Raw genomic sequence first — 144,179 nt, 5'->3', positions numbered from 1 at the left:
CAATCTGTTGCTCTACTCATTCGATTATTTTGAATTTGATGGCCACACAGTACACATACTCACTCAATAGCATCTACCGTCCCCACTGACTAGTATAGTGAAGTAATCATTGTTCATGCATGTGCAATACAGTCCGCTCTCTTTGGCTTCCAGGTTACATCCATGTCACATAAACTGTTCCTATTATATTACCAATGGCCGAACTTTTTTCCAGACAGAACTTGTATGCTTGATTTAAATATTTTAAGTCAGAATGTAAGAAAACTAAGGACATGCAAACATAAAGAGTATTTTAATTTTGACACTTGGACAAAAACTTTTTTGAAGAAAAGGAAAATATTAAACCATGGGATTTAGATATACAGTCTCATATCCAGGGAATCAATGCATCAGGGAACTGATACTTTTTCTGTTGTTTTCCAGCATGTTTTGTGGCTATTTTATTATGTGTTATAAAGTCTTTTGATATTAGTTTGAAATGCTATAATATGTCTTATAGGCAAATATGAATAACATTTATGTTTCTTAAAATGGTAAAAGACTGGCAAAAATATGTGTCTTACTTGATGACATCATCAAATAATACAATATCTATCCATGCAACTAAACTCTATGCAGATATTAAAAATAAATCTGCTAGCTAAAATTCACCTAACAATGCTCTACTACTCATTCATTCATTTAAAAAATATTTACTGAGGACCCATTTATGCCAAAAGTTGTATTAGGTGCCAAGAATCACTGGTGAGCCAAACAGACATAGTCCTTTTTCTCATGTAGGTTCTTCTTAACTGATCAACAAATCATATAAATACATAATCAAAATTTATGATAAATCAGTACTGTGGAAAAATATGTTGATTTAAGAGAACATAACGAGGGTACCTAATATCAAAAAGAAATAAAGAAGTGTTTACTTAAGTAACTTTTAGGCTATAGTGATGTGAATAACAAAGTATTTCTAACTTTTAAAATATTTTAATTGTAAATTACTTTATATTAGTTGTATTTTTGGTTTTGTTTTCACCATGTTATCTAAAATGCTCAACAAGTAATAATGCATAAACCAGAAACAGATACCAATACATAAACCAGAAAACTAGAGAAGATGTATAATCTTTCAACTTAAATATCACAAAATTGAGTCTTAAGTTTATGAAATTGCTTTTAGGATCTATTTCAATATGTAACCAAATAATTACAGAATATCTTCTAAATATTAAAGCATCATAAAAGTTGGAGGTTTGAAGTATACCTTTAATTTTCAAAACTAGAACTTTGATATGAGACATCAAATGCCACAGCCAGAACATCTTACTCAAGATTAATCTGGACAATTTCTTCAAGAGATGATGTTATTTATCAATTGTATGTATAATTCAGTGTAATACACACATCTGCAAAACAGTAACAATTTACTGTAGAAGAACAGCATCAACACAAGCTGAGAGCACTTAGAAGACACATTTACAATCACTGCACTTAACAGTAACTTGCTAAACATAAAAACTATGGAACTACCTTACTTTTTTAAAATTAATTTTTATTGTTTTTCTATTACAGTTGTCCCACTTTTTTCCCTCATTGCTCCTTCTCACCCAGCCCACCCCTTCTCCCACTGTCAATCCCCACCCTGTTGTCCATGTTTACTTTTTAATTAAAAGGAAACCTAGAGAATTTAATGCACCATTCATTCATTCACTCAGTGAGTACTTATGGATTGGATATAGAAAGCATTGTACTAAATGGTCAATGATCAATCCACATCGCAGCTTTTTTGAAGAACAACATTCTCTACATTAGAAAGATATTACTAATATGTCACTGACAAGAATCTGCCCTTCATATTCAAGAGCCCGTTTTAAAGTTCTGTATTTGGTAGAGGCATCGATAAAGACAGACATTTTGGAGTCTCTGGGATGGGGGTGGAGATTTTCAGGTGAAGTGGGAAGTCATTTCTCTGAAACTGAATTTAGAAGGAGCCACTGACAAACTATTTTGCTACTGTGCATACATGTAAGATGAGGTATTAGGAAAAGCCACATAAAGCTGTTGCAGCTGTGTTATATAAAAAGTGGGGACAGTTTAATAGAAAATGTCATCCTTTGCAGAATGTTGATTGCTTATTTTTTCCACAAAGCCTTCTCATCAGAGGGGTCCCAACAGCTGTGAGAAGGCATCCTGTCACTGATGTTCCCAGATGTCCTGGTGTATAAAGCTTTCCATTTGCTGTTTGGCATCCAAAGTGTTCTGATTTCTTTTTCTTTCCACTCCACTATGGAATATGGAATGTTTTCTGCTTGTGAGGATGAAGCAAAGACTGGCTTTTTGACACTGGAATTTTAGTGTAAAAAAGAAAAAAAAAAAAAGCATGTGCTGAAGTCATGAGATGCTAGTTTTCTGTATCCTGGATCAAGGAACCTTAAAGTTATAACATTCTAAAATTCTATAATGTTATGGACTTCTCCTTAAAATATGGCAGTTATTACAAGTTAGTGCAGGCATAACTTCAGAGGCTAAGATGAAAATCTGTCCCATGCAAAAAATAAAAGTGATTTGATGTAGAAGATGCAGGGTCGAGTATTATTTAAATCATATTAGAATTCTCCAATGTGAGAGCCCTATTTTCTCATAATTAGTTTTAGAAAGGTGACTTGATCATAAATTTTAAATCATAAAAGTCATTGGGCTTTAGAAATTTAATAGCCACATGTCTTCACTGAGTTTTAAATAATTCCATAACTCTTGTCAAATGTTTTACAACTGACAACATAGAATGTATTATCACCAAGAATATAATGGTTTATGTAATTTTTGTGTACCAAATGCTGCAAACTAAATATATCATGCACTTCTACAGCCCCAAATAATTGTCTGTTCTGCACCTAGTGGGTATTCATTTGTTCATTAATTCATTCATTCCAAAAATTATTAAGTATCTCCTATGTCTTAAGTACTGAAACTAGAACCAGAACCAATAAGTAGAGACAAGGATTGAATCTTTATGGGCACTTTATTCAGATGGCCGGCAATTTGAGAAGACACTGGGTTATGTACCCTAAAAGACCACCTTATGTTCCATCTCAACCTGACCTTTTTTACAAGAAGAAAAGTGTCAGAAAGAGGTTTGGAATTCAGGAAAAGAGTAGGTAAGAGGTTTGGAATTCACGAAAAAGGTAAATCAGATAAAAGCTACAGTGCCAAAAATTTACCTAGTATTCTTTTTTTTCTCTTTTTTCTTTTTTCCTTTAAATGAAAACAAACTTTAAATGAAAAGAAACTTTAAAGATAGTTAGCTGCACTATTTTATAGCCTACCACCGAGCATTGTGATTTTCCTAGAATCATGATATTTCTCCTTAAGATTACCCTCCTTGTCATTAAAGGAACTGCATTAAGTCCATTTTTAATTTATCCTGTTCATTTGCATAAACACAACAAGAGAAGCAAATGAACACATATTATCTTTAAGTCTGCTTTGCTGGAACTTACATTAGAAACTTTTAGGGTGTCTTTCAGTCTGCCATTTAAGGCACAGGAGCTGAGTCACATACCTGCCATTCAGCCTTGCTTGTAAACACCTGTCTTTTCAAAGTCCTTCAGGTTTTCCATTATGCCTTAATGTCCCTTCTAGCCATCTTTCATGAAAGCAACCTTCATTTCTTCCCTGGAGAGATTGCCATGGAACATACAACCAACCAAGATACGAGGCCTTTTTTCTCATGGGCTTTCATTACCTTCGAAAGTCAATCCTAGTTCCTCAGAGTTTTTTGGTAACAATCAGGCCAAATATGTCTCCTTTAGGCATGACATTCCAGTCAAAGTCTTGGTCAACAAAACCTCTATTAACAACTGGTCTTATTAGTTTTATGCAAAGAAGCTTGTGTCTTTAAGTACTTCTTCAAAATGCCAAATTCTGGAGGGATCAGGTAGGGAGAAAAATACACAACGTGAAGAAAAATCCTTGTCCTTCTAATATTCACTAAAATTGCATTTCCATTTTTTATATTTTCTTTTTTCCCCCCACTAAAATTTTTTGTTTGTTTTTCTATTACAGTTGTCCCCCTTTTTTCCCTATTGTTTCCCCGCCCTCTGCCCATCCCTTGTCCCACAGTCAGTTCCCACGCAGTTGTCCATGTCCATGGGTCATTTATACATGTTCTTTGATTAGATCCTTCCCCTTCTTACCCCTTTCTCTACCTCCCCCCTCCGCTCTCGTCATTCTTAGTCTACTCCTTGTTTACATGCCTCTGATTCAATTTTTCTGATTTGTTTGTGTTGTTCATTAGTCTTCTGTGATAGGTTATAGCATATGGTATTTTTCTTTCATTGCCTGGCTTATTTCACTAAGCATAATTCTCTCTAGTTCCGTCCACGTTGTTGCAAATGGTAGAAGTTCCTTCTTTCTTTCTGCTACATAGTACTCCATTGTGTAAATGTACCACAGTTTTTTGATCCACTCATCTACAGATGGGCACTTAGGCTGTTTCCAGCACTTGGCTATGTAAACAGTGCTGGTATGAACATAGCGGTGCATGAGTACTTTTGAATTGGTGTTTCAGGATTCTTCAGATATAATCCTAGCAATGGAATTGCTGGTTCAAAATGCAGCTTCATTTTTAGTTTTTTGAGGAAGTTCCATACTGTTTTCCATAGTGGCTGCACCAGTCTATATTCCCAGCAGCAGTGCACGAGGGTTCCCTTTTCTCCATATTCTCACCAGCGTATGATGTTTGTCAATTTGTTGATTATGGCTATTCTGACTGGTGTGAGGTGGTATCTCATTGTGGTTTTTATTTACATCTCTCTGATGGCTAGTGATGTTGAGCATTCTTTCATATGCCTATGCACCCTCTCTTTATCCTCCTTGGAGAAGTGTTTGTTCAAGTCCTTTGCTCATTTTTAAACTAGGTTGCCTGTCTTCTTGTTCTTAAGTAGTATAAGTTCTTTATATATTTTGGAGATCAAATCCCTTATCTAAGGTATCATTGGAAAATATGTTTTCCCATATGGTTGGTTCCCTTTACATCTTGCTGATGTTTTATTTTGCTGAGCAGAAACTGTTTAGTTTAATGTAGTCCCATTTGTTTATTCTTTCCTTATTTCCATTGCCTTTGGAGATATATTAGTGAAAATGTTGCTATGCAGGATATCTGAAATTTTTCCTGCCTATGTTTTCCTCTAGGACTTTTATGGTGTCACAGTTTACACTTAAGTCCTTGGTCCATCTTGAGTTTATTCTGGTGTATGGTTTAAGTTGGTGGTTTAGTTTCATTTTTTTTGCATTTCCCTGTCTAGTTCTCCCAACACCATTTGTTAAAGAGGCTATTTTCACTCCATTTTATGTTCCTTCCTCCTTTGTCAAATATTAGTTGAGCATATAGACCTGCATTTATTTCTGGGCTCTCTATTCTGTTCCATTGATCTATATGTTTGTTCTAATGCCAGTACCAGACTGTTTTGATGCCCGTGTCCTTGTAGTATACTTTGATACCAGGTATTATGATTCCTCCTACTGTGTTCTTCTTCCTTAAGATTGGTGGCTATTCAGGCTCTTTTTTGGTTCCATATAAATTTTTGAAGTATTTGTTCTAGGTTTGTGAAATATGTCATTAGTATTTTAATAGGAATTGCATTGAATCTATAAATTGCTTTGGGTAGTATGGACATTTTAATGATGTTGATTTTCCCATCCATGAACATGGTATATGCTTCCATTTATTTGTATCTTCCTTAATTTCTTTCTTCACTGTTATGTAGTTTTCCAAGTAAAGGTTTTTACCTCCTTGTTTAAGTTTATTCTTACGTACTTTGTATTTCTCATTGCTATGGTAATTGGGATTTTTTTTTCTAGTTTCTATCTCTCATATTTTATTGTGGGTGTAAAGAAATACCTTTGATTTCTGAATATTGACTTTGTGCCCTGTTATTTTACCAAATTCACTTATTAGGTCAAGTGGTTTTTTCGTGAAGTCTGTAGGGTTTTCTATGTACACAATAATGTCGTCTGCAAATAATGACAGTTTTACTTCCTCTTTTCCAATTTGGATGCCTTTTATTTCTCTTTCTTGTCTGCTTGCTGGGGCTAGAACTTCCAAGGCTATGTTGAATATGAGTGGAGAGAGTGGACATCCTTGCCTTGTTCCTGACATCAGGGGGAATGCTCTCAGTTTTTACCCATTGACTATGATGTTGGCTTCAGGTTTCTCATATATGGCCTTTACTATGTTGAGGTATGCTCCCTGTATTCCCATTTTGCTGGGAGTTTTCATCATAAATGGGTGTTGTACTTTATCAAATGCTTTTTCTGCATCTATTGATATGATCATGTGGTTTTTATCTTTCATTTTGTTTATGTGGTATATTATGTTTATTGATTTGGAAATATTAAATCATTCTTGCATCCTTGGGATGAGTCGCACTTGATCATGGTGTATGTTATTTCTAATGTGTTGCTGGATCCTGTTTTCCAATATTTTATTGAGGATTTTAGCATCTGTGTTCATCAGTGATATTGGCCTGTAGTTTTCTTTTTTGTTGTGTCTTGACCTGCTTTTGGAATTAGGGTAATACTGGCTTCATAGAAAGAGTTTGGGAGTCTTCCCTCTTATTTGATTATTTGGAATAATCTGAGAAGGATAGGAATTAGTTCTTTCCTAAATGTTTTGTAAAATTCACCTGTGAAGCCATCAGGTCCAGGGCTTTTGTGTGCCGGGAGTGTTTTGACTATTGCTTCAGTTTCACTTGTTATTGGTCTATTAAAGCTTTCTGCTTCTTCTTGATTCAGTGTTGGAAGATTATATGTTTCCAGAAATTTGTCCATTTCATCTAGGTTGTCGAATTTCTTGTGAGACAGTTGTTCGTAATAATTTCTTACAATCGTTTGTATTTCTGTGGTATTGGTTGTGATTTCTCCTCTTTCATTTCTGATTTCATTTATTTGGGTCGTCTTTCTTTTTTTCTTGATGGGCCTGGTTAAAGGTTTGTCGATTTTATTTATCTTTTTAAAGAACCAGCTCCTACTTTTGTTGATCTTTTGAATTGTTTGTTTAGTCTCTTTCTCATTTAATTCTGCTCTGATCTTGATGATCTCTTTCCTTTTACTCTCTGTGGGCTTTGTTTGTTGTTGTTCCTCTAGTAGCTATAGGGTTAGATTTTTTATTAGAGATTCTTCTATCCTTTTTAGATAGGCCTGTATTGCTATGAACTTTCCACTCGGGACTACTTTCGTTATATATCATAGATTTTGAGTTGTTGTATGTTCATTATCACTTGTTTCCAGAAATTTTTTTATTTCTTCCTTGATGTCATTGTTAACCCAGTCATTATTTAATAGCATGTTCTTCATTCTCCGAGTTTGAATATTTTTTAATTTTTTCTTGAAGTTGATTTCCAGTTTTAAGCCATTGTGATCTGAGAAGATGCTTGATAAAATTTCAATTTTCTTAAATTTGTTGAGGCTTTTTTTGTGTCCTACCATGTTTTCTATCTTTGAAAATGTTCCATGTGCCCTTGAGAAGAATGTACATTTTGCTTCTTTGGGGTGAAAAGTTCTATATATATCAACCAAGTCCATTTGATCTCGAGTGTTTTTAAATGCCTCAATATCCTTGGTGTTTTTTTGTTTGAAGATCTGTCCATTGTTGACAATGGGGTGTTGAAGTCCCCTACTATGAGTGTGTTGTTGTCTATATACTTCCTGAAGTCTTTTGAAAATTTCCTTACATATTTGGGTGCTCCTGTGTTGGGTACATATATGTTTAAAAGGGTAATATCTTCTTGATGGATTTTTCCCTTAAGTATTGTGAAATGTCTTTCTTTGTCTCTTGTTATCACCTTTGCTGTGATATCTGTTTTGTCTGATATAAGTATTGCTACCCCAGCTTTTTTTTCATGTCCATTTTCTTTAAATATTTTTTCCATCCCTTCACTTTTAGTCTGTGTAGATCGTTTGTTCTACGGTGGGTCTCTTATAGACAGCATATATGTTGGTCATGCTTTCTAATCCATTCAGCTACCTTATGTCTTTTGATTGGTGCATTTAATCCATTTACATTTAAGGTTATTATCAATAGGTGCTTTTTCATTGTCATTTTTCCCATTTTGTATTTCTGTTCCTCTCTCTCTCTCTCTCTCTCTGTTTCTTCATCTTCTTAAAGCAGACCGTTTAGCATCTCCTGCAATGCTGGTTTGGTGGAGATGTATTCTTTCAGCCTTCTTTTTTCCTTGAAACTCCTTATTTCACCTTCCATTTTGAATGAGAGCCTTGCCGGGTAGAGTATTTTTGGTTGTAGTACTTTGCTTTTCATTTCTTGGAATATTTTTTGCCATTCCCTTCTGGCTTGTGTTTCTGCTGAGAAATGTGATGATAGCCTTATTGGAGCTCCCTTGTGTGTTGTTAGCTGTTTCACTCTTGCTGCTTTCAGGATTCTCTCTTTGTCCTTGAATGTTGCCATTTTAATTATGATGTGTCTTGAAATGGGCCTGTTGGGGTTCATCTTCATTGGGACCCTCTGTGCTTCCTGGACTTGCGTGACTCTTTTCTCTCATCGAGTTAAGAAAATTTTCTGTCATTACTTTTTTCAACATGTTTTCTATCCCTTGCTTCTCTTCTTCTCCTTCTGGAATTCCTATGATATGGATATTATTACATTTCATGTTGTCCTGTAGGTCTCTTAAAACCTCTTCATTCTTTTTTAGTCTTTTTTCATTTTGTTGCACTGTCTGGGAATTTTTTTCTATGTTGTCCTCCAGCTTGCTCATTTGATCTTCTGCTTCCTCTAGCATGCTTTTAATTTCTTCTGTGTTCTTCTATTCAGAAATTGTATTCTTCATTTCCTCCTGGCTCTTTTTGATAACTTCTATGTCCTTTTTCATGCTGGTGTATTTCTCAGTAAGTTCCTTATAGTTTCCCTGGAGTTCCTTGTAATTTTCCTGGAGTCCTTTGTAGTTTTCTTTGAACTCGCTGATCTCAGTGATCTTCCCTATAATCTATGTTTTGAATTCCATGTCTGATAGTTTGCTTCCATCTCTTTCATTTAACACTTTCTGTGGATTCTTCCTTTCCTTTCTATGGGGGATTGTTTCTATGTCTTCCCATTTTTGTGACTCTTCTTTTTTGTTGCTGCTTCTTTCATTGATCTGCACTTCCTCTATCTGCCCCTGGTGGCATCAGATCATGTACCACTCTGGACCTAGGCAGCCTGTTGGAGACTCTGCCTAGCATTCTTTCATCTGTTGACCCATAACTCTTTATCAAGCTGTGAACATCTCTTTCTGGAGCACAGTGTCTCAGATATCATCTTAATTGCTTGCAGCCAGCCTGGGACACAAAGGTCAAATTTGCTTGTGGGTTTCTGGGAGTCAGAATGTTTCATACCTACAGCTTCAGGATCAATAGCATTTTACATGTATTAATTACTAAATTTATCAACTATAACTTAAAGCTTTTTTTTCTGATTTCCCCCATCTGTTCTGATCTAGGTTGTAAAGATACAACCGTGGACAAAAGAAACAAAAATATATTTTCTCTTGTAGTATATGACCTCTTGAAACACACATACTGTTATTAAATGAAGTGACAAACTTTAAGTGTTGTACAATGTGGTGAACAGACTTTAATGTAGCTCCCATATCTCTTGCCTCCTGGCTTTTACTCTGAAGTGTGGCAGAATATCACACCCAAAATATGCATCTTCAGCATAAAGATTATTTTAAGCTGATTGATTTGAAAAATAGCAGACAGTAGAAGCTCTAAAACAGAGTATAAATTAACCCTTTTGTAAGGGACATTTATAATTATAAAGGAATCACCATTTGTAACGATGTTTCCCTCTCTGCACCAAGAAGAAAAGTATGGCTCTAAATTGCAAGATAATCTTATCTATGGAGAATACACTGGCTAAAATCTGCATAATAAACCTTACTTTTGTTTATATTACTTTTCAGATCACCTCTTTATAAACTGGACTACTTCACCATCTTTCTTTTGTCTTTAGTTAAAGATAGTATGTAAGCCTAAATTCTAAGCCACTTCTGAGTTACTTATTTTTTCCTGGATATTTCCCATATATACCTGAGGCTTAGGTGTTAATAAACCTTTGGGTTTTTTTTTTTTCTTGTTAATCTATCTTAGTTAAAATAGCCTCAGCAGAGAATTTAGAAGGGCAGAACAAAAATTATTTTTCTTCTTTTATAACACCTTTGTGTAACCTTCTCTCACTGAATGTGGGCAGGATCTGTGGCTTTCTTTTAAGCAATTCAATGTTGCAAAGGTGATGGGATGTAAGTGGTCATTTATGCATGATTTCATAAGTGTGTTGTACTCATCTTGCTAGAGTCTCTGCTCCCCATCCTTTCTTTCCACTACTGCTTTGAAGAATCAAGTTGCTAATCAGCTGTTGGACATACTACTCTCAAATAAGACACCTTGGCATATTGAATATTTTAAACTGAAGGAGTTTGAGAAAACAGCAGAAGCAAGAAATTCACTCTGACCTTCTCCCGCCATTATCCCCTGAAACAGATCATAAAACCTTCATGTGTGAGGTTCTCTCTCTTTACTCAGAGGGAAAAAATAACTTTCTTATTTATGAAGACAAAGGGGCATTGATAAGGATCCTAACAAACAGGCTTTGCTGACTGTTCTCAGTTGACTACACTTACCTCATACTCTATGACCTATTGTATTTCTCCATGACTGTTCACACTTCATCAAACCTGGCATAAAACTGTTCAGGTCTAAATGTTTATTTACTTCTTTATTTTCTTATGAGGGTTCCATGTTATGTAAACTTAAACTTATATTAAGTAAATTTGTATGCTTTTCTTTTATTAATCTGTCTTTGCCAGTTTAATTTTCAGACTCAGACAGGGATCCTAAGAGTAAAGGAATTTTTTTCCTCCTCTACATTGCCATAAATCTAATATTTTCAAGGAAAAGAATTCTGCCAACAACCTGAAGAAACTTGGTAGACGATATTTCCACTGTTGGGCCTCTGATGAGGACCCACCCTTGACTGACACATTGACTGCAGCTTTATGAGACGTTAAGCAGAGGACCCAGCTAAGCTGTGCCTAAACTCATGACCCACTGAAACTTCAAGATAATAAGTGTGTGTTGTTTTATATAGCTATGTTCATAGAACTTTGTTATATGACAGAAAATTAACACGAACAGAATTACCTTGCTTCTGAATCATAGACATAACTCTCACTCTTTACTACAAAATACTTCAAAGTCATTTGTTGATGATTAGGTTGTCTTCTGTGAAGAAATATTTGCAAAAGCATTACATCATTGGGTCAAGTAATTGCTTTGTATTAATGTTTGTCATACAAGTCCTTAAGTCCTTGTGACCTGCACTATCTGCTGGAATGAGCCAACCATATAGAACCAGCATTGCCATTATCAAATGGAATTATTTATAATCCAACCCAAGATGGTCCCATTTCTGCTTTCTACTCAATAAACCAGGAAAACAGACCCATCTAAAGAGCTTAAGTATAATTGTGCTTAATGTCTATAGACCAATTTAGCAAGAGGTTTTAGTAACCTCATATATCATAGTCCTCACCCTAAGTAAGTGAGAGAATAATTTTACAATGAGAAACCTGAGACTAAGAGAACTTAAAAACTAAAATCATATCATTAACTGGCAGATGTGGGACTCATGCTACCAAATGTCATCAGAAAGATAATTCATTACTCATTTCACTCTTGTCACAGCTATCTATATATGAAATTGACTGCTCTGTCCCTGTAGTTTGCCCTGAGCCAGCACAGCCTTTCAGAGTAGACTCTAGCTGAGGGAGCTCCCTCCTCACTCCTTCACAGAAGCTTAAGCCACCATCAATTAAAAACAGCTACAAGCTACGCGTTAACAAAAGAAAGTGAAAAAACTGGAGTATCACCTCCTTAGAGTAACTGATTTAGTCAAAACCATTAGCTGTGTTCCAAACATTAAGTTGGGTACTGTGAAAAGAAAAATGAGTAAGAACCATTTTCTCCCCACTCCTCCTGTATACACTACTACTGCCACCACCAGGTACTTTTAGTCTGGGAGATAGAGACTTACATTATTTCAATTTGATATGCTGAATCCTTACTATAAGACAATGATGGACCAGTGACAATACCCATGGCTTTCAGAGAAGTTTTCTGACACAAGAAGGAGCCTTAGTAAAGGTCCACAAAGGCAAGCAAAGTTTCAATTATGTGTTCCAGGCAAAGGAAATTGGTAGGCAGATTATGGAAGCAGGAAGCAATTTGCAGTATACAAGGATGCTCAGCAGTTGAGTGTTAATAATAAATGAAGCATGGGGCATGAAGTAGCCAGAGAGTTAGTTACAAAGTAAAACTGTGGCTTAAATTGTGTGTGTGCCTGTCATACATCAGGCTCTGTGGTAAGAACCATACTTACAGATAATAATTTAATTCTAAAACAACTGAGGTAAGCACCATTACTATGTCCATTCTTCAGATAAGAAAACTGAGACTAAAAATGTTAAGTAACTCAACAGAGTAACTCAACACAAGTTCCCACAGCTAATAATTGGCAGAGTTGACATTTGAACCCATGTGATTCCAAACTCTTAACAAAACCCACACTGCTGTTCTAGGTAGGAGGCAGGTCTGAAGAAAAGAGTACTTCATGTAATAAAAAGAAGGGTCATAAAACTTTTTAAAATAAAGAACTAGATCACAAATAGTTCAGGCTTTGTGAGCCATGTTGTCTCTTTTGCAACTACTCAGCTCTGTTATTGTAGTAAGAAAGCAGCCATGGACATGCCAATAAAACTTTATTTACAAAAACAGGCATCACAATAAATTTGATCCATAGGCCATAATTTGCCAACTCATGATGAGTAAGAAACCATTAAAGGGTTTTAAGCAAGAAGTGGATGTGATTAACTTTGAACAGCACTGCTCTAATAGTCTGGTCCATGCCAGAAATGTCCTCAAGCCATCTCAATTTAGATAAAATGGCTGCTTCTCACAAGTGTTAACAACTGAGTCTTTGTATACTCATGCTTTCATCTCTCATACACTTTTATCCCTTTATTTCACAAATATTTATTGAAGTCCCACCATGATCCAGACACTGTTTAGGTACTAGGGATATAAGAACAAACAAAAGGAGAGTTACTTCTCACATAATGCTTACATTTTAGTGGGAGAAACACACACACACACACACATGCATACATGTAAATAGATACAATATGTTAATATAGGGATTCAGAACAATTCACACTAAGATGTACCTCTTTGATATATAGATTGTTTTGAGCTAAAGGCAAACAAGACCCTGTGGGCTTAAAAGAAACTTCTGCCCCACCCCCAAAACCCAGAAGAATTTGAAGAGGTAACCTTGCCTTAATAAGAGATTATCAATGCTAACATTTTTTGACCTATCTATAGGACACGGCAGACTTCTAATAATTGAAAATCTGCTCTTCTTATTGTCCTGTAATGACCCTCCTTCCTTCTAAAACCCAAAGATGTGGAAAAACTGTAATAGAACACAATAAATAAATAAGTAAACAAACAAACAAACCCAGGATGATCCTAAGCTCAGAATGTCTTTTATACCCATTTTTCCTTTCTGTCTCTGAACCTCTGATGTACCTGGGGTCTCTGATTCTCATATGTGTAGGGTTCCCAGACATACACATATAGTTAAATTTGGTCACGATCTCTTTCTAATATGTTTCATGCCTATTTGATTATTAGACCAGCTGAAAGAACCTTAATGTTAGAGAAAATAATTTCCCTCCCCCATATTAGGTTATGATAAGTGCTATGAAAAAAAGCAAGTCAGCAATGCGAAGCACCAGGAGGGCCAATTTTGTATGAAGTAGTTAGGAATACCACTCTGATAATGGGACATTTGAACAAAGACTTGAAGGAAATAAGAGAATGAGTCATATAGATATCTGGAAGGAATAGCAAGTTTAAAACCCAGTAGAAGTAGTATACCTGGACAATTTGCAAAACAACAAAGACATTAATGTTGTTACTGAGAAAACTGGGGCTCATTCACATGGTGCCTTGGTGTATGACCTAACAAATAGCATTGAGAAAAATAAGTCTTTATTTACAATATTCCAAATTCAGGGGGGCTGAGAGCACTTCTTCTCAGAGCCCTGTTCTCCCATGACACTCAGCACTTTCCTTGCTCCCCAAAAGGCTACAAAGCAAAACCAAACCCAAAAGTTACTCATTCTTTATCTGCTAGCTCTCTCCTTCAGGATCAGGGGTATGTTGTCCTCAGTCTCCATATAATTATCCAGAAAAGTACATGCCATGTTACACTGGATCATGGTCAAATCCAGAAAAGGCACAAGTCCTAAGAGAGAGTTTCCTCCATATATCCTGGGTTCTAAGAGTCCAGATAGAGTCCAGGTCTGCAAGGCAGAGTCCTTGGTGGCTTTAGAGTCAACTAAAGTGGGCATGACTCAAACAGCAGTGTGCCTGCTTTTTTAGTAGCATAGGCCACATGGTCGAATCCTGACTACAAACTGCATAACTACTTGCTGTTTCTCACATGGCCACTGCAACATCCTCCTACATCATGACATCCTTTCATCATGCTTCTCCAACATCCTCCTTTATCAAGGCACACCTCCATCATGCTTCTTCATCATGACACCTTCTTCTCGAGCTTGGCATCCTCTTCTCAATGCTGCCCACCCTTCCTTTAAATCATGAAAGTCTCCTATACCTTTTGTCCTGGGGCAGTAGCACAGCTATTACCCAGCTACTTGCTTGCCATAGATATGCAAAGTACCTTAAAGCTGTATTATCTGTTTCCCTCACCCTTACAAACCATAGGCTGTGGGGACTTTGGGGATCCCTCCCCAACTCTGTTTCAATGTGGCTGGATTTGAGTGAAGATGAATGGTATGTGATAGGAGATGAGGTCAGACAAGTATGTAAGGATTGGATTAGAATAAAGACATTAAAAAAGAGCTATTTAAAGAGTTTGTGTTTCTTTTTTAAGCTGTGACTTTCACAGGTGGCTAAATTGGTGTTGGACAGTTTGGAATATAATACCTTAGTATTGGTAGTCACAGGGTCTTGAAGCAAGGTCATAAGTATACTATTGTTTTGTAAATGAATTGTTTCCCAGAAGAGCAGAGTGTTTTCTCAGATCTATTGACTTGCAGACTCTTCCTGAAGCAAAAAGTAAAGCTATTTATTGGTTTATAGTCTTATCTTTCCTAAGCAAGGTTTTACTTGAAAAAACAAAAAACAAAAAAACGAAGTCACGTTTACAAAGATGATCTCAGTTCTTAGTCCCAATTGTTATGTCATGTCAAGGTAGGTGGACATATGCCTCACAAGTTTAAAACCATATTGCATCATATTATATATATATTAACTTCAAAGTGTAAAAAATCCAATGTTAATATTATACTGAGAAGCTATGCTAGGTACTTTTCATGCATCATGATATTTAGTCTTTACAACAACTCTATTTTCCAAAATTACAGATGAGAAAACTGAGCCTCAGTGAGTTACTATGGCCAAGAACATGTAATTAGAAAATGACAGTCAGTATTAAAATCTCAGTCCTTTTCCCTCCAAAATCTATATGCTGAATGTCTACAAAACCCTGCCTCTTATAAAACAAAGGGGAGTAGAATATGCCTTCCAAAATTATACCTCTTTGGCATAGGGATTATATTGAACTGATCATTTTTAAGAAACAGCAGACACAGGAGAAGCTCTGAAAACTGAGTATAAGTTACCATTTTCTAAAGAACATTTACATTTGTAAGAGAAATCTCCATTTGTAAGGATGTCTTTCTCTTTGTACCAGGAATAAGAGGATGAATAAATCTCTAAAAACACCTATAAATGGAAAAGGCAACAACTTAAATCTGCATAACAACCATGCCCTTGCTTACTGTACTTTGCCTGATAACTTCCCATAACTGACCCCATCCCCAAACACCTTCTTTTGTCTTTAGTTGAAGAAGGTATTTAAGGTGGTAGCTTGGGTCATTTCAGGGAATTACTCAACTTTCCTGGGTCTCTCCCATGTATATAAGTGGTATACATGTTATTAAATTTTCCCTTTTTTTCTCTCCTGCTAATCTGTTTCTCATTACATGTGTGTGTGGGTGGTCTTAACTAAAAACCCCTACTCCAATGATAGAAAGAGGTTGGATGCTGGACAACTGTGAAAAACTGTCCACTACAGCATGTTTAACAATCCACAGTGGCTGGGAGCATAAACACTAGAGTTAACAGAATGAGATCAAATATTGGATCCAGCATTTGTCAACCTTGTGGCTTAACTTCTCTCTCTCTCTCTCTTTTTTGTATATTTTATTATTATGTTGTTACAGTATCACAATTTTTCCCCTTTGCTCCCCTCTTCCAAGTAATCCCCTTCCCTCCAGCAATCCCACCCCCATTAGTTCATGTCCATGTGTTGTGCATGTAAGTTCTTTGGCTTCACCCTTTCCTATATTATTCATACCTTCCCTATGTCTATTTAGTACCAATCAATTATACTTCTTAATCCCTGCACCATTTCCCCATTTTCTCCCCCTACCCCTTCCCAGCTGATAACCCTCCAAATGATCCCCATACCTATGATTCTGTTGCTATTCTGGTTTGCTTAGTTGGATTTTATTTTTATTTTTTAGATTCAGTTGTTGATAACTGTAAGTTTATTGTCATTTTCATGTTAATAATTTTGATCTTTTTCTTAAGTAAGTCCCTTTGACATTTCATATAATAATGGCTTGGTGATTATGACTTCCTTAACCTTTACCTTGTCTGGGAAGCACTTCATCTGCCCTTCCATTCTAAATGATAGCTTGGCTAGAGTAATTTTGGTTGTAAGTCCTTGCTTTTCATCTCCTTGAATGCTTCTTGCCAGTCCCTTCTTGCCTGCAAGGTTTCTTTTGAGAAATCATCTGAAAGCCTTATAGGCATCCCTTTGTAGGTAACTCTCTGCTTTTCTCTTGCTGCTTTTAAGATTCTCTCCTTACCTTAAACCTTTGACATTTTAATGATGATGTGTCTTGGTGTGGTCCTTTATGGGTCTGGCTTGTTCGGGACTCTCTGTGCTTCCTAGACTTCTATGTCTATTTCCTTTGCCAAATTCGGGGAGTTTTCCTTCATTATTTTCTCACATAAGTTTTCAATTTCTTGCTCTTCCTCTTCTCCTTCTGGCACCCCTATGGTTCATATGTTTCCATGTTTAAAGTTGTCCCGGGGGTTCCTAAGCCTATTCTCATTTTTTTCAATTCTTGTTTCCTTATTCTGTACTGGTTGAATGTTTTTTTCTTTCTTATGTTCCAAATCATTGATTTGAACCCCATTTTCCTTCCTTTCGCCACTGGTTTTGTCTGGATTTTCCTTCATTTCGTTTAGCAGAGCTTTCGCTTCTTCCCTTACGTGTTTGCCATACTTAAGTATATCTGTCAAGTCTGTGAGCATCTTTATCACCAGTGTTTTGAACTCTGCATATATTAGGTTAGCTATTTCCTCATCCTTTAGTTCTCCCACTGGAACCTTCATCCGTTCCACCTTTTGGGCCATAATTTTTGTCTCTTCACCTTGACAGGCTCCTATGTTTATTTGCTTCTGTGTCTTAGGTAGAACTGTCACACCTGTTATGTTGTGAGGGGTGAAGCCTTAGGTATTCATCAGTACAAGGCGGCCTGTTTCACCACGTTGTGGTGCTGTATGTGGGGGAGGGGTCTGAGAGGGAACAATGCTGCTTGTTCAGCACTCACCCCTTTTCCAGTCACTTCTCCCACTTTCATATGGGATTGGCACCTCTCTAGCTATTGCCCTGGCTGTCGTTCCCAAATGGGTGGGTCTCTGTATGTTCTAGGACCATGGGCAGAAGCGGATTTGATGGCGGGTGCACCAGGCACATGCCCTGGGCCTCAATTCTGAAGGGCCCTGTAAAACCCCCACTTTACACATTTTTCTAATGACACCAAGTTTGGTTTCATTACTATGCTGCATAAAATATGGTTAACATGTATTTTTATTTTCCCTGTCTCTTTTTTTTAAGGGGCCTAATATTTTCTTCTGCACCTGAGTCCTCAGTTGACCTTAATCCACCTCTGAATGGGCGGACCCTTTAAAGAAGCAGACTCTGCTGAGAGACCAGCAATTTCTTCCTCTTCTCCAACCCCCACTAGTTTGCACAGTCAGAAGCAATGAGGTTTTATTTTCCCTGGCACTGGGACCATGAGCTCTGCTGTCTGGTCTGGTGATGGGAGCGCTTCCCAGGTGTCCCTCCTGACTTTTTAAAATGTGTGACTGCACTTTCCGCCAGCCTGCTGCTGCTGCTGCTGTCGCTGCCGCCACCACACTGCATTTTCTCCACCCCGGCTTGACCTCTCCTACCTGTCTGGATAAGTATTTCTTCTTTATATCTTTGTTTGCTGGACTTCCATGCAGCTTGATTTTTAGGAACTTCTGGTTTTCTTTAGTTTTGAGGTAGTTGTATTCTTTCTTAGTTGTGGAGGGAGGTGAAGCACCTCTGTCTAGGTCTCCATCTTGGCTGGAAGTCCTGACTTCTTAATGGGGGTTCAACCAAAGAATTAAGTTTCAATGCACCCAAACAATCATTACATTTAATGCATTAATTTCTCTCTTATGTACCCAGAATGGGGCTAGTTATGAGCTGTCCATGGAAAAACTGAGAAAATAGTCATTCAAATGCTTTTCTTTAATAATTTATTTATTTATTTGTTTGTTTGTTTGTTTTTAGAGAGAGAGGAAAGGAGAAAGAGAGGGAGAGAAACATCACTGTGTGGTTGCCTCTCACTCAGGCCCCCAACTGGGGACCTGATGTGCAACCTAGTCATGTGCCCTGACTGAGAATTGAACCAGTGACACTTGGCTCGCAGGCTGATGCTCAATCCACTGAGCCACAGCAGCCAGGGTTCATTCAAATGTTTTTTTCCCCCTAGGCCTTAATTCTCTCACTGAAATCCTTATGAAAGTGGTTCCCGGCTAAAAAATCATTTACCTTTCTATGTCTGTTTCATTTTAATTTCTAATGCGTGGGTAAAAATTGTACCTTGTTCATATTTTTAAAGAAGAATTAAGGAGCTAAGACATATAAAGCACTCAAACAGCACAAAACACAGTAACTGTCATTGTTATCAATATCACATTCATGTTTGTGTTTTTCACTTCTTCCTATAATATAGATACTCAGTTTAGGAATGGATATATATATGTATGCATGCATAAAGATGAACAGTAGTAGTGGGCAGAATAAATAAGAACAGAAGAAAGGCAGAAGACTGTTTGAAACCTGCTGAAATAATAACACAAAAAAATAAGTAAAGAGGTTTTGAATCATGGGGACAGCAGTAAAAATAGAGGGGACTTATGTTTCTAAAATGTTGCAGAGAGTTCCACATAGCTTGGAACCTGACATGGTATGGGGAGCAGAGATAACTCAGACTGTGAATTTAGATAACTGAGTGAATGCAGGAAAACAATCTAGGGAGAGGTGATGAACTGAGTTTGGGACATTTGAGTAATTAATCTTATAAAGATTCTCAAAGAGTGGATGTTTATTCAAAAAGTCTCCTGTATAAAACCCCCAAAATCCTTCAATCAAGATTGTATTCAACACTTCCGGCCAAGATGGAGGCTTAGACAGACACACTCAGTCTCCCTCTACACCTAGAAAAGAATACAACTACCTCAAAACAAAAGATAACCAGAAATTCCAGAAAATAAAACTACATGGAAACCCAAGGTATGAAGTTATAAACCAGCGGTGCTCGCCTGGATAGGTAGGAAGGGCAAGAAAACATGGTGCTGTCTGAAGTAGCAGCGGGGAAAGTGGCAGGACTGCAAGAAACATCAGGGGGAGTAATCCCAGCTGCAGTCAAGCCCCGGCAGCTCGCGACCCCAACGCAGGGAAAGGCAGCTCCCCTATTGCATCGGATGGTGAGGCCCAGAGGGTGGGAGGATGGATCCTGGTCTCCCAGTGAAAAATAATGGAAGGAATCCATCTTGGACCCCTGCCTCCACACAAAGCGCCACAGCGCAACGAAAAAGGTCAGGTTCGCTGCCGGTTGCTGGGTAGTGATGAGTACACAGGGTTCCGCTCCCCACAGCCTCTCCAGGAAGCAAAGCAAAACACAAATCTGTCAAAACAAAGGAAACAATGATTGAAATCCCAGCGACGCAGCTCACCAGGCAGCAGATGAAGAACCTGACAAACAAACAAATAAGAAACCTTTCAGAGGTTCGGTTCAGAGCTATTGGTATAAGGTGGCTTACAGAATTAACAAAAGATTTGGAATAGGACAGGGAAGGAAAGAAAGCCACTCATACTGAAACGAATGAAAACACATACGAGACAAGTGGTGAGGAAATAAAATCCAGAGATCAAATCAACAAACCGGAACATAGAGAAGGAACAAACAGTTATCCAGTGCAGAAAGAGGAAGCAAAAAGTAAGGAAAGTGAGGAGAAGATCAGAAACCTCTGGGACAGCTATAAGAGATTGAACATTCAAATTATAGGATTGCCAGAGGGTGAAGAAGAAGAACTAGAAGTTGAAAAATTATGTGAAAAAATAATGAAGCAGAGCTTCCCTAACTTGGGGAATGAAATAGACTTACAGATCCAGGAAGCACAGAGAGTTCCAGAAAAACAACTCAAGGAGAACCACTCTAAGACACATTATAATCAAATTGTCAAAAATTAAGGATAAAGAGAAAATCTTAAAAGCAGGAAGAGAGAAGAAAAGAATCATGTAGAAAGGGGTCCCAATTAGACTGTCAGCTGACTTCTCAAGGCAGACCCTGCAGGCAAGAAGGGCCTGGCAAGAAATATTCAAAGTAATGAAAATAAAAAAACTACAGTCATGAATTCTCTATCCAGTGAAACTGTCATTCAGAACAGAAGGGCAGATAAAGTACTTCCAGGACAAAATAAAGCTGAAGGAGTTCATTAGATCCAAACCACTATTATATTAGATGTTAAAGGGACTGGTTTAGAAGAAGGAGGATCAAAACTATAAACATTAAAATGAAAACTGCATCACAGGAACCAACAACAGAATCTAGGTAATTGAAACAAAGGCAAACTAAATAGGCAATGAGAGTGGAGAAAGAACTATAGGTATGGGGAACATACTGGGGGGAAGTCAGCAGGGAAGGGGAAGGGGGAGAGGGAGGGAGATGGTATAGAAATTAAGAAGCATAGTAGGAGGGAATGGAATAGACAGGAAGAGGTTGAGAAGAACTATATGCACAACAAATGGACATGGACTAAAAGGGGGGGACAACTGGAGGGAGAGGAGCCACCGGGTGCAGGGGAGCAGAGGGAAGGGAAATCAAGACAACTATAACAGCATAATCAATAAAACATATTAAAAAAAAAACATGTGAAATAAAAAAAAAAGATTGCATTCAAAGCATTGGAAGAAAAGTGGCATACTCGGTGGCTTGGTTGAATGGTTGCAAATCACAGAAACAATTGTAACTACCTAAAGGAGAAGACAAAGGAAGGTACAGAAATTTATTTTTGTAACATAGGAGAATATTGTAGAAATAATTGGAAAGAATAGAGCAGAGCCTCAGAAAGAGTATAGGTAAGGAGGAAAGCTATCAGAAAGGACTTTGTCTTTGGGTCTTCCTTCTTGGCTTGGCTTCCTTATTCTCAACCTAAAGACCAGTCTTTTCTTCTACTCAGGCCGCTTGCTGGGAGATGGCCGTGTACCTTGAATTAGATGTCTGTGTTCTGCCCATATTCTCTTCAATCCTATTTTATCCTTTTCGTGGAGCCCTTAACTTTGGCATATTTTCCTTTCCAACAGGAAGCACCTGAAATTCTATTTCGAGGACTGCCAAGGGGGACATGGAGTCCCGTTTGGTGAATGTAGCAGAAATGGAAGTGCCGGGAATTTACATTCCCTCCTATCCTTATAGTAGCCTTTAACCAATAATAATGGCTAAAACTATGTGAATATCCTGCTTCCTTGCCTCTAATCAGGAATACTCCAAGAAATAACTTATATCTCAGGGTTCTGCTGCAGGATAAGACTGAGTACACCCTATCCTCTATGGGAATTTTCCTCCCTCCCTTTTCTTACTCTATTTACAGCAGTCCCTTACTGATTTCTCTTGTGAATACTTACTTAATGGTTTGTTTGCAGATGTATCTTCATCTAAAGGACTAATTTGGGGAATCCAAGTGTTATGGATTGAGTTGTGTACCCCTTCAAAAAAAGATATGTTGGAAATAATGTCATTGTAGATGTAATTAGTTAATATGAGGTCATAATGATGGTGGACCCTAATCCAGTATGACTGATGTCCTTATAAAAAAAGGAAAATTGGACATAGACATATATATGAGAGGAAGATACATAGGGAGATGACCATGTTGTTACTGAGCAAACTGGGGCTCATTCATGTGGCACCTTGGTGTATGACCAAACAATTAGTGTTGAGAAAAACAGGTCTTTATGTATAATATTCCAACCTGGAGTGGTGGGACTGTGAGCAATCCTGCTCAGAGCCCTGTTCTCCCACAAGACCAAGCACTTCCCTTGCTCCCCAAAAGGCTATAAGCCAAAAACATGCCCAGAAGTTCCCCATTCCTTATCTGTCATCTCTGTCCTTCAGGATCCGGGGCATGTTGTCTTCAGCTCCAGTATAATACTCTGAGAAAGCATGTGCCATGTTATACTGAGTCCTGGTTGTTAGGTTCGGCAGAGAGAAGAGAAAAAAACAGAAGAACAGACAATGAGTTTAAAAGATTTGTTTCGCCAGCTGCAAATAGGCAGACTGAGACCAAAATAGCATGAGCCCTGTAAAGCAACAAGGCAGGAGCTTTTAAGAGGAATAGGAGTTGGCAGGACTCTGCAGATGGTCTGATGGGGGGGGTTAATTAGGAGTGGGAGTTGATTCTGAGAACAGATAAGTTGCTAAATTCTTGTCTGCAGATAAAGATATCTTTGGAGGACATAGGCAGACACTGACACTAGCAGTTACTGTTGGGGCAGCAGATTTATTGGGGGCTTGATAAAATTAGACCTAAATTTCCAGAACCCAGGTCTCATGCCTAAGAATGGTGAGTCCAGGAACAGCACAACTCCTAAGAGAGCATACTCTCCATATGTCCTGAGTTCCAAGAATCCAGGTAGAGTCCAGGTCTGCAAGGCAGAGTCCTTGGTGGCTTCAGAGTCAGCTAGAGTGGGCATGACCAAAGCACCAGCATGCCTGCTTTTCTACTAACCCAGGCCACATGGTTAGATCCTGACTACAAAGTGCATAGCTGTTTGCTGTTTCCCACATGGCTGCTATATCATCCTCCTACATAATGGTACTTCTCACATGGCTTCTACAATATGCTTCTTCAACATTCTCCTTCCCTCAAGGCTCCTTTACCTTCCTTTTAAATCCTGAAAGTCCCTTACACCTTTCTCCCTGGGTCAGTAACGAACTATTATCTACCTATAAGCCAGCCATAGATGTGCAAAGTACCTTTAAAGCTGTCCCCCACCCCCAATCCCTCAAACCATGGGTTGCAGGGAAGATATGTACTCAGTTCCAGTGTGACTGCAGTGATGTATCTACAAGTCAAGGAATGCCAAGGATTGACAGCAAACACCAGAAGCTAGAAAAGACAAGGAAATGTTCTTCCCTAGAGCCATTAAAAGAGAACATAGTCTTGATTTCAGACTTCTGGCCTCCAGAATATGAGAATAAATTTATGTTGTTTTAAGCTACCCAGTTTTTAGTACTTTGTTACTGCAATCCTGGGAAACCAATACACTAATCAATAGCAACCCTGCTCTCAAGATTTTACATCTCTACTCTTTAAGAGATCACATAGACTGACATGAGATTCTCTTAGCTACTATTCCAATTCTTGGTACAGATTCTGATTAGAACACCCAGGTCCTTCAACTATATCTAGCGGATGGAGTAACATTGTACAAAAATCATTGTTGCCATTATGAGAGAACAGTTCACATAAAAAAGGGGAACATTGTTTGTCCCTTGAAAAGGAGAGACAGCCCCAAGTAGCAACTATAAAGACATTTTTCAGAATGGAATTTTTCAGTCCTTTGTAGAGTCCTAATGCTAAGTTAGCATGTATCCAAAAGAACTGATGAAGAGGGTTGGTTACATTTTCAGATTCAGAAAATGTTCCAATATTTTAAGGCTTCCAAAACATGATATTTGAAAAAGCCTCAAAGTTGATTAGTGTTGCCATTTTGACTTCTTGATTTGGCTTCTCAATGGCAACAATGCATGCTGCAGAATAATATTAAATCAAAATGAACAACAAATCCTACTGTGCAGTGAAACATGAAGTCAGTTTATAACAAATGTTGCTTCACAGAGTTTAGAACATATTAAAAATAAATATTTCCAGTATACCCATGAATTTACTTAGCAAAACAGTATTTTATCTTTTAAGCCAACTGTAAGAGGGAGAAGAAGACATGAAATTAAGAGAAGCATATTTTCTTCTTCTTATGACTCAAACTGGAAGCAAAACATTTTACACCATCTTAGCAGCAGCCAATTTGAACCTGATTCAAAGTTGATTTTGATCAAGCAGCTACTATTATATATACATATATTAATGAACAGGCACTGAGTCTAATTTTTCTTCTACTTCCAATAATCTAGTTATGGAATATGATTATCAGCAACTATAAACATGTGCAGTGAGACAAAATATAATTTGCTTATTTCAATATCCATCCACCTTTTTTTTAAAATAGCATTTATTTTCTCTTTTAGCATTTAAAATAGCATTTATTTTCTCTTTTTCACCCAGCCCCTCTTCCATCTCCTCTCTGACAGCTATGAGACTATTTCTATTTTGTTTGTTTACTTTGCTCATTAGATTCCACATGTAAGTGAAATCATTTGGTATTTGTCTTTCTCTGACTGGCTTATTTCCCTTAACATAATACTTTCCAGCTCTACTCATGCAAAAGGTGAATGGGAGACCCTAAGGAACTAAAGGAGGCAAAGCTACAAGACAGAAGAAGCTTGGGTCCCTGAATTGCTGATTGAAGGCTATGCTGTGGCTCTCCTCTCCTGTAGCAGTTTTCTGCAATAAATAGAACAAGGAGCTGCTCAGCACATCTCCATTTGTATCCATCACACTTTCACCAACAGAAAATTCACACTCTACCTGGCCTTCGTCCTGTCAGGAAAGAGAACAGGTCCTGAATGGATTCATGGCTCTCTCAGACAGTTACGCAGATTATGAAGAAAGGAAGGCAGAAGCCACAGATAAATAGGAATATGATTTGGATAAGGCAGGCAAGGAAAGTGGGAAGGGAACTCTGTGCACTTTGGAATCACCTATGCCCTCTGGGGCCAGGAGACCTCATACAACCACCACCTTGACTCCTGAGAGCTGATCAAGCCCAAGCCTTCCACCCATCCCCCTCTGATCAGAATCAGGGAATCAGGTCCTGGAGGGGGCAGGTGGCTCAGACACCAAGTGGGCCATCTCTACTCCTGTAAAGGAGGAAAGAGGAAGGACATCTCTAAAATCAGAGAAGGAAAACTCTGACTCCAAAAAACCTCCGCTGCCTTGCGGCATACCTCTTCAGGGGAAAGGCTAAGGGAGTAAACCCCGACAGAAAATCCGGAGCCGGAGTCCCTAAGGCGGTTTGACATTGTAGTCAACACCGGCAACTCCTGCGGCGCACCTGAAGCCAGGCTGTATTGACTTTGTCTTTCCCTTGGACCCTTCAGCTGCGAAGAGAGGGGGGGTCTGCTGCATGGGCAACAGCAGACCCTCCATATCACCCTGCCCAGGCTCTGTAGCTTCAGTTTCACTGGAGAGGACACTCCAGCGTCATCGCAAGATGTCGACTCAACACGGGAGGAGACAGATACCGGTTATAAGCTCATCCGATTGGCGAAGGAAACGAGCGCCAGGGGTCTCCTCTGACGGTGGGAGAGGTCATCGCACCTCACTGGACAGCTACCGCCCGCCTCAAGCTGGGCAGCCCCAGCCAATTAGGTGCCGTCTCGCCATGGCTCGCCTGCCCCACTGGGTGCGTGGGGATCAGAGAGGCGCCTCTCGAAAAGTGGGCCACAAAACACCCACACCAGTTAATTCCAAGCAAACAACAAGAAAGAAGCCTCCGGCTCTTCGCCTCGCTAGCTGGAACATCAGGACCATGTGCCCCAGACTTACTGCAGACCTTCCGTGGATCAAGGGTGCCAGGAAAACCGCTGTCATCGATAGGGAACTGGCACGACTAAACATCGACATTGCGGCTCTACAGGAGACCCGGTTGGCCGACAACGGAACTATCAGAGAAACCAACTACACCTTCTACTGGCAAGGGAAGTTTCTGGACCAACCAAGACAGCACGGTGTTGGGTTTGCTGTGAAGAACACGCTTGTTAACTCGATAGAGCCACCCACAGGAGGCACAGAGAGATTACTTACCCTCCGATTGTCAACAACTTTCGGCCCAGTCAGCATTCTTAGCGCGTACGCCCCAACCCTCTGCGCCACCATCGAAGAGAAAGAACAGTTCTACCATGCACTGGACGAAGCGTTATCCAAGATCCCCAGAAGTAACGCTCTCTATCTCCTTGGAGACTTCAACGCAAGAGTAGGAGCCGACCACATGGCCTGGCCCACCTGCCTTGGAAACTTTGGGAGAGGAAAGATCAATGAGAATGGTCAGCGACTTCTTGAGCTTTCGTGTCACCACGGCCTGTGCATGACAAACACATTCTTCAAGTGCAAAGAGATCCACCAGGTGTCATGGAGGCACCCCCACTCCCGCCATTGGCACCAGCTTGACCTCGTCATCACCAGAAGAACGGATATTGGCAGCACCCTCCTCACCCGCAGCTACCACAGTGCAGACTGCGACACGGACCATGCCCTCGTGGTAAGCAAGGTGCGCATAATGCCGAAGAGGTTGCACCACTCCAAGATGAAGGGTCGCCCACGCATCAACACCAGTTGTGCCAGCAACCCAGTTAAGACCCAGCAATTCATCAACAGGATGGAAGATGCACTCGGCGAGGGAATGGCGGCAGACGACATTATCGAATCCAATTGGCCACGTCTCCGCGATGCCATATACAACTCCGCCATTATTGCTTACGGGAAGAAAGAGTGGAAGAACGCTGACTGGTACGAGGCTCACTGGGAAGAAATGGAACCCGTGATCGAGGCTAAGAGGAAGGCCCTACTGGCTTACAAGGCCACGCCCACTCCCAGTACACTTCAAGCTCTACGGGCTGCCAGGAACAAAGTCCAGAAGACCGCCCGCCACTGTGCCAACACCTATTGGCTAAACCTGTGCAGAAGCATTCAGGAAGCCGCCGATATAGGCAACGCACGAGGAATGTATGAGGGTATCAAGAAGGCAACAGGCCCAATCCCCTCCAAGATCGCCCCCCTTAAGTCCAAGACAGGTGAGGTCATCACTGACCAGGAACAGCAAATGCGGTGGTGGACCGAGCACTACCTCGAGCTGTACACAACGAAGAACACCGTAACAGACACTGCTCTTAACGCCATCCCAGACCTACCAGTTATGGAGGAGCTAGACACCCCACCTACTGCGGCAGAGCTCAGCAAAGCCATCGACCGCCTTGCTTGCAGGAAAGCACCAGGAAGCGACGGAATCCCTCCAGAAATCCTAAAGAGCGGGAAACCAGTCCTGCTACAGCCGCTCCACCATCTACTCTGTCGCTGCTGGAAGGAGGGTTACATCCCCCAGGATATGAGAGATGCCAACATTATCACCATGTACAAGAACAAAGGAGACCGCAGCGACTGCAACAACTACCGGGGCATCTCTCTCCTCAGCGTCGTCGGCAAAGTATTCGCCCGGGTCGCTCTTGCCCGCCTGCAGACCCTTGCTTCCCGCGTCTACCCAGAGTCCCAGTGTGGCTTCAGAGCTGGCCGTTCAACAGCGGACATGATCTTCTCCCTACGCCAGCTGCAGGAGAAGTGTCACGAGCAGCATAAACCACCCTACCTCGCCTTTATCGACCTTACGAAGGCGTTTGATCTGGTCAGTCGAAGCGGTCTCTTCAGCTTGCTACGGAAGATTGGCTGTCCACCACATCTGCTTGCTGTGGTCATGTCCTTTCACGACAACATGCACAGCACGGTGTCCTACAACGGCGCAACCTCTGAGGCCTTCCCAGTCAGCAGCGGAGTAAAGCAGGGCTGCGTCCTCGCGCCTACGCTGTTCGGAATCTTCTTCTCCATGCTCCTCCAATACGCCTTTAAGGACTGCAGCGAGGGTGTCTTCATTCACACCAGATCCGATGGCAAGCTCTACAACCTGGCCCGTCTACGAGCCAAGACCAAGGTCAAAGAGGTGCTCATCTGTGAGATGCTCTTCGCCGACGACGCAGCTTTGACATCACACTCCGAAGAGGGACTCCAGCAGCTAGTCACTTGCCTTTCCCACGCATGCAAGGAGTTCGGACTAGCCATCAGCCTGACGAAGACGAATGTTATGGCTCAAGGCATGGGGACTCCCCCATGCATCACCATCAACGGGTACATCCTGGAGGTTGTCAACGACTTCACTTACCTCGGGTCCACCATCTCGAGCTCTCTGTCAGTCGACTTGGAGGTCAACCGGAGAATCGCCAGGGCAGCCACAGTTATGGCCAGACTGAACCGGCGAGCGTGGAACAATTCCAGCCTCACTGAGAAAACCAGACTGCGCATCTACCAAGCCTGCGTACTCAGCACTCTCCTCTATGGCAGCGAGACGTGGACCACCTACGCAAGGCACGAAAGGAAACTCAACAGCTTCCACATGAGGTGCCTGCGACGTGTCCTGCATGTCGCCTGGCAGGATAAGGTCCCCAACACCCAGGTGCTGAAGCGAGCCAATATGAGCAGTTTGCATGCAGTTCTTAGCGAGAGACGCCTCAGGTGGCTCGGCCATGTCAGAAGAATGGATGCAGGCCGTATCCCCAAAGACCTCCTCTATGGCGAGCTAGCAGAAGGCAAGAGGATGACAGGACGCCCAAAACTGCGGTTCAAAGACATCTGCAAAAAGGACATGACACAATGCTCCATCAATCTCAACACATGGGAAGTTCAAGCAGACGACCGCCTAGCCTGGAGGCTCGCGGTCAGGCAAGGTACGTCACGCGCAGAGGCTGCGCGCAACGAGGAGGCGGTCCAGAAAAGATCGAGACGGAAGCAGCGTCAACAGCAGCAACAACGGCCATCTGCCTTCACCTGTAACAAGTGTGGCAGTGATTGTCACTCCCGAGTCGGACTGCACAGCCATTCTCGGTGGTGCAGATAGACTCTCAAGAAGCTACGCCATCGTCTCTCGAGACGGACGGCTGCCGACGACGACGACGAGGGTGGGGGAGTTTTAAAGAAGAGAACCTGGCTACTTAAAGTTTGTTTTTTGTTTTTTTTTTTAATAGAGGTGCTGGCTTTCTAATACATTGGCTAAACTCTTGACTATCAGTTACCCAGGAGCAGACACTACAATGAGTATTCTGATGCAAGTGTTGTATGAAGGACGAGTTCCTGGAAGAGCCTGGCAAAAGAGGAGGAAATATGACAGGGAACAGTAAGAAAGAAAGCAAGGGTGTAACTTTAGGCCAAGTCCCAATCTCAGACTGATCCTGAGTAATTTACACCTCAGACTCTGTGTTGTTTCCAGGCCAGTAACTGACCTTTCTTACACCTGCACTGTCAGTCTTTGGATGAGGGTCACCCAATGCTCTGGTCTAAATGTTTGAGTTCACAGAAAATTCATACGTGGGAAACCTAATCTCCAAGATGGTGGTAATTAAGAAGTCTTTGGGAAGTGGGCCAAAGGCCTTCACCATGGTGGATCTCTAATGAATGGAATTAATGCCCATATAAAAGAGACCCTATAAACCTTTCTTGCCCCTTCTGCCATGTGAAGGTACAAGAAATCTGAAATACAGAAGAAGGCCTTCACTTGATCATGCTGGCACCCTGATCTTAGACTTCCAGCTTCCAGAACTATGAGAAATAAATTTCTGTTGTTTATAAACCACCATTCTGTGGTATTTTGATATTTTATTGTAGCAAACTGAAGAGGTTAAGATGGGGGTGGGGGTATGTGAACTACTAGGCACTTCCTGCTTTCCACTATTATGACAGCAGATCCAGTAGCCCAAGGGCAAGCCTCCAAAGATATTTTCAGGGGTGTGCTGTTAGAAGCAAAAACACACAGAAACTGGAAGAATGGTGCTTAGAAATGGACAGGTATATACATATGTCCAAATTCATCAAACTGTATATGTTAGATATTTACATCTTTATATATCAATTATACCTCAACAAAGCTTTAAAAAAGAAAGGGGTCAGGTTGTATACATGATGATCTCTTTATGCAAGGTAAGTTTTAATTGATCTCATTCGAATAAAAAGTACAACTTTTTGGTTCAGCTTCTTCCCAAGCTTAGGTGGCCCACTTTAACCTTCTACACAGCAGCCCTATGTCTAACCCAGACTCTTGAGTCACCACATGTAAGCTTGGACTTCAGTGTCCTCAGTCCCCATTAACCTGACAGGGTAGATCCAACATAGGCTCATTCTTTTTCCTTCTTTGATTTGAACTCTGCCTTACTTGTGATATAGGCTTCATTGAAAGCTAAACCATGTCTTTTACAATACTGCAAACTTGAAGTCATTATTTTAGACAACATAATGTTTAAAATATTAGAAAATTTTTAAAAGTCTGTTTATTAAACCTTTTACTATGTATTCAGGAATTCCGATTAATAATACCATATTTATACATGTCTCTGTCATGACCATCATATGTTGACTCATTCCTGACAAAAGTTGAAGAAAAAATATGGGATAATTTTTCTTCAGTAATTTTCCCCTGTGCTATTACAATTGAAATGAATAATCCAACAGGTTAAAAATACCATAACTGATTATTGCAGTGTCCAGACAGGATTATATAATTGATATAAATTGGCAAAGTAAACCCAAGTTTTGTCCTCAGATTCTCATTCTTTCTCTCTCTCTCTCTCCTCCTTTCTCTCTCTCTCTCTCTCTCTCTCTCTCTCTCTCTCTCTCTCTCTCTCTCTCTCTCTCTCTCTCTCATTTATGCTTGCTTTGGCCTGATTGAAATATACTTATGTGAGAAGTTGATGTGCCTCCCAGAAGAGACTTTCCACGAGGAAGAAGAATCAGTTTGGTCATGATGCTGGCCTGTATCTCAAAGAAAGGGGAAATTCTTAAAAATCAGAGTCAGTTACACCAATCCTAACTTACCCATCCAGTCCAATTCCAAGGCACTCATGCCTAAGTTCTAGTACAAGGAGGCTTTAATAAAAGAAGAAATGAAGAGTTAACATGTAAAGACAGTGGTGTTATAACACATCAGTTATGTTAGTTCCAGGACCTGTGTTGGTGATGGCAAAGAGCATGGTATTGCTGGTTCATTTCTTCCATGCATCCTAGAAACATTTCTTTCTGTCATAATTAATATCAATATATTTATTATCTAAGCTATTCATTTCAACCAAGGAAATAAAATAGTTTGTGTTAAAAAATAAGCTCCAAATCACAATCTATGATCAAGGGCCTTGAGGCAGTATGACTGCAAAAGGAAACCATTAGAGCACAGCTCAGTGACATTAAAAATGAGGATGAAACATGACCATTCTGAACAGACTCTGTGAGAAAACCAGTGGCAGTAGGAACAGCAGGCCTTGTGGCAGATATGTACTATTTGTTATAACCTTGGGAATGGGCAATAAAGGGAGAAATCATTGCCTAATTTAACATTTTGAAATAAAACATGGGGAGCCCTGGCTGGTGTGGCTCAGTGGGTTGAGTGCCGAACCAAAGGGTTTCCAGTTCAATCCCCAGTCAGGGCACATGCCTGGGTTGTGGGCCAGTTACCCACCTGAGGGAGTGTGAGAGGCAACCAACACATCGATGTTTCTCTCCCTCTCTCCTTTCCTTCCCTTCTCTTTAAAAATAAATAATTAAAATTTTACAAAAAGAAAATGTGGGAAGATGAAATGTGGGAAAAGTACATCAAAGATACACAGAGAGTTTATCATTCTGCCTTATGGGGATGAAACTTAAAAATATCCATCTGTGAACCAGGAAGTGGGCCTTCACCAGATACTAAATATGCTGCTGCCTTGATCTTCAACTTCATAATCTCCAGAACTGGAGGGGAAAAAAAAAAAACACATAAAATTTCTTCAAAAGCATCTACTTAATGTCAATAAAGAATGACAAGTTGAAATAATCAGAATGAATATATTGATTACCTCAAGGATCAGTTGCAAGAGATGAAGGCAAAAATGAGCATAGAGAATCACTATATCAAGAGAAACACTGAGGTACAGTTTCTTAGACCCAGAAAAATAATATAACAAAACAGAGAAACCTTTGCTGAACAAGATTGAGAAACTAAGCTTAAAAACTGAAGAGAACTGGATTCATATAAAGATTTAAATGTTCCTTTAAAAGGAACTACAGAAACTTGAAGAGAAGTTAGAGTTCTGGAAGAAGAAATTTGATAAAGACAAAGAAATGAAACAGAATATAGTGAGGCTCCATTTAATATCTGGCATATGTTCTAAGAAATGTGTTGATGAGCAACTATGTGCAAACATCATAGAATGTAGTTACACAAACCTAGATGGTATAGCGTACAACACACCTAGGCTATGTGGTATAGCATATTGCGTCTAGTCTACAAGCCTTTACAGCATAATACTGTACAAAACAACACAAGATTAAAGTAAGCCCAAGAGAAAAGTGCAATCAAGAGATGTAGTAAACACAAGATGTATGAGGCTGTTGTTGGCAGAACATGGCATACTGTTTTCCAGCAAAATTTTTTATATGTATAAAGAATACTTTCTAAAATAATGACAAAAATAGTAAATACACCAACAATATAGTCATTTATTATCATTTTCAAGAACAATGAACTATATGTAATTGTATAGACTATACTTTTATACATCTGGCAGACTCGTAGCTTTGTTTACTCCAGCATCAGCACAAATATGTGAGTAATGTGTTGTCATATGACCTTACAATGGCTACTATACTAAATGATAGACTTTTTTTAACTTTATGGAGCAAGACTGTATTTATGAGATCCTCTTTCTTTTTGGTACCCATATGCTAGGTAGTAATATAATATCTCTGATATTATTTATGCTTTTCTTTCTTTCTCATGTGAAGTTTCCCAAAATTACTAATCTGTTCAAAGAAACAACTTCTTTAATTGATCATCTTTATTTCATGGTGGTTTCATATATCATTTATTTTCTGTTTTTATTATTTTACTTCTACTTTAAATTTATTTTCCTCTTCTTGTATTAGCTTCTTGATTGTTATTTAGATCTTTAATTTTGTGCCTTTCTTCTTTTCTACTTTTAAGCCTACAGTTTTTTTTCCTAAGTACTGCTTTAGGTGTACCACAGTAGGCTTTATATATCAGGGATTCATCATCATTCGATTAAAAATATTTTCTTATTTTCATAATAATTTCTTCATTACTTAGATGTGTCTCTAACAAATTGCATGTTTGCATTATTTTATCCTGTTTTATAAGTTGTCCTACAATTGAAGCATTTAATCAATTTACATATATTATAATTATTGATATACTTATACTTTTTATTTCATGTTTTCTATTAATTCCATCATTCTGGCTTTCTTTGGGTTGATTCATATTTATCAATTTATTTTTAAAATTTTAATTACTTTCTAAGTCATATTTCACATTTCTCTTCTTTATGGAATGTGTTACCACCAAACCAGTATTGCAAAATATGTCAAAGGGCTTGCTTTAAGAAGAAGAGAAGAAAAAAAAAGTAGTGAAAAATAAAATGGCAATAAGTATGTATCTATCAATAATCACTTTAAATGTAAATAGCTTAAATGCACCAGTCAAAGGACATAAGGTAGCTGAATGGATAAAAAAAATAAGACCCATATATATGTGGTCTCCAAGAGACCCAGCTCAGAATGAAAGATACATACACACTAAAAATAAAGAGATAGAAAAAGATATGTCATGTAAATGGAAAGGAAAAAAAGCTGGAGTAATAGTGTTTATACTGAAAAAAGAGACTTTAAAACCAAGGCTATAGTAAGAGACAAAGAAGGACACTACATTATAAAAAAGGGAACAATCAAACAAAATGGAATAACCATAGTAAACATTTATTCACCCAACAGAGGAGCATCTAAATATGTAAAGCAAATCTAGATGGACATAAAGGGAGAGATCAACAAAAATACAGTCATAGTCAGGGATTTTAACACCATATTGACTTCAATGGATAGATCATCCAAGCAGAAAATCAGCAAGGAGACAGCAGCCTTAAACGGCACACTAGATCAAATGGATTTAATAGATAACTACAGAGTATTTCAACCCAGAGTTGCAGAATATACATTCTTTTCAAGGCACATGGAATATTTCCTAGGATAGGACACACAAAAAGAAATCTCAATAAATTAAAGAAAATTGATATCATATCAAGCATCTTCTCTGATCACAATGCTATGAAACTAAAAATCAATTACAAGAACACTGAAAAACACACAAAGACATGAAAGCTAAATAACATGTTATTAAGCAATGAGTGGGTCAACAACAAGATCAAGGAAGTAATAAAAAATACTTTAAAACAAGTAAAAATGAGAACACAACAACAAAATCTGTAAGACACAAGAAAAATAAAGCTAAGAGAAAAATTTGTAACATTACAGGACTTTCACAAGAAACAAATGAACAAAAAAGCTCAAATAAACAATCTAAATTTACACTTAAAAGAACTTGAGAAAGAACAGCAAACAAAGCCAAGAGTGAGTAGAAGGAAGGAAACAATAAATATCATAGAAGAAATAAATGAAATAGAGTCTAAAACATGATACAAAAGATCAATGAATCCAAGAGCTGGTTCTTTGGAAAGATAAAGAAGATTGACAAACTCTTAACCAGACTCATTAAGAAAAAAAGAGAGGACCCAAATAAATAAAGTCAGAAATGAAAAAGTAGAAATAACAACTGACACTAAAGAAATACAAAAGATTGTAATAAAATATTGTGAACAACTATACGCCAACAAAGTGGACAACCTCAGTGAAATGGAGAAATTCCTAGAAGCATACAGTCTTCCAAATCTAAATCAGAAAAAAAAAAAAAAGAAACCAGAGAATCTGAATAGACAGACTACAGCTAGTGAAATTGGAGCAGTAAAAAAAAAAAAAAAAAACACCTCCCAACAAACAAAAGACCTGCACCTAATGGCTTCACAGGCAAATTTCACCAAACATTATGAGAAAAACTAACACTTCTCCTTCTCAAATTATTTCATAAACTCCAAGAGGATGCAAGTCTCCCAAGCTCATTTTACAAAGCCAGCATTATCTTAATTACAAAACCAAATAAAAAGACTACAGAAAATAAAGAAAATTATAGGCCAATATCCCTGATGAACATAGATGTTAAAATCCTCAAAAAAAAAAAAAAAAAAACTATCAAAATGAACACAGCCATGCAAAAAAGATCATACGCCATGATCAAGTGGGATTTATTCCTGGAATGCAAGGTTGGTACAATATCCACAAATAAATAAATGTGATTCACCACATTAAAAAAATGAAGGATAAAAAACCACAGGATCATATCAATAGATGCAGAAACAGCATTTGAAAAAACCTAGCACCTACTTATGATAAAAACTCTCAGCAATGTGAGAATAGAAGGAGCATACCTAAATATAGTAAAGGCCATATATGACAAATCCACTGCCAGCATCATATTCAATGGGCAAAACTAAAAGTGTTCCCCTTTAGATCAAGAACAAAACAGAAATGTCCACCTTTACCTTTCTTAATCAACATAGTACTGGATGTCTTAACCATAGCAATCAGACAAGAGGAATAAATAAAAGGCACCAAAATTGGAAAGGAAGATGTAAAACTGTCTATTTCCCAGTGACATGATACTGTACATAAAGAACCCTAAAGATTCCACCAAGAAACTACTAGAACTGATAAATGACTTCAGCAAAGTGACAGGATACAAAATTAATATACAGAAATCAGTTGCCTTTTTATATGCCAGTAATGAAGGATCAGCTAAGGAAACTAAGAAAACAATCCCATTCACAATTTCTTCAAAAAGAATAAAATACCTTGGAGTAAATCTAACAAAGGATATAAATGACCTGTACTCTGAAAATTAAAAGACACTGAAGAAAGAAATTGAAGAAGATATAAATAAGTGGAAGTACATACCATGTCCATGGATAAGAAGATTTAACTTCATTAAAATGCCCATATTACCCAAAGCAATCTATAGATTCAGTGCAATTTCTATGAAGATGCCAATGACATATTTCATAGAACTAGAACAAATATTTCAAAAAATTATATGGAACCACAAAAGGCCCCATATAGCAAAAGTGATCCTGAGAAAGAAGAACAAAGTTGGAGAAATCATGCTACCCAATATCAAACTATAGTATAAGGCCTTAGTTATCAAAATAGCATGATACTGGCATAAAAACAGAAACGAATCAATGGAACAGAACAGTGAACCCAGAAATAAACCCACACCTTTACAGTTAATTAATGTTTGACAGAAGGAGCAAACACATACAAGAGGCTAAAGACAGTTTATTCAATAAACTGTGTTAGGAAAATTAGACAGATATGTGCCAAACAATGAAACTAGATCCCTTTATTACACCACACACAAGAATAAATTCAAAATATACTAAAAACTTAAATGTTAGACCTGAAATCATAAAAATCTTAGAAGAAAATATAATCAGTAAAATGTTGGACATTGTTTGTAGCAATATTTTATCTGATATATCTCCTCAAACTAAGAAAACTAAATAAAAAATTTAAAAAATTAAAAAAAAATTTCATAGCAAGGGGACCCATCAACAGAATAAAAGACAACTCACAGAATGGGAGAACATATTCACTGACACATCAGCTAAGGGGTTAATATCCAAAATTTATAAAGAACTTGTAAAAATCAACACACACACACACAAACAAACAAACAATCCAATTAAAAATTGGACAAATGACCTAAATGGACATTTTTCCAAAGAGGACATACAGATGGCCAATGGACATATGAAAGGATACTCAACGTCACTAATCATCAGAGAAATGCAAAATAAAACCACAATGAGATATCTCACACCTGTCAGAATGGCTATCATCAAAAAATCAATAAACAAGTGCTGATAAGGATGTGGAAAAAGGGAAACCCTTTTGCATTGTTGATGGGAATGCAGACTGGTGCAGCCACTGTGGAAAGCGGTATGAAGATACCTCAAAAATTAAAAATGGAACTGCCTTATGACTGAATGATTACATTTCTGGGAATTTATCTGAAGAAACCCAAAACACTAATTAAAAAAAAAAAAAGCATAAGCACCCTTATGTTCATTGCAGTGTTACTTATAATCACCAAGATATAGAAGCAGCCCAAATGTCTATCAGTAGATGAGTGGATAAAGTAATTATGGGACATTTACATAATGGAATACTACTCAACTGTAAAAAAAAAAAAATTTTACCCTTTGTGACAGCATGGATGGACTGGAAAACATTATGCTAAGTAAAATAAGCCAGTCATATAAAGACAAATATGATATGATTTCATTCACATGTGGAATCTAATGAACAAACTGAACTAACAAGCAAAATACAGACAGACTCTCAGATAGGAGAGCAAGCTGACAACTCTGGGGGTTAGGGTGGAAGTGAAGTGGTGGGGGGATGGAGCAATAAGGAAAAAGGACCCATTGACATAGACAACAGTGTGGCGATTGTGACAGGGGTGATAGAAGGCATCTAAATAGTAATGGAAAATATAAAATAATAAATAAAAATAAAATTTAAAACATTTTAAAAATTTCAATATACACAAAGTCTGAAGCTAATGATTAAATTAATCTTCCTCCCAAATGACACACATTAACTCAACTTAAACTTTTTTCTTGATTTACACATTATTTTTTCCTTGTCTTTTAATTCTACTTTTTAAAAAATCCAATTGATCTTACTATTATTGTCTTATACAGTCAAGGTTTATTCATGTTTAACTACTTTGTTCTTTACATTTCTGACTTCTCCTCTGGAAAATATTTTCCTCAGCTAGAACTTTTTAGCATTTTTTTTAGAGAGAGCCTATTAGAGCCTAATTCTCTTCCAGTCTTAAGAAAAAAAAAATATATTTCTCATACTCTTCAGGTATATATTTCCTCGGTAGAGAGCACCAGGATAGTAATTATTTTTAAAGATTTTATTTATTTATATTTAGATAGAGGAGAAAGGAAGGAAAAATAAAGGGAGATAAACATTAAAGCAAGAGAGAAACATTCATTGGTTGCCTCCCACAGGCACCCCAACTGGGGACTGAACCCGAAACACAGGCAGGTGCTCTGACTGGAAATCAAACAGGTGATCTTTTGTTTTGTGGGACTAATTCTTCATTTCTGGCTTATGAAAGTCTGCTCTTAAGAAGTTATGAGCAGACTAATTGTCCTTTTTTTTTAAAGATAATATATCTTTCCCATCAAATACTCTTCTCACTCAAGGTGTTTTAAGATTCTTGTCTTTGGTATTTTACAGGTTCATAATGCTCTAAATGCATATTTCTTTTTATATATAGTATTTGTAATTTGCTGAAATTCTTCTCTAGATTTTTGAATTTAAAAATTGTGGAAAACTAACACCCATTTTCTCTTTAGATATAAACTCTGCCTTACTCATTATCTCTCCTCTACTTCTTAAATCTTGACTAGACATCTTGGGAATGACATAAGAGGAATGGAGGCATAAGAGGTCCCTTTTGTCTCTCTGAAGTTTCAACAACTTGAAAAGCTATAATTCAACAAAGAATTCCCTGCTATATGCATAAACACACCTGAGAGATCTGCATTGAAATATCTGAAGGTGGGCAAGTGGAAGCGAACTGGGGAGGTGGGAAGGGAGAAGAGTTGAGAGGGTACTAAGGATGCAGCCCAGAGCTCACAGCGTGGAGCTCACTTCAGGTCTCAGCCCAGAGAGAAAATGAATCAGGTAGCCACTGGCATTCCCTTCAGCCAGGAGGAGCAGCAAGATACTGTGAGCACTCCTGCAGAAGTGATCAATACATGCTATAGCTGAACCAGTGACCAGGGCAGGGATGAAGCATAGCAGTACAGCCATAGATGCCTGAAAATTGCCATTCCAAACAGAGAAACAAAGCCATGGAGCCTGGCTGCCTCCTGTCACCCTCCCAGAGTGCGCCTCCTGTCACCCTCCCAGAGTGCACCTCCCCTCATACTCCCAGAGCTAGCGGTGAGCCCCAGAAGATGTAACTGTGAGTATTGGGTTGCAGAGCACATTATCTACAAACCTGAGAACTAGTGCTACATAAATTTTTCCATGAGTGACAAGTTTATTCTGTGACTAACCCAGGGTCTTGTGAAAATACAGAGGGAAGGTCACTGGGAGAACAAAGCAACAAAGGCAGTGACCAGCATCCCTCAGCTCACCCCAACCCCACCCATCACAGCTGTATTGTAGGCAGTGTCTGGCTGCAGGAGACAGCAATGGGATTTCATGAATTTGGAACCCCATCATCCACCACATTTTCTTACAGGATTTTTCCCCTAAGATGGGGCAACCTAAACACAAAGGAGATGCCCTCCTGCTCAGGGAAGACAGAATATTTTCCCTCCATTCAGAAGAGATCTGAAAATCCAGAGCAGTGCAAGATAACTAAACAACTACTAGAGAAGTGCTACATATAAATAGGTACTTAGAAGGAATCCATAAAATACGATGAATAAAAAAAAAAAAAACCTTAAAGGCATGGAAATGTGATTTAAGTGACAGAACTTAAGAGTGCAGTTCTGAAAAAGCTCAATGAATTCCAAGAAAACACAGACAGTCGGTTTAATGAACTCAGAAATAATATCAACAAATAAAACAAGTACTTTACCCTGGCTGCTGTGGCTCAGTGGATTGAGCGTCGGCCTGTGAACCAAGTGTTGCTGGTTCGATTCCCAGTCAGGGCACATGATGAGGTTGCACGTCAGGTCCCCAGTTGGGGGCGTGAGTGAGAGGCAACCACACAGTGATGTTTCTCTCCCTCTCTTTCTCCTTTCCACTCTCTCTAAAAATAAATAAATAAATAAACTAAACAAATAAATAATTAATTAATTAAGAAAAAAAACAACTACTTTACCAAAGAGATGGAAACTTTAAAAAAGAACCAAATAAAAATTCTAGAGATGAAGAAATGATTAAAAGAGATAAAGAGTGAACTGGTGAGCTTAGGAAATAGAGATGACCTCATGGAAGAAAGAATTAATGATATCAAAGGTAGAAATATAGAAATAATGCATAAGGAGAAGAGAGAGACTTGAGCATAAAAAAGTGAAAGAACTCTACAAGAACTATTTTACTCAATTAGAAAGAGCAATATAAGAATAGGCATATCAGAGGAGAGAGGGAGAAGGGAACAAAGACCCCATTCAAACAAATAGTTGATGAGAACTTCCCAAACCTATGGAAAGAGCTAGATATTTTAATCCAAGAAACAAAGAGAACACGTAATTACCTAAATCCAAATATGCAAGGCACATTGTATTAAAATTGTCAAAAACTAACAGCAACGAAAGACTTGTCAAGGCAGCACCAGGGACTTAAAAAAGATATTAGAAAAGAAGCCCAACAAGCTATGAGAAGGTGGAATATAATATTTAACCTATGGAAAGAGAGAAATTACCAGTCAAGAATAATATATCCAGCAGTTATCCTTTAGCTGTGAAGGAGAAATTAAAAATTTGCAAACTTACAAAAGCTAAGGGAACCTTCCACCAGAAGACATCCATTGTAGGAAATACTAAAGGGTGTTATTCTACCTGAAACAAATAACAAAAAGTCACAAAACTATGAGCAAGATCACCAACACGCTGAAAGAAGCAGGATATTACAACCATTTTTTAAGAATATGGCACTATAAACTTAATAAAGGTTAAAGGAGGTACTAACATTAACAAAGAGGAAGAAGACAACAGCTACTACGAATTAGAAGTGAACTCAGAGTAAATAGGAATAATGTGTCACAATAAAAACATAAAAGGGGGGACATAGGTCTGGATTTGCAAAGGGCATTAAAAATTAGATGGTTATTATTAACAAGACAGTTAATAACAAGTGTTGGAGAGGGTATGGAGAGAAAGGAACCCCTCGTTTACTCCTGGTGGGAATGTAAACTGGTATAGCCACTATAGAAAAGAGTATGGAGGCTCCTCAAAAAATTAAGAATAGAATTAGCATACAACCCAGCAACTCCTGGGTATCTACCTAAAAATTTGAAAACATTTGTTCGCAAAGACATATGCACCTTTATGTTTATTGCAGCATTATTCACAGTGGCCGAGACATGGAAACAACTAAAGTGTCCTGGATAAAGAAGATCTGGTCCATAAACAGAGAAGAGGAAAAGTAAGTTTACAGTTGTTTGTATCAAAAATAATCAATAATTAATAAATAATAATACAATAATAAAGTCTGTTTTGTGTACTCACAACTATAAACCTAACTTTTGCCCCATGATGTGTACAATGGAATACTACTCAACCATAAGAAAAGGAATACTGCCACTTGTGATGACATGGATGGAACGTGAGAATATCATGCTAAGCAAAATAAGTTAGACAGAAAATGTTAAGAACCATATGATTTGATTCATATGTGGGATATAAAACTGAAAGCAACAAGTGAACAAACAAGAAAAAACAACATTATGGTAGTTACCAGAAAGAAAGGGAGGTGAGAGGTAATAAAGGGCAAAGAGGGTAAAATATATGGTGACAGAAGATTTTACTTGGGTGGTGGGCACTCAATGCAAAATATAGAAAATGTACCATAGACTTGTACACTTGAAACATACATAATTTTATTAAGCAATTTCACCCCAATAAATTTAATTAAAAATAATATAAAGTAAAAAAACACCTTTTATTTCACTATGTCTCTTATTTTTATTTCTCTTCTTTTTGTGCTTTATTCTGAAATATGTCTTTTGAATAATTTATCATTTCACTTATTCTATCTTCACTTATGTTTCATTAGTTAATGAATCCATCCATGTATTTATTTATTTATTTATTTATTTATTTATTTATTTATTTATTTTCTAGAGAGAGGGGAATGGAGGGAGAAATAGAGGGAGAAAAACATTGATGTGATAAACATACATCAGTTGCCTCTCATATGTGCCCCAAACAAGGACTGAACCCACAACTTAGGCTTGTGCCCTGACCAGAAATCAAACTGGTGACTGTTTGCTTTGTGGGATGACATTCGACCAACTGAGTCTCACCAGTCAAGGCCATCCATTTAGTTTTAAATTTTAATTATTATATTTTCATTAAATATGTTTGGCCACTTTTTATAGGTTTTTGTATCCTACAAATTATTTTAACTTCGTGTTTCATTGAACATTTTCTATGTAGTATTTTTAAATTTGCTTTTGATAAGTATGATATCTGAAGCCCTAGTGAGGACAATACATTTCAGTCATCTATTTTTTTCCTACTCATTATAACTTCTTGTGTGTCTGTGTGTCTGTGTGTGTCTATTTAGCTATCATGTATTTATTTACTTATTCAATAATTTACTAGAAGCTGCCCACTTTGGCAGAATTTATTTACAAGAACTCTTAATGTCTAGCATGAATATTATTCACACAGAAATAATTTACATCTACTTCCACTCAATATTTGCAGACATTATCATCCCTCAACCCCTTTAATCTAAGTTCTTGGCTTAAAGCTTTTTTTGACCATCTAGATTATGTAGGTTGCAAATCATAAAATGCCTGACTTGTGGTTACAACTTATCAGAGATGTTTTACACATTTCTTTATTCAGTGCCAGTTCTCTGAGGGCAAAAGACTGGGACAGATTTACTTCTCATTCAGTTTTTATTAAATGTAAGATAGTATAGTTTTTGAGACCACTAGTTTATAGAATAGAGGTCTATCATACTTTTACACTTGGAAATATCTTGGGATTTATTTTTCTCCCCAAACCTTACAGGATATAGTTTTTCAGGTTTCAGTAATGATGTCATGGTAATTGCTGAATCTGGAGCACTTTAGTATCTCTCCTATAAAATGTATGTCATGATCACTAAGACTTTTTAAAATCTGGTACTAAATTTTTTCAAAACCTGTCTGTTGATAATATGTCACTTCTTACATAAGAATAAAAGTCAGAATCTACACATTTAGAAAATTAACCACTATTAAAAACATGTGTTATAGCACTTGTCTTGCACAAAAGTAAACTAGAAGATTTGGCAGTTTTCTCCAAATTTTGCATCCTAGTTAAGAAGAACTTTTAGCATTCTGTTGTGTCAATTAAGGAGATGAGCATACTAAACAAACCTAACTATTTCTCATAATTCTTCTTGCTCATGAGTGCCACTTTCTGGGTTCTAAGATGAAGAGAAATCCTCTGGTGCTAACAGCTATCTCAAGAGCAATGAATATGATAAGAGTGCAACCCCCCCCACCTTTTCAGTTGTATTCTTCAGAGGCCTGAACTCAGAGGAAAGAAACATCATAATATTTTTCAGATGAGAGTACAATTAATTAAAGACAAGAAAGTTCCAAAGACTAGCAATATCATATAACAACAATAACAGAATCATTTCATAATAAATATTGAATTTAATTCTTTGTGTCAGTTTACAGTTGTCTATAGTTATGAAATTCCCAAAAGCACAAAAATTAACAGACTTTTTGAGAATGCAGTCAGGTTGGATGAGGCAAAACTCATCTGCCATATGGAGATAATATGCTGAAGGCAAATAACTTTATTGTCCCATATTCAGACCAGATATTGCTCTAATGACATTTTATTTTGTCTTCTGAGCTACCAATATTTCCTCTCACTTAAACATAAAATTTATTAATAAATAAGTAAATAAAATAAACATATAAAAATACTAAAAATGAAATATAACATTATTTTTAAATTTAAAGTTTAGCTTTTAATCTTTGTAAACATGAGAAAGCACTTTTTCTATATTTACAAATATGTATACATATATTTGAGAATATATAAATTAAAACTATTATTTGTGACTAATTATTTTTGTTCTTTTTTCTCTATTCACTTTAAAATTTTTCTAGGTATTTTTATCCACTTATCTACTGATGGGCACTTGAGCTGATTCCAAATCTTGGCTATTGTAAATAATGCCGCAATGAACACAGAAGTGTTTTTTTTTTTTTTGAATCAGTGTTTCAGGTTTCTTTGACTATATTCCCAGAAGTGGAATCACTGGGTCATAAGGCAATTCCATTTTTAGTTCTTTGAGGAAATCCATACTGTTTTCCACAGTGGCTGCATGAATCTACATTTCCACCAAGAGTGCACAAGCGTTCCCCTTTCTCCACATCCTTGCCACCAATTCTTATATGTTGATTTATCTATGATAGCCATTCTGAACACACAATGCAACATACAGAAGATGTATTATGGAATTACATAGTTTTAGTAACTAATGTCACCCCAATAAATTTAATAAAAAAAGAAAAAAGTTCCAGGTAACTTCAGATTATTAATTAATTAAGCCAATTTAAAATCTATAGAAAAAATTTAAAAGGTAATTGCAAGATGCTTAATGAGTTGTAAATTAATTAAATATATATGTAATTACTATTGGTATTAAAAAGTAACATCAGAAAAGTATAGAACAATTAAATTTTACTTACATAATGCAAGTGGAGTAATTCTAGGGTTTATGTATTTTGAAACATTGACTGTAGTTCACAAATACAAAAAAAATCAGAAAGATATTAGTTATTATAATTCAATTTAGTTGAGAGTATTTATACTTACATACTCAGAAAATTTTGTGTCAGTAATGATCACTTTTCTGACTCATAAAATAAGCTTAGGAAAGTCCCAGTTACTTAGACTATTTTGTATGAAAATAAAATCAAGTATTTTATATACTTAACATCATATTCTACATTGTGATAAAATTAAAAAGTGCACATCTATCTTTTAAAATTAACTACTTTTAAAAATTAGTACATTTTAAAGCAGTTTAAGTTTTACAAAAAAATGAAGGGACAATACAGAGATTTTCCATATATCCCCTGCCTCATACACTCATAGTATCCCCATTGTCAACATTCTCCACCAAAGCGGTACATTTATTACACACTAGGGTTCATCCTTGGTGTTGTATATTATATGGGTTTGGAAAAATGTATAATGATATGTATCCATTATTATAAGATCATACAGAGTAGTTTCACTGCCTTAAAAATCTTCTGTGTTTCACCTATTTAGCCCCCCAAACCCTGGCAATCACTGAACCTTTTACTCTCTCCATATTTTGACTTTTCCATCATGCAGTATGTATTCTTTTAAGATAAGCTTCTTTCATGGCTTCATAGCTCATTTCTTTTTGCTGCTGAATAATATTCCATTATCTAGATATATCATAGTTTATCCATTCAATTACTGAAAAACTTCTTGACTGCTTCCAAGTTTTGACAATTATACATAAAGCTGCTGTGAGCATAAGTTTTTAACTTTTCTGGAGTAAATACTAAAAAGCATAATTGCTAGATTGTATGGTAAGTATATATTTAGTTTTGTAAGAAACCTCCAAACTGTCTTCCAAAGTGGTTATACCATTTTGCATTTTCACCAGCAATACATAACAGTTCCTGTTATTCCACTGATATTTGTTGTTGTCAGTGTTCTGGATTTTGGCCATGCTAATAGGTGTGTAGTAGAATGAGCAAAAAGGAAAAAGGACTCATGGACATGGGCAACAGTGTGGTCATTGCTGGGGGGAGGGGGGTAAGAGGACTAAGTAGTAATGGAAAAATACAGTAAATTTCAAAACAAAAAGGAATCTTATTGTTGTTTTAATTTCCACATCCCTGGTGAAATATGATGTGAAACATATTTTCATATGCTTATTTGCCATAGGCACATCTTCTTTGGTGAGGTGTCTTTTAGAATCTTTGGCCCATTTTAAAAATTAGGTTGTTTGTTTACTTATTGTTGAGTTTTAAGAATTCTTTGCACACTTTTAAAAAATATTTTTCAACTAAAAAAATCAAGTTCACCCATTTCTCCTATTTTGTACCCATTTTTGTAGATTTTCTTTACCAAGTTTAGGATTTCATAGCTATCTTTTAAAATAGTTTAATTTCTATATGACTTACTATAACTAAGAGTAATAAGTAAATTTTTATAATTCTCTCATATTTTACACGTTTGACATAATTTTATAATTATTACATAATATTAAAACTGTTCCAATTTTGCTTAAGTGTCTTAATTTAGAATATTTTCTTAAAATTGGTCCCATACCAATGTTCATTCCTTTCTTATCTTAGTAACCTAAAGGTCAGCCCTTGCAAAAAACTTAATGGTTTCTTTTTGAGCACATCTTCATGTCTTATTTTTTATTTCACCTGTTCTGTGTATGAGTTTTTGAGACCATTTATTCTGAGTGTATATAAGCTAAGTCTCTAAGACTAATTAAATATGTGCTTCATTAAATATGATAAATTTAACAATCTTGTTAATTTTCCTCCAGATTAAGCAATTTAGTCTCACAAAATTATATAACTAAGGAGGTTAATCTAAAGGTGCTCCACCCAGATCTTCATTGAAGGACTTTCCCCAGCTGCTAGAAATGATGTAAGCAGGAAGCCTTCAAATATCAGAGATATCTGAGCTGAAGGAGCCGTGAAGTTACTCCCACTACCATGGTCCACGTGGAGATATAAATGTACAGCCATCTCTACCTCCACAGGAAACAACTCTGAAGGGCTATTTTTATTCCAGAGTTCCCCTTATGGCTGCCCAAGGCATTTGTAGGTCCTGCATTACAGTTTGAACTTCTCCCTCTGACCATGCTTACTTGACCCACCTATCTCCCACAGGTGTTAATCCCTTTATAACCATTCCGCTTTCTAAACTCTATCTCTGGGTCTATGTTTAAAAGAATCAAAACTGTGACAGTAAATAAGTAACTAGTTCTTATTTGAGAATATTATTTATACTCCTATAGGCAGTTCCATCTCTTAGTATATTCCACTGAATTGCTTAGTCACTATGTCCAGCACACACACACACACACACACACACACACACACACAGGCACATACATATACTTAAACTTTTTCATCACAGAATAAGATAGCATATTTTCATATTAGCTGAACAGTTTTTCTGTTTCTTCATCTCAAGATAGATCTCTGTTTGAACTAGATGGTCTCCTGGTGCATACACATGACCAATTTCTGAAATTAATTAGCCATAAATTTCCAAAGGTATTTTAAGCAAACAGGACACTCTATATCTAGAATATCTGTTCACAAACACAAAGAATTGCAAGTGACAATTTACAGACACAGACCAACATGTGAAAATTTTCTGGGCAAAGTATACAATTTTAGCTAAAAGGAAAATGAAAATGAAACAAAGTTCTTCCTGATTTAACATAGAATAACTTTCTACAGTCAAAACATTAAATAAATAACTTCCCACTCCATTTTTGCTAGGGGCTCTGGTCATCCCTTAGTAACATCACTCTTGGTAGAGACACAGGCAAAAAACAAAACAAAACACTGATTATGAAATAATTTTTAGACCAGATACAAGATGAAAAAGAATGTTTGTTTAAAGATACTTAAACTGCTGCCTGATAGATAGCTGGCTATATTAGTAAATAACATCATCATTTTTAAAAGTTTCATTTGGTTCTATCAGAATTGTCCCAAAGACATTATCAGGAATAGTCATTACTTCTCTGAAGGAGTTTGGAAATCACCTCATACCAAGTGTAAATGTTTGTTTGTTTGTTTGTTTTTTCCTTACTCATCACTAGTCCAAATTCTCCTATCAATCAAGATCCAACTCAATACTTCCTTTCAAGATTAAAATGACGTTTCAAGATGGAGGAGGGAGATAAGAGCAGAGAATTATGATCCAGAGGGTGGTTACACAAAGATATAGAAGAAGGTAGTGGTGTGCAATGCAGAAGTCAGGATGAGATCTGCTTAAGTTAGGTGGGCTCAAATTACTAGGGACGAATGGGGATAGGATTCTAAAGATAAACTGTTACATGGTACCTTCACGTTTTCTCAACTGGGAGAACTAATGCTCTCTTTTTCCCCATTTATATTAGTTACTGACAGTGTAGAGGCCCTTTGTTCATGTACATTTTAGGCCTTGGTAAGCCAGGGAGCCTATGATGTAGTGATTTTCTGGTCTCGTGTTTTTGTACCAGAAAGGGGCAGCTGTTTGCATAACTGCAGATCTCTGATATATTTGTGATTACGGTAAAGATATTTGATGTACCAAAACTCCAGTGAAGTAGAGAGTAAGTGGAGCTCTTTTACCCTTTGCAGTTAAGCAGGGTACACTTTTGCACAATCTCTTGCTACAAAGAGAGAAGTGAATGACAGAATACTTTTAAATATTACAATTGATCATAGAAAAAATACTAATGACATTGGAAAATATCAAGACTAATGAATCCACTAAATGTTATTCATTTTCTAGCTCTGAATTTGTACTGTTTAGAGAACGTGGTAATCACTAGTCACATACGGCTATCTGAATTTAAATTTTAAGTAGTAAAATTTTTCATCATTTTTATTGTTATTCTATTAAAGTTGTCATATTTTCCCCCTCCCCCCCCACCAAGGTTGCTTGGCTAACCTAGCCATATTTCAAGTGATTAATAGACTCATATCGCTAGTTTCTACCATATTGGACAGCACAGATCTAGAGAATATTTTTATCACTGCAGCAAGTTCTGTTGGAGAGCATTGCTTTAAATGATAAGAATGCAATTCCAAAAAGTTCAGACTAATGTGCCCAGGACTGAATATCTTATGTCTATATCTACACACATAGAAGGTATATGTATACATACATACATATACAAAATCTATACAATGTTATATTTTAATTAAAACAAATAGTCCGGCCCTGGCTGCTGTGCCTCAGTGGATTGAGCGTTGGCCTGCAAACCAAGTGTCGCTGGTTTGATTCCCAGTCAGGGCACATGACTAGGTTGCACGGCAGGTCCCCAGTTGGGGGCGCAAGTGAGAAACAACCACACAGTGATGTTTCTCTCCCTCTCTTACTCCTATTCCATCTCTCTAAAAATAAATAAATAAACAGACAAATAAATAAATTATTTTCAAAAATAATAAAACAGTCCACTTCCAATTATGATAATATACTGTTTTAATATATTTCCTTCAACTTGCTTACATAATTACAGGCACTCATATTTTGCATGCCACTTTGTATCCATCTGTTTTAACATGTCACACACCTTGTCTGTGTTTCCACATAATCTTAATTATTATTTTAATGTCTACACACAATTCCATCATTTTGATATATCATAATTTATTTAGCGATTTCTCTAGTGTTGGGCATGCTCTTAGTGGTTATTCTTTTCTTTAACCTGATTAAGATTACAAGGCATTTTTCTGTGTGCTTATAACTAACTTCTCTATTCACATAGTTTTATGGGAGATATTCTATTTGGAGCCTCTATAGCACACAGAATATAAAACCATCTCTAATAAATTTAACCTAACAACACTCAAATCAGTTAGTTTATAGAAGGCAATGGATTTATTTTTTTAAATGCCTTTAACAATTTTATTGATTTTTATTTTTTTATTCCCAATTTTTTTTTGTTCTTTTATTGTCGATCTCTTACACTTGTCCCATCTTACCCTTAATGCTCACCCCTGCCCTGCCCACCTCCCTCCTCTTCCACAGTCAATCTCCACCCTGTTGTCAGTGTCCAAGGGTCATTTACGTTATTCCCTTAACTAAAGCCTTCTCCTTCTTTCCTGCTTCTTCCCTTCCTCCCTCACCTCTGGTCAGTGTCAGTCTGTTCCTTATTTCCATGCCTCTAGTTCTATTTTGCCCATTCGTTTGTTTTGTTCAGTAGGCTCCTGTATTAGGTGATATCATATGGTATTTTTCTATCAATGTCTGGCTTATTTCATTAAGCACAATACTCTCCAGTTCCATCCATGTTGTCGGAAAAGGCAGCAGTTCTTTCTTTCTTTCTGCTGCATAGTACTCCATCATGTAAATGTACCACAGTTTTTGAGCCACTCATCCACTAATGGTCACATAAGCTGTTTCCAGCATTTGGCTATTGTAAATAGTGCTGCTATGAACACAGGGGTGCATAAGTACATCTGAACTGGTGTTTCAGGATGCTTCTGGTATAATTTTAAGTGGAATTGCTGGTTCAAAAGGCAGTTCCATTTTTAGTTTTTTTGAGGAAATTCCATACTGTTTTCCACAGTGGTTGGACCAATCTGCATTCCCCAAAACGGTGCACTGGGTTCCCTTTTCTCCACAACCTCACAAGCACTTGTTGTTTGTTGATTTGTTAATGATGGCCATTCTGACCAGTGTGAGGTGGTATCTCATTGTGGTTTTTGCATCTCTCTGATGGTTAGTGGTGTTAAGCATTCTTTAATATGCTTATGGACCCTCTGTATGCCCTCCATGGAGAAGTATCTATTCAGGTCTTTTGCACATTTTTTAATTAGATTGTCTGTCTTCTTGGTGTTGAGTCATATAAGTTCTTTATATATTTTGGAGATCAAACCCTTGTATGAGGTATCATTGGCAAATATGATTTCCCATCTAGTTGGTTCCCTTTTCATCTTGCTGATATACTCTTTTCACTGAGCAGGAACATTTTAGTTTGATGTAATCCCATTGGTTTATTTCCTTTATTTCCCTTGCCCTGGGAGATATATCAGCAGAAACATTGCTGCATGGGATCCCTGAAATTTTCCTGCCCATATTTTCTTCTATGACTTTCATGGTGTCACCACTTACATTTAAATATTTTATCCCTCTTGAGCTTATTCTCGTGCATGGTGTAAGTTGGTGTTCTAGTTTCATGGTTTTGCATGTCCCTGTCTGGTTCTCCTAACACTATTTGTTGAAGAGGCTATTTTCACTTCATTTGATGCTCCCTCTATCTTTGTCATATACTAATTGACCATAGAGACCTGGACTTGTTGCTGGAATTCTATACTGTTCCACTGATCTATATGTCTGTTCTTAAGCCAGTACCATACTGTTTTTATGACTGTGGCCCATGACATAGTTTGATACCAGGCATTGTGATTCCTCCTACCTTGGTTTTTCTTTCTCAAGACTACTGAAGCTATGCAAAGTCTTTTTTGGTTCCATATAATTTTTAAAAATCATTTTATTGTATTTTTATTTTTAATATGCTTTATTGGTTATGCTGTTACAGTTGTCCCAATTTCTTTTCCTTTTCTTCCCCTCCACCCAGTGACCTCACTCCCTCCAGTTGTCCCCCACCCTTAGTCCATGCCCTTTGTTGTGCATATAGTGCTTCTCAACATCTTCCTCTCTACTCCACTCCTTCCTACTATGCTTCCTAATTCCTGTACCATCTCCCTCCCTTTCTCTCTTCTCCCTCTCAGCTGACTTCCCCCCAATATGTTTCCCATATCTATAATTCTTTTTCTACTCTTGTTGCCTTCTTAGTTTGCTTTGTTTCAGTTCCCTAGCTTCTGTTGTTGGTTGCTGTGATACAGTTTTCATTTTAATGTTCATAGTTTTGATTCTCCTTCTCCTAAACAAGTCCCTTTAACATTTCATATAACAGTGGTTTGGATCTGATGAACTTCTTCAGTTTTACTTTGTCCTGGAAGCACTTTCTATGCCCTTTTATTCTGAATGATAGCTTCACTGGATAGAGTAATCGTGGTTGTAGGTTTTTGATTTTCATTACTTTGAATATTTCTTGCCAGTCCCTTCTTGCCTGCAGAGTTCCTTTTGAGAAATAAGCTGATAGTCTTATTGGGACCCCTCTGTACACAATTCTCTTCTTCTCTCTTGCTGCTTTTAAGATTCTCTCTTTATCCTTACTTTTTGACATTTTGATTATAATGTGTCTTGGTGTGGTTCTCCCTGGGCCCAGTTATTTTGAAACTCTCTCTGCTTCCTGGACCTATAAGTCTATTTCCTTCCCCAAGTTAGGAAAGTTCTGCTTCATTATTTTTTCACATAATTTTTCAATTTCTAGTTCTTCTTCTTCACCTTCTGGCAACCCTATGATTCACATGTTGGCCCTCTTATAGCTGTCTGATAGGTTTCAGAACCTCTCCTCATTTTCCTCACTTCTCATTTCCTCTTTCTGCACTGGTTGACTGTTCTTTCCTTCCCTATGTTTTGATTTATTGATTTGTTCCCTGGTTTTCTTTCCCTCACCACTAATTTCCTATGTGTTTTTATTCATTTCAGCAGGACTAGCCTTAATTATTACCCTGTCTTGTTTAAAATCTGCTGTTATGTCTGTAAGAATTCTTATAACCAAAGCTCTGAACTGTGCCTCAGAAAGATTTCCTATCTGCTGATCCATTAGATCAGATATTTGCTGGCTATTCAGCTGTGTCACTGGGATGTCTATTATGATCTGTGCTATCCTGACAGTATTGTGTTTACCTTTGCTTCCTGGGTGGGGCTGTCACACCTCCTATTCTATAGGATATGAAGCCCATGCACTGGTCACTATTGGGCGACACTTCTAACCATGCTGTGGCATTTCGTATGGGGGCAGGGGTCCAAGATAGATTCCTGTCATTCACTCTCCACTGAGAGATCAGGAGTTTCTTTCCCAGTCCCCACACCTTCTGGCCTTCACAGTCTGAAGCAATGGGGTCTGCCTTCCCTGGTATTGGAATCGTGAGCTAACAGGTCTGGTCTGCAGCAGGGGTGCTCCCCAAGAGATTCTCACGTCTTTTGTTTATTTATTTATTTTTAAATTTTATTTTTTATTTTTAAAATTACAGTTGTCCTATTTTCCCCCACTGCTCCCCCCATCTAGCCCACCCCTTCTCCCACAATCATATCCCTCCCCGTATCAAGGGCCATGAGTCATCGATACATGTTTTTTGACTAAACCCTTTCCTTACTTACCCCTTTTGTCTCCATCCCCCCTCCCCCCATTGACTGTTTTTCTGCTCCTTGTCCTATTTAGTTCATTTGTTTATGTTGTTCTTTAGTTTGTTGTATTAGATGATATCATATGGTATTTTTCTTTCTTTGCCTGGCTTATTTCACTAAGCATAATTCTCTCTAGTTCCATTAGTGTTGTTGCAAATGGCAGGAGTTCCTTATTTCTCTCTGCTGCAGAGTATTCCATTATGTATGTGTACCACAGTTTTTTGATCCACTCATCTACAGATGGGTACTTAGGCTGTTTCCAGCACTTAGCTATTATAACACTGCTGCTATGAACATAGGGGTGCATAGATCTTTTGAATTAGGGTTTTAGGATTTTTTTGGTATAATCCTAGCAGTAGAATCACTGGTTCGAAGGGCAGTTCCATTTTTAGTTTTTTGAGGTAATTCCATACTGTTTTCCACAGAGGCTGCACCAGTCTACATTCCCACCAACAGTGCAGTAGGGTTCCTGTTTCTCCACATCCTCGCCATCCCTTGTTGTTTGTTGATTTCTTGATGATGGCCATTCTGACTGGTATAAAGTGGTATATCATTGTGGTTTTTATTTGCATCTCTCTGATGGCTAGTGATGTTGAGCATTTTTTCATGTGTCCATGGACCTTCTGTATGTCCTCTTCGGAGAAGTGTTTGTTTAGTTCCTTTGCCCATTTTTTAATTGGGTTGTCTGTTTTCTTGATGTTGAGTCATATAAGCTCTTTATATATTTTGGAGATCAGTCCCCTGTCTGAGATATCATTGGCAAATATGTTTTCCCATATGATTGGTTTTCTCTTCATCTTGCTGATGTTTTCTTTTGCTGAGCAGAAACTCTTTAGTTTGATGTAGTCCCATTTGTATATATTTTCCTTTATTTCTCTTGCCTTAGGAGATGTATCCATGAAAATATTGTTATGTGGGTTTCTGAAATTTTTCCTGCCTATGTTTTCCTCTAGGACTTATATGGTGTCACGCCTGACATTTAAGTCTTTGATCCATCTTGAGTTTATTCTCATGTGTGGTGTAAGTTGGTGGTCTAGTTTTATTTTTTTTCACGTCCCTGTCCAGTTCTCTCAGCACCATTTGTTGAAGAGGTTCTTCTGACTCCATTTTATGTTCCTTCCTCCTTTATCAAATATTAGTTGACCCTATAGTCCTGGATATTTTTCTGAACTCTCTATTCTGTTCCATTGATTTATATATCTGTTCTTATGCCAGTACCAGGCTGCTTTGATCACAGTGGCTTTGTAGTATTGTTTGATGTCTGGTATTGTGATTCCTCCTGCTGTGTTCTTCTGTCTCAAGATTGCTTTTGCTATTTAAGGTCTTTTTTGGTCTCATATACATTTTTTGAAATATTTGTTCTAGATCTGTAATATGTGTCATTGGTATTTTAATAGGGATTGAATTGAATCTGTAAATTGCTTTGAATAGTATGGCAATTTTGATGACGTTGATTCTTCCCATCCTAGAACATGGTATTTGCTTCCATTTATTTGTACCTTCCTTAATTTCTTTCTTCAATGTTATGTAGTTTTCCGAGTCCAGATTTTTGATATCTTTGGTTAAGGCTATTTCTAGGTACTTTATTTTTCTTGTTACTATAGTAAATGGTATTTTCTTTTTCATTTCTGTCTCTGATATTTTATTCTTGGTGTACAGAAACGCCTTAGATTTCTGTATATTCACTTTGGACCCTGCTATTTTGCCAATTTTACTTATTATATTGAGTAGTCTTTTAGTGGAGTTTATAGGATTTTCTATGTATGCTATCATGTCATCTGCATATAATGATAGTTTAACTTCTTCATTCCCAATTTGGATGCCTTTTATTTCTTTTTCTTGTGTGATTGCTGTGGCTAGGACTTCCAACACTATTTGGAATAGGAGCAGAGAGAGTAGATATTCTGGTCTTGTTCCTGATTTCAGGGGGAATGCTTTCAGTTTTTTTCAATGAGTATGATTTTGGCTTCAGGTTTCTCATATATAGCTTTAATTATGTTAATGTATGCTCCCTCTATTCCCAATTTGCTGAGTGTTTTCATCATAAATGGGTGTGGTACTTTATCAAATTCGTTTTCTGCATCTATTGATATGATCATGTGATTTTTGTCTTTCATTTTGTTTAGGCGATGTATTATATTTATCGATTTGCGAATATTGAACCATCCTTGCATCCCTGGGATGAATCCTACTTGATCTTGGTGTATGATCTTTTTGATGTATTGCTGGATATCGTTTATCAACATTTTGTTGAAGATTTTAGCATCTATGTTCATCAGTGATATTGGACTGTACTTTTCTTTCTTTCTTGTGTCTTGACCTGGTTTTGGAATTGGGTTGATACTGGCTTCATAGAAAGAGTTTGGGGTTTTTCCCTCTTCTTGGATTTTTTGGAATAGTTTGAGGAGGGTAGGAGTTAGTTCTTCTCTAAATGTTTTGTAAAATTCACCTGTGAAGCCATACAGTCTAGAGCTTTTGTGTGCAGAGAGATTTTGGATTACTGTTACAATTTCCTTCTTTGTTATTGGCCTGTTGAGACTTTCTATTTCTTCCTGATTCAATTTTGGAAGGTTATATGTTTCTATAAATTTGTCCATTTCTTCTAGGTTGTCAAATTTTTTGCCATACAGTTGTTTGTAGTAATTTCTTACAATAGTTTGTATTTCTGTGATATCAGTCGTGATTTCTCCTTTCTCGTTTCTGATTTTGTTTATTTGGGTCTTCTCTCTTTTTTTCTAGATGAGCCTGGCTAGAGGCTTGTCGGTTTTGTTTATTTTTTCAAAGAACCAGCTCCTAGTTTTGTTGTTGTTTTGAATTGTTTGCTTGGTCTGTGTCATTTAACTCTGGCCTGATCTTGATGATTTTCTTCCTTCTTCTTGCGCTAGGCTTTGTTTGTTTTGGTTGTCCTAGTTCTTGTAGCTTTAGGGTTAGATTTTTTATTTTAGATTCTTCTATCCTATTCAGATATGCCTATATTTCTATGAACTTCCCTCTCAGGACTGCTTTTGCTGTGTCCCATAGGTGTTTGGCTGTTGTGTGTTCATTATCATTAGTTTCCAGAATTTTCTTGATTTCTTCTTTGATGTCATTCTTAACCCATTCATTATTTAGTAACATGTGATTCACTCTCGATGAGGTTGCATATCTTTAATATTTTTCTCTGAGGTTGATTTCTAGTTTCAAGGCATTGTGGTCTGAAAAGATGCTTGATATGATTTCAATTTTCTTGAATTTGTTGAGGCTTGTTTTGTGTCCTATTAGGTGGTCTGTACTTGAAAATGTCCCATGTGCATTTGAAAAGAATGTATATTTTGCTTCTTCGGGGTCATAGTTGTTTTTAAGGTTGTCAAGTATATTGAGCTTCTTCGCCACCATTGTTTTGAATTCTGTGTCTGACATTTGGGCTATGTCTAGTCCGTCTACCTCTCTTTCTGGGGATTTCTCTTTTCTTTTCATTGAGAGGTTGTTTCTGCATCTTACCATGTTGGATTCTTCTTGTTTGTTTTTCTTTTTTGGATTTGTCTGCTTTGACTCCCCGCCTTTGTGGTATGAGATCCTTTATAGCAGATCTGGGGGTTTCAGTGGTGCAGTCTCTTTGATCTCCTGAGCCTGATGTTCTTGGGATACCCTTTATGTCATTTGTTTATGCTATCTGGTTATATTTCAGATGCTCTTTGGTGGGATCTTCCCTCTGGCTAGTTGATGGACAGTCACTCTGTCCACTTTGTCTTGAGATATTTTGTGGAGATGCTGTTAAGAAAATAAACACACAGCCCAGGCAGGAAACTCACACCCTCAAAAATATCACCCACCCTCTATCCCGCTACCTTCAGCAAATGAACCAGTATTAATATAAATGTAGACAGATTAGGGCTTTTATACTATAAGAATATAGATAAGAGTTGTTTTTAAAGAGAAAAAATATGATTTTTGTGAGAGGGGATGATAGATTAATAATAGTAGCAAGTAGTATCAAGACTGTGCAAGACAATAGGTAATATATTGTATGTTAATAATAAAAGAAAAAGAGGGAAGAATGCAGAATATAGTAAGAAAATGGAATTGTATAGTATTAGATTTACATAGTAGTTATATTCTATTTATTTAATGTGAAAGGCAGGCTAAACTAGACAGACAAACAAATAAACCAACATTAAAGAGGAAGGATAAGAAGGAGAGATGGTATGAAACAAATTAAAGAGATGATTTTTTCAATAAATTTAAAAATAAATAAAAATAAAAATTAAGATTAAAAATAAGAAATTTAAAAAATTAAAATAAAATAAAATACAAATAAAAAACTAAAATAGAAATAAAATTTTAAAGAAATACAAAAGGAAAGTTTTTACTCAGTTCAGCCTTTTTGTGTCGTCTTCTTTTTCTGGACCCACAGCTGGTGTAATGAGGCGGGCCAGAGGTTCTTGATACTTGCAGCAGCAGTGTGCACCCACCGTGGCCGGTGCATTCGTTTGGCACCTGTTGGAGCTGTCTGGGGTGTTGTGCGCGCGTGCACATAAGCGCGCAAGGTGGCCTGCGTGCTAGCCTCAGGCCTGCGGAGCCGCGCCCTGGGAGTTGGTCTCTCGCCCCTTGGGGCAGGGCCCTGGACACTTGTGCACAGTGGAAGTGAGCGTCTGTGAGTCGCCACTGGCTGCTGTTTCCATGTCGCAGCCACCTGCTGTTTCCGCGCCTGCCTGGGCAGGCACAAGCAGAGCCTGCACAAGTGGTCTTTGCTCCAGCGTGGCGCCTACTGCAGCTGGTCAGGGGTGTCTGTGCATGGTCTTCTGTATGCCCAGTGGGCCCCCCCCCACTCCCATTGGGGAACTGATGTTGTCTGTTGGGGTGTGTCCGAGGGGCACCTGGATGCGTGGCCCCACGCACCTGGGCCAGTGAATGAGAGCACTTCCCTCTGCGTGCCCACAAGACCCGAGGGTAGGGTTGGGGAGTAAGCAAGCGCACTTCTGCGGCTACGCTCCTCAAGAATGTCCTATCACCCCCGACCTTTCCTCTCCTCTCTGCAGTACACAAGAGAAAAATATAAAGGAAAATCATGTTCTCACACGCACAGCAGAATGCTGTTTCTTGTCTTTCAGCGCCAGATGCCATCTGGCCAATGCCTTGCTCGGCCAGCGGGCAGAAATCCGCTCTCCTTCTGATTCCTCTGTGGGGAAGCCTGTGGTCACCAAAAAGCCTTTGTGTCCTTCCAGCCACAGCTCGGGGAGCCAACCCAGTCAGAAATCCCATCTCGTCCCTTTTTCCTCCGCTATCCTCACCAAACAGGTCATTCCCAGATGGTTTTCTCTAATCCAGCAGTGCCAAGGCTCGACTCCTGCCAATGTCTAGCTGCTCACTGAGATATTCTGTCTGCAATTAGTCCAAACTACAGATGAGTCTCAGGAGCCAGAAAGTGCAGCCTCTCCTCACTTCTCTGCCATCTAATCTCTCTCTCACCTCTTTTAAAATACAGATATCTGTGCCTACCGCCATCCCACCGCCATCACTGCAGCTGCCGCCACCAGCACAGCTTGACCTCTCCACTCCATCTTTGCTTCCTCTACCCATCCGGATGAGCACCACATTTTTTTATAAGTTCCTACATTGGACTTACATGTAGCTTTATTGTCTGGAACTTCTGGTTATTTCTGGTTTTGCGGTAGATGTATTCCTTCTTAGATGTGGAGAGAGACGGAATGTGTCAGTCTAGGCCTCCATTTTGGTCGGAAGTCCAGTTTCATATAAATTTTTGAAGTATTTGTTCTAGGTCTGTGAAATATGTCATTGGTATTTTAATAGGGATTGCGTTGAATCTATAAATTACTTTGTACCCAAATATATGGACATTTTAATGATGTTAATTCTTCCCAAACATGAACATGGTATATGCTTCCATTTATTTGTATCATCCTTAATTTCTTTCTTCAGTGTTCTGTAGTTTTCTGAGTACAGGTCTTTTACTTCCTTGGTTCAGTTTATTCCTAAGTACTTTTCTTTCTTGTTGCTATAGTAAATGAGATGTTTTTGCTAGTTTCTGTCTCTGATATTTTATAGTTGGTGTACAGAAATGCCTTTGATTTCTGAATATTGACTTTGTACCCTGCTATTTTGCCAAATTCAGTTATTAGTTCAAGTAGTTTTTTCATGGAGTCTATAAAGTTTTTTATGTACACCATCATGTCATCTGCAAATAATGACAGTTTTACTTCCACTTTTCCAATTTGGATGTCTTCTATTTCTTCTTCTTTTCTTTTACTGTGGGTACAACTTCCAAGGCTATGTTGAACAGGAGTGGAGAGAGTGGACACCTTTGTCTTGTTACTGATATTAGGGAGAAAGCTTTCAGCTTTTTCACATTGATTATGACATTGGCTGCAGGCTTCTCCTTTATGGTTTTTGTTATGTTGAGTTATGCTCCTTCTATTCCTACTTTGCAGAGTGTTTTCATCATAAACAGGTGTTGTACTTTATCAAATGCTCTTTTGGCATCTATTGATATGGTCATGTGATTTTAATCTTTTATTTTGTTTATGTGGTGTATTACGTTTATTGATTTTCAAATATTAAGCCATCCTTGCATCCCTGGGATGAATCCCACTTGATCATTTTGTACGATCTTTTTAATGTATTGCTGCATCTGGTTTGCCAATATTTTGTGGAGGATTTCAGCATCTATGTTCATCAGTGATATTGGCCCATAGTTTTCTTTTTTTTGTTTTGTCCCGGCCTGGTTTTGGAATTAGGATAATATTGGCCTCATAAAAAGAGTTTGGGAGTCTTTCCTCTTCTTGGATTTTTTGATATAGTTTGAGAAGGATAGCAGGTAGTTCTTCCCTAAATTTTTATAAAATTTTCCTCTGAAGTCATCCAGTTGAGGGCTTTTGTGGGCCAGGAGATTTTTGATTACTGCTTCAACTTCACTAGTTATTATCAATTTATTCAGATTTTCTGCTTCTTTGATTCAGTATTGGAAGATCATATGTTTCCAGAAATTTGTTCATTTACCCGGTTGTCAAATCTTTTGTCATGTAGTTGTTTGTAGTAATTTCTTATAATCCTTTGTGTTTCTGTGGTATTGGTTGTAATTTCTCTTCAAAAGAAATTCTGATTTTATTTATTTGGGTCCATTCTCTTTTTTTCTTGACGAGTCTTATTAAAGACGTCGATTTGTTTATCTTTTCAAAGAATCAACTCCTGGTTTTATCAATCCTTTGAACTGTTTTTTAGTCTCTATGTCATTTAATTCTGCTCTGATCTTGATGATTTTCTTCCTTGTACTTGCTCTGGGCTTTGTCATTGCTCCTCTAGTTCTTGTAGCTGTATGGTTAGGTTGTTCATTTGAAATTCTTTTATCCTTTTTAGGTAAGCCTGTATTGGTATGAACTTACCTCTCAAGACTGCCTTTGCTGTCTTTCATAGGTTTTTGTCTGTTGTTAGTTCATTTTTCTTTGTTTACAGAAACTTTTTGATTTCTTCTTTGATGACTTTGTTAACCCATTCATTGTTTAATAGCATGCTATTCAATCTCCATGAATTTAAATGTTCTTACGTTTTTCCCTTGAACTAGGTTTCCATTTTCAGGACATTGTGATCTGAGAAGATGCTTGATATAATTTCAATTTTCTTGAATTTGTTGAGGCTTGTTTTGTATCCTACCATGTGCTTTATATTTGAAAATGTTTTATGTACAATTAAAAAGAATTTATATTTTGCTTCTTTGGGGGTGAAATGTTCTGCATATATCAATTAAATCCATTTGATCTAGAGTGTTATTCAATGTCTTAATATCCTTGGTGTTTCTTCGCTTGGAATATCTGTCCATTGTTGACAATAGAGTGTTAAAATAGCTATTATGAGTGTGTTGCTGTCGATATCCTTCTTGAAGTCCTCCAAGATTTTCTTTATGTATATGGGTGCTCCTATGTTGGGTGCATACATGTTTACAAGGGTTATACCTTCTTGATGGATTATTCCCTTAAGTATTATGAAGTGTCTTTCTTTGTCTCTTTTTATAGCCTTTTTGTAAAATCTGTTTTGCCTGATATAAGTATTGCTACCCCAGTTTTTGTGTGTGTGTGTCCATTTGCTTGAAATATTTTTTTTCCATCTCTTCACTTTCAGTCTGTGTAGATCTTTTGTTCTGAGGTTGGTCTCTTGTAGACAGCATACATGTGGTTCATGTTTTCTTATCTTCTCTGCTACCCTATATCTTTTATTGGTGCAGTTAATCCGTTTACATTCAAGGTTATTATTGATAGGTACTTATTCATTGTTTTTTTTTCCCCTTTGTACCTATGTTCCTCTGTCTCTCTCTTTCTTTGCCTTGTTAAAGCAGACTGTTCAGCATGTCTTGCAATGCTGGTTTGGTGGAGATGTATTCTTTAGCCTTTTTTCATCTGGGAAACTCCTTATTTCTCCTTCCATTTTGAAAGAAAGCCTTGCTGGGTAGTCTTGGTAATAGGCCTTTGTTTTTCATTGCTTGGAATATTTTTTGCCATTACCTTCTGGCTTGTAGTGTTTCTGTTGAGAAATCAGCTGATAACTTTATTAGAGCTCTCTTGTACATTATCAGCTATTTCTCTCTTGCTGCATTTAGGTATCTCTCTTTTGCAGTGGATTTAATGGTTATGTAGAATGTATGTTTTTTGCAGCAGCCCTTTATTTAATTGTGCAATTTTTGTTATGCTGTGACTTTTACTCTCTTATATCCTTTAATACTTTTGGCTTTGGAACAACAGAGGTTATGTGACCCATCAGAGGTAACTGTCAGTCACCATTTGAATTTCACTTGCAGTCTCACTCCCCTCCCCCCACAAAAGTTATATTCTTGATAGAGGTGAGGGGACTGGAGTTTGATGGCCCAGTAGTGTCTATTCCATGCCTATGCTACTTCCTAATTTTCCTTCACTTACACCTAGAACTAATATTCAAGATTTTATAGACACCTTAATGGCTTTTTATATAGGCCTTGAATCTTCCTTAAAACCCACAAAAATTGGGGCCCCTACTGCTGTGTCATTTTATTTCTAACTTGTCATCTCCAGAACTAGTGCTTGCTTTACATTTTAAGGTAAATGTTAGAAGGTGCCCAAGGTCTCAGCTTTGAATGTAGGGCTTGAAGGTATAGCAAGTACACAAGACCAGACAACTGAAAGAAGTTATAGCTTTTCACACATAAGGCTTCAATAAAATTAAGTACAACTGGAAAATGAAAGAATATTCAAGCAATGAGTGGTTTGACACATCCAGGAACACCTCTCCGAATCCTTTTCCAGTTACAGAGAATGTACCAGACTTTTAAGCATTTATAGAGATGAACATAGAGCTATCCCAGTCCAGGTGCAAGTCTATCTTCTCACAGAAGTATAAGTTATATATCAAGGTCTGTCCAGAAGAATTCCAGCCACTGTTAATATAATGAGAACAGTTTGTGAGGCATTTATGTAACCTGGCAGCTAAGGAGAAAAGACTGGCATGCACATGTGTGAACAATGATGACTTCTCTGTGCTAGTCAGTGGGGTGATAGATGCCATTGAGTGAGCATGTATACTGTGTGACTGTTGCATTCAAAATGACTGAGCGACTAGAACAATCAATCTGCATCAAACTTGGCATTAAGCTTGAATATTCTTCCTTAGAAACTATTTGGATGATCCAGAAGTCTGAAGGTATGGGCAAGTGGTGATTGGTAGCTTCATCACAACAACACATTCACTGATGCATCATGTCTCATGCAGTTTTTTTGCAAAACATCAACTCAGCCAGGTGACTCAGCACCTCTACAGCCCAGATTTGGTGCCCAGTGACTTCTGGCTTTTCCCAAAACTAAAATCACCTATCAAATGGAAGGGATTTCAGACAGTCAATGAGATTCAGAAAAATATGACAGGGCAGCTGATGGTGATTGGGAGAATTCTGTGAGGTCCAAAGGTGCCTACTTTGAAGGGGACTGAGGCATCATTGTCCTTTGTACAATGTTTCTTTTATCTTCTTCAATAAATGTCTCTGTTTTCCATGTTACATGACTGGATACTTCCTGGACAGACCTCATAGATCCTCATTACATTAGTTTCTTTCTTATATCTTCGTTGTTTAAAGCAACAAATACTCCTGTGTAACATAAAGTTTTCTAAGGGACACATTGTCAAGTCTCACAGAATTTGCTTGGGCTTTTTCTCTTTCTTCAGGTTGAAGGTCTTCAATTTAAGAAGTCCTTTGAACTTTAATGGATTAATTTATTAAATAGCTAGAAAAGGTTAGAATAATAAAAAGATCTGGGAGCTATGTTATCAAGGTGGGAGGGGTAAAAGGAGAAGGGGGAAAAAAAGGGAAGGAACTAGTCAAGGAACTAGTATAAATGACCCATGGACATGGACAACGGAGTGGAGATTGACTGTGGGAGAAGGGGTGGGTAGGGGGAGCAATGGGAGAAAAAGTGGGACTACTGTAATTGTAAAACAATAAATAGATAGATAGATAAAGAACTCTCAGTTACCATTGGAATAGGACTGCAGGGCATACTATTATAGATGGTAAAAAGTTATTTAGTTAGATATATAAAGAAAGAAAAAAGAAAGAACTCTCAGTTCCTATTGCTAATATACAGTTTATGACATATATATATCCAAAAAAATTTTAAATACCCTCCTTAATTTTACAGCAAAAATATATTATAGAAAATTATATCCTTTCAGAAATAATACTCAAAGAGGGTAGAATAGTGGTATTCACAATCATATTCACTTTCCATTTTATGACTTTAAACAGTATTTTACACAGGTGATAGTTATATTTCATGGCCAGGGGTCCTGGTTGGAAGCATAGGCTATAGGCATGTTCTACGGAGAGACCCTGGAGCTCACTTCTTGGTTCTATCATTTAACTAGAAATGTTCTCTTCCTTTATTTCTAAGCAGACTTTCTTCAAAGTAGCCAAACAAATATAATATCATCAGCATTGAAAAATACTTTAAATAAATTGTATTACTATAGGCCTAGGGTATGATTTGGTTATTTTCTCACATATGTTTAAATATTTTTCTTTGGTAATTGTTGCAGAAAAGTTACCAATAGAATATTCTCCAGGACAGACCAGATCCTAGGTATAAAACAAACTTTAACAGGCTTAAACAATGTCATGTTTCAAATGTAAATTACAGCATAGGTAAAACAATCAGTAATATCACAAGGAAAAAATTTTTAACATAATTCCAGTTGAGTTCAATTTTTCTGCTGTTTTAGACTTAAATAGGCATGCTGATTTCAATACTGCACTTAGTTTTCTTCTCTCACGTTAAGGTTTTTTGTACAGCTTATCTTAATGCGATCACTCTAGGCTGGATTGATCCTGGATCGAGGGAAGCACTAGTGCTGTCCTATTGGCTGAGAGCAAACCTCCCTTGAGTGGGGAGGCTTGGGGGACAACCCTGGAGACCAGCAACAGGTTTATACTTGTCTAGGCTATTCAGTTACATGAGACAGTGTGGTGAGAAGTTGTGTGCCACTCTATATAGTGAATCATATTCCAAAGTGTAGTCTGAATTCTTGTCTGTATATGAGGAGTTAGCAGAATTAATTTTTTTATTTACATTTGAACTTATTTCCTTTCCTTCAGATCATGCCTACCTCTGCTATTTCTTGTCATAAGTGCTTAAACAACCTTGATTTGTTTTGTTATATCTGTGGCAGTTTCACCATTCCCAATCAAAGGACAAATATCAGCGCATTTGTCAGGCAAGCCTATTTTGCATATTTTAAAGTAAATCTTGGTGATCAAGATAAGTCTTGGGCCCCTCACAAGCTGTGCAAGCAGTGTGTTGAGAGTTTATGGCTGTGGAGGAAGGGAACACGTGATAAATTGCCATTTGGTATACCTATGGTTTGACAAGAGCCTAGAGTGACTATTACTTTTGTATAGTGAAAATGTCAGGATATAACAAGAAAGATACATGTAAAATAGAGTATCATAGTCTACCATCACCTATATGCCCCATGCCTCATTTAGCTGAAATCCCAGTGCCAGTTTTCACTGAAATACCCTCTTTAGAAAAACAGGAGTATGGTGAAGAACTAAGTGACAGCAATGATGAAGATTTTGAAATTGAAGATGACTCAGTTCAAAAGGGATCTGATCAGCATGAGATGAATGATTTGGCATGAGATATGGGACTATCCAAAAAGGCTTCAAAACTCCTAGCATCAAGACTGCATGAGAAAAACTAGCTTGAAAAGGGAGCAAAGGCATCCTATTTTCTATCAAGAGAAAGTGCATTTCTGCAGTACTTTTGAAGTGATGGTGGCTCTGTGTATTGCCATAACATACATGGTTTAGTGGAGGAATTGGGAATTCCAATCTATAAGGCAGCTGAATGGGAACTGTTCATTGATACCTCAAAGCAGAGATTGAAGTGTGTCCTTCTCCACAATGGCAATTGACTTGGTACAGTCCCAATTGGCCATTCAGTTTGTTTTTGTGAAGAATATGAAGACACAAAGAGAGTCATTGATCTGTTGCAATATCAGAAGCACAACTGGATCATCTGTCTTGACCTTCAAATGGTCTGCTTCCTTCTTGGTCAGCAACATGGATACACCAAGTATCCTTGTTTTCTGTGTATGTGGGACAGCAGAGCTCATGGGAAGCATTGGGTGGAGTCAAATTGGCCTCCAAGATCTGACCTCGAACTTGGTGATCCAAACATTCTACATGAGCCACTTGTTGACAGAAAGAACATTATATTACCACCTCTGCACATAAAACTGGGTCTCATGAAGCAATTTGTTAAAGCTTTGCCAATTGAAGGAGACTGCTTCAATTATCTCATTTTGGAATTTCCTATCCTGTCATTTGTAAGGATAAGTTACCTTAATATGTATGTTTGGTAGCAGAACTTCACTACTTGTACACAATTTGACTTACAGTAATAATACACAGCCTTTATATGAATAAAATAACTCTAAATAAACAGTATATTCAGGTAATTTTTTCTTTATCTTCCTTTGTATGTACATTTTGTATGATTTGGGGGACAAACAGAGGGTATCCTGTACCTTAAGATGTTTATATGAGAGAAAAACTGGGGTCATTTTTGGATTCAGATGCCAAAAGTTAGTAAAAAATAAGTGTCAGATCTAACTCAACAAAAATTGTGTTCCTCAGTGTATTTTTATAACTGTGAACAGTTTAAGTGAGTACTAGACTATTAAGGGGATCACTTCATAAGTTATGTAAATTTCTAACCACTATATGGTACACTTTAAATTAATATAATACTGAATGTCAACTGTGATTAAAAATTTAAAGTAAATAACAATAGAAAGAAAAGAAGGAAAGAAAATCTAGAAATCAATATGAAAGTGATAACAGGAACCTCTTTAAACATTTGAAACTTAAATAAAGAAATACATCATAATCCAAGGATCAAGGAAAAATAATAAAAATAGAACCTTTTTTTATAAGAGGGACTTTTAAAAATTTATTTATTTATTTATGTTTGTTTGTTTGTTTATTTATTTTATATTATTTTATTTTTAGAGAGAGGGGAAAGGAGAAAGAGAGGGAGAGAAATATCACTGTGTGGTTGCCTCTCACTCGCGCCCCCAACTAGGGACCTGACGTACAACCTAGTTTTGTGCTCTGACTGGGAATCGACCCAGTGACATTTGGCTCGCAGGGCGACATTCAATCCACTGAGCCATAGCAGCCAGGTGAACATATTTTTAACTGAAATAAAATATAACATAAAAATTTGTGAGATGCAGAGGAGATGTCAATGGGCCCTCAAGGTGGATTGGGAGTTTCCTTTCCCCCTTTCCTTTCTCCGATGGGCTCTCAAGTTGGTCCTGGAGTTTTCCTCTTACTTCTAACTAACCCTTTCCCTCCTTTCCTTCAATGGATCTTGTGTAAAATTTTTTTCAAAATCTGTGGGATTCAGCTAGAGTGGAGCTATAGTGATGAATATGTGAACATATAAGTAATTTCTATAAAACTCTTGGAACTTAGTATTCACACATATAACTTACAAGTAAAACTGAAAAAATATGAATAATACTGATTTGTATCAATGTCAATATCTTGGTTGTGATATTATACTATGTATACTTTTTCAAATTGATACCATTGGTAGAAATTGAGTAAAGTTTAAAAGGACCTCTCTACATATTTTTTATAAATACATGTAAATTTATAATTATCTAAATAAAAATTTTAAAAACAAATTACAAAGTACTAGAACATATATTTCACCAAAGATCATATGAGGATGGCAAATAACCACATGAAAAGATATTTAACATATTTAGCCAATAAGGAAATGAAAATTAAAGCCATGAGGAGATATCACTACATACCTATTACAATAGCTTAAAAAATACTGACACTTTCAACTGATCACAAAGGTCTAGAGCAACCGGACCCCTCATACACTGCTAGTAAGAACAGAAAATAGAACAGCCACTCAGGAAATGGTTTGAAAGTTTATTTTTAATAAATTTAAACACATATACACTTATCATTGATCCAACTATCTTACTCCTTAACATTTACCCTAGAGAAATAAAAGCTTATGTTCATACAAAACCCAGTATATGAATGTATATGGCAGCTCTATTCATAATTTCCACAAACTGGTAATGGTGCACATATTCTTCAAATAATGACTGAATAAACTGGGATATGTAGTAGAATACTACTCAGCAATAAAATGGAACAAACTATTGATACATGGAACATCAACTCATCTCAAAGACCTTATGCTCAGTGAATAAAGCAAGTCTGTAAAGGTTGCACACTTCATGATTTCAATTATAAGACATTCTGGAAAGACACAGATCAGTGGATGGGGATATGGGTGTGACTATAAAGGGATAAATAGCATGAGGTCACATTCAGAGGGTCATGGAACTGTTCTATATCCTGATTGTGGTGGTGAATACACAAAACGATGAGAAGTGTATAAAAAGATGGGGAGAGGAGAAATCATCTGGAATAACCAACTGAACACTAGCTGGAGAGAAGTCTTATAACCACAGAGAGACAGAAAAGGCTGCTTCGTTACAACATGACCAGTAGGAAGTGCAGACACACAAAAGGGCGGGCTGGGATCCCACAGGTGGCAGCTGATGGGACTGAGAAACAGCTCAGCAGCTGGGGGTTCCCCCTGAGAAGGGCAGGTTCTAAATCTCCAGGTGGACTTCTTAGCCAACAGCAACAGAACGGAAAGTTAAATAGCATCCAGCTTTGAAAAGCAAAAAGCCATAGGGTTTTTTTGCTGACCTGAAAGAAACAGATAGAGACAAAGAGCTCTTAAGCAGATCACGTATGAAAATATTTTCACACCCACTTACCCTGAGATCAAGCATAGGGAGGGAAGAGTGGACTAGAGATGCTTGGGGAGAATTTGGGGTGGTGGCTTTGAGGAGAGAACTGAGGGAGCAGCCGACCGAGTCCCAGTGCTGACTCATTGCCCATACTGCGGGCAGACCATACCCCTCGAAGTGGTCTCAGCCTGAGGGGAAACAATCCACACCTGTAGGAATTAATCTGCTCCACCCTCGGAGCTTAGCCTGATGGCTGATCACAGGTTGAAAGATTAACAACTAAAGGGGACAGACAAAGGCAGTAGATCTCTGGTAATCTCCAACAGGCTGCCTAGGCCCAAACTGGTACATGATCTAATGCCACCAGGGGCAAACTCGGGAAGTGCATATCAATCTAAGCAGCAGCAACAAACAAAGAGTCATAAAAATGGGGAGATGAGGAAACAACCCCCCATTGAAAGGAAAGGAGGGATCCCCAGAAAGAATGCTAACTGAAGTAAGGGAAAGCAAACTATTAGACATCGAATTCAAAACATGGATTATAAGAAACATCAATGAGATCAGCGAGCTCAAAGAAAATTACAAAGGACTCCAGGGAAACTACGAGGAACTTACTGAGAACTGCACCAGCATGAAAAAGCACATAGAAGCTATCAATAAAAGCCAAGAGGAAATGAAGAATACAATTTCTGAATTGAAGAACACAGTAAAGAAATTAAAAGCAAGCTAGATGAAGGAGAAGATCAGATCAGTGAGCTGGAGGACAATGTAGAAAAAAATTCACAGACAGTGCAACAAAATGAAAAAAGCCTAAAAAAAAAAAAAAAAAAGAAAAAGAAAAAAGCCTGAAAAAGAATGAAGAGGGTTTAAGAGAGCTGCATTAAAACATGAAACATAATAATATCCATATCATAGAAATACCAGAAAGAGAAGAAGAGGAGCAAGGGATAGAAAACCTGTTTGATAAACTAATGACTAACTTGATGAGAGAAAAAGTCATACAAGTCCAGGAAGCGCAGAGGGTTTCAATGAAGATGAACCCAAACAAGCCCACTCCAAAACACATCATAATTTAAATGGCAACATTGAAAGACAAAGAGAGAATCATAAAAGCAAGAGAGAAAGAGCTAATAACATACAAGGGAGCTCCAATAAGGCTATCATCACATTTTTCAACAGAAACACTACAAGCCAGAAGGGAATGGCAAAAAAAATACTCCAAGCAATGAAAAACAAAGGCCTACAACCAAGAATACTCTATCCAACAAGGCTCTCATTCAAAATGGAAGGTGAAATAAGGGGTTTCCCAGACAAAAGGAGGTTAAGAGAATACATCTCCACCAAACCAGCATTGCAAGACATGCTAAAGGGTTTTCTTTAAATACATGAAGAAACAGAGAGAGGCAGAGAAGAACATAAGTACAAAGGGGGAAATAACAATCAGTAAGTACCTATCGATAATAACCTTAAATGTAAATGGTATAAATGCACCAATCAAAAGACATAAGGTAGCTGAATGAATGAGAAAGCATGACCCACATATATACTGTCTACAAGAGGCCCACCTTACAACAGAAGATCTACACAGACTGAAAGTGAAGGGATAGAAATGAGTATTTCAAGCAAATGGACATGAACAAAAAGCTGGAGTAGCAATACTCATATTCGTCGTCGTCGTCGGCAGCCGTCCGTCTCGAGAGACGATGGCGTAGCTTCTTGAGAGTCTATCTGCACTGCCGAGAATGGCTGTGCAGTCCGATTCGGGAGTGACAATCCCTGCCGCACTTGGTACAGGTGAAGGCAGATGGCCGTTGTTGCTGCTGTTGACGCTGCTTCCGCCTCGATCTTTTCTGGACCGCCTCCTCGTTGCGCACAGCCTCTGCACGTGACGTACCTTGCCTGACCGCGAGCCTCCAGGCTAGGCGGTCGCCTGCTTGAACTTCCCATGTGTTGAGATTGATGGAGCATTGTGTCATGTCCTTTTTGCAGATGTCTTTGAACCGCAGTTTTGGGCGCCCTGTCATCCTCTTGCCTTCTGCTAGCTCGCCGTAGAGGAGGTCTTTGGGGATACGGCCTGCATCCATTCTTTTGACATGGCCGAGCCACCTGAGGCGTCTCTCGCTAAGAACTGCATGCAAACTGCTCATATTGGCTCGCTTCAGCACCTCGGTGTTGGGGACCTTATCCTGCCAGGCGACATGCAGGACGCGTCGCAGGCACCTCATGTGGAAGCTGTTGAGTTTCCTTTCGTGCCTTGCATAGGTGGTCCATGTCTCGCTGCCATAGAGGAGAGTGCTGAGTACGCATATAACATATTTCACAGCAAAGACCATACAAAGAGACAAAGAAGGACATTTCATAATACTTAAGGAAAAAAATTATCAAGAAGATATAACCCTTGTATACATATATGCACCCAACATAGGAGCACCCAAATATGTAAGGAAAGTTTTGAAAGACTTCAGGAAGAATATAGACAGCAACACACTCATGGTAGGGGATTTTAACACTTCATCATCAACAATGGACAGATCTTTGAAGCAAAGAAACACCAAAGATATTGAAGCATTGAACAACGCTCAAGATCAAATGGACTTAGTCGATATATATAGAAATTCTCACCCCAAAGAAGCAAAATATACATTTTTTTCAAATACATATGTAATATTTTCAAAGAAAAAGCACATGGTAGGACACAAAACAAGCCTCAACAAATTCAATAATGAAATTATATCAAGAATCACCTCAGATCATAATGGCTTGAAATCAGAAATCAACCTCAAGGACAAAACTCAAAAACATTCAAACTCATGGAGAATGAAGAACATGCTATTAAATAATGAATAGGTTAACAATGACACCAAGGAAGAAATGAAAAAGATTCTGGAAACAAATGATAATGAACACAGAACAACCCAAAACCTATGGGATAGAGTGAAAGCAGTCCTCAGAGGAAAGGTCAAAGCAATACAGGCATACCTAAAAAGGATAGAAGAATCTCTAATAAAAAAATCTAATCCTATAGCTACAAGAACTAGAGAAACTACAACGAACAAAGCCCAGAGCAGGTAGAAGAAAAGAAGTCATCAAGATCAGAGCAGAATTAAGTGACATAGAGACTAAACTAACAATACAAAAGATCAATGAAACTAAGAAGTTTTTTTGAAAACATAACCAAAATAGACAAGCTTTTAACCAGGCTCACCAAGAAAAAACTAGGACCAAAATAAATAAAATCAGAAGTGAAAAAGGAGAAATCACAACTGATACCACAGAAATGCAAAGCGTTGTTAGAAATTATTACGAACAACTGTATCACAAGAAATTTGACAACTTGGATGAAACTGACAAATTTCTGGAAACATATAATGTTCCAAAATTTAATCAAGAAGAAGCAGAAAGTCTGAACAGACCAATAACAACTAGTGAAATTGAAGCAGTAATCAAAAAACTCCCAGCACACAAAAGCCCTGGACCTGATGGCTTCACAGGTGAATTTTACAAAACATTTAGGAAAGAACTCATTCTTATCCTTCTCAGACTATTCCAAAAAATTCAAAAAGAGGGAAGACTCCCAAACTCTTTCTATGAAGCTAGTATCACTCTAATTCCAAAACCAAGTCAGGACACAACAAAGAAAGAAAACTACAGGCCAATATCGCTGATGAACATGGATGCTAAAATCCTCAACAAAATATTAGCAAACCGGATCCAGCAACACATTAGAAAGATTATACACCATGATCAAGTAGGATTCATCCCAGGGATGCAAGGATAGTTCAATACTTGCAAATCAATAAATGTAATACACCACATAAACAAAATGAAAGACAAAAGCCACATGACCATATCAATAGATGCAGAAAAAGCATTTGCTAAAGTACAACACCCATTTATGATAAAAACTCTCAGCAAAATGGGAATAGAGGGAGCATACCTTGACATACTAAAGGCCGTATATGAGAAACCTGAAGCCAACATCATACTCAATGGACAAAAACTGAAGCATGCCCCCTGAAGTCAGCAACAAGACAAGGATGTCCACTGTCTCCACTTCTATTCAACATTGTCTTGGAAGTTCTAGCACCAGCAATCAGACAAGAAAGAGAAATAAAAGGCATCCAAATTGGAAAAGAGGAAGTAAAACTGTCATTATTTGCAGATGACATGATAGTGTACGTAGAAAACCCTATAGACTTCACGAAAAAACTACTCGACCTAATAAGTGAATTTGGCAATATAGCAGGGTACAAAGTCAATATTCAGAAATCAAAGGCATTTCTGTACACCAACAATAAAATCTCAGAGATAGAAACTAGTAAAAAAAAATCCCATTTACTATAGCAACCAGAAAAATAAATTAGCTAGAAATAAATTTAACTAAGGAGGTAAAAGACCTGTACTCAGAAAACTACATAACACTGAAGAAAGAAATTAAGAAAGGTATAAATAAATGGAAGCATAAACCATGTTCATGGGTGGGAAGAATCAACATCATTAAAATGTCCATACTAACAAAGCAATTTATAGATTCAATGCAATCCCTATTAAAATACCAATGACATATTTCACAGACCTATAACAAATACTTCAAAAAATTATACGGAACCAAGAAAGAGCCCAAATAGCCACAGCAACCTTGAGGAAGAAGAATACAGAAGGAAGAATCACAATACCTGATGCCAAACCATACTACAAGGCTACGGTAATTAAAACAGTCTGGTACTGGCCTAAGAACAGACATATAGATCAATGGAACAGCGTAGAGCCCAGAAATAAACCCAGGTCTATATGGTCAACTAATACTTGACAAAAGGGGAAGGAACATAAAATGGAGTGAAAACAACCTCTTCAACAAATGGTGCTGGGAGAACTGTACAGGGATGTTGAAAAAAAAAATAAAATTAGACCACCAACTTACACCATACACCAAAGTAAACTCAAGATGAATCAAAGACTTAACTGTAAGCCGTGCCACCATAAAAATCATAGAAGAAAACATAGGAAGGAAAATTTCAGATATCCCATGTAGCAATATTTTCACTGGTATATCTCCTAAGGCAAGGAAAATAAAGTGAAGAATAAATGGGACTACATCAAACTAAAGAGTTTCTGCTCAGAAAAAAAAAAAAAAATCAGCCTAAATGCCCATCTGTAGATGAGTGGATCAAAAAACTGTGTTACATCTACACAATGGAATACTATGTAGCAGAAAGAAAGAAGGAACTCCTGCCATTTGTGACAACATGGATGGAACTAGAGAGAATTATGCATAGTGAAATAAGCCAGGCAAAGAAAGCAAAATACCATATGATATCACCCAATACAGGAAACTAAAGAGCAACACAAACAAATGAACTAAATAGGTAAAGACTAGAATAGTAGTCAGTAGGGGGGAGGGGGGAGGGAGAGAAGGGGGATAAGTAAGGGAAGGGTCTAATCAAGGAAAAAAAATCAGCAAGACGAAAAGGAAACCAACTGCATGGGAAAACATATTTGCCAATGATACCTCAGACAAGGGATTGATCTTCAAAATATTTAAAGAACTTATATGACTCAACACCAAGAAGACAGACAACCCAATTAAGAAATCGACAAAGGATCTGAACAAGCATTTCTTCAAAGAGGACATACAGAGGGTCCAAGGACACATGAAAAAAGACTCAACATCACTAGCCATCAGAGAGATGCAAATAAAAACGACAATGAGATACCACCTCACACCAGTCAGAATGGCCATCATCAACAAATCAACAAACAACAATTGCTGGCGTGGATGCGGAGAAAAGGGAACCCTGTGCACTGTTGGTGGGAATGCAGAATGGTGCATCCACTATGGAAAACAGTATGAAATTTTCTCAAAAAACTAAAAATGGAACTGCCTTTTGAACCAGCAATTCCATTGCTAGGATTATATCTGAAAACCCTGAAACACCAATTCAAAAAAACCTATGCACCCCTATGTTCATAGCAGCACTATTTATAATAGCCAAATTCTGGAAACCACCTAAGCACTCAGATGAGTGGATCAAAAAACTATGGTACATTTACACAATGGAGTACCATGCAACAGAAAGAAAGAAGGAACTTCTACCATTTGCAACAACATGAATGGAACTAGAGATAATTATACTTAGTGAAATAAGCCAGGCAATGAAAGAAAAATACCATATGATATCACCTGATACAGGAGACTAATGAACAACACAATCAAATGAGCAAAATTGAACAAGGAACAGAGTAACAGTTATTATGGTGGTGGGGGAAGTACAGAAGGGGAGTAAGAAGCAGAAGGGTTCAGTAAAGGAACTAGTATAAGTAACCCATGGACATGGACAACAGGTTGAGTATTGACTGTGGGAGAAGTGGTGGGCTGGTGGGGGCATTGCATTGAGGGAAAAGTGGGACAACTGTAATAAAAAATAATAAAAATTAATTTAAAAAAAGATGGGGAGAGTAAAAGAGAATTGATATGGAACTTTCAACAATTAATAATACTTTCTAGGAATTTGTACTCAATCCTTTAAATGAACCAGAGTAGTGACTGAGAGATTTGAATACTGAGTGACTAATTACCTTATATGTTGAGTCATATAAGTTCTTTAAATATTTTGAAGATCAATCCCTTGTCTGAGGTATCATTGGCAAATATGTTTTCCCAAGTTACTAGTTACAAGTCTATTCTGTCTGTCTAGGCTGTCTGAAAAGAGGTAAATTGGAGATGAGATTTCAGTCTCTTATTCAAAACTCTGGTTTTCTTCTTTACACATGACATAGAAACAAAATTAGTTCATACTCCATTTACATAGCTCAAGCCCCATTTTTATGACTTTTTTTCTAATCTAAAAATTATACATTTCCACTGAACACTTCTTAGTTTCCCTGTCACATAAACAGTTTGTCTTTGTTAAATGTAAGTTGATTCACCTTGAATTTCAAAAAATGTTTGTAATTAGAGAAGCTTTACTATTCAAAAATCTTATTACTTATTACAAGCAGTGACATAAAGTCATATTTTAAGGTAATTGAAATATATTTTTAAAGACAAAGAAGTATTGTTCAAATGAAAGAGCAGATCAAAACTCCAGAAAAATAACTAAGTGAAATGGAGATAGCCAACCTATCAGATGCAGAGTTCAAAATGCTGGTGATAATGATGCTTAGAGAAATGAATGAGTATGGCAAATACATAAAGGAAGAAATGAAAACTACACTCAGTGAAAAAAAAATCCACAGGAAACCAACAGTGAAGGGAAGGAAGCTGGGGTTCAAATCAATTATTTGGAACTATTAGTCTGCATTCCCACCAACAAAGAACTAGGGTTCCATTTTCTCTGCATCCTTGCCTGCACTTGTTGCTTGTTATTTGTTAATGATGGCCACTCTGACTGGTGTGAGGTGGTATTTCATTGTGGTTTTAATTTAGAACCAGAGAACTGGAAATAAGGGACAAACTGAGAGCGACCACAGGTGAGCAGGGAGGGGGATAACAGAGGAAAGAATGGGAAGGGTATAGTAAAGGAACAAGTATAAAGAACCCATGAACATGGGTGGGGATCAACCTGTGGAAGTGGGAGTGTGCAGGGGAAGGGAGAGCGATAGAAAAAATATCGGAACAACTGTAATAGAAAAACAATGAAACAAATTTTAAAAATAACGAAAAAAAAAAAAAACTTCACTAATTTGAGGAAAATACATAGACATACAAGACCAGGAAGCACAGAGAGTCCCAAACAAGTTGGGCCCAAAGAGGACCACACCAAGACACATCATAATTAAAATGTCAAAGGCTAAAAATAAAGAGAAAATTTTAAAAGCAGCAAGAAAAAAGAAGAGTTACCTATAAAGGAGCTTCCATAAGACTATCAACTTATTTCTCAAAAGAAATTTGCAGGCAAGAAGGGACTGGCAAGAAGTATTCAAAGTGATCAAAAGCAAGGACCTACAACCAAGATTACTCTATCCAGCAAAGCTATCATTTAGAATGAAAGGCCAGATAAAGTGCTTCCAAGACAAGCAGTTCATCACCACCAAGCCAGTATTACAGGAAATGTTAAAGGGGCTTGTATAGGAAAAATAAGATCAAAACTATAAACATTAAAATGACAACAAACTCAAACTACCAATAACTGAATTTAAAATACAAAAACAAACTAAGCAAACAACTAGAACAGGAATAGAATCATAGATATGGATATCATATGGAAGTTTATCAGCAGAGAGGGGAAAGGAGGAGAATTGAGGAAAAGATACAGGGATTAAGAAGCATAATTGGTTGGTACAAATAGACAGGGGGACATTAAGAATACTAGAGGAAATGGAGAAGCCAAAGAACCTATAAGCACGACCCATGGACAGAAACTAAGGGGGGACATTGCTGGTACAAAATATGTACCAAATAGACAGGAGGATGTTAAGAAGAGTAGAGGAAATGGAGACGCCAAAGAACTTATATGCATGACACATGGACATGAGCTAAGTGGGGAGGGGGATTGCTTGAAGGAAGACGTGGTAACTGGTAGAGGGGGGCAAAGGGGAAAGAGTTGGGACAATTATAACAACATAATCAACAAAATATACTTTAAAAAATCTCTTTTTTCCTAGGCTTTAACTTAATAATCAAAAGGAGATTCCTTTTGCCTACATTTTAAATTAATTTCATTAAAATTCCAGTTTAGTTGTTTCCTCTCTATTTGAAAGCCACTTTTTTTGTTGTAAGTGGTTTGATATTATATTATCATTATAAAATAAATTTGCACAGCAGGTATTGTCAAGGATTTAAGAGTATTACCAAGAGCATAACAATTTGTTGAGAACATCAGAATTAAGAGGATTCTCTTTCTCATCAGTTTTCTACCCACTTCAACCTTGAACTAGGAGGAACTTTAGAATAGTTTGCACCCTCATAATTTAGAAGTCATATTCCGTGTGTATTTGCCAGTCATTGGACCCTAAGGAACACTTTATCGGGTTAACAAAATAGAGGCATCACTGTCAGTTTCAGTTATAACTGCCATTTTACCTCATCATATTACTGCCATGTGTCATTGCTAATTTTAAAACCCTACTCAACGAAGTCTTCATATTTAATCAATTGACTGAGTAAACAAATTTTCCCATCATCATGCCCAAACATAAAATGTACCTCAGATTTATACTCACTAATCTCCATATAACTTCCATAACTCTTTAATTCTACATAATGCAAACACATAAATATTATGTTTGTTCATTCATATAAATGTTTATTCTTCAATCATCTGTGTTTCATAAATACATTTAGTCTACCATAGCAATTCATTGAAGCAAATTAACCATATTCCAAAGGAAGTTATGTTTTGCCTCTGTCGGCCAAGCTTGGCTCCCTTCATAAATTGATACTTTATAAATGCTTTTGATGGTTGATTATTAGGATGACTTTGTATAACTGATGGGCAGATAAGTTTGATCCACTTTTTATGGTTGTGACAAGAGATACAGAGAAAATGAGAAATAATATCTTTCACAATACAGTAAACCATTATCAGATCTGAATATAATGACAATATCCAAATTTCCAGTCTTTAAGAAATTTAAGATTCTGTTAAAATAAAGCATCTCCATATACTTCTAAAAAGTATATTTTACTACTATGCTGTTACAGTTGTCCCCAATTTTTCCCTTTGCTTCCCTCCACCCAGTACCGCCCTTCCCTCCAGCAGTCCTATCTCCCTTAGTTCATGTCAATGCGTAGTGCATGTAAGTTCTTTGGTTTCACCCTTTCCTATACTATTTTTAACATCCACTGTCTATTCTGTACCTACTAATTATGCTTCTTAATCCCTGCAGCATTTCCCCATTTCTCCCCCTTCCCCTTCCCAGCTGATAACCCTCCAAATGATCTCTATACCTATGATTCTGCTCCTATTCTGGTTCTTTGCTTAGTTTGTTTTTGTTTATATTTTTTAGATTCAGTTGTTTATAGTTGTGACTCTTTTGTCATTTTAATGTTTATAGTTTTGATCTTCTTTTTCTTAAATAAATCTCTTTAACATTTCCTGTAATAATGGTTTTGTGATGATGAACTACTTTAGCTTTACCTTGTCTGAGAAGCACTTCATCTGCCCTTCTGTTCTAAATGATAGCTTTGCTGGATAGAGTAATCTTGGCTGTAGGCCCTTGCTTTCCATCACTTTGAATACTTCTTGCCGGCAAAGTTTCTTTTGAGAAATCAGCTGATAGTCTTATAGGCACCTTTTTGTAGGTAACTTTCTTCTTTTCTCTCGCTGCTTTTAAGATTTTATCTTTATCTTCAACCTTTGGCATTTTAATGATGATGTGTCTTGGTGTGGTCCTCTTTGGGTTCAACTTGTTTAGGACTCTGTGCTTCCTGTACTTGTATTCTATTTCATTTACCAAATTAGGGAAGATTTCCTTCATTATTTTTCACATAAATTTTCAATTTCTTGCTCTTCTTCTCCCTCTGCCACCCCTATGATTCAGATGTTGATATGTCTAAAGTTGTCCCAGAGGCTCCTAATCCTCACTTCATTTTTTTCAATTTTTGTTTTCTTATTCTATACTAGTTGACTGTTTATTTCTTCCTTACATTCCAAATCATTGATTTTAACCCTGACTGCCTTCCCTTTACCATTGGTTTCATGTGGATTTTTCTTTATTTCACTTAGTATAGCCTTCATTTCTTCCCATATGCATTTGTCATATTTAATCTTGTTTGTCAAGTCTGTGAGCATCGTTATCACCAGTGTTTTGAACTCTGCATCTGTTAGGTTGGCTATCTCCTTGTTGCTTAGTTCTACCACTGGACCCTTAATCTGTTCCTTCTTTTGGACCATATTTTTCTGTCTCTTCAACTTGATAGCTTTCTGTGTTTGCCTCTGTGTCATAGGTAGAGCTGTCACAACTGTTACATTGTAAAGGGGGCAGCCTTAGGTACTTATCAGTGCGGGGGTGACCCATTTCACCAGGTTGTGGCGTTTTACGTGAAGGAGGGGTCTGAGAGGGAACAATGATGCTTGCTCAGCACTCGCCTCTTTTCCAGGCACTTCTCCCACTTCACATATGGGGCTGTTGCCCCTCTTCTGTTGCCCTGGTTATGGTTTCTAGAGTAGGTGGGTTTGCAGATGTTCTAGGATCATGGGGGCCCTCTAAACAAATGGATTCTGCTGAGAGACCAGCAGTTTCTTCCTCCACCCCAACCCCCACCAGTTTACATAGTCAGAAGCAATAAGGCTTTATTTTCTCCAGCACTGTAAACATGAGCTGTGCAGTCTGGTCCGGGGTTAGGATCGTTCCCCAGGTGTCCCTTCTGACTTTTATAATGTGTGACTACTTTCCACTGGCCAGCCACAGCACTACCTTGCTGCTGTTGCCACTGCCACCACTGCCACACTGCATCCTCTGTTCCAGCTCTGCCCCTCCTGTCTGTATAAGTATTAGTTCTTTGTATCTTTGTTTGTTGGACTTCCATGCAGTTTGATTTTCTGGTACTTCTGGCTGTTTTTAGTTTTTGAGGTAGTTGTATTTCTTCTTATGGTTGTGCAAGGTGGTGCAGTGTATCTACCTATGCTTCCATCTTGGCCAGAAGTCTTCTTTCCATATGCTTTGATTATCCCAACACCACAGTACATTCAGGACAGTAGCAGGTTTTACAGAAGGGCTAGCAGTAGACAATGATAAGAGTCTTTGAAATAAGGTTTGCACAATTTCTGAAATCAATCTTACCTTCCCAGAAAGAAATACATATAAACAGCTAAGAGCAAACAATTACAATAGATCTTTATCAAACTTGACATTTACTTCAAAACAGATATTCTTCTCATAAACACCACCACCTAACTTGTGTGTTGAATGGAGCATGTTGGAAAGTATTCAATGTGGAAGACATTTTCAAAATGAAAAGCAAGTAAGGGAGTGAACACAAGTCAGTAATAATTTAAAACTTTGTGGCCATATGTGAACTGAAGTATTTCTGACCCTTGGAGATACAGTCTTCATTTAGAATCCAGTGTTAAGCTCTGTGTATTGGAGATTTGCAGAACAAGGGGCAGAGAAATTTCATAATTTTATCACTCTTAAAACAAATATTTGCAAATGTTGACCACTGTCTTTTCATTTGATTTTCTTTCTGAACTTCCCTTACTTCAGTAAACACAGACTTTATAATAACAATATATTATTTTCTTAGCTTTTTCTCAGGCTTAGATGAGTGTCCATGCACCCACACATTACTCATTGTGTTTCAAAATCTCATAACTCAGGAAAGCAAATTCTTATTTATTCTCCAGAACTAATTTTAGGCTTGGAGCACAGGAAACTCTCCGGGATGCTACCATTTCTGAAGACAACTAAGGCAATGATCACCTGGTAGTCACATTTAAATAAATAGCTTGGCTTTGCTTTTGCAAGGTTATCACATCTCCAAGAAGGAAGATTGATGGAAGGAAATGAAGATGCGCTCTTTATTCATGCAATAAAAGGGTCTCCAAAATGTTCAATCTTAATCTTGGATTTCAGAAATATTGAGAGGTAAAATAAATCTTTTACAATCAGATTACAGTAGTGGTTACTAGCAAAGTAATTTTTGTGTACTCTCTACAATACCAGATATTGACTTTTAAGCTTTTAAAGAAATCTTTAAAGTTTTTTCAACCCTTAGAGGGCTCATAGTTTCTGCCTAAAGAATTTGACATGTTATCATATTTGAATTTATTTTGAAGAACAATGCAGAAATCAACACATGCCCTAAATATCCTTTGTTCCACTTTGGTCCCCTTTAAAAGCAGACTCTGAGGTGAGGACATGGTTGCAAATCCATTATTAGGGAGGTGAACCTAAGAAGTAGAAGTGACAGCCATGGCTACTGTGGCTCAATGGATTGAGTGTCGGCCTGCAAACCATGTGTCACTGGTTTGATTCCCAGTCAGGGCACATTACTAGATTGCACGTCAGGTCCCCAGTCGGGGGCATGAGTGAGAGTCAACCACACAGTGATGTTTCTCTCCCTCTCTCCTTTCCCTTCTCTCTAAAAATAAATAAATAAACAAACAAATATATGTTTTTTTTTAAAAGAAGTAGAAGTGACAAAAGAAAAGAGGAAATCTAATAAAGTGCATGTTCATGAGCAGCTTACCACTGTGGGCAACTGGATCTTAATCTTGCTAGGGAATCTCTGAAAAGCCATGTGAAACAGACCTTTCTAGGACTGAGGGTTGTAGGGGAAGCTGGAATATTTATTCACAGATCCCATCCTTCATTGGTTGAGTTTGTCTCAGGTGGCATGAACTCCCCCATGCCATGCCTATGTATGATAGACCTGGCTTCCATGATGGAGAAAACCCTCAATCAGAGAAAAAGACAGACAAAGTGCTTAAGTTGGAAAGCTAACAGGTATTAACAATTGTCCTCATTTGCAGCTATAGATAAACAATGTCTGTTCCATTCTTAGTTCACCTGGAAGGTGCTTAACAGAAGTTATTAACAATGACAGGGTGGGTAACACAAGTTTGCACTTCAAATAATTGAACCTAACCTATAAGGAAACTGGTTGTTGATAAATAACCCCTGCCTGGTCTTATTACAGAGCACCAACGTTTAAAGAAGTTGTTTAGGGTCATTTGAACTTAAATTAAAAGTTTTATCCTTACCAATGAAGTTCCATTTTGGTCAGTATTTGTGATTAGCATTGTAACTGGGTTGACAGTACAATACTGTTTTTTCTCTAACTGCTTCTCCTTTCCCTGATTGTTAATGACAATATTTTGCAGGAGGAAGGCACTAACTGGAGAACTTGGGCCCTTGCAGGATTGCTTCCTTGAATGAAACTTTTCCACTACAGCATTTAATATAAGTGTGATCTGGAGAAAATTGTCAAGTGCATTACTCAATAGTCCTACTTGGAGACATAGATGAAAAAGTTATTCATACCTGAAAAGATTTTCTTTTCCTGACACCAAATATGTGGTGTCTTTTCCAACACCACTTACCTGATTTGCCAACACCAACTTGGTGCCAGACAATTCAATCCAGTTCTGACACTAACTACCCAGAGTTATCATAGACCCCACATGCTAAAGTCTCAGTCAAACAAGACTTCCCTGCTCCCAATTCAGATGCCAATCATAAATCCCAGCTTGCCATTCATACTTCTGATGAACTGGCTTTAAATTTGATAGCCAAAATCAGATTTGATAATATGCTAGAATGATTCACATAACTCAGAAAAGTGTTTTACTTCCTACTACTGATCTATTATTAAATATACAACTCAGAGCAGCCTAATGGAAGAAATATATAGGGCAAGATATTGGGGGGGAAGGGGTGCAGACCTTCCATGCCCTCTCTGATTGAGCAACTTTCCCAGCACATCAATGTGTGTTCAACAACCTGGAAACTCTGGGCCCCTGTCATTTAGGGGTTTTTATGGAGGTTTCATTATGTAGGCATGATTGATCAAATCATTGGCTATCAGTGATTGAACTCAATTTTCTGGCCTTCTCCCTTACCCAGAGGTGGGAGGCATGGAGGCTGAAAGGTCCAACCCTGTAATCATGGTTTGGTATTTCTGGTTACCAACCCCCTGAATCTATCTAGAGGCCCTAAGACACCTGACATCTCATTAGCATACAGAAGACACTCATCACTCAGGATATTCCAAGGGTTTTAGAAGCTTTGTGCCAAGAAACAGGAACAAAGGTAAAATATTTTGTATTATACCACAATACCTTCATACCTGGTAAAATGTTGCTGCCCCAGTGTAACTGGACTCAATCTTTACCCAACCAACTATGGACAAGGAAACTTATAAAACTGAGGAGGCTGCATTTTTCACTTTGGCCATTAAGAATCTTGGAGCCATACTTGATCATATAAAATACTTGTTTTTATTCTAAATCTTTATCTTCACTATACATTTAATTTTTTAATTCACTAGCCAAACACAAATATAGTCTTATGATAATAGATTTACATAGTAAGAATTATAGAGAATTAAATGTGGATGTTCCATTTACTGTGCTTCTAACACCCACCATACTCTCTTCCACCTAAAGATAATCAAATTTAACATTTGGATTTATATTTGTCCTGTCCTTTTCTATGTGTTTATATATAATGAAATGCATATATTTACACATATGCTTATGAATATAAATAGGATCATGCTGCTAATGTTTACAAACATATATGTATACATAAGTATATATTTTCATATCTTAAATTTGTTAACACAGTCTTTTTTAGTCCTCACCAAGGATATGTTTATTGATATTGAGAGAGAAAGAGATAGATATCAGTTGCCTCCTCTGTGTCACAACCTGGATCACACCCACAACCTATATATGAGCCCTGCCCAGGGATTGAACCCTCAACCTTGTGGTGTATGGTAGGATGCTCCAACCAAGTGAGCCACCTGGCTAGGGCAACCATCTCTTTAATGATGGTTATCTAGGTTGTTTCTAATTATTTACTAATACAAATGATTTTGTAATTTTGTATGAGGCAGGCATGAAGTTGAACATTTGAAGTTGATATTTGATATCGTTGTCCAGAACTTTTTGAGCACCTTTAAAATGTCTAGAAAATTTGAGTCTCATCTCTGTAAATTAAAAGCCAGGCAACTCACATCCACAGGTTTCTGTTGGCTAGGGCACACTCATGCAACTTAAACATACCCATGCTGAAGTTTTATTTGGTTAGGGAGCAGCTTCCATGATTAATCTATTTTCCAGGGGAGGGCCATAGAAGAAACATCTGGGTGTCAAGGGAAATAGATAGCAGAAAAGTTGAATTCCTGGTGCAGAAGTGACTTTGGTGCTGGCAACAGTAGCCACTACTTCTAATATATAGTAACTATTAAGCTGCAGCATCCAGAGTTTGATAGCAGAAGAAACAGCAGTCTCATGGTTAAAAAGTTCCTCTATTTTAATGTTTATTTCTTCCTTACCAATTTTTTTTGCATATTTGAGATTCCCCCCCTTTTTTCTTAGCTAGGTTCATTAGTGATTCATCTATTTTGTTGACTTTTGCAGGGACAGAATTTTGATTGAATTATTATTCTACAGTTTTTCTGTTTTCTAATTTATTTATAACTTTTTAAAATCTTTATTAGTTCCCTCAGTCTGCTTTCTTTTGAATTATGATGCTATTGGCTTTATAGATTAGAGTTCATTTATAGGCATTCTTTTGTTTTTATGGTTCATTATTTAAGACTATCATTTTTATTTATTTATTTATTTTTAATTAATTTATTATTTTTCTATCACAGTTGTCCCACTTTTCCCCAAATGCTCTCCCCCACCCCACCTATCCCTTCTCCCACAGTCAATCTCCACCCTGTTGTCCATGTCCATGGGTCATTTATACAGTTCTGTAACTAGACCCTTCCCCTTCTTCCCTGCCACAAGGGGGGAGGAGGGAGAGGTATAAGACTATAATTTTTAAAATGGACAGTCACCTTGTTTCCCATATATTCTAATACATAATATTTTCATTATTATTATAGTTGAGAAATCCTACAATTTTTATTTATATTTCTTCTTTTACAAAATATTGATTTATAAAGTTTAAAAATTTCCAAGTGATAGAGCCTTTTGTTCTCTGATTCTGTTATTGCACTGTGAAAATATTGAAAATATTTCTACTTTACAAAATATATTGAAGGGTTTTGTGACATATTTTATGCTTTATTTTTGAGACTTTTTATTGTGCTTAAAAAAAGAAAAATATTCTCTAACATTTCAGTGTAAAGTTCAAAATAAGTCTGCATGAACCTACCTTATTAAGGCTTCTGGCTGGGTCTTCTACATCTTAACTGATTTTTTATTTTTACTTTATCTATTGAAATTATCTTTTTTTTAAAAGTATATTTTATTGATTATGTTGTTACAGTAGTTCCAATTTTTCCCATTTGCTCCCCTCTGCCCAGTAACCCCCTTCCCTCCAGCATTCCCACTCCCCTTAGTTCATGTCTATGGGTCGTGTATATAAGTTTTTTGACTTCACATTCTTATATTATTCTTAACTTCCCCCTGTCTATTTTGTACAAATTGATTATGCTTCTTAATCCCTACACCATATCCCCATTTCTCCCCCTCTCCCATCCCAACTGATAACGCTCCAAATGATCTCCATACCTATGATTCTGTTTCTATTCTGCTTTGCTTAGTTGGATTTTGTTTTTTATTTTTTAGATTTAGTTGTTGACACTTGTGAGTTTGTTGTCATTTTAGTGTTCATAGTTTTGATCTTCTTTTTCTTAAGTAAGTACCTCTGACATTTCATATAATAAAGGCTTGGTGATGATGAACTCCTTTAGCTTTACCTTGTCTGGGAAGCACTTCACCTTCCCTTTCATTCCAAATGATAGCCTTGTTGGATAGAATAGTCCTGGTTGCAGGTTTCCTTTCATCACATTGAATACTGCTTGCCAGTCCCTTCCTGCCTGCAAAGTGTCCTCTGAGAAATCAGCTGATAGTCCTATAGACACCCCCTTTTGGCAACTCTCTGCCTCTCTCTTGCCGCCTCCAGGAGACTGTCTTTATCTTTCACCTTTGACATCTCAATCATGATGCATCCTGGTGTGTTCCCTTCTGGGTCCAGCTCGCCCAGGACCCTCTATGCTTCCCGGACCTGTATGTCCATCTCCTTCACAAAATTTCAGAAGTTTTCCTCATTTTTTTCAATTCTTTCTTCCTCATTCTGCACTGGCTGACTGTTTTTTCCTTCCTCATGTTCCAAATCATTGATTTGAACCACGGTTTCCTTCCCTTCACCATTGGTTTTGTGTGGATTCTCCTTTGTTTCATTTAGCATAGCCTTCACTTCTCCTCTTACACATTTGCCATACTCAAGAATATCTGTCAAGCCTGTGAGCATCTTTATCACCAGTGTTTTAAATTCTGTATCTGTTAGGTTGTCTATCTCCTCATTGCTTAGTTCTCCCACTGGATCCTTGATCTGTTCCCCATTTTGGGCCATACCTCTCTGTCTCCTCATTCTGACAGGATCCTGTGTTTGTTTTCCTCCAGGTCCCAGGTAGAGCTGTTGCTCCTGTTAAGTTGTAAGGGGCGGAGCCTTAGGGATTCATCAGTACAGGACGATGTTTCACCACGTTGTGGTGCTGTATGTGGGGGAGGGGTATGAGAGGGAACCATGGCACTTGCCCAGCACTTGCCCCTTTTCCAGGCACCTCACACTTCTGCACTGGACTGGCAACCCTCTAGCTGCTGCCTTGACCGTCGTTCCCAGAGTGGGTGGGTCTGTGGACTTCTAGGACCATGGGGTCCCTTTAAACAAGTGGACTCTGCTGAGAGACCAGCGTTTCTGCCTCGGTCCCAACCCCTACTGGTCTGCACAGTCAGAAGCAATGAGGCTTGATTTTCCCCAATGCTGGAACCATGAGCTGCTAGGTCCAGTGAGGAGCTGGGAATGCTCCCCGGTGTCCCTCCTGACTTTAAAACATGTGACTGTGCTTTCTGCCTGCCTCCTACTGCTGCTGCTGCTGCTGCCACCATGCCACATCCTCTCCACCCCAGCTTTTCCCCTCCTACCTGTCTGGACGAGTATTTCTTCTTTATATCTTTGTTTGCTGTACTTCCATGCAGTTTGACTTTCTGGAACTTCTGGTTGTTTCTAGTTTTGAGGTAGTTGTATTCCTTCTTAGTTCTGGAGGGTGATGCAGCATGTCTGTCTATGCCTTCATCTTGGCCGGAAGTCCTACAACTTTACTGATTTTTTTTTTTTTTTGCGCACTTTACTTGTATTTGGCTGGGATTGGTGTGTTACATTCATCCGTTATTATTGTGTTCTTGTCTATTTCTCCTGGAACACTTTTGTATGAAGATTACAACTCTTGTTTTTCTGATTTGTTTGTATTAGTTTTGGTATACTTTTTAAATGTTTTAAGTTAGTATTTATTGTACCACAGTAGTACAAGTGCATAGTTTTAAAAGTTAAGTTTAAATGTTTATAACAAAGTATGAATTCTGCCCTTCTCTCCCATCCAGTGGTTCTCAACCAGAGATAATTTTGCCAACCAAGTCACATTCATTAGACAATGTCCAGAGACATTTTTGGTTGTCACTATTTGGGGGCAGGAATTGATAGTGGCAATTAGTGTATAGAGGCCAGGAATGCTGCAAAGCATACTACAATACACAGGACAGACTCCCACAACAAATTTCAAATAACACCAATGTTTAGAAAAACTGTCACAAACTCTTCCATAGAAGCAACTACTTGAGTTTTTAAGATATTTTTTATGATTTCACACATATCCACATATCTAAATAACATAATACCCTGCTATATTTTTTCAGAGTCATTTTAAACTTTATGAATCACTTGCTTTATTATTTGTGTGTATTAGCATAAGCAAAATAATTTTTGAGAATACATTTCTAAATTATTTTCTTTTAAAAGGCAACTTAAACCTCATTTACATTTATTGACACCAATACGTATAATCTCAAATCTGTTATTTTATATTTCTTGTTATATTATCCCATATTCCTTTTATTATTTTAAAAATTATTTTCATACTTTGATTATTTGCATTTTTGTTCTGTTGGTTTTCATTATACCATTTCATTAAATATTTCTGTTAGTCCCATTTTTTTTGACTTAGGTTTCTACTATTTATTTTGTCAGGTTTGAATGATGTTCATTGACAACCACTTATTACATAGATATGTAGTAAGTGAGTTTATCCTACTTTATTGTCTCTCTCTTACTTCTCTACTCATTTATTACTGTGCTATTCCTATCTTGTCAAAACATATGTGGGTAAATTTTTACTTCCAAAAGAGAGCTAAGAATATAGATCATAAACTACTTTCCTGGTGCTTCTACTAGAATGTTCAAACTTAAAAGAACTGGCACTAATACCAAGTTTGGTGAGAATGTAAAAAATGTGAAATCTCATATATTGTTGATGGGAATGTAAAATTGTACAGCTACTTTAAAAGTAGGATACATAAGACAGGCTGACACCTGTCAAAGGGGAGGGGTTTGGGAGGCTGGATGAAAAAAAGTGAAGGGATTAAGCAGAAAAATTCACATTATATATATATGATATATAAATGTCACATAGACATAGAAAACAGTGTGGTGATAGCCAGAGGAAGAGGGAGGTCAGTGTGTAGGTGGATTTGGGCTAAGTGGGGATAAATAGGGACTGAAAGAGACTTTGCTTTGGGATGATGGATGCACAGTGCACAGTTTTATTGAGTTGTACACTTGAAATCTGTATGGTTTTGTGAACCGATATTCGCCCAATAATTTCAATTTTTTAAAAAGAAAGCAGTTTGGCAGAGGAAGATAAATACCAGATAATTTCACTTATATGTGCAATGGAAAAATCAAAATAAACAAAATAGAAACAAACTTATACACAAAAAGAAAAATTTGATGATTGATCCATGAGAGGGGGTGGGAGTTTGGGTACAAAGGGATTAAAATGTACAAATTTCCAATTATAAAAACAGTTCACAAGTATATAAAGTACAGCATAGGGAATGTAGTCAATAGTATTTTTATAACTACATATGGTTTCAGACGTGTATTATGCTTATTGGGGTGATCACTTTGTAAGTTACATAAGTATCTAATCACTATGTTGTACACCAGAAAGTGATATAATATTGTATATCAGTTGTAATTTTTAAAATGTATAAAATTATTTTAAAACAAAGCTTTTTGGCAGTTTCTACTGAAGCTAAAAAAACATCTTACATCTTTTAAATGAACAATTCCACACTGAATATATACCCAAGAGAAATGAGAACTTACATTCGTCAAAATAAATATTTAAGAATGTTCATTTCAGAGTTAATCAAAACAGGTACACACTGGAAAAAACCCAAATGTCAATCAAGTAGACCTGAAAAATAAATTTTTTATATTCATACAATAACTGTTACAGAACAATGAAAAATGTCAACCTCTGCCACAAGTACCAACATAAATCTCACAATCAAATTATTAAACAAAAGAAGTCACAAAAGAGTACATGCTGTATAATTCCACTTTTAAGAACTCCAAAAACATACAGAATCATCTATTTTAGCTGAGAAAAGACATGAGAGCTCTCTGGGAATCTGGACGTGTTCAATATCTTGATATGGGATGTGGTTATACAGGTGCATGTATACACATGTAAAAATTTGTTGAGCTGTATACATTTAAGATTTATGTACTTTACTGTATGTCGTTATACTTTAACACACACACACACACACACACACACACACACACACACACACACATCCCTTCCCTGGCAGGAAACCACCATACAGAAGGGAGGTAACTGAGGGCAATTACTAAGAGAAAAGGAAATATGGAGGTGCTGGGAAGGTACCCAGGGAAGTTAGTAGAGCGCTAATGATCTGTTTTGCTTCTTAATTGCCCAAGTAATTCTGAACTCGAGAGTACTTCTCAATAAACTGTCAGCATGTATGTCTTCATCTCAGAGTCTCTTTTCTGGAAAAACCCATGCAATCTTCTAAAGACACCTACATATTAGAGTTATCTAAGGAACTTTAACAAAAATTCTCATGTCCATGACCCACATCAAACCAATTAAATCAGAATATCTGAGGGTGAGGCCTAGGCATCTATAATTTGTTTATTGTTGTTCTATTACAGTTGTCCCAATTTTTCCCCCATTGCTCTCCCGTCCCATGCCCACCATCCTCTCCCACATAAATTCCCACCCTGTTGTCCATGTCCATGGGTTCTTTATACTCATTTCTTGACTGGACCCTCTCCCTTCCTCTCCCCATTATAGGCATCTATAATTTTGATACTTCCTAGGTGATTCCATGTGCAATAAAGATTGCAAACCACTATTGTATATGCTGCCTGTATAAGCAATAAAGGTCTCTATTGACTTCCTTGATCAAATCCAAATAAATAGAATAAAATTATTCACTCTAACCACACAGTTTTAGGAAGAGTGATGAGTAAATGAGGCTCTGCCTGGACAAAAAAATATATACATAGAATGCTCTTTCTGCATGTACAACCTCTACTTGCAAATTTGGGTGAGCACCACTGTATGTGAGTGTGTGTGATGCTGATGCAGTGACCATATGACTTCCAATCTCAGCATAATCATTAGAGCAAAAACATCCATCTCTGATGTCTAGAGCATTTGACTCCAGCAGATTATGCAGAGCCTGGCTTTTCTAAGCCCAGTTTTTAACTGGAAATAAGATCATCCTTCAATAGACAAGAAAACTATCTTTGTATTTTCCTGATCTTTTGGGGTATTGAGGGAGCTATATAAAGAATGTATTTGTCAGTAGTTAACATATTGGAACCATTTCAAGACAGTTGTTACTTGTAAGCAAATTCTGTGCTTGAACTAGAGCTCCCTGTAACTTTTGTGTGCAAGGGGAATAGAAGCATGAAGGAAGAATGTGCCACTTAGACAATGCTATTTTATTTGAAGTGGATACTATTTTATGTGAAAGTCAACTTCTCTCAGTCCTTAATGTGTGTGAATATCTATGGGTGAGTGAAACTGTATGTTATGTGGCTACAAGCACAGCTGCATATATATCAAAGAAGAGAAGCTAGGTTATGCTGGGATAACAACAATTTCTAAATCTCAGTGACTTGGAACAACAAAGATTTTTATTTGCATTGCATGTTCACTGTAGGTCAGCAGAAGGTTCTGTCTTATGTTGTTCTCTCTCAGTAATCTGGGATTCAGGAGGCCCCACCTTTGTGCTTGCACACTTGCTAGAGTGAAAACAGAGAATGTACAGAATGATGCACTATTTCTTAAAGCTCCTATCCATAAGTGACGTATTTACATTCCTTCTGTTCACAGTTCATTAGTCAGTGCAATTCTAACTTCAAAGGTTAGGAAATTTGAAATTGAAAAAGTAAACCTAACTCCAAATGGTCAGAAAAATTTGACTCTGCAATATGCCCTGGAGAACTAGGAGTATTTAGTAATAGGACTAATGATAATCAAAATTTGTATTGCATTGGTAATACAGAAAATTAATACCAACAGCGCTGACCTAGGAATTGAGAAGCTTTATTTCTATTTTTGGTTTCATTCATAACTAGCTTGACAACCTCTGCATGTTTTCCCACTTTAAATATAATAAAGTATTTAGACATTTTACTTTTTTTTTTTAATAGCCAATGTCCCCCAAATGCCTGAATGTTAGTCCATGATAAGGCATTCATGGGGGCCTAGAAAATAAAAAATTAAATTTTAAAAAAATTTAGCGATTTCATCTTTGTTGTTCAATTTTATTTTTAATTGAATTTATTGGGGTGACATTGATTTACAAAAACATATAGGTTTCAGGTGTACAACTCAAAACATCATCTACACACTGCATTGTCCACCCATTGTCCTGATTTTATTTTATATGTATTAAACTTCACTTTATTTGTAAAAGAATATTGGTGATAACCAATATATATCACTATTTAAGGCCTTTAATAATAGTAATAGTCAAACATACACAGGGCTTTCTGGGTGCCAAGCATTGTTCTAAGAACTTTATATAATTAACTCATTTGATCCTTAAAACAATTTTATGATGTAGGTACTATTATTATCCTTATTTTATATGTGAGGCACAGGTAAATTAAATCATTTCTTGAGGTTGCACTGCTAGTAAAGAGTGAAGTCTATATTCAAATCTAGGCAATATAGCTCCAGAATCTTCTTGCTTCATTACTATATCATACTACCTTAACTTGGAAAAATATAACTTGGCAACCAACTAGCATTTTCCCAATTGTGGGTTTTTTTTCCTCTTCCCCACTGAATGCACTACATTTCCCACAGTCAATCCCCACCTCATTGTATATGTCCATGGGTTATTTATGCTAATTCCTTTACAAAACCCTTCCACTATTTACTTCCCTTCTCTCCCTCCCCACCTCCCCCCTGGTAACTGATAGTCTGTTCCTTGTTTACATGCCTCTGGTTCAATTGTGCTTGTTTGTGTTGTTCATTAGTTTCCTGTATTAGGTGATATCATATGGCATTATTCTTTTGTTGCCTAGATTATTTTGATAAGCACAATTCTAGTTCCATCCATGTTATCACAAACGGCAGGAGTTCTTTTTTCCTTTCTGCTGCATAGTATTCCATTGTGTAAATGTACCAGAGTTTTTTGATCCACTCATCTACAGATGGGTATTTAGGCTGTTTCCAGTGCTTGGCTATTGCAAATAGTGCTGCTATGAACATAGGGGTACATAAGTTCCTTTGAATTGGTTTTTCAGGATTCTTCAGGTATAATCCTAGCAATAAAAGTGCTGGTTCAAAAGTCAGTTGCATTTTTAGTTTTTTGAGGAAGTTACATACTGTTCTCCATAGTGGCTGCACCATTCTGATTCCCACGAACAGCACACCAGGGTTCCCTTTTCTCCACATCCTTGGCGGCATTTGTTGTTTGTTGATTTGTTGATGATTGCCATTCTGACTGGTGTGAGGTGGTATCTCATTGTGACTTTCCTCTTTGGAGAAGTGTTTATTCTGGTCCTTTGCCCATTTTTAAATTGGGTTGTCTGTCTTCTTGGTGTTGAGAGGTATAAATTCTTTATATATTTTTGAGATTGATCCCTTGTCTAAGATATCATTGGCAAATATGTTTTCCCATATGGTTGGTTCCCTTTTCATCTTGCTGATGTTTTCTTTTGCTGAGCAGAAACTCTTTAGTTTGATGTAGTCCCATTTATTTATTCTTTCCTTTATTTCCCTTGCCGTAGGAGATATATTGGTAAAAATATTGCTACATGGGATCTCTGAAATTTTCCTGCCTATGTTTTCCTCTAGGACTTTTATGATGTCACAGCTCAAATTTAAGTTTTTGATCCATCTTGAGTTTATTCTGGCATGTGGTGTAAATTGGTGTTCCAGTTTCAATTTTTGCTTGTACCTGTCAAGTTCTCCCAGCACCATTTGTTGAAGAGGTTCTTCTCATTCCATTTCATGTCCCTTCACCCTTTGTTGAATATTTGTTGACCATATAGAACTGGGTTTATTTCTGGGTTCCCTATTCTGATTTGTTGATCTGTGTCTGTTCTTATGCCAGTACCAGACTTTTGATTACAGCAGTCTTGTAGTATAGTTTGACGTTGGGTACTGTGATTCTTCCTACTGTGTTCTTCTGTCTTCTAGGTCTTTTTTTGGTTCCATATAAATTTTTGAAGTATTTTTTCTAGGTATGTGAAATATGTCACTGGTATTTTAATAAGGATGACGTGAATCTATAAATTGTTTTGGGTAGTATGGACATTTGAATGATGTTGATTCTTCCCATCCATGAACATGGTATATGCTTCCATTTATTTGTATCTTCCTTAATTTATTTCTTCAGTGTTATGTAGTTTTCCAAGTCCATGCCGTTTACCTCTTTGGTTCATTTTATTCCTAAGTACTTTATTTTTTTGTTGTTGCTATAGTAAATAGGATTTTTTTCTAGTTTCTATCTCTGATATTTTATTATTGGTGTAGAGAAACGCCTTTGATTTCTAAATATTGACTTTTTATCCTGCTATTTTGCCAAATTCACTTATTAGATCAAGTAGTTTTTTCATGGAGTCTATAGGATTTTCTATGTACACTATTATGTCATCTGCAAATAATGGCAGTTTTACTTCCTCTTTTCCAATTGAGATGCCTTTAATTTCTCTTTTTTGTCTGATTGCTGTGGCTAGAACTTCTAAGACTATGTTGAATAGGAGTGTGAAGAGTGGACACCCTTCTCTTGTTTCTGATCTTAGGGGGGAGCTTTCAGTTTTTGTCCATTCAGTATGATGTTGGCTTTAAGTTTCCCATATATGGCCTTTATTATGTTGAGGTATGCTTCTTTTATTCCCAGTTTGCTGAATGTCTTCATCATAAATGGATGCTGAATTTTATCAACTGATTTTTCAGCATCTATTGATATTACATGTGATTTTTTTGTTCATTTTGTTTATGTGGTGTATAACGTTAATTTATCCGCAAATATTAAACCATCTTCGCATCCCTGGAATGAATCCCACTTGATTATGGTGTGTTGCTGGATCCGGTTTGCCAATATTTTGTTGAGGATTTTGGCATCTATGTTCATCAGTGATACCGGCCTGTGGTTTTCTTTCTTTGTTGTGTCTTGACTTGGTTTTAGAATTAGGATAATACTGGCCTCATAGAAAGAGTTTTGGAGTCTTCCCTCTTATTGGGTTTTTTGGCATAGTTTGAGAAGGGTAGGTATTAGTTCTTCCCTAAGTGTTTTGTAAAAGTCACCTGTGAAGCCATCCAGATCAGAGCTTTTGTGTGCTGGCAGTTTTTTGATTACTGCTTCAATTTCACTAGTTGTTATTGATCTGTTCAGGCTTTCAGCTTCTTCTTGATTTACTTTTGGAAGATTATATGTTTCCATTAATTTGTCCATTTATTCTAGGTTGTGAAGTTTCTTTCCACACAATTTTAGTAATTTCTTACAATCCTTTGTATTCTGTGATATCAGTTGTGACTTCTCTTCTTTCATTTCTGACTTTGTTTATTTGGGGATTCTCTTCTTTTTTTTTTTTTTTGATGAGCCTGGATAAAGCCTTGTCAATTTTGTTTTTTTCAAGGAACCAGATCCTAGTTTTATTGATCTTTTGAATTGTTTGTTTAGTCTCTGTCATTTAATTCTGCTCTGATCTTAATGATTTTCTTCCTTCTACTCACGCTGGGCTTTCTTTGTTGTTGTTCTTCTAGTTCTTGTAGCTGTAGGGTTAGATTTTTTATTTGGGATTCTTCTATCTTTTTGAGGTAGGACTGTATTGCTATGAACTTTCCTCTGAGGACTGCTTTCGCTATGTCCCATAGGTTTTGGGCTCTTGTGTGTTCATTATCTTTTGTTTCCAGAAACTTTTTGATTTCTTCCTTGATGTCATTGTTAACCCATTCATTATTTAATAGCATGTTATTAATTCTCCATGAGTTTGAATGTTGTTGAGTTCTTTCCTTGAGGTTGATTTCCAATTTCAAGGCTTTGTGTTCTAGGAAGATGCTTAATATAATTTCAATTTTCTTGAATTTGTTGAGGCTTGTTTTGTGTCCTATCATGTGGTCTATCTTTGAAAATATTCCATGTGCACTTGAGAAGAATGTATATCTTTTTTTTTTCAGGTGAAAAGTTCTATATATATCAACTAAGTCCATTTGATCTAGAGTGCTGTTCAATGCTTCAATATCCTTGGTGTTTCTTTGCTTTGAAGATCTGTCCATTGCTGAGAATGGGGTGTTAAAGTCCTGTACTATGTGTGTTGCTGTTGATATTTTTCTTGTAGTCTTCCAAGAATTATTTTATATATTTGGGTGCTCCTATGCTAGGTGCATTTATACTTACCAGGGTTATATCTTCTTAATGGTTTGTTTCCTTAAGTATTATGAAATGTTCTTATTTGCCTCTTTTTATGGCCTTTGCTGTGAAATCTGTTTTGCCTGATACAAGTATTGCTACCCCAGATTACTTTTCATGTCTATTTCCTTGGAATACTTTTTTTCTATCTCTTCGCTCTTTAGTCTGTGTATATCTTCTGTTTTGAGGTCTGTCTCCTGTAGAGAGCATAAATGTGAGTCATGTTTTCATATCCTTTTTGCTACCATATATCTATTGATTGGAGCACTTAATTCATTTACATTTAAGTTCATTATTAACAGGTATTTATCCATTTCCCTTTGTACCTGTGTTTTTCTCCCTCTCTTTTTCTTCTTCTTCTTAAAGCAGACCCTTTAGCATCTCTTGCAATGCTGGTTTGTTGGAGATGTATTCTTTTAGTCTTCCTGTGTCAGGGAAACTCCTTACTTCAACTTCCATTTTGAAAGAGTCGTTTTTTAAAGTATATTTTATTGATTATATTGTTACAATTTTTCCAATTTTTTCTGCTTTGATCCCCTCTGTCCAGCACCTCGCCTTGCCCAGCAACGCCACCCAACCCCAGTCCATGCCCATGGGTTGTGCATACAGGTTCTCTGGCTTCACCCTTTCCTATATTATTTCCTATATTTTAATAATAAAAAATAACAATCCCTCCCTCTCAGACTTAAGACCTTTTATAGTATTATAAAGGACAATGGGTGAAGGTTTCGAGCTCCTCTAGCTGCTTCAAACTGGACATTGTTGTCATCCTACCTACCCTTGGGTCCATAAATCCCTAAAAAGAGTGGTGGTGTGGAGGGGAGGGTGGCATTCCCAGGTGGGGAAGGATCTTGCAGACTCTAGTTCAGTCGGCTTTACCTGGACAGTGGCATGCCTGGTTTAACAGGCTGGCATCCTTGTTGTATTCTAGGGGAAAAAAAGTTTGGCAACAGGGTTAAAAGGCATCATTCAATCCATAACCACTAGATGACAAAAATCAGGTATTAATTTTTCAATGTCCTAAATTAGGGGGAAAATGGGGCTTCTCTGAATGAAGGTGTGCAAGGCACATCAGACTTGTCCAAAACACTTTTGGCCACTATACTTTGTTTGGGCTGAGGGGAATATTTCAGGTATCTGCCCTCTCGGACCTTTGGGCCCTTTCTGTCCAAGCCTTTAGGATTGAAAAGAAAAACCAGTTTTAAAGTGAAGCCTACAGACTACTCCATTCTTCACCAACCCAGTCACTTAGTTCAGCCAAACCGTTGAGTCTCAGGAGGCAGTGATGCAGACAGGATTAAGTGAGGGCTATATGTACAGACAATCAATCAGGTAATGAGATCATAGGCTTATGCTTTTTGAAAACAGAAAACAGATGTTAACTTACACAACACAACCCACAAACAAGCCTCTAAATCAACGAGACTGTCATATAGGAAAGACATCCAGTTGCAAGGCATTTGACATTCTTCTTGTCTGTAAATTAAGCATCTTTGATGATGCCACAGAACTAGTTTAATGTTCAAATGAAAACAAACTTTAAATTAAAAAAGCTTTAAAGACAGCTACTCTATAGTCTACCACTGCGCATTGTGATTTTCCTTGAATAACCATTTTTCTCCTTCAGATTACCCTCCTTGTCATTAAAGGAACTGCATTAAGTCCATTTTTAATTTATCCTGTTCATTTGCATAAACACAACAAGAGCAGCAAATGATTGCTTATGATCTTTAAGTCTGCTTTGCTGGAACCTACACAAGGAACCTTTAGGGTGACTTCCAGTCTACTGTCACGGCACAGAAGCTGAGCCGCATACCTGCCATTCAGCCTTGCCTGTAAACACCTGTCTTTTCCAAGTCCTTCAGGTTTTCCATTGTGCCTTAAGGTTCCTTTAATCCATCTTTCAGAAAAGCAACCTTTGTTCCTTCCCTGGAGAGATTGCCATAGACCGCACAACCAACTTCGGTACCAGGTCTTTTTTCTTGGGGGCTTTTATTACCTTTGAAATTCAATCCTAGTTCCTCAGGGCTTTTTGGTAATAACCAGAGCCCAAGTATGTCTCCTTTAGGAATGACATTCCAATCAAAGCCTTGGTCAACAAAATCTCTATTAACTGGTCCTACTAGTTTTACGTAAAGAACCTTATGTCATTACTTACTTCTTCAGAATGCCAAATTCTGGAGGGATCAGGTAGGGAGAAAAATATACAGTGTGAAGGAAATTCTTTGTCCTTCTAATATTCACTAAAATTGCATTTCCATTCTTTATATTTTCTTTTTTTCCCCCATTAAAAATTTTTGTTTGTTTCTTTTTCTATTACAGTTATGCCACTTTTCCCCTATTGCTTCCCAGCACCCTGCCATCCCTTCTCCCACAGTCAGTCCCCACCCAGTTGTCCATGTCCATGGGTCATTTATACATCTTCTTTGACTAGACCCTTCCCCTTCTTAACCCCTTCTCTCTCTTCCCCCTTCCCCCTAGTCACTGTTAGTTTATTCCTTCTTTACATACATCAGAGAAGGAAAACTCTGATTCCAAAAAACCTCCACTGCCTTGCGGCATACCTCTTTAGGGGAAAGGCTAAGGGAGTAAACCCCGACAGAAAATCCGGAGCCGGAGTCCCTAAGGCGGTTTGACGTTGTAGTCAACACCGGCAACTCCTGCGGCGCACCTGAAGCCAAGCTGTATTGACTCCGTCTTTCCCTTGGACCCTTCAGCTGCAAAGAGAGGGGGGGTCTGCTGCATGGGCAACAGCCGACCCTCCATATCACCCTGCCCAGGCTCTGTAGCTTCAGCTTCACTGGAGAGGACACTCCAGCGCCATCGCAAGATGTCGATTCAACACGAGAGGAGACAGATACTGTGTCACTCCTGAGTCGGACTGCACAACCATTCTCGGCAGTGCAGATAGACTCTTAAGAAGCTACACCATCGTCTCTCGAGACGGACGGCTGCCTAGAGAGGGACATACCTCTGGTTCAATTTTGCCCATTTGTTTGTGTTGTTCATTAGTCTCCTGTAATAGGTGAGAGCATGAGGTATTTTTCTTTCATTGCCTGGTTTATTTTGCTAAGCATAATTCTCTCTAGTACTACCCATGTTGTTGTAAATGGCAGAAGTTTCTTCTTTCTTTCTGCTACATAGTATTCCATTGTGTAAATGTTCCATATTTTTTTGATCCACTCATCTACAGATGGGCACTTGGCTATTGTATATGGTGCTGCTATGAACATAGGGGTGCATAGGTTCTTTTGAATTGCTGTTTCAGGATTTTTCAGATATAATCTTAGCAATGGTATTGCGGGTTCAAAAGGCAGTTTCATTTTTAGTTTTTTCAGGAAATTCCATACTGTTTTCCACAGTGGCTGCACCAGTCTGCATTCCCACCAACAGTGCACCAGGGTTCCCTTTCACATCCTCGCCAGCACAAGTTGTTTGTTGATTTGTTGATGATGGCCATTCTGACTGGTGTAAAGTGGTATCTCATTGTGGTTTTTATTTGCATCTCTCTGAAGGCTAGTGATGTTCAGCCTTTTTTCATGTGTCCTTGGACCCTCTGTATGTCTTCTTTTGGGAAGTGTTTGTTCAGGTCTTTTGCCCATTTTTTAAATTGGGTTGTCTGTTTTCTTGGTGTTGCGTCATATAAGTCCTTCATATATTTTGAAGATCAATCCCTTGTCTGAGGTATCATTGGAAGATATATTTTCCCATATAGTTGGTTCCCTTTTCATCTTGCCGATGTTTTCTTTTGCTGAACAGAAACTCTTTAGTTTGATGTCATCCCATTTGTTTATTCTTCCCTTTATTTCTCTTGCCATAGGAGATATATCAGTGAAAATGTTCCTACGTTGGATATCTGAAATTTTCCTGACTATGTTTTCCTCTAGGAGTTTTATGGTGCTACGGCCTACATTTAAATCTTTGATCCATCTTGATTTTTTTCTGGTGTATGGTGTAAGTTGATGGTCTAGTTTCATTTTTTTGCATGTCCCTGTCAAGTTCTCCCAGCAGCATTTGTTGAAGAGGCTCTTTTCATTGCATTTTATGTTCCTTCCCCCTTTGTCAAATATTAGTTGACCATATAGACCTGGGTTTATTTATAGGCTCTCTATTCTGTTCCATTGATCTATATGTCTGTTCTTATGCCAGTACCAAATTGTTTTGATTACCGTGGTCTTGTAGTATACTTTGTTATCAGGTATTGTGATTCCTCCTACTGTGTTCTTCTTCATCAAAATTGCTCTTCCTATTCAGGCTCTTTTTTGGTTCCATATAAATTTATGAAGTATTTGTTTTAGGTATGTAAAATATGTCATTGGTATTTTAATAGGGATTGCATTGAATCTATAAATTGCTTTGGGTAGTATGGACATTTGAATGATGTTAATTCTTCCCATCCATGAACATGGTATATGTTTCCACTTATTTGTATCTTCCTTAATTTCTTTCTTCAGTTTTATGTAGTTTCTGAGTACAGGCCTTTTACCTCCTTGGTTAAGTTTATTTCTAAGTACTTTACTTTTCTGGCTGCTATGGTAAATGGGATTTTTTTGTAGTTTATATCTCTGATATTATATTGTTGGTGCACAGAAATGCCTTCAATTTCTGAATATTAACTTTGTACCCTGCTATTTTATGAAATTCACTTATTAGGTTGAGTAGTTTTTTCGTGGATTCTATAGGGTTTTCTATGTATATTATCATGTTGCCTGCAAATAATGACAGGTTTACTTCTTCTTTTCCAATTTCGATGCCTTTTATTTCTCTTTCTTGTCTGATTGCTGTGGCTAGAACTTCCAAGACTATGTTGAATAGGAGTGGACAGAGTGGACATCCTTGTCTTGTTCCTGACCTCAGGGGAAATGCTTTCAGTTTTTGTCCATTGAGTATGATGTAGGCTTCAGGTTTCTTATATATGGCCTTTTTTTATATTGAGGTATGCTCCTTCTATTCCCATTTGGCTGAGAGTTTTCACCATAAATGGCTGTTGTACTTTATCAAATGGTTTTTCTGCATCTATTGATATGATCATGTGGTTTTTGTCTTTCATTTTGTTTATGTGATGTATTACATTTATTGATTTGCAAATATTGTACTATCCTTGCATCCCTGGGATGAATCCATCTTGATCGTTGTGTATGATCTTTCTAATATGTTGCTGGATCCTATTTGCCAATATTTTGTTGAGGATTTTACTATATATGTTTGACAGTGATATTGGCCTGTAGTTTTCTTTCTTTGTTGTGTCTTGACCTCATTTTGGAATTAGGGTAATACTGCCTTCATAGAATGAGTTTGGGAGTCTTTCCTCTTCTTGGAATTTTTGGAATAGTCTCAGAAGGATAGGAGTTAGTTCTTTCCTAAATGTTTTGTAAAATTCACCTGTGAAGCCATCCGGTCCAGGGCTTTTGTGTGCCAGGAGTTTTTTGGTTACTTCTTCAATTTCACTTGTTGTTATCGGTCTGTTCATGCTTTCTGCTTCTTCTTGATTTACTTTTGGAAAATTATATGTTTCCATAAGTTTGTCTATTTCATCTGGGTTGTCAAACTACTTATGATACAGTTGTTCATGATAATTTCTTACAATCCTTTGTATTTCTGTGGTATCGGTAATGATTTATCCTCTTTCGTTTCTGATTTTATTTATTTGTGTCCTCTCTATTTTTTTCTGGCTGAGCCTGGTTAAAGGCTTGTCAATTTTGTTTATCTTTTCAAAATACCAGCTCCTACTTTGTTGATCTTTTGTATTGTTTGTTTAGTCTCTATGTCTTTTAATTCTGCTCTGATCTTTATGATTTCCTTCCTTCTATTTGCTCTGGGCTTTGTTTGTCATTCTTCCTCTATTCTTGTAGCTGTAGGGTTAGATTTTTTATTAGAGATTCTTCTATCTATTTTAGGTAGGCCTGTATTGCTATGAAATTTCCTCTCAAGACTGCTTTCGCTGTATTCCATAGTTTTTGGGTTGTTGTGTGTTCATTATCATTTGTTTCCAGAAACTTTTTGATTTCTTCCTTGATGTCATTTTTAACCCATTTATTATTTAATAGCATGTTATTCATTCTCCATGAATTTGAATGTTTTTGATTTTTTCTCTGAGGTTAATTTTTAGTTTCAAGGCATTGTGGTCTGAAAAGATGCTTGATATAATTTCAATTTTCTTGAATTTGTTGAGGCTTGTTTTGTATCATACCATATGGTCTTTCTTTGAAAATATTCCATGTGCACTTGAAAACAATGTATATTTTGCTTCTTTTGGTTGAAAGTACTATATATATCTACTAAGTCCATTTGACCTAGAGTGTTGTTCAATGCCTCAATGTTCTTGGTATTTCTTTGATTCAAAGATCTGTTCATTTTTGACAATGGGGTTTTAAAGTCCCCTACTATGAGTGTGTTGCTGTCTATAACCTTTCTGAAGTCTCAAAATTTTCCTTACATATTTGGGTGCTTCTTTGTTGGGTGCATATATGTTTACAAGGGTTATATCTTCTTGATGGATTTTTCCCTTAAGTATTATGAAATGTCCTTCTTTGTCTTTTTTAATGGCCTTTGCTGTGAAATCTGTTTTGTCTAATATAAGTATTCCTACTCCAGTTTTTTGTTCATGTCCATTTTCTTGAAAATATTTTTTTTCAATCCCTTCACTTTCAGTCTTTGTAGATCATTTGTTCTAAGGTGGGTCTCTTGTAGACAGCATATATGTGAGTCATGCTTTTTAATCCATTCAGCTACCCTATGTCTTTTGATTGGAGCATTTAATCCATTTACATCAAAGTTATTATTAACAGGTATTTATTCATTTCCCTTTGTACTTGTGTTTTTCTCCCTATCTCTTTTACTTCTTCTTCTTAAAGCAGACCCTTTAGCATCTCTTGCAATGCTAGTTTGGTGGAGATGTATTCTTTTAGTCTTCCTTTGTCTGGGAAACTCCTTATTTCACCTTCCATTTTGAAAGAGTCTTGCTGCGTAGTGTGGTCTTGGTTGTAGGCCTTTGTTTTTCATCACTTGAAATGTTGTTTGCCATTCCCTTCTGGCCTGTAGTGTTTCTGTTGAGAAATCAGCTGACAGCCTTATTAGAGCTTCTTTATATGTTTTTTCCTGTTCTTCTCCTGCCGTCTTTGAATATAGCCATTTTCATTATGATGTGTCTTGTAGTGGACCCCCTTGCTGGAGGAGAGTAGTCTGCTTAAGAGATTTCTCGCATAGCACTGGGGATGATTCTGCACTGAGATCTAGTCTGCTGCTCTCCCAGCTCTTTCTGCAGGGCCAGCACCCAAAACTTTTTACTAAGTGCCTCTAGTTCACTTCACCCTCCTTTGGCCTCAGTCAGGGTAAGTGCACTCTTTTGTGCAGGTCAGGGGTGAACTGAGCGGTTGCGCATCAGGGTGGGCAGGCTGCTGGTGCCTCTGTGCACCAGGCCCTATTGTGGGTTTTAGTTTTTTTATTCAAAGTTATTTTACAGTCTACTCTAAGACACTAAGAAAATGTTGAAAAAGCAATATATCCCAGAGAATCACTAGGTTATAGTACATGTTAATTTAAAATATTGTTGGAGATTATAAGAAATCACACACCCATATTTTGAAGCTTCTTATACATTGTAGAATCAATTTAACTAAATTTCCATGATATTCCATTTATTGAAACAATAAGGAAAAGAAACAGAACTATAATTACCCATTTCTTTGGAAGGATAAAATAACAATGAAATAAATAAATATTTGGGCCAATTTTCTTTTAAAGTATACTAAAATTATATGCACCTTCCTTTCCCTATATTATAACATTTCATTTTGCCTTCTGATATGATTGTGTGTATCTTTTCCAATAGACATATAGTTGAAGAGAAAGTATACTTCATCACCTTGCATGTGGCTTCAAATGTATCTTATACATATTATACAGTGTTCTACTCATCCTAGGAACCCAATTCAATTTGCTTGTCTAATTGAACAAATAAATTCCTGTCTCTTTTGATGTGACTCCAGCACAAGTCTGGAAGAATGGAATTTGGTCTGGGTAGTCTCTTCGTGAGCGAAATAGTTTAACTGTTAGGGATGATGGTGAATAACCATAAACATTCTAGAATGCAATGGGACACGTGCAGTGCCTAGACTTCAGGGAACTAGGTTAGATTTCTACTTCTCACGTGCAAGACCATGTCCACAGATATTAGGCAAGGAACTCTACAGGGTAGGGAGAAGACAGTCCATGGCCAATAGTGAGCAGAAAATACAGACTTTCATGCATTGATGGAGCCAGGGCTTAGCATCTGAACACACCAGCAGTGATCCAGCCGGTGAAGAGAGCATCTGGGGCAAAAAGGTTGAAAGTATGACAATTCTTAGTACATAGGTTGCAGTCAATTGAAAATAGGAATTTTGTTCTGTTTCTCTCTGAGGCAAGAAATACATTGGCAATGTCCTTCAGACAAAGACCACCAAGAACACATCTGTAGTTGAACAAGTTGGACTTATTACTGCATGCAATAAGAGAAAACCCATACCATGGGTAACCATAAATAAGAGAGTGATTCAAAGAACTTATTACAAAATTTAGGTCTTGGTTGAATGAGTTGGGGAAGAAAACAAGGCTTTATTTTAGATTGCATGCTGAAATATAGTGTGGAGAATTCTATGATTAGGTGTTTTGTGAGTGGCACAATGACCTTGATTTTGTCTGTACTTAGACAAAATTATGAAATAGTTTTGTTTTATTTTATTTCATCATGATGTCAGGATAATCTTATCTGTGGTTAGCATGCTGTTAGATTGTTTGTGTCCAACAGAAAAACAAAATAGCCTAATGTCAGGCCAGCTTGTAAATAATATTAAAGCCTAGCTGTGAATGTCAAATCAGTTATGGATGTCAGAGGCTGCTTTTTTTCCCCTTTCTCAGTCATTATGGTAATAGGCTTGAAAAAAATGGTGTCAGGTTCATACTCATAACTTCATTGAGATATAATAGAATAAGGAAGAAGGTGGTTCCTGACACTAAGCCCTAAGCACAGATAGCTTGTGCGTATTATTAGGTATTTCTGGAGTTTGTGGTAATCTCTATCCTTTAAAAGAAACCAGGGAAGCAGCCAAAAAGCCTCACATTCCTGCCAATTTACCTGTAGGTAAAACTGACAAAAAAGCAAGATGCATTCTACTATGAACCGGATTGTATCTACTCCACCCACAAATTCATATTTGAAAGCCTTAACCTGCAATGTGTTGGTATTTGGAGATGGGGGCTTTGGCAGATAAATAGAGTCATATGAGGTGAATGGCAAAGCCCTAATATAAGACCAGGGTCATTATAAGAAGAGAGATTGCACACTTTCTCCATTTTTGCACAAAGAAGAGGCCAGGCTAGCACACAGTGAGATGGTAGTCATCCATTTGCCAGAAAGAGAGCTCTTACCAGAAACTAACCACACTGGCACCACAATATTGGACTTCTAGCCTTCAGAACTGTGAGAGTAAGTCATATCCATAGGTATTGTGTCTTTTATTACAAGACAGAACTTTGTATTGTCCCTGTGAATGAGCCACCAGACCCAAGTGGTGGGTTTTGCAGTTTTAATTAATCAAACAGAAATTAAGTGGTGAAATGGTAATCAGTGTTATAATAGAAACATATTTTTTAGAAAAGGATGCTCTTGAAAGTATCCAAATGGACTTCCCCCTCTCTTCATGGTTTTATAAATGGAGCTAATATTGAGCTGCAATGAGCCCAGTGTTTTGCTAAGTTTTAAAAGATGTTCCCCAGATGAACTGGGTGCCTCCAAAACACGATTTTTCTACAAGGCTTCCCTGGGACCAGGAGAGTAATTTTCTCTACCCACATTCATCCCTCATTTTTTAAAACACAAATGACTTAATATAAGTGAGTTTAAATAATTTAATTTTGATCTAAAACACAAAACAAAATCTTTTTATTCCTTAGCTTCTCAGGCAAAGTGAGCCTTCACATTTCCTGACTTTATACTAACTGGCAGTGCTATTCTCAGATATCTACCACTTTAAAGATGGACAAAAGGAATATGGACCCTTGACAACCTAAAAGAAGGGACCTCAGTGGATACCTTTAACTCAATCTTTGCAAACTCAAAGTCTTCTAGAACTGGATATTGCCATTGTGGTTTGGGGACCACTTTTCCTTTCTAGCTGGATTTAGGTTTCTTAGCACCTTCCTTGACCCCTTATGTTTCAATTGCCTCAAGTCTTATCATCTTTTTGACTGAGCTCACCATGTGGCTGCCTGCATACCTACAATCTATTCCTCCTGCCTTAACACACATGCCACATGGAGTCATACTCACACATTACTAAGCAAATGGCCTCATACATTTCTCTAAATCTAACAAACAGGCACTTAACTCCTTTGCTAGAAACAGTTTTTAAACTTCTCCAGCTCTTTACCCTCAGCTTTCCTTAACACAGTCAGGAGAGCTCATGAGTTGTGACAATTACCTTCATAGAATTTCTTGTTTTAAAGTTATACATGTGTCATAAATAAATGCAATAGAATCACAGGCCAGTAGAAAATTTATCTTTTCTAAGAACTATAATGTAGCTCCACTGGCTATAAAAGTAGTTGGCATCTAGAAGTTGCTTAATAAGGATTGACTGAATGAACCCATTATTTTATAGTTGAAGAAACTAAGATCAACTGATTTTTTCAATTTCTTAAGCTGACATGTTAACATAGATCCAGTACTTTAAGCACATTCAAATATTTGTAATGTTCATTGAAGAGTCTGAAACCACTGAGAGAGAAACAAATAGTAGGTTTCTTTATGCAATTTCATTTTTTCAGCTTTATTGAGGTATAATTGACAAAACTGTAATATATAAAGTATACAATGTGAAGATTTGGTATATGTATATTGTAAAAGAATTCCCACCGTCAAGTTAATTAACACATCCATCACCTCACATGTTTCTACTTTTTAAGTGAGAACCCAGTTCTACTCTCAGCAAATTTTGCTTATAAAATGCAGTATTATTAACTATAGTCAGCTTGGTATACATTAGATACTCAAACATTATTCTTCTTATAACTGAAAGTTTGTACCTTTTTACCAATCTCTCCCTATTTCCCCCATTCTCACCTGGCAACCCCATTTGGCTACCAACACTATAATCTCTTCTATGAGGTTTTGTTTTGTTTTTTACATACCACTTATAGGTGATACCATACAGTAGTTGTCTTCTTTTCTGTCTTTTTTTATGTCTGACTTATTTCACATAGAATAATGCCTTCCAGGTTCCTCCATGTTGTTGCAAGTCACAGGATTTCTTTCCTTTTTAAGAATGAATAATATTCCATATATCGTCGGCAGCCGTCCGTCTCGAGAGACGATGGTGTAGCTTCTTAAGAGTCTATCTGCACCGCCGAGAATGGCTGTGCAGTCCGACTCAGGAGTGACACGGTATCTGTCTCCTCCCGTGTTGAATCGACATCTTGCGATGACGCTGGAGTGTCCTCTCCAGTGAAGCTGAAGCTACAGAGCCTGGGCAGGGTGATATGGAGGGTCTGCTGTTGCCCATGCAGCAGACCCCCCCTCTCTTCGCAGCTGAAGGGTCCAAGGGAAAGATGGAGTCAATACAGCTTGGCTTCAGGTGCGCTGCAGGAGTTGCCGGTGTTGACTACAATGTCAAACCGCCTTAGGGACTCCGGCTCCGGATTTTCTGTCGGGGTTTACTCCCTTAGCCTTTCCCCTGAAGAGGTATGCCGCAAGGCAGCGGAGGTTTTTTGGAGTCAGAGTTTTCCTTCTCTGATTCCATATATATGTATGTATGTATTTATGAGGGAGAACCCCATAAAACAAATTATCTTCTATAGGGCAGGTCCCTTGTAATATAGGTTTCCCCTGTTAGGTGAGTGTTCTAGGAACCCATCTGTATCAGTGTACTGGTGGGCATTGTTCTGAGAGGCTGCCTTCGGCTTCAGTGGAAAAATTTTGAAGACTTTTTCAACATGTTTGCCTATTTCATGACGGTGATTTCCAGGTGTACCTGCCCGCACCATGCTGAGTGTTCAGCAGTTTTGACCAAAAATGGCATGACCCCCAGGCCCTATCCTCCCTATCCATCTGATCTCACCCTGAATGACTTGGTTTTTGCTTTCCTGGATGAAAAGTCTTCAAAGGTAAATGTTTCTGATGTGAAAGAGGTGAAACAAAAACTGGCAGAAACACTAAAAGGCATCAAAATCGACACATTCGTAAACTGTTTTGAGGAGTTGTAAAAATATCTTGATAGGTGTATTGCATCAAATGGAGAGTACTTTAAGGTGACAGTTTAAACATGTAAGAATAAATATACAATTTTTATAAATTCTAGGCTTTTTGGAGTTATAGATATAAAGTAGATGATATACAGATATACAGTTACCTTACTGTTTTGATTAGAATAGCTTTGTAATATAATTTGAAAACAGAAAGTGCAGTGCTACCAATTTTACTCTTCTTTTTCAGAATTGCTCTGCCTCCTTGGGGTATTTTGTGGTTCCCTACAAATTTTAGGATTTTTTTTTAAAGTATATTTTATTGATTATGTTGTTACAGTAGTTCCAATTTTTTCCCCTTTACTCCCCTCCACCCAGTATCTCCCTCCCCCAGCATCCCCCCCCCCAAGTCCGTACCCATGGTTCGTAAAAAATAACTATCCCTCCCTCTCAGATATTAAGACCCTTTGTAATCTTGTAAAGGACAATGGGCGAAGGTCTCAAGCTCCTCTAGCTGCTTCAAGCTGGACATGGTCGTCGTCCTACCTACCCTTGGGTCCAGAAATCCCTAATAATAGTGGGGGTGTGGAGGGGAGGGTGGCCTTCCCACATGGGGAAGGATTGTGCAGACTCCAGGTCAGTTGGCTGTCTCCGGACAACGGCGTGCTTGGTTTAGCAGGTTGGCATCCTTGTTGTGTTCTGGGGGGAACAGATTTGGCAAAAAGGGTTAAAAAGCATCATTCAATCCATAACTACTAGGTGACAAAAGGCAGGGATTAATTTTTCAATGTTCCACATTAGGAGAAAAAAAAAAGGGGGGGGGCTTCTTTGGAGGAAGGTGTGCTAGGCACATCTCGCCTGTCCAAAACCCTTTTGCCCATTATATTTAGTTTGGGCTGAGGGAAATAGTTTATGTTTCCCCCTTCTCAGACCTCTGGGCCCTTTCTGTCCAAGCCATTAGGATAGAAAAGAGAATTCAGTTTTAAAGTGAAGCCCACAGACCACCCTATTCTTCATCAACCCAGCCATTTAGTTCAGCCAAACCGTTGAGTCTCAGGAGGCAGCGCTGCAGAGAGGATTAAGTGAGCCTTTTGCGTACAGACAATCACTGAGGTAATGCGGTCATAGGCTTATGCCCTTTGAAAACAGAAAACACATGTTAATTTATGTAACATAGCCAACAAACAAGTCTCTAAATCTGTAAGACTGTCTTATTGGGAAGACATCCAGTTGCAAGGCACTTGACATTCTACTTGCCTGCAACTTGAATCTCTTTGGTGATATCACAGATATGGTTTAATTTTCAAGTGAAACCATTTTTTAAGTGAGAAGAAACTTTTAAGACGGTTAGCTGCCCTACTTTAAAGTCTGCCACTGATCATTGTGATTTTCCTTGAATAATGATTTTTCTCCCTAAGATTACTCTCCTTGTCTTTAAAGGGGCTACATTAAGTCCATTTTTAATTTATCCTGTTCGTTTGCATAAACATAACAAGAGCAGCAAATGATCACTTATGATCTTTAGTTCTGCTTTGCTGGAACTTACCCAAGGAACATTTAGGGTGGCCCTCAGTCTGCTCTTCAGGGCACAGAAGCTGGGCCACATACCTGGCATTCATCCTTGCCTGTACACACCTGTCCTTTCCAAGTCTTTCTGGTTTTCCATTGTGCCTTAAGGTCCCTTCTAGCCATCTTTCAGGAAAACAACCTTCATTCTTTCCCTGGAGAGATTGCTGTGGACCGCACAACCAACCATGGCAGCAGGCCTTTTCTTTCGCGGGCTTTTATTACCTTTGAAAGTCATTCCCAGTCATTCCCATGCCCATTTGCTTGAAATACTTTTTTCCATCCCTTTACTTTCAGTCTGTGTAGATCTTTTGTTCTAAGGTGGGTCTCTTGTAGACAGCATATATGTGGGTCATTCTTTCTAATCCATTCAGCTACCCTATGTCTTTTAATTGGAGCATTTAATGCATTTACATTTAAGGTTATTACCGATAAGTACTTATTCACTGTCATTTTTCCCCTTTGTACTTGTGTTCTTCTCTGTCTCTCTCTGTTTCTTTATCTTCTTAGAGCAGACCCTTTAGCATCTCTTGCATTGCTGGTTTGGTGGAGATGTATTCTTTTAGCCTTCTTTTGTCTTGGAAGCTCCTTATTCCACCCTCCATTTTGAATGAGAGTTTTGCTGGGTATAGTATTCTAGGTTGTAGACCTTTGTTTTTCATTGCTTGGAATATTTTTTGCCATTCCCTTCTGGCTTGTAGTGTTTCTGCTGAGAAATCTGATGATAGCCTTATTGGAGTACCCTTGTATGTTATTAGTTGTTTTTCTCTTGCTGCTTTTAGGATCCTCTCTTTGTCTTTGAATGTTGCCATTTTAATTATGATGTGTCTTGAGGTGGGCCTGTTGGGGTTCATCTTCATTGGGACCCTCTGTGCTTCCTGGACTTGCGTGACTCTTTCTCTCGTCATGTTAGGGAAGTTTTCTGTCATTAGTTTTTCAAAGAGGTTTTCTATCCCTTGCTCTTCTTCTTCTCCTTCTGGAATTCCTATGATACGGATATTATTACGTTTCATGTTGTCCTGCAGCTGTCTTAGAACCTCTTCAGTCTTGTTCAGTCTTTTTTCATTTTGTTGCATTGTCTGGGAGTTTTTGTGTAGGTTGTCCTCCAGCTCGCTGATCCGATCTTCTGCTTCCTCTAGCCTGCTTTTAATTCCTTCTACTGTGTTCTTCAATTCAGAGATCGTATTCTTCATTTCCTCCTGGCTCTTATTGATAGCTTCTATGTCCTTTTTCATGCTCACGTAATTTTCTGTGAGTTCCTTGTAGTTTTTCTGGAGTTCTTTGAAGTTTCCGCTGAGCTCATTCAGCTTCTCCATAATCCATGTTTTGAATTCCATATCTGATAGTTCGCTCCCCTCTATTTCATTTAGCACTCTTTCTGGGGATTCTACCTTTCCTTTTGATGGGAGGTTGTTTCTCTGTCTCCCCATTTTTTTGACTCCTATTGTTTGTTGGTGCTTCCTAGAATGATCTGCACTTCCTGGATCTGCCTCTGGTGGCGTCAGATCATGTACCAGTCTGGCCCTAGGCAGCCTGTTGGAGACTTCCAGGGATCTACTGCTGTTGTCTGTCTTCTTTGATTGTTAATCTGCTCAATCTGTGATCAGCTGTCAGGCTTAAGGACTGTGGGTGTGGCAGCTTAATTCCCATCGGCAGGGCTTTTGCTTCCCCTCAGGCTGACGCCACTTGGAGGGGAATGGTCTACCCGCAGTACTGGGGATGAGTCAGCACTGGGACCCAGTCGGCTGCTCCTCCAGTTCTTCCCTCAAAGCCACCGTGCCAAACTCTCCCCAAGTGTCTCCAGTCCTCTCTGCCTTCCCTCTGCTTGAGCCCAGGGTAAGTGGTGGCCAAAATATTTTCGTATGTGATCCACTTAAGAGCTCTTTTTCTCCTGCTGTTTCTCTCCGGCTAGCAAGAAACCCTGTGGCTTTTCGCTTTTCACAGCTGATACTGTTTTACTTTCCACTCTGTTGCTGTAGGCTGGGAAGCCCAGCTGGGGGTTTAGACCCTGCCCTTCTCAGGGGGATTCCCCGGCTGCTGAGCTGTTTCTCAGTCCCTTCAGCTGCCACCCATGTGAGCCCAGCCAGCCCTTCCGCGTCTCCGCACTCCCTACCGGTCACGTTGTGATGTAGCGGCCTTTTCTGTCTCTCCGTGGTTATAAGACTTCTTTCCAGCTAGTGTTCGTTGGTTGTTCCAGATGATTTCTCCAAAATTAAGTTGTAAACCCAGACTGGTCCTGGGAGGAGGTTAGTGTAGCTTCCATTTACTCCTCCGCCATCTTGGATCTAGGATTTTTTTTTTCTGTGAAAAAAAAAAGCCATTAGAATTTGATAAGAACTGTATTGAATTTGTATATTTATTTAGCTAGTATGGACATTTTAATGGCACAGTCATATACCTCATAACGATGTTTTGGTCATGATGCACTGTATATATGATGATTGTATCATAAATTTATAACGGAATTGAAAAATTCCTATAACCTAGTGACGTTGTAGCTGTTGTAATGTCATAGTGCAAATGTTGCAAAAAGCAAGGCTGCGGTTGAGTGGCAAACAACTTTAATCTGTGTGTGGATGAGGATAACATTGAGGAGCTCCAATGGCAGTTCCCAGGGAATTAACTAGTGAGGATTTGTAGGAACTGGAACAAGAACGCATGGCTGAAGAAGAGCCAAGAAATAAATAAGCTACAAAAGAAGAAAATGAAGATCTCTAAGAAAATTCACTGTACAGAGTTTAGAAGAAGCTTCTGAAGACCTCAATAAGCTCCTTAAAAAGTTTGAATACATGGACCCCAACACCAAAATGTTTGCATTAATAAGAAGGAATGTTCATGATGTTTTATCTGCTTATGAGCAAATCTATGATGAAAATAAGAAAAAAACCAATTAAACCACCATGAACATATTTCTGAAAACAGCTACACCTCCTCAAAAAGAGTCTTGGGCTGATGCTTCAGGAGGTTTTCCAGATAAGGCATTGTTACCATAGGAAATGACAGTTGTATGTGTGTTATTGCCCCAGAAGACCTCCCAGTGGACAAAGATGTGGAAGTGGAAAACAGTGACATTGACAAACCTGACCTTGTGTAGGCATAGGCTAATGTGTGTGTTTGTGTCTTAGTTATTAATTAAAAGGTTTAAAATTTTTTAAAAGTTATTAATAAGAATATAAAGAAAATATTTTTGTACAGTTGTACAATGTCTTTGTGTATTAAGATATGTATTATTACAAAAGAGTCAAAAAGTTAAAGAATTAAGTTTATAAAGTAGAAGTGTTACAGTAAGCTAAGGTTAATTTATTATTGGAAAAAATAATTTTTTTACATATTTAGTCTAGCTTAAAGTTAGTGTATAGGTATGTCCTAGGCCTTCACATTCACTCACCACTCACTCACTGACTCACCCAGAGCAACCTGCAGTCCTGCAAGCTCCATTCATGATGTGTCCCATACAGGTGTATCATTTTTTATCTTTTCTACCATATTTTTACTGTACTATTTTTATGTTTGGATATGTTTAATTCACAAATACAATTGTGTTACAATTGCTTATAATATTCAATACAATAACATGCTGTACAAGTTTGTAGCCTAGGAATAATAGGCTCTACTACATAGTGTAGGTATGTTGTAGGCTATACTATCTAGGTTTGTGTAAGTACACTCTGTGATGTTTGCACAATGACAAAAATTGCCTAATAATGCATTTCTCAGAATATATCCCTGTAATTAAGAAATGCATGACTGTATTATGTATGCATTAACAATTTATTAAAATTATTTTAATAATTCTGCCTTTTAACTCTTATACTACAGTTATAAGTGATTTATACACTATCATTACTATTTTAGAGTATTCTGAACTTACCTACATATTTACCTTTACCAGTGAATTAATATTTTTATGTTTTATTGTTTATGCTATTACAGTTGTCCCAGGTTTTCCCCTTTGCCCCCTCTACCCAGCCCACCCCCACTCCCACCACACCAATCCCCACACCATTGTCCATGGTCATGCATACATGTTCTTTAATTAAACCTTCACATCCTTCCAACTAGTCCCCACCTCCCTTTTCCTCTTATAGCTGTCAGTTTATGCCAGATACCCATGCCTATGTTTCTATTTTGTTCATCAGTTTATTTTGTTCATTAGAGTCTACTAATAGGTGAGCTCATATGGTATTTGTCTTTCTCTGGCTGCCTTATTTCACTTAGCATAATAATTTCTAGTTCCACTCATGCCTCTAACATTGTTTGTAAGGCTGTTATAGTGTCACCTTCTGTTTGGGAAACTCAGGACAACTTTGCCAGGGAGAGTGTTCTTGGCTGGAAGATTCTTTTTTTTTCCTTTCAGCACTTAGAATATATCATCCTACTCTCTTCTGGCATTGAAGATTTCTGTTGAAAGATCCACTGATAGTTTTATAGGGGTTCCCTTGTATGTAAAAAGTTGCTTTTCTCTTGCTGCTTTTATCACTCTCTTTAACTTTTGACAATTTAATTACAATAAGTCTGGGAATGAGTCTTTGAATTCTTTTTTGGTATAATTTGAAAATGGATGTCTGTTTTTTTTCCCTAGGTTAAAAAAAGTTTTCAGTCAGTATTTCTTTGAAAAAACTTTCTGCTCCGTTCTCTCTGTCTTTGCGTTCTGGGGCCTCTATAGTGCATATATTGGGCTATTTGATAGTGTCCCCTAAGCTATCTTTACTTAAAAAAAAAATTTATATTCTGACTGCATGAATTCCATTCCTGTTTCTAAGTCCCCCAGTTCTTTCTTCTGCTTGACATAGTCTGGGGTTGACCCCTCTAATAAAACTTTTCAGCTCAATTATTGTATTGTTCAGCTGTATGATTTGTTTGATACTTTTTAATATTTTCTATCTTTTTGTTGAAATTTTCACATTGTTCATGTATTGCTCTTTTAACTTCAGTGAGCATCATTATGGCTTATATTTTGAACTCTCTTCTAGGTAATTCATTTATTGTTGTTTCAATAAGATTGGTTTCTGGATAATAATTTTGTCTTTTTGTTTGGAAAATATTCCCTTGTTTCCCTGTTTCTTTATTTTCCTTGACTCTATGTTGGTTTCTGTGAATAAGATATAACAGCAACCTCTCCCAATCTTGACATACTGGTCTCATGCAGGTGATAAACCACATCAATCAGTCTAGCCCAAGCTCCTGGTTGCCTCTAAAACCTTTATGATTGTGCAAGACATTGTTTTTGTGCTTAGTGGCTCTCAATGGTTGAGTATGTATCAAGATCCAAGAGTGTCACAAAAGGGAAGATTACTATCAGCAATAAATGAAGGCCATTTCAACGTGGGTATTTTGTCATGTGATATGTAGGAGTCACTCAACTAGTTTCTGGGTTTCTCTTAGAAGGAATTTTTCTATGTGTAGCTGAATATTTGCTGTATCCATGAGAGAAGGAAAGTTCAGGGCCCTCCTATGTTGCCATCTTTGTCCAAAGTCTCGTGTTTTTATTTTTTATTCTTAAGTATATTTTATTGAGTATATTGTTACAGTTGTCTGAATTTCTTTTCCTTTTGCTCCCCTCTGCCCAGTACCACCATTCCCTCCAGCAATCCCATCCCCCCTTAGTTCATGTCTATGGGTCACAGATATAAATTCTTTGGCTTCTCCTTTTCCTCTATTGTTCTTCACTCCCCCCTCTCTATTTTGTACCAACCAATTATGCTTTTTAATTCCTGAATCATTTCACCATTTCTCCCTTTTCCTCTTCCCAGCTGATAAACCTCTAAACGATCCCCATACCTAGGATTCTGTTCCTATTCTTGTCATTGGTTTAGCTCCTTTTTTTGTTTTTGATCTTTAGATTCAGTTGTTGGTATTTGTGAGTTTGTTGCCTTTTTAATATTTATAGTTTTTATCTTTTTTTTCTTAAATAAGCCCCTTTAACATTTCCTGTAATAATGGCTTGGTGGTGATGAACTCCTTTAGCTTTACTTTGTCTGGGAAGCACTTGATCTGCCCTTTCATTAGAAGTGATAGCTTTGCTAAATAGAGTAATCTTGGTTGTAGGTCCTTGCTTTTCATCACTTTGAATACTTCTTGCCAGTTCCTTCTTGCCTGCAAAGTTTATTTTGAGAAACCAGCTGATGGTCTTATAGGCACCCCTTTGTAGGTAACTCTCTTCTGCTTTAAAGATTCTCTCTTTATCTTGAACCTTTGGCATTTTAATTACGATGTGTCTTGGTGAGGTCCTCTTTGGGTCTTGCTTATTTGGGACTCCCTGTGCTTCCTGGACTTGTATGTCTGTTTCCCTCACTGGATTAAGGAAGTTTTCCTTCATTATTTTCCACATAAGCTTTCAATTTCTTGCTCTTCCTCTTCTCCTTCTGGTACCCCTATGATTCAGATGTTGGCATGTTTAAAGTCTCAAAGTTTCCTAAGCCTCTGCTCATTTTTTTTCAATTCTTGTTTCCTCCTTCTGGGCTGGTTAACTGTTTTTTCTTTCTTTCTTATGTTCCAAAGCAGTGATTTGAACCCTGGTTTCCTTACCTTCACTATTGGTTTTGTGTGAATTTTCCTTAATTTCATTTAGCATAGCCTTCACTTCTTTCTTTCTGTATCTGTCATACTTAATCATATCTGTCAAGTCTGTGAGCATTGTTAACACCAGTGTTTTGAACTTTGTATCTGTTAGGTTGGCTATTTCCTCCTCTGTTAAGTTGGCTATCTCCTTGTCACTTAGTTCTCCCACTGGAACCTTGATCTGTTCCCTCTTTTGGGCCATATTTCTCTGTCTCCTCATCTTGATAGGTTCCCATGTTTGTTTGCCTCCGTGTCTTTGACAGAGCTGTTGTACCTGTCTGGATGAGTGTTTTTTCTTTATATCTTTGTTTGTTGGACTTCCATGCAGTTCAATTTTCTGGAATTTTTGGTTTTCCCTAGTTTTGAGATAGTTGTATTTCTTATTAGTTGTGGAGGGAGACACAGTGTGTCTATTTGGCCTCCATCTTGGCTGGAAGTCCCCACGGTCTTATGTTTTGAATTACTGTTTCCAACTGTGCTCTCAGTCCCTCCTTTCTTTGTGAGGAGGTTACTATCTTAACTCCATAGCTTTCTAGCAACTTGCAGTTATGAAATGAGCTTTGTTCTAGTTTTTATGGCTCAGTACTGTTCACTTTACAACATTCATGTCATATTAAATCCAAAGCTTTTCTCTTCTCCCCAGAGGGAAAGCTATATTTGTTTCTCTAGCAACTTATGTGGAGGAAATTCTCAGGGCCTGATGATTGAGTGGAGCACAGGGTCTGTCCTTTTAACTGCTTTCACTTTATCTCCTTTGCAATATGACATAAAGAAAAGAATTGGAAAGCCTCAGTGTGTCATTACACTTTAGTTATTGTGGGGTTGCTCTCCATTCATAGCTTAGTTGTAATTGTTGCTCCAGATTCTTTGGAAGAAAGGTAGCTCTCATAGGCCTCATTGATGAGGGCTCTCCTTTATCTTGCTTCCCTAAGCATTGGTCATCTGCTTCCCCCACATTCTGCTGAGGTTAAGAATTCTGTGATATGCAGTGATAGCCCCCAACAGTGTTGCAGTCTTTAATCCCTCCAATGGCTCCAAAATCTGGTGCCACAGAGAAGAGGAGGACATACCTCTGATCATAAACATAACAATGTGCCAAAAGGAGACTTTTCCCTTTCTTTAAGCCTTCTTATTTAGACTTATGAGAGAAAATAGTGTGTAATTTTTCGCATTGGCAAATCTCAGCAAGCCATATAGGGGGGCAGCCGCCTCTAACATCTAGTGGAGATGTGGACTCTAAAGCTGGAGCATGAGGTAACTAACACCTGTTTTTCTCTTTCAGAAATTTTAGTACTGTTCACTAACATTAACCTAATGTACTCTCAATAATTTCAGTGTTGTGTCAGGTACCCTTGACTGTATCTATTTATCTATGCATATCATATATATAATGCATACATAATAATATATATGTTTATCTATGTTATAGATATTGTGTATATAATATGTGTGTTTGTGCATATATACATGCATCTATTCACATAGTCATATATACACACATGCATAATATGCATGTGTATGTGTATTTATGTATGTATGTATATATGTATGTATTCAGTGAGTTGGGTGTGGGAACAAGAAAACTATAAAATGTTGCTGGGATGCGTATGCATTATGTGGCTCCCCTTTTTCCACTTTCCTGTATTTGTTTAGATGAAACTCAAAAGAAAATGTCAGATAGAATCTTATTTTAATAAGAAAAAATTGCAGTATTAAAAGGGAAAGGTGGCACAATAAAAACATTGATGAAGAAGCAAAAGATGATAAATAGTAGCAATGAAGGAAAAATAAGCAGAGACAGACTTGAGTCGAATGAATAGTATGAATGAGCTGGGACATAGAGGGTCTGGCTATACTAGGACAAATGTTTATAAAGCTTATATACCACATCCTAGAACCTGTAGAAAACAGAGGAAAATTATTACTTAATTCCAATATTATCTCATATCTCACAATAATGACAAAATTAAAAATGTAATAAAACAAGTGAAAGAGAAGACATGGACCGAAGGAGACTTTTATACATTGCTGGCATGAGTGTAAATTGATATAACCTCTTTGGAAAATAATGGGGCATAATCTCACAAAGTTGAACATGTGCACATTTTATAGTTAAGCAATCCCACTTGTAAGTACATATAAGTAAGAGAAATTCTCATAATTATGTTCTACAATATGTGCTAGATTCTTCATGGCAGCAATGTTTGTAAAGGTAAGAAACATAAAACCCCCAAATTCAGAAAAACTCAATAGTCCATTAACAGGAAAGTGAATAAAAAAGATTGTGGTATACTAACAAAAGGTGTATCATTCATCATAAAAATAAATACAGTATTCCCTCACTTATCATGGGTATTACATTCTAGACCCCCTGCAAAGTAGGAATCTTACTTTATACTCTAAACATACATAACTTTAACAACATACATACTGCAAAATGCCATGATGTAGCAAAAAATCAGCGATAAAAAATTAAATATAATATTTTTTAAAATCCCGCGATACAGTGAGGCCACGATAAGTGAACCACGATATAGAAAGGGACTACTGTAAACTAAATTATGGCAGATGCTGATTAGCTGATCAATGCATGCATTCCCTCTTCTTCCTTGCCACATAGCTAGACTTCATTTTTCGGCCTCATTTGTATTCAAGTGTGATCATGTGTATCAGTTGAGATCCTCTGAGAAGCCAGCACAAATATAAAATTAGGAACATAAGAGTTTTTTTTTAGAATGAATTCTGTGAACAACAAAGTTCAGAGTGAGCAAGAGGAGACAGGGACAGCCTTAAAACCATGATGTGGTTCTGACTCATGTGAAAAGAGAGGGGAAGGAAGGATGAGCAGACATGGAAAACTTCAGACTGCAGTACAGCTCTGAGAAATTTTTGGCATACCCATGTTATGTTCCAGCACAAAGATTGTCTATAAATAAATTCTGCCCTGAATATAACTGTCCATGCCCACTTGCTGTGCTCAGTCATTGGTTGGAATTGCCTGGGAAAAGTCTGGCCTCAGCTCTAATGATGTGATATATTCTAAAGGTGCTGCAGCTGCATTCCTTCCAGCAGCTTCTGTATTGGAGGAAATATGAGAAGTACACGTCCTTGGTTGCCACTTCATCTGACTGAGTTTTTACAAATGGAATACAAGAGGAAGTGATGTGTGGCACTTCTGGATGTGAACCACAGAAACATCTTACATAGATTCAATGTGTTTCCTCCCTTTGTAGCTTAGGAGAAAATAAGTATGACAACTGAAGAGGCTATATACTGAAGACATAGAGGACAAGATAAATTCTAAATTCCTATTTTACTACTTAGATAAGAGCCATTCACTATTAAAACATGTACATTTCAAACTTTATGTGGGAGAAATGAACTTGTATTGTATTGCAGTATTGAGCTTTGAGGGTTTGTCTATTATGACAGCTAATTATACCCTAAATCATGGCTTTAGTAACTCATTAAATCACAGAAGAATCTTGGATGCATAATTTTGAGAAATAAAAGCAGATCCCAGAAGACAAAATACAGTAAGCTATCATTTTATATATTCAAAGACAAGTAAATATAATAATATGTTGCTTAATAATGATGGAAAAAGTGTGCAGTAAGATTAATTACAACTCCTCAGGTAATAATTATACTCTACTCTGAAATCCTTCTTTGCAGGGAAACACTTGTTAAAGACAGAGGTTTCCTATTAGATGTAAAATTACTGCTATGGTTTATTAGGTGTTAGTTAGAGCATTGTCCCAATACATAAAGGTTGTGGGTTCTATCCCTTGATGATTGATGTTTTGAAATGAAGATTTTTTTTCTCTAAGTGGTATAAGTGAATAATCAAACGAGAGTTAACAAACTGAAAATTCAAAATATTTTTGTATAGAAACAGATCATCAAATTAAATTTGAAAATGTATTCAGTACGCAATTGTATTTAGCTGCAGTTATACAGACTGAAAAGTAGTTGGGCTTAAACACACAAATATTTATTTTCTCAAAATAAAGAAGTCTGAAATTTGGAAGTCCAGCACTGGTTTGGAAGTCCACAGTGATCTCAGAAAATCAGAATCCCTTCTTTCTATTCCAACATACCAGTATATGGTTTCCATCCTTAAAGGTAGAAATGGCTGCTAGATCTCTACTACCTAACTTGCATTTCAAGTAGCAAGAAACTTAATACAAAGGACAACCTCGATGTCAGCTTTCTTTATAATTTAAGTCAATTTAATGGTCTATTATTGTTATCAAGAAAAGCAGGGCTCATTCATGTGGTGCCTTGGTGTATGACCCAACTAGTGTTGAGAAAAACAAATCTTCATTTACAATATTCCAACCTTGGGGGTGGCTAGCAGCACTACATCTTGGAGCCCTGTTCTCCAATGACACCTAACACTTCCCTTGCTCGTCAAAAGGCTATAAACCAAAACCAAGCCCAATAGTTTGCCATTCCTTATCTGCCAGCTCTCTCCTTCAGGATTTGGAGTATGTTATCTTCAGCCTCCATATAATAGTCAAGAAAAGTATGTGTCATGTTACACTGGATCATGGTGAAGTCCAGGAAAGTCACAAGTCCTAAGAGAGTGCCCTCTCCTTATGTCCTGAGTTCCAAGAGTGCAGAGAGAGTCTGGGTCTGCAAGGCAGAGTCCTTGGTGGTTTCACAGTCAGCTAGAGCTGGCACAATCAGTGCAGCAGCATGCCTGCTTTCTTCCTAACCTAGGACACATGGTGGAATCCTAACTGTGTAGCTGCTTCCTACATGGCTGCTACAACATTCTCCTACATCATGGAACCTTCCCTATCATGCTACCCCAGCATGTTCCTTCCTCATGGCACCTTCCTCATGCTCCCCAACATACTCCTCTTTCTTACTCCGGCTCTTAATCCAAACCCATGGCACCTTCTTTCACACTACAGCTCATGGCAGATGGGGGCGGGGGGCCTTCTACATCTTTTCAAACTGCATGGTCCCTTTCCTCATGGCTTTCCCTCAATTTTAAATGCTGACTCTGAGCACCATACATCATTGTTATGAAAAGTATCTTAAACCTTATCATCCATCATCTGCCCTTTTATCAGGGCAGCAACACGGCTTATCATCTAGCTATCAGCTTGCATAGATATGCAAAGTACCTTAAAAGCTGTATTCTTTCTTTCCCTCATCCCCAACTATGGGCTGCAGGGACTTTGAGGATCCCTGTCTCTGCTCTGTACCATTTCATTATCAAAATGACAAAAACTTAAAAGTCAATACATTAACTTGCTTTAAACTAAAATTTACTAGACATACAAAGAAACAGTCATTTGTGACCCATATATCAGATTTGGAAGCACTGCATTCCCCATAACACGAGGAAGTAATATCTTCCTAAATTACTTGGAAAGAAGTAATTAAATGTTTTTTCTTTTAATGATTCTTTTTCAGTTCTCCTTTAAGTAGCCTTCTAAGAAGTATGAACTGAGGCCCTGGCTTGTGTGGCTCAGTAACTTGAGCACCAGCCTGTGAACCAAAAAGTTGCCAGTTTGATTCCCAGTCAGGGCACATGCCTGGGTTGTGGGTTGAGGGTATGTGAGAAACAACCAATTGATGTCTCCCTCCCTCCCTTACTCTCTCTTTAAAAAGTAAATAAATAAATCTTTTACAAAAAGTTCCAACTGATATTGATGCTTTCTTTTTAGCAAGGGAGCTAAAAAGAAGGTCTCTATTCTAGATGGTCATATGCCCATTCAGGAAGGAGAGAAGTATGTCTGTTGAGAAGCAATTGGAAGCCTTTTTCATTGAGTGGAAAAATAAGATAAAATGGGCCTAGAAATAAAAGGCAACTTGAGTAAAACTGACTGTACACAAATCCTATGACCAAGAAGTTCTACCACTACATAAAAGCTTAGAGATATTCTTGTAAATATACAACAGCATGCATATTTAAGAATGTTCACAGCAGGAATGTTCATAATATTAAAAAACTAGAAATAAACAAATACCATTAATAGTAGAATGTATAAATTGTATATTCATGCAATACATTCTATACTGCAGTGTAAATCAATAATGTATCTGAAAAGAGTAATAGAAGCAAGTCCCAGTAGACTCAATTGATGTAAAATTTAAAAATTGGCAAAACAAAGTAATGTTTAAGTATATATACATAAGTGGTGCTATAAACTGAATGTTTATACCCTTCAATGTGATAGCATTTAGGAAGTGTGGCTTTGGGGAAATAATTACAATTAGATACAGCCATAAAGAGTAGAGGCCTCATAAATGGGATTAATGCCTTTATAAGAATCCAAATAAAGCTTGATTTTTTTTGTTCTACTCTCTACCATGTGATGATAGAATAAGAAGTGAGCAAACCACAAGCCAGAAGAAGGTTCTCACCAGAGTTCAACCATATTGGACCCTTGATCTCTGACTTCAATCTCCAAAACTGTGAGAAATACATTTCTGTTGTTTATAAGCCATACAATTAATGGTATTTTGTTCTAGCAGCCTGAAATATATATATATATATATATATATATATATATATATATATATATATAAACAAGAGTCTTACTAATACAATAATGTTAGTCAGGGTACTCCAGAGAAGAAACAGAACAAACAGAATACATAAAAATTGGTTCACATGGTTATGGAGACTGAGAGGTCCCACAATCTGCCATCTGAAAGTTGGAAAATCAGAAAAGCCAGTGGCACAATTCAGTCCAAGCCCAAAGGCCTGGTCATCTATATCCCAGTAGGAATATGAAAGCCTGAGAGCCAAGAGTGCTGGTGTCCAAGAACAGAAAATGGATGTGTCAGATCAAGGAGTAGGGGGTTGGGGTGGGGAGAGAGAGAGTGAATTCACATTTTCTTTATTTTTTGTTCTATTTCAATGGATTGGATGATGCTCACCCACATTGTAGATGGTCATCTGCTTTGCTTATTTCCTTAGTTTGGCTGCTGACATCTTCCAGAAACACCCTCAGAGACACACATAGAAAACATGCTTTACCAGCTGCCTGGGCCTCCCTTTGCCCAGTCAAGCTGACACGTAAAATTAACCATCACAAGTCCACTTCTTGTCATGTCAACTCTATATGCATCTCCTTAAACCATACTTAACCTCCAAATAAAGACAATAGTGATGTTATAATTCTGTCTAATGTGATAAAACAACCCTATTTATAACCAAAAATACACTAGTGCCTTCCTTAGAAGTGGAGGCAAAATCCTTGAATGATGTTTACTCTTCTCCTGATATCCTGTAACTTAAATCCCATGATGTAAAATTAACAGTACTTAAAACTGATATAAAATCAATACATTTTATGTTATATAATAAGGGAATAAAAGAATAAAGAAAACAAAAATATTTGCTTAATGTATGTTTATATACTTACAAACATATTCATAACAAAATAAAGAGGAAATAATCATGACAATTATAGTCCCTGTTTCTATAACTGATCACATGGTCACAGCTGGTATTTTTAACTATCTTTGTCCATTATCCATTAAATATTCCCTTTGCCTTCATCAAGCACCTCAGCTGGTTGTGGTTCTTTATCTGATGGGGTGACCCAAACTGTCATTTCTGAAGTGTCTTGGCCACTAGTAATTCAGCCAGATTGGGTTATTGCAGTTTTCCATTGACTAAATCACAAGGCATGGTAATACTAAGAGATGCCCTAAGGGATTTCCCATATTCAAAATATGGCCTTCCCTACCTCCACTGTGGAATAGTAGTCCAACTTCCCTTGGTAATCAGGATCAATCTGCCTGTTTGTTACAGAAACAGGGGTGTTCCAAAAAACCCCAGAGTTTGCGGCTGGGGGATGGGGAGAAGGAAGCAGCTTTTAGAATGCCTCTACATGCCTGAGGCTGGTAGCTAGTGTCTTTTCTTATGCAAAGTGGCTTTAATGCATCCAAAACCTCAGGTAGATGGGAGGGGACTTGGACCAGGGGATGGTATGGAGAAAGCACAGAGATCCTGCGTGAGGTTCTGTGAATGGTCCGAACTGGTTACCGCACGCACTGCATCAGAGGACATAGTCAGGGATTTAAAAATAAGTGGCAGACATTTTAGCCTGGCTGACTATGTGGATTTGACTAAGGCTGAGGCTGAGGCTGACTGTGCGGATTTGACTGGGAACAGACTGACCATGTGGATTACAAAAGGATTAACTATACAGTTTACAAGGAGGCTGAGAATCCATGAGGTTCTGGATTAAAAGCTGGTGGACCCCATAACACAGACCAGGTCTCCCCAATCAGGATTGAATGATTGGCAGCTACTGGTAAAGCTGAACTGTGTTTGGAAAGTAGGAAAAGCGTTTCTCTGACTTTTCTAAAAACTAGCCTGGTTTGGTAGGGGGAGGCAGAAATATGTGTTTCTGGGTGTTTTAAGGAACATAAGACTTAACAGCAGAAATCCACAAATAACTAAATCTATATAACTGTTAAATAAACGATTCTTTTTCTTTTCACTAAACTCTGGTATTGAGAGTTATAATTTTGGTGGCGGGCAATCAGGCCCCTAACTAAAGAGCCCATGGGTTTGTTTTCAATTGGAGCAGCCCAGGGGTTCTGTAACATGTTGACTCAAAGGCAGGACTGATCCAAAAGTGGCCCATATGTTTGGGCTGCTATAACAAAATGTCAAATATTAACTAGCTTACAAACAGCAGAAATTTATTTCTCAGAGTTTTAGAGGTTGAAAGTCCAATCATGGCACTGGCAGATTCAGTGTCTGGTGAAGGCCTGCCTCTTGGTTTAGACAGCACATTTTCACTGTGTCCTCATATGGCGAAAATGAGCAAGGAAGCTTTCTTAGGCCACTTTTATAAAGGCACTAATTCACCTGCCAGAGGCTCCACCTCCTAATACCATGACTTTGGGGATTAAGTTTCAACACAGGAATTTGGGGAAGACACAACAATTCAAACCATAGCGAGTATAACTATCTACTGCTGCTATTATTTTATTGAATAAAAATTATAATCATATGCCCTGACTTGTGTGACTCAGTTGGTTGGAGTGTCATCCCAGACTGAAAGGTTGCAGGTTCAACTTGTGATCTGGTCCAGGTATGGGCACAAGCAAGCCCCAGTCCAGACACATACAATCTCTGGTCTGGGAGGTTGTCCCCATCCAGATGCATACAGGAAGCAACCAATCGATGCTTCTCCCTTGCATCAATGTTTTTCTCTCTCTCTTCCTCTCTCTCTCAAAACAGTGAAAAACAATGTCATTAGGTGAGGATAAAAATATTATCATCATAGAAAGGTAAATTAGCAATAGAAATAAAGATGTTAGAATAGGTAGAGATTATCAGCACATATGTATAATACAGAAAGACTAGTTTAAAAGCCAACTTATTTTATTTGAAGTAGTTTCAGTTCATATTGCAATATTTCTACTGTGTTATCTGACATAGTCTAAAGGAAGGTAGACTAGACCTGGAGTCAGAAGATATATTTTAATTCTGATCTTAACCTCTCTGAGAATTAATTCCTTCATCTGCACACATAGGAAATAAAGCATACACATACAATACAAACTTAAAGACTAAAATAATGAATAAAAAACACCAAAATGATAAATTAAAAAATGATTATCAATGTAGAGATTGTATGGCAGTAGGGTTAATGGGGCTCAGATAGGAGTAAATTTCTCAGATGTAATATTTTATATAGTTTTAAATCAAGTAAATATATTGTCAATTTTCCAATTAAAATAAAAAAAGGAAACAGTATGATAAGGTTTAGGAAAGGATGTGAAAATGAATCAAAGCTTCACATTTATAAAAATATATAGCTCTAAAACGGATGAAGAATTTAAATAAGAATTTCATTGAAGTGGGACCTTGAAAGATTAATAAACATTTGAAAAAATAATCTGTCTCACTAGTAATCAGGTAAATACTAATTGAAATAATAATAAAATAGTTTCATACCTATCAACAACTTACTATTAATGTGTTTTGGTTAGGGTGCAGATAAATAAGATTTCTTATATGTTGGTGATAGACTGCAAATTGGTACAAGTTGACAATATATAAAAAGTAAACAATAGGCACACTTTTTAAACTAAATACTCTTTCGGGGTTATATCTTAGAGAAACTCAAACGTTTGCACAAAGAGGCCTACATGAATATTTGTCAGTATACATTTTTAACACTGCAAAATTTGAAGCAACATAAATATCCATCAACAGAAGAATGAATAAATAAATGGAAGTATACAGTATTCCATCGCTTATCATGGGTGTTACATTCCAAACCCCCCTATGAAGTAGGAAACTTACATTTGTTCTACACCCTTAAACCTATGTAACTTTAACAACATACATATACAGGACCACAAAATCCCACAATATAGTAAAAAATCCGCAATAAATAATTAAATATAATTTTTAAAAAATCCCACGATACAGTGAGGCTGCGATAAGTGAACCGTGATATAGCGGACGACTGTATTTATATCACACAATATTATACATCATTAAAAAAAGTGAACTTGGGTTAATCAAATGTTTCTACCTGGGTAAATTTTTAAAAAACAAGTGAATAAAAAAAGCAATTTTCAGAATATATGCAAATCATGACTAAACAATGGGGGGGAATAAGCAATGTAGAGTTACCTATATATCTGTAAAGGGAGGTAGATTAGATCTTTATATCATACATCCCCTAGCAAACTCTAAATCCATAAAATAAATTTTTGTTTTGCAAAGTATCTTCATAAATTTTTTCCTTGGTATTTGCCACACTTAGTGCTTATCTTTGCTAGTACTATTCTCAGACCAGGGCAAGAGGGGCACCTTCCCTGGGGCTCATGCTTTAAAGGACCCCAATACCACAGATATCACAAATATGCATACATAAAAATGTATGAAAGAACACATAAGTATCTTTTTTACTCATGCTCTGGTACTCAGTGCTAACACAGAGCAACCCACTGTGCTAAGCATACAGTTTTATGCCTGATGCCATTTTGGCCCATAGGATTGAAGTCCTCAAAACTAAAGACAATGACATTTCAGCTCTGTGAAGGTTTATGATTTATGCCATTGGCAACAATGGAAATAGACACTTCTTTTGAGTTCTAAGAGAATCTTAAAGGCAGAGGTACTAAAGTAAGTGAAATCTTTCTTCTTGGATATCAGGAAAACAATAGATTTTTGGATATTAAAATCTTCCCAGTAATGTGGATGGGTATATTTTCTTGCTTTTCTTTGTGCTCTTATTCTAAGTTGAAAATAATTCAAATCAGCATGGTGTTTACACTGGAACGTCTGAAGGAAATTTTGTTATCCTAAACCATTCATATTAATTTTAAGTTTGATATATATATAATTCAAGAAAACATATGTGAAGTGTGATACTAATTCTTTACATTGGCAAGTAAATGAACATTGAATGCCAAAATTGTGAATAGTTTTAATTTTCATAAAACTCCTTAGTAAGATTTTATCCTATATTTAAAACGTTAAAATCTTCAGCTTTATTTTAAAACTTTTTAAAAAATGTGTTATACCTTAAATGCTGTTATTAGGGGATATCCAAGATGGTGGAGGAATAAGTAACTGGTAGGAAGTGCAAAGACCCAAAAAAGCTGGCTGGACCCCCATGGGTGGCAGCTGAAGAGACTGAGAGACACCTCAGCAGCTGAAGGTTTCCCCTGAGAAGGGCAGGGTCTAAACACCCAGCTGGGCTTCCCAGCTTATAGCAACAGAGTAGAAAGTAAAATAGCATCCAGCTGTGAAAAGGGGAAAGCCACAGGGTTTTTTGCTGGCCCGAAAGAAGCAGATGGAGACAAAAAGCTCCTAAGTGGATCATGTATGAAATTATTTTGGCACCAACTTACCCTGGGCTCAAGCAGAGGGAGGGCAGAGAGGACTAGAGACGATTGGGGAAAATTTGGGGCAGTGGCTTTGAGGAGAGAACTGAGGGAGGAGCAGACCAGGTACCAGTGCTGACCAATTCCCCATAATGCACGCAGACCATTGCCCTCCAAGTGGTATCAGCCTGAGGGGAAGCAAAAGCCCCACCCACAGGAATTAATTTGCCCACCCTCAGAGCTTAAGCCTGATGGCTGATCACAGATTGATAGATTTACAACTAAAGGTGACAGACAAACACAATAGATCTCTGGTAGTCTCCAACAGGCTGCCTAGGCCCAGTCTGGTACATGATCTGATGTCAACAGGGGCAGATCCAGGAAGTGCAGGTCATTCTAAGAAGCACCAACAAACAATAGGAATCACAAAAATGGGGAGACAGAGAAACAACCCCCCATCAAACAGAAAGGTAGAATCCCCAGAGAGAATGCTAAATGAAAAAGAGGGGAGCAAAATATCGGATACTGAATTCAAAACATGGATTATGGAGAAGCTGAATGAGCTCAGCGGAAACTACAAAGAACTCCAGGGAAACTACAAGGAACTCCAGAAAAACTACAAGAAACTTACAGAGAATTACACAAGCGAGAAAAAGGACACAGAAGCTAACAATAAGAGCCAGGAGGAAATAAAGAATATGATCTCTGAATTGAAGAACACAGTAGAAGGAATTAAAAGCAGGCTAGAGGAAGCAGAAGATCGGCTCAGCGAGCTGGAGGACAACGTACACAAAAACTCCCAGACAGTGCAACGAAATGAAAAAAGACTGAACAAGACTGAAGAGGTTCTAAGACAGCTGCAGGACAACATGAAACGTAATAATATCTGTATCATAGCAATTCCAGAAGGAGAAGAAGAAGACCAAGGGATAGAAAACCTCTTTAAAAAACTAATGACAGAAAACTTCCCTCACATGAGGAGAGAAAGAGTCACGCAAGTCCAGGAAGCACAGAGGGTCCCAATGAAGATGAACCCCAACAGTCCCACCTCAAGACACATCATGATTAAAATGGCAACATTCAAAGACAAAGAGAGAATCCTAAAAGCAGCAAGAGAGAAACAACTAATAACATACAAGGGAGCTCCAATAAGGCTATCATCAGATTTCTCAGCAGAAACACTACAAGCCAGAAGGGAATGGCAAAAAATATTCCAAGTAATGAAAAACAAAGGCCTACAACCAAGAATACCCTACCCAGCAAAGCTCGCATTCAAAATGGAGGGTGAAATAAGGAGCTTCCAAGACAAAAGAAGGCTAAAAGAAGACATCTCCACCAAACCAGCATTGCAAGAGATGCTAAAGGGTCTGCTTTAAGAAGATGAAGAAACAGAGAGAGACAGAGAAGAACATAAGTACAAAGGGGAAAACTGACAATGAATAAGTACTTATCGGTAATAACCTTAAATGTAAATGAATTAAACGCTCCAATTAAAAGACATAGGGTAGCTGAATGGATTAGAAAGAATGACCCACATATATGCTGTTTACAGGAAAACCACCTTAAAACAAAAGATCTACACAGACTGAAAGTAAAGGGATGGAAAAAAGTATTTCAAGCAAATGGACATGAAAAAAAAGCCGGGGTAGCAATACTTATATTGTACAAAACAGATTTCATAGCAAAGTGCATAAAAAGAGACAAAGAAGGGCATTTCATAATACTTAAGGGAAAAATCCATCAAGAAGATATAACCCTTATAAATATATATGCACCCAACTTAGGAGCACCCAAATATGTAAGGAAAATTTTGAAAGACTCCAAGAAAGATATAGACAGCAACACACTCATAGTAGGGGACTTTAACACCCCATTGTCAACAATGGACAGATCTTCGAAGATAGAAACACCAAAGATATTGAGGCACTGAACAACACTTTAGATCAAATGGACTTAGTCGATATATATATATATATATAGAAGGTTTCACCCCAAAGAAGCAAAATACACATTCTTCTCAAGTGCACATGGGACATTTTCAAAGATAGACCACATGGTAGGACACAAAACAAGCCTTAACAAATTCAAGAAAATTGAAATTATATCAAGCATCTTCTCAGATCGCAATGGCTTAAAATTGGAAATCAACCTCAAGGAAAAAACTCAAAAACATTCAAACTCATGGAGAATGAATAACATGCTATTAAATAATGAATGGGTTAACAATGACATCAAGGAAAAAATCAAAAAGTTTCTGGAAACTAATGATAACGAACACACAACAACCCATAATCTATGGGATACAGCGAAAGCAGTCTTGAGAGGAAAGTTCATAGCAATACAGGCCTATCTAAAAAAGCTAGAAGAATATCTAATAAAAAAATTTAACCCTAGGGCTACAAGAATTAGAGGAAGAACAACAAGTAAAGCCCAGATCAAGTAGAAGGAAGGAAATCATCAAGATCAGAGCACAACTAAATGACATAGAGACTAAACTAACAATTCAAAAGATCAACAAAAGTAGGAGCTGGTTCTTTGAAAAGATAAACAAAATTGACAAGCCTTTAACCAGGCTCATCAATAAAAAAAGAGAGGACCCAAATAAGTAAAATCAGAAACGAAAGAGGAGAAATCACAACTGATACCACAGAAACACAAAGGATTGTAAGAAATTACTACGAACAACTGTATGGCAAGAAATTTGACAACCTAGAGGAAATGGACAAATTCCTGGAAACCTATAGTCTTCCCAAACTGAATCAAGAAGAAGCAGAAAGTCTGAATAGACCTATAACAGCTATTGAAATTGAAGCACTAATCAAAAAACTTCCAGCACACAAAAGCCCTGGACCGGATGGCTTCACAAGTGAATTCTACAAAACATTTAGGAAAAAACTAACTCCTATCCTCCTCAAGCTATTCCAAAAGATCCAAGAAGAGGGAAGACTCCCAAACTCATTCTATGGAGCCAGTATAACCCTAATTCCAAAACCAGGTCAAGACACAACAAAAAAAGAAAACTACAGGCCAATATCGCTGATGAACATAGATGTTAAAATCCTCAACAAAATATTGGCAAACCGGATCCAGCAACACATATGAAAGATCATAAACCACGATCAAGTGGGATTCATACCAGGGATGCAAGGATGATTTAATGTTCGCAAATCAATAAACGTAATACACCACATAAACAAAATGAAAGACAAAAACCACATGATCATATCGATAGATGCAGAAAAACCATTTGATAAAGTACAACACCCATTTATGATAAAAACTCTCAGCAAACTGGGAATAGAGGGAGCATACCTCAACATAATAAAGGCCATATACGAGAAAACTGAAGCCAACATCATACTCAATGGGCAAAAACTGAGAGCATTCCCCCTGAGATCAGGAACAAGACAAGGATGTCCGCTCTCTCCACTCCTATTCAACATAGTCTTGGAAGTTCTAGCCACAGCAATCAGACAAGAAAGAGAAATAAAAGGCATCCCAATTGGAAAAGAGGAAGTAAAACTGTCATTATTTGCAGATATCATGATAGTGTACATAGAAAACCCTATAGACTCCACAAAAAAAAAAAAAAAAAAAAAAACTATTCAACCTAATAAATGAACTCGGCAAAGTAGCAGGATACAAAGTAGCCCTTTTTTTTCTTTTTTTTTTCTTTTTTTTTTTTCCCCTAATGTGGAACATTGAAAAAGTAATCCCTGCCTTTTGTCATCTAGTAGTTATGGATTAAATGATGTCTTTTAACACTTTTTGCCAAATCTGTTGCTCCCAGAACACAACAAGAATGCCAGCCTGTTAAACCAAACACACCGTTGTCCAGAGACCGCCAACTGACCTGGAGTCTGCACGATCCTTCCCCATGTGGGAGGGCCACCCTCCCCTCCACACCTCCACTATTAATAGGGATTTCTGGACCCAAAGTTAGATAGGACGATGACCATGTCCAGCTTGAAGCAGCTAGAGGAGCTTGAGACCTTTGCCCATTTTCCTTTACAAGATTACAAAGGGTCTTAATATCTGAGAGGGAGGGATAGTTATTTTTTATTGTTAAAATAATTAATTAATCACATATTTACTAAAAAAAGAGAGATAGAGGGAAGAAGAAGAATATATGAAAGGGTGAAGTGGGAAAGCTTGTATGTACGAACCATGGGTATGGACTTGGGGGGGTACTGCTGGGGGAGGGAGATGCTGGGTGGAGGGGAGTAAAGGGGAGAAAGTTGGAAGTATTGTAACAATATAATCAATAAAATACGTTAATATATATATATATATATATATATATATATATATATAGGTAATAACCCCCCCCAAAAAAAGAAAAACAGCTGAAATTCAGGTAAGAACCATAGAACTTGTACGTCATCCTTGCCTATGGCTGCTCTCATGGACACCTCCCAACCCAATGATTCACCCCTAGCTCAGTAAGTGCAAAAGTTCTTACAGTTTCACTGCTGCAGTTAAAGGGGACTTGCTCAATTTGAAATGTTGGGTGATACCCATGCCCATCAGTGTTATCAAGGAATTAGTGATCTCTAGGGCCCAACTCAGGTCTGAGACTAATGCAAGACAAGTGGGGCACAAAGTAAGGTACAAGTGGGCATAAAATTTAAAGAGGCAACAAAGATGCATTCTTCAAGATAAATTTTTCAATGCAATATTTTAAAAAAATCAAAATTAATGCAAAAAATCCATGATGAACAAAGTGCTGAATTAAAATTTTTATTTTATTTTATTAATATTTTATTTTTTATTCTATTACAGGTGTCCCAGTTTTTCATTCCTCTCTACCCAGCCTGCCCCCAACTTCCATAGTCAGTCCCCTCATTGTTGTTGATGTCTATGGTTCTTTCATATATGTTCTTTGACTAATCCTTTCACCTTCCTTCAATAAATCCCAACCTCCCTCTTCCCCTCTTACTGCTGTCAGTCTTCTCCATGATTCTATACCTCTGTTTCTGTTTTACTCTTAAGTTTATTTTGTTCATTAGATTTTTCTTCTAAGCGAGATCATAAGGTACTTGTCTTTCACCTACTGGCTTATTTCACTTAGCATAATAGTTTCCAGTTCCATTCATGCTGTCACAAATGGTAGAAACTCTTTCTTTTCTCTGCTGCATAGTATTTCATTGTGTAAATGTACCACAAATTTTTAATCCACCCATCTACTGATGGACACTTAGGTTGTTTCCAATTCTTGTCTACTGTAAATAGTACTGCTATGAACATAGGGATACATAAATTCTTTTAAATTGGTGTTTCAGGATTCTTAGGGTATATTCCCAGAAGTGTAATTGCTAGATAATAAGGCAGTTCCATTTTTTATTTTTTGAGGAAATTCCATAGTGTTTTCCACAGTGGCTGCACCAGTCTGCATTCCCACCAACAATGCACCAGGGTTCCCTTTTCTCCACGTTCTCACCAGCATTTGTTGTTTGTTGATTTATTAATGATAGTCATAAGAACAGACATAAATCAGTGGAATAGAATAGAGACCCAAGAAATAAACACATGTCTTTATGGTCAATTAATATTTGACAAAGAGCGCAAGAGCATACAATGGAGTAAAGATAGTCTTTTCAATCAATGGTGTTGGGATAACTGGACTGGGACAAGCAAAAAACAAAAAATAGACCACCAACATATACCACACACCAGAATAAACTCAAAATGGATAAAAAACTTAAATATAAGTCAAGATACCATAAAAGTCCTAGGGGAAAGCATAGGCAGTAATATTTCAGATATCTCATGTAGCAATATTTTTGCCAATATACTTCCTAAGGGAAGGGAATAAAGGAAAAAAATAAACAAATGGGACTATATGAAACTAAAAACTTCTGCACAGCTAAAAAACCATCATCAAAATAAAAAAAGCAAGTGACTGTCTGTGGGAACGTATTTGCCAATGACACATCAGACGAGAGTTTAATCTCCAAAATATATAAAGAACTCATACAACTTAACAGCAGGAAGACAAACAATCCAATTTAAAAATGGGCAAAGGATACGAATAGACACTTCTCCAAGGAGGACATAAAGCCCATAGGTTTATGAAAGGATGCTTAACATCAGTGGCCATCAGAGAGACGCAAATTAAAACCCCAATGAGATATCACCTCACACCTGCCAAAATGTATCAAAATTTTAAATAAAAAGTAGAGCTAGCTCTGGCAATGGATCTACTGTAGTTGTGGTCAGAGCAAGCATATTCTTGACTGAAGCAGTTATCAGAGAAAATGTAGATTGATTTTAGTTGTATAATTATTTAAAGCTATAAATTTTCCTCTGGTAAATCCTTGAGCTATGTCCATAGTTAAATCATATTTGTATTTATTATATTTTCAAAAATTTTGCAATTTTTAGCCTGTATTCTTTCTTTGATTCAAATGTTACTTAATAGTTTTTTAAATTTTCAGTACAAAAATACTATTTAAATTGTTACTAAGTTTTAATTTTATTGCACTGTGATCAGTAAATACTGTTTGCATTATTTCTATTCTTGAATTTTATTGAATCTTTCTTTGAGGCATAATATACATTTTAATGAATGATTTATATATATTTGAAGAAAGTATATTCTCTATTATATAAGCCCAGGGTTTCCTGTGACATAGACATTTTAATTTCTTTTTGTTGCTTTCTAAACTTTTATCCATTTATTCAACCTTAGATTCAGAGGTTTGTAAATGTCTCCTATTATTAGTGTGAATCAGTCAACTATTTTTCCTTACAGTTACATATGTAAGCAGTTGAAAAAATGCTAAATTTCAGGTAAGAATCATGGTAGTATATGTGCAAAAATATGCACACATATACAAAAATGTCTTTTGTATATGTATGTATACAAATATACATTTTTTACTTGAAAATGTTTCATTCTGTTATATCATTGATATTTAGAAACTTAGAATTTTTTACTAGTGGCAACTTTTACATCATTCCTTTTTTTACAGTCTCTATTGGTTCCCTGCTATGAGCAATACTGAAATGTGTTAATTGCCTTTTCTTACCACTTACCTACCTCTTAACCATGATCTGATTTAAAATGTGTTTTTAATCCCAGTTACTACTTGTGGTAAACAGAATAATGCCCTCTCCAAAGATGTCTATGACCTAATTCCCAAAACTTGTAAATAGGATACTTTACATGGCAAAAGTGACTTGGTATATGTGGTTAATTTAAGAACCTTGAGATGATGTGATTATATATATGAGTCTAATGAAATCACAGAAGTCCTTATAAGTGGGAGGACATAGGGTTAGAGTCAGAGTCAGTCAGAGAACGAGATGTGACCACAGAAGCAGAGATTGGAGTGATGTAAGGTCACAAGCCAAGAAATGCAGGCAGCCTATAGGATTTAAAAAAAGAAGAAATTGATTCTCTTCTAGAGCCTACAGAAAGAATACAACCCTGCCAACCACTTTTTGACTTTTGACCTCCAAAGCTGTAATATAACAAATTTGTGTCATTTTAGCCCTTAAGTTTGTGGTAATTTGTTACCAAAAGCAATAGGAAACTAATAAATTACCCATAAGGCAATTTGCAAACATCCTATATTTGACATACTCTTCCTCTTGTCCATTTTTCTAATACATAAACATTTTAACTATAATGTTGCCTCACATATCTATCATTTAGACTCAACTTGACAGGAAATTATATATCTGATACCTAAAACCAATCTTTATGCCAATGTTTCTTCAGTCATTTTGTATTTCTGAAGTTCATTTTCTGACAGATTCCTGAGAAAGTGTTCATGGAAACATATGATCTGAACCCTTGCATGCGCATAAAATGTTTGTAGTCTTTATACTCAAAATTTGGCTTGGCTGGATATACAATTTTTGTCCCATATCATCATTCATTGAATATTTGAAATATGTTACTCCACTGTCATCTGGGGTCAAAAAGCCCAAAGGCTGATTTTTTTTTAAGTCTTAGCTTTTTTAACACAATAATAAATTTCATAGAAACCAGGGATTTAAATAAAAATATTGTTATATAAACACTGAATAAAATAAGGATGGATTTCTTTTTAACTTGGGAGTGAAAACTCTTTATTAATTATTCATTAAAATTCAGAAGTAATTTAAAGATTGATAAATTTTATCACATTAAAAAATTTGCATGGTAAAGCACATTAATTAAAATTGAAAGAAACATGAAAAATATTTTTGATTCGTATCACAAAAAAATGACAAATGGCTTTAATATACAAATAGAGCATAAGAAGCTAACACTATGAAAGATAAATGGACAAAAGCTATGACCCTACACTCTCAGAAGAAATAAAAAGTGGATAAATATGTCAATATATACTCTGTCTTGCTTATTACATAAGAATTGCTGGTTAAAATCACAGAAAAATTGTATGTCTTACCTACTAATTGACAAAAATACAAAAATCTAACAACATACTCCACTTATGAAGTGAAAAAGAAATTATTATAATCATACATCATTGGTGGAGATGCAAAATAGTACCACTCTTATGGAAATGAATTTGATATGATCTGAAAAAATTACACTTGTGTATAACTTATAGCTCAGCAATTTCACTTCCATACCAAAGTTACCCTACCAAATACCTGAAATTACTTATGCATCTGATTATTCTTTACAATATTATTTATAATAGAAAAAGAAAAGATACAATCTACATTTATTATTAAGGGGTTATACTCTATCATTAAAGGGTTGATTTAATAACTGGAATACTATACAGTTATAAAATAAATGTGGAAGATCATTTTAAAACTGATATGAAGTGATCTTTCAGATTATTAGCTCTGAACAGTATATATAGTATCCTACATTTTGTATAATAAATGAGGAAAAATAAAAATATAAGTAAATATATATATTTATATTTCCAACACTACCTCCCCCAAACAATGATCAGGGTAAACTAAAGACTAATTAAAATGGTTATTTTTAGTGAAAAAATTTTTTAATGAAATAAAGATATAATTACTTTATATTTTCAAATATAAAATTAAATATCAAAGGAAAAAAGAAGTATCTAAAATTTTTAAATAATTTAAAATAACTGTACAATAAGTTGGTGACATAATCATATAAAAATAATTTTTTTTTCAGATTTAATGTGTTTTATTGATTAAATTATTACATTTGTGCCAATTTCCCTTCCCTTTGCTCCCCTCCACCCGGTGGCCCCCCTCCCTCCAGTTGTCCCCACGTTTTAGATTATGTCCATTAGTTGTGCATACAGTTCCTCCCAACCTCTCTCCGTCTATTCCATTCCCTCCTACCTTGATCCCCAATTCCTATATCATCTCCCTCCCTTTCCCCATTCCCTCTCCCTGTTGACCTCCCCCCAATATGCTTCCCGTACCCACAGTTCCTCTTCCACTCTCATTGCCTATTTAGTTTGCCTTTGTTTCATCTCCCTAGCTTCTGTTTTTTTTTAAACCAGTCCCTTTAACATCTCATATAACAGTGGTTTGGATCTAATGAACTCCTTCAGTTTTATTTTGTCCTGGAAACACTTTCTCTGTCCTTCTATTCTGAATGACAATTTCGCTGGATAGAGTATTCGTGGTTGTAGGTTTTGGATTTTCATTACTTTGAATATTTCTTGCCAGTCTCTTCTTGCCTGTAGGGTTTCCCTTGAGAAGTCAGCTGATAGTCTAATTGGGACCCCTTTGTACATAATTCTTTTCTTCTCTCTGCTTTTAAGATTCTCTCTTTATCTTTAATTTTTGACATTTTGATTATAATGTGTCTTGGAGTGGTTCTCCCTGGGTCCAGTCTCTTGGGAACTCTCCTTGCTTCCTGGACCTGCAGGTCTATTCCCTTCCCCAAGTCTGGGAAGTTCTCCTTTATTATATTTTCACTCAATTTTTCAAGTTCTAGTTCATCTTCCTCATTCTCTGGCAAACCAATGATTCTTATGTTGGGCCTTTTATAGCTGTCCCAGAGGTTTCTGATCCTTTCATTGTTGCTTCCCATTTCCTCTCGCTGCATTGGTTGACTGCTTGTTCCTTCTCCATATTCCAGTTTGTTGAAATGAACTCTGGATTTTATTTCCTTTCCTTCTGTCTCGTGTGCGGTTTTGTTCCTTTCGTTATGAAAGTTTTTCGCTTCTTTCATATCTTTTTCCTGCTCTTTTGTGAATTCTGTAAGCCACCTGATAACAATGGCCCAGAACTGAGCCTCTGACAGGTTTCTTATCTGTTCATCTGTCAGGTTCTCTATCTGCTGCCTGGTGAGTTGTGTTACCGGTATTTCTACAGTTGCCTGCCTCATTTTGACAGATGCGTTTTGTTTTCTTGGGCTGGCTGTCGGGGGCAGTGCCTGTGTACGCGTCACAAATTAGCGACCGGCGCCTGCCTGTCCGCGACCTATTTCGCAGCCCTGTGGTGCTTTCTTTGGGGGCGGGGGTCCAAGATGGATTCACACAGTTATTCAGCTAGGAGACCGGGATCCGTCCTCCCGCCCCCCTGGGCCTCACTGTTCAAGGCGGTGGCCGCTCTCCCCAGCGCCGGAGTCACGCACCGCCAGGGGCTTGGCCCCTGGGACTCCTCGCCGGGGTCGCGCACCGCCAGGGGCTTGGCCGCAGGGACTCCTCGCCGGGGTCGCGCACCGCCAGGGGCTTGGCCGCCGGGACTCCTCGCCGGGGTCGCGCACCTCCAGGGGCTTGCGCAGCCGGGATTCCTCGCCGCCCGCCGCTCCGGGTGCGACCGCAAACAGCACTGCCCTTTTTAACTCTTACCTGCCCAAATGGCACCACTGGTTTATAACTTCATATGTTGGACTTCCGTGTAGTTTTATTTTCTGGAATTTCTAGTTATCCTTTGTTTTGAAGTAGTTGTATTCCTCTATAGTTGTAGAGGGAGACCTAGCGTGTCCGTCTAAGCCTCCATCTTGGCCGGAAGTCCTAAAAATAATTATTTTAACTAACTTTAGAGCCTGATGATTTAACTGTAAGTCTTTAGTGCACTATATTCTCAAGAAAAAAGAGCTACAATGAAATTTTAAAGTTAATTCATTAATGAAATGGTTATTATAGAATCAGTATTATTTTGAATCTATTTTTAATAGTGTAAATAATGCAAATAAGTAATTATGGAGATATTGTTGGGAACCAAGATTTTCAGTGAAAAGAAAAGACATTCAAGTATAAAATCAGATAATTTAAAATTTAAAATATAATGTTAAATTTGTATAGAAATTATTAACATTAAGTGACTATTTCTTTTCTTTTAAATTACATATCCTTAGCTTTGTCTTCTAAAAAGACCTACAGGTAATGACAATTCATTAGTGAACATCATACATCCAGATTGTTGTCTTTAAGTATCATTTCACTAAAATAAATGAGAGCCGCTTGCTGTCCACCTCCAACTTTGGGTCAAAACATACATACATCTTGTTCAGTCAAGATGGAAGCTATCAAGGAGTAAAAGGTAGTGACAAAAAAAGACCAGATTCAACATTAAGGGAACGATTTTAGCATCAAATTGAATAATAAATAGTGAATACAATTGGTAAAACATATTGAATTAATTAAATATTACAAATATCTAGCCATATTAAAAAATAAGTAAAGCAAAGAAAAAATTTCATGAAAGAAACAAGGGAATACGTTTTTTTATCAAATTTGGCAAATAGGTGAATAAATAAGCATTTCCCTTCTTTCCTCTAAATCAAGTTTTTAGAGTAATCGATTAGAAAATAATCAGTGTGCAATCCCTAATAAAACAAATGATTCTTGAATGAGCATCAATAGATGATACCCATTAGACAAAAGTTTGAGTGGCAAATTGACAATGGAAGTAGTGGGCTCTCGACAACTAAACTCACTGATCAAATGTAGCACAAATTGATAGTAAGACAACCAATACTATGCATCTTCTGAGGTGATATACTACACCAAGCACATAGCCTCTTTTATAAGAGTTTTATCAATAATATTGAAGCTGAATCTAATCAAGCTTCTACTTACCAAAAATATAGGAAGGAACAAGTTAAGTGACACTGAAAGGAGCAAACTGCCACATCAATAATATGGACCATTCTATAGGAACATGGTCCTGACTTCTGCAATCAGAAAATAGTCAAGAAAGATATGAAAGAAAAATGGGAGGGAAGCTTCAATTACATTAGAAGAAATTTTGAAAAAAACAACAGTCAGTAGCAATGTGTAGACAGTGCTTAGAACCTGTTTCAAGTAAACCAATTGTAAAAGGACAGTTTGAAACTACCAAGGACATTTGGATATGGACTGTGGATTAGTTGACAGCAAGAATTATTAATTTTGGGAGATGTGATAATCATATTGTGGTGATTTAAGAAAATGTTCATAATTTTTAGAGTTGCATATTGAAGTATGCAGAGGCAAAAATGACATTTTATCTGTAATTTGTGTTAAACTACTTCAGGAAAGGAAAAAAATAGATAAAGTGAGTATGGCAAAATTTTGTTAACTAATGAAGGTGAAAAGAGTACATAGGAATTTATTATGTTATTATACCAACATTTACGTATGTCTGAAAATTTTTACTATAGACCCTTTTTAAATATTGAATTCCCTACAGAGAAGTAAGCAAAAGCAATATTTTTCAAGGCTTTGATTATAATATTAAATCAGATGAGGTCCAAAGCAATGACAAAGGTTAAGATTCTCTGCTGTTTAAGCACCACATATAAGACAGGTGGTAGTTTAAGTGAAATTTTATGAAACTGTTTTATGAAAAACCATATGTTGTAGATTAATCTCCTTTTTGTATGTATTATTGATTATGCTGTTATAGTTGTCCCAATTTCTTTTCCCTTTGCTCCCTTTGATCCAGCACCCCCTTCCCTCCAGCAATCCCATCCCCCTTATTTCATGTTTATGGGTCATGCATATAAGCTTTTCTCTACATCCCCCTGTCTATTCTGCACCCTCCTACTATGGTTCTTAATGACTGCACCATTTCCCTCTTTCTCCCTTCCCCCTCCCAGCTGACACCCCTTCACATGCTCCCCATACCTATGATTCTGTTCCTATTCTAGTTGTCTGCTTAGCTTGCCTTTGTTTCCATTCCCTAGCTTATGTTGTTGATAGCTGTGATTATGTTGTCATTTTAATGTCCATAGTTTTGATTTTCTATTTCTTAAATAAGTCCCTTTATCATTTCATATAACAATGGCTTGGTGATGATGTACTCCTTTAGCTTTACCTTGTCTGGGAAGCACTTTCTCTACCCTTCTATTCTAAATGATAGCTCTGTTGGATAGAGTAATCTTGGTTGCAGGTTTTTGCCTCTCATCACTTTTAATATTTCCTGCCAGTTCATTCTTGCCTGCAAAGTTTCTCTTGAGAAATCAGCTGGCAGTCATGTAGGTACCCCTTTTCTCCTCTTCTCTCTTGCTGCTTTTAAGATTCTCTGTTTATCTTTAACCTTGGCATTTTGATTATGATATGTCTTGGTGTTGTCCTTCCTGGGTCTAGTTTGTTGGGGACTCTGTGCTTCCTGGATTTGCATGCCTACTTCCTTTGACAAGTTAGGGAATTTTTCCTTCATTATATTTTCACATAATTTTTCAATTTCATGCCATTCCTCTTCTCCTTCTGGCACCCCTATGATTTGGATGTTGGCATGTTTAAAGCTATCCCAGATGTTTCTAAGCCTCTCATTTTTTTTTCAATTCTTGTTTCCTCCTTCTGTGCTGTTGAATGTTTATTTCTTCCTCATGTTCCAATTCATTGATTTGAGCCCTGGTTCCCTTTCCTTCATCACTAGTTTCATGTAGATTTTCCTTCAGTTCACGTAGTATAGCCTTCACTTCTTCCTTGTCATGTTTAATCTTTCTTGTCAAGTCTGTTAGCATTTTTATCACCAGTACTTTGAATTGTGCATCTGTTAAATTGGCTATCTCTTTGTCTATTGGTTTGCTATCTCCTCATCTGTTAGGTTTGCTATTTCCTTGTGGCTTAGTTCTCCCACTGGAACCTTGATCTGACCCCTCTTTTAGGCCATACTTTTCTATCTCCTCATCTTGACAGCTTTCTGTGTTTGCCTTTGTGTCCTCGTAGAGCTGTTGCACCTGTTACATTATAAGGGGTGGAGCTGTGACCACCCCTCAGTGCTGGTGACACATATCACTACATTGAGGCACTATATATGGGGGAGGGGTCTGAGAGGGAACAATGCCGCTTGCTCAGTACTCACCCTTTTTCTAGTCATTTCTCCCCCTTCCCATACTAAGCAAGCTGCCTCCTTTGAGAGACCCATAGTTTCTTCCTCCGCCCCAATCCCTGACTGGCTTTCACAGTCAGAAGCAATGTGGCTCCATTTTCCCCAGTGCTGGAACTGCAAGCTATGTGGTCTGTTTTGGGGCTGAAATATGTCTTGTTTGGGGCTGGGAATGCTTCTGGGTTTTAAAATATATGACTGTGCTTTCCACCACCTCCAGCCATGCCACCAGCCACCACTGCTGCCTCCAGTCATGCTGCCAGCTGCAGCCACCAAGCACCTCCCCTACAGCCACTGCTTTGCTCCTCTTTCTCCATCCTGGCTCCACCCCTCCTACCTTTATGGCTGAATAGTTCTTCTTTATTTCTTATTTCTTCGCTGAACTTCCCTTAGGTTTGATTTTATGGATTTTCTGGGTCTTTTTAGTTTTGAAGTGGTTGTAAATTTCTTTTCAGTTGTGTGGAAGATACAGCATGTCTATTTAGACCTCCATCTTGGCTGGAAGTCAAATAATCTCCTTTTTATAAAATTATTTCTATTCATCCATCTATCTATTTGGCTATCCCTATATACTGAGGTTTTGATGATTTTCTGATGTTTATTTAGTGATAATTATTTAAACATTTTGTGGGATTTGAGGTGATTGTTTTTACTTTCTTCTCATATTATGTATCATAGTCATTGTAGTAGAGTCATTATTGTTTTTAAAATTACTAGTTGTGAGCCACTAAGATGATATTGTAATCTACTAGTAAGATACAAGCCACAATTTGAAAAACACTACATTAGAGACTAAAAAATTATTTAATTCCTGAAATGCTGAAGTGAAAAATCTAATTTAAAAAATAAATATTTAATTTGGAATGTACAAGAGGCATGTGGTGTAAGGTAAATGAATATTCCAGATTAGTGTCACAAGACATCAAAGAAAGGTGAAAAAGTCACTGTAAACAGTGGTCAGTAATAGCTTAATGGTGCAAAAGAGTCAAGGGATACAGGTAACATATACATGAGCAGGAAGAGACGGAGAATAACATTTCTGGTAGGGTTATAAAGGGGAACTGCAGGAGCATACACATGGAGAAATGTAAATAATGTATATTTGAATAATGATATAAACCTGTTTGTTCTGCAGTCACATGGAAGATAACAAAGGAATAATCTTTTATTATAGTATAATATTTTGACATATTATTCCTAGAATTGTCCATTCACTTCAATAAGCTTTAATTAGGATTTTGTTCATCCCCCAACCCACAACAGCAATAACAATAACCTTGTACTATCTTTACTGGAATATATTTATTATCAGAAGAAAAGATCATCTTTATATATATCAAAGGCCATGGAAGTTTCTCATCATTGGATTTCTGAAAAGTTCAGACACATTGTTCTTCTGCAGCTCATATCTTTCTTAACAAAAGGTTGAAAGTTGGAAACATTGCTTATAAACAGACTTGATTCATGATAGTACTTTTTAAAAAATATGCTATATTTATTATGCTGTTACAGTTGTCCCAATTTCTTTTCCCTTTGTTCCCCTCCACCCAGTGACCCCCCCACCCTCCAGTTGTCCACCACCTTAGTCCATGCCCATTGGTTGTGCATATAGTTCTCAAAATCTTCCTATCTACTTCACTCCCTCCTACTATGCTTCTTAATTCCTGTACCATCTTCCTCCTTTCCCCTTCCCCCTCCCCGTTGATCTCCCCCCCAGTATGTTCCCCATACCTATAATTCTTTTCCCACTCTTGTTGCCTACTTAGTTTGCTTTTGTTTCGATTCTCTAGCTTCTGTTGTTGGTTGTTGTGATACAGTTTTCATTTTAATGTTCATAGTTTTGATCCTCTTTCTCCTAAACAAGCCCTTTTAACATTTCATATAACAGTGGTTTGGACTGGATGAACTCCTTCATTTTTACTTTGTCCTGGAAGCACTTTCTCTGTCCTTCTATTCTGAATGACAGCTTCCCTGGATAGAGTATTTGTGGCTGTAGGTT

The sequence above is a fragment of the Furipterus horrens genome, unplaced genomic scaffold, assembly GCF_987537825.1.
Source record: "Furipterus horrens unplaced genomic scaffold, mFurHor1.1.pri manual_scaffold_17, whole genome shotgun sequence".
Lineage (NCBI taxonomy): Eukaryota > Metazoa > Chordata > Mammalia > Chiroptera > Furipteridae > Furipterus > Furipterus horrens.
This window is presented reverse-complemented; position numbering follows the sequence as displayed.